Source organism: Thamnophis elegans, chromosome Z (assembly GCF_009769535.1).
Source record: "Thamnophis elegans isolate rThaEle1 chromosome Z, rThaEle1.pri, whole genome shotgun sequence".
NCBI classification, from domain to species: Eukaryota; Metazoa; Chordata; class Lepidosauria; order Squamata; family Colubridae; genus Thamnophis; species Thamnophis elegans.
The window spans coordinates 113,406,748-113,550,926 of NC_045558.1; the positions used below are offsets into that span (position 1 = coordinate 113,406,748).

At 39.6% G+C, this 144,179-nt stretch overlaps 4 protein-coding genes and 2 pseudogenes across 4 annotated transcripts in view; all 6 read left to right on the forward strand.

Annotated features, from left to right (window-relative positions):
* The first annotated feature begins 1,745 nt into the window (after positions 1-1,745).
* LOC116521520 lies at positions 1,746-7,290 on the forward strand (annotated as a pseudogene).
* A 10,461-nt stretch (positions 7,291-17,751) lies between these two features.
* On the forward strand, positions 17,752-23,709 carry LOC116521521 (vomeronasal type-2 receptor 26-like). The gene is made up of 5 exons (XM_032236183.1): positions 17,752-18,030; positions 18,587-19,348; positions 20,570-20,797; positions 21,634-21,760; positions 22,814-23,709. The coding sequence occupies exons 1-5, from the start codon at positions 17,752-17,754 to the stop codon at positions 23,707-23,709; spliced, it is 2,292 nt and encodes a 763-aa protein (XP_032092074.1).
* Positions 23,710-28,326: 4,617 nt separating this feature from the next.
* Positions 28,327-41,439, forward strand: LOC116521522 (annotated as a pseudogene).
* Positions 41,440-48,700: 7,261 nt separating this feature from the next.
* LOC116521523 (vomeronasal type-2 receptor 26-like) lies at positions 48,701-107,485 on the forward strand. The gene is made up of 8 exons (XM_032236184.1): positions 48,701-48,870; positions 64,010-64,172; positions 65,348-65,539; positions 85,184-85,239; positions 90,575-90,866; positions 91,405-92,262; positions 104,859-104,985; positions 106,587-107,485. The coding sequence occupies exons 1-8, from the start codon at positions 48,701-48,703 to the stop codon at positions 107,483-107,485; spliced, it is 2,757 nt and encodes a 918-aa protein (XP_032092075.1).
* Positions 107,486-115,710: 8,225 nt separating this feature from the next.
* On the forward strand, positions 115,711-127,513 carry LOC116521524 (vomeronasal type-2 receptor 26-like). The gene is made up of 7 exons (XM_032236185.1): positions 115,711-115,916; positions 118,536-118,827; positions 119,513-120,370; positions 122,995-123,229; positions 124,021-124,146; positions 124,635-124,640; positions 126,612-127,513. Exons 1-7 carry the CDS (start codon positions 115,711-115,713, stop codon positions 127,511-127,513), a joined length of 2,625 nt encoding a protein of 874 aa, XP_032092076.1.
* An 8,916-nt stretch (positions 127,514-136,429) lies between these two features.
* Positions 136,430-144,179, forward strand: part of LOC116521525 (vomeronasal type-2 receptor 26-like) — a 9,634-nt gene continuing 1,884 nt past the window's right edge. Inside the window, exons 1-4 of the mRNA XM_032236186.1 lie at positions 136,430-136,708; positions 140,345-141,202; positions 142,510-142,737; positions 143,428-143,554. Of these exons, the coding sequence (XP_032092077.1) occupies positions 136,430-136,708; positions 140,345-141,202; positions 142,510-142,737; positions 143,428-143,554 (1,492 nt within the window). The remainder of the gene's footprint in view (positions 136,709-140,344; positions 141,203-142,509; positions 142,738-143,427; positions 143,555-144,179) is intronic.

A 144,179-nucleotide genomic window follows, 5' to 3' on the forward strand; every position in this document is an offset into this window, starting at 1 on the left:
GAATCACATTTCATATTTTTACGTAATGGCCCTGATTATTTGCTATATATTGACTTTCAGCTTGCCTATGGAACATTTTCTTCAGTACATGGAGAAAAAGTTGTATTTCCATTCTTGTACGAGATGGTCCCAAATGAAATGCATCAATACAATGGTATTATTCAATTACTTCAGCATTTTGGATGGAATTGGATTGGAATCTTGGCTATGGATGATGACTATGGGGATATGTTTTTGCAGAAAATTGAACCGTTGCTTTCCCAAAACAACATTTGTTTTGCTTTCATATTTAGAATGCCACAAAAAGCATATATAGATGAATATATACACTTGATGTCAATGGAGTTAAGATATGATCAACTCTTTATGGATGATAAAGTCAAAGTGTGTTTAATCTATGCTCTAGCACCAGCCATGGAAAACCTGAGAATTATCATCTTGGTAGCATCTTTTACTTCATTGCCATCTTTGGGTAAAGTGTGGATTATTACTTCCCATTGGAATTTTGAATCACTGTCCATTGGGAGACTTTGGGACATACAGAGTTTCCATGGTGCCCTATCATTCACAGTTCGCTCAAAAGAGCCCTCTGGATTCCAAGAATTTCTTCATAATGTAAGACCATATTGGGTAAAAGAAGACAATTTCATTCAGAACTTTTGGGAGCAGGCATTTGACTGCCAATTACACACTTCTATTTTAAATGAAAATAGCAACCTATTATGCACCGGGAATGAGAATTTAGAGAATCTGCCAAGTATATTATTTGAAATGAGCATGAGTGGTCACAGTTACAACATTTATAATGCAGTGTTTGCTATGGTACATTCTTTCCATGCATTACTCAAGTCCATGTCCAGATACAGAAATGCAATAGGAACAGAACAATTAAAAGTTCAGAATTTAAAACCTTGGCAGGTATTTAATTTTGTTTGTAACACAAATACAAAAATTGTTTGTTTAATTGCAGTGTTTAGTGATGCTACCAGTATGATGTTACATAGTACTCTTATACCAATGAATTCTGGTCCATGGTTAGAGGATTTGGGACCCTGATGTAGACGATCCATCTGTGTCAATGAAGACTGGCCAATGTGTCATATAATTTGAGATATTCTATTTAAGTGTCCTTTCTGGAATGGATTCATATTTTATGCAGCCCAAAAATTTCATGTTTTTTAATTAATTCAATAATTGTAAGTTAATTTCCCTCATGTTCCTGCATATTCTATTTATTGCAACACTTATTTTGTATAGCATAAATCTCTGCTTTAAATAAACGCTATGTTTAAAATTTTGAAAAAATTGAGGTTAATCTAACAATGGTTGAAAGGAGTTAATAGTTAACAGTTAGTCTGAAAGAGAGACACTGTTTGTCTTCATACATGTTCCATTTTGTAAAATATGTCTGAAAGCTCGGAAGACAAAATTTCTGGTCCTGGTAATTGACCCAAATTAGATCTTGCAACATTATCCTGGGACATATAAATTCTCTTTCATTCTACTCATTTTAAGGCACAAAGCCTTCTGGTGACCTTAGGCCAGCTACTCATCTGGTCCAGACAGGAGTCAATGTTGACTTGAAGATGCCCCCAATCCTCGTTTGTGTTTTTCAAAGTAGAAGTGTTCAGCTTGAAATAATTTTATATAGTTATGATTTCAAAGACTTGTTGTTAATTTCTTTCATTTTTTTAAAAAAAATGCAGCTTCATTCTTACTTGCAAAGCATCATATTCAATAACAGTATGGGAGACACTATTACATTTGATGAAAACAGAGAACTGATTACAGGTTTTGATGTTGCAAACTGGATTACTTTCCCCAATAATTCATTTTCTCGAGTCAAAGTTGGAACATTGGAACCTTGGGCTCCAGCAGGGAAAGAATTAGCCCTTGATGACAATCAAATTGTATGGCACAGAAGCTTTAACCAGGTGAGAATTCTCAACTAATAACAAAAATAAAGCAATTGTCAAATACATGGCAGTAATTAAACAAAATGATTTTTCTAACTTTTGGAATCTATCAAGATGATGAGGTGTAACATTTTCTATTTACAAATTTCAGTATTAATATGCTCATAGGAGGTTTATGTCAAATGGCTCAGATTTATGAACAGTTGCAGTGATCCATGGTTACATAACTATGATTTGCAGACTTTTAGTTAGTTTTCAGCAAAAAACCATTTGGCAGAATTGATTTCTTTATTGAATACACAATTGAATTAATCATGTGATTCACTAGAAAAAGTTGAAAAGCTCATGTACATTAGTTCAAATATGCATGAAAGCTGGGACATGACAAAATGAAAAAGGTCTTTGGTAGTCACGACAAAAGCATAAGATTAAAAATCAGACTTGTCTGTTTCTCTCTATGGAGTAGAGAGTTGGTGTCTGACAGAAAGCCATTTGAAGAGACTAGAAGCATTTGAAATGTGGATTTAAAGATGGCTGAGTTGGCAAAATCAGAAATGAGGAGGTGATAAGCTGCCTGGGAAAGTCAAGGGAAATAATCAGAACCATAAAAACGTGAAAGTTAAAATATTTTGGACATCTGATACATAACCCGGAAAAATACAGCAAATTTCACTTAATCCTCCAGGAAAAAATTGAAAGTGATGAAGTCCAGGCAGAAGAAGAACATTATGGCTTCAAAATCTAAGGAACTGGTTTCGACAAAACTCAGTAGAACTTTTTTTTTGTGGCTGTTGACCATAATAGGATTGCCAAGATGATTGCCAATATCTGATGACGCATATGGCACAACAACAAGAAGCAGATTCACTTTGCCACCAGTTTAAATATGGCTGCAAATTTGAATTTTTCACCTAGTATCCTGACTTCCAAGTGTAACATCTTATGACTGAAATCCAGCACCCCATTGTGATTGTATGCCTGTGTCTATTTGTGCTGCCATTTTCTTGTTTTAAACATTCCGGCTACAAAGACCCTTTATTGCATTTGCTCATCTTCAGAAAAAAAATTAACTAATGAATCCATTAGGAGTAATCCAAACACATGTCCTATGAAAACATAATTTTCTGCCATTCCAGGTCTTCTTCTAGAACATCCAAAGAAGTCAACGCCAATTCCTTCTTATTAACTCAAGTTTCTGCATTTTCATTTTCTTCTGCTTCTTCAGCCTGGATAGGTGTTCCTGGGGAAATTGTATTAATGCAGATATTTTAACCTCTGATTCTCTCATACCTGTTATTGTTCAGGTGCTTCCTCTGTCTGTGTGCAATGACCACTGCTATCCAGGCTCCTGCAGAAAGAAGAAGGAAGGAGAGAAATTTTGTTGCTATGATTGTGTGTCATGTTCAGAAGGGTAGATCTCTGATGAAATAGGTAGGACAAAAAGGTGTGGGGACGTTGGCTAGTTGAACAGCAAAAATCCATTCTGATGTATCTATGTATGTATGTATATATGTACAATATGTATGTATTATTTATGTATATAAGTTAGGGGAACACTTTGGGAAAAATTGACATTTGTGGGGATATTCAATTCAGCAATTACTTTCTATTTATTGGAGATGTAGTTAAAATATGTAAATATGTAACTATTTAAAAATATTAAATTCTGCCCTTTGGTCAATTAAAAAGACAAATTAATATATACAATGTCAGAAAAATATAACTTTGTGAAGCATTACTCTCTTCACATCTGCAATAACAGTAACAGCCTTTCCCAGTAAAAATACAGTTTAATCCGGTATGGTTGGAACAGCCCCGGAGTTATCCACATGTATGTGAGCATTGTGTGCATGTTTTCTAGCATCAAATGATGCTTCTGCAAGCCTCTGCGATGCTCCGGCTGCTCCGTGGAGTGTCGCCCAGATGCCATAAACGCCATGTGCATGCACAGTAACGATAACAGCATAAAGACCGGTAAGCAACGTGGGAGGGTGAGTGGCCCCTCTGGAGCACCATACCGGAATGGTGTCAGGTGCTCCAGGAAGGATCCAGTACCCCCCGTACCGGGGCATACCACCTGCAACCCACCACTGGTTTAATCTGACAAAATAGTTTATGATCCATTAAATCATTTAATTTGGTTCTTCTGATTGATTTCCATAGTTTAGACAAAATAGGGCTCTCCAACTTCTTGTTCTATCTGTTCCTTAAAATACCACATCAAACTGATCTATTATCATCAAGTATTTATAATATTTATATATACAAACTTCTTGTGGCCCAGGAGGAGCTGTTGGAGCTGCTGCCAGACTCCAACAGCGAGGGGTCTTATGAGTCGGCCTTGGAGGAGGTGGAGGACCCTGGATAGGGTGTCGACTCCGAGCAGGATGAGGAGAGACTGGTTGGCCACCAGGTGGCGGCAGAGCATTGTATCAAAGGGAATGTTCAGGAAAACATTTGGGAGTTGTTTCAGGATGCATGCAGGCAAAGGGCTACTCGACTGAAGGAACAACTGCGTAATTGTAGGAGATGATTGTGCTTAGCTGATGCTGATTAAGATCCTCTCCTGATTATAAAAGGGACTGTTTGTGCAATGGCCTGGTTGCAGGAGTCAACGTGTCAGCTGTGTTTTTACTGTGGGGATCCTGGACACCTAGCTGTGAGTTGCCCCAAGATGAACCAACGTGTCGGGAAACGGGCGGAGCCCAATCTGAGGGCACCTGGTTTTAGCTGGACACATCCGGCAGGTCTGTGCGGCCCAGGTACTCTGCTCACCCAAGGTGACGTGCATTCATGGGGCATTGAATCAAAGGGCGGATGCCCTGTCTAGGAAACCGGAGAACTCTGGCCCTGCGGACTCGCTTCCACCCCGGACTGTTCTACCCATCACATTCTGCCCTGCAGTTCATCATCCCATGAGCGTATGTTCTCTGATACAGGATGCGCAGTGGGTGACGAGTGGGTGGAGCAATGAAAGGTGGAAGTAGGGTCAGCTTCCCTGTGGACCTTTTAGGGGGATCTTTTGAAGTATCAGGACCGGCTCTAAGTTCCCACAGGGCCCATCTGTAGACTGGTTCTCTCTCAGTGTCATGACACTCCAACAGCGGGACATTGTGGTTTTTCCGGACATTGCGCCTGGTCTCCAGTATGTTTTGGTGGTCCCGCTTACGAAAGGATGTGCAGAAGTGCGTGGTGTTGTATGTCCAGGGTCAAAGGGCCAGGTCTGCAAGGAGGGCTTCTCCAAGATTATTGCAGCCCTTGCCAACCCCGGTCCCCGCAGCACAGGACTTCATCTCTGGGTTCCCGGCGGTCCACCAGGTGGTGTGTCGCTATCTGGGCTGAGCGAGGAAGGATCACTGAAGGGTGGCAGATGGGTCACTGCATGCGGTGCCGGAGGTGGCTGTAGGAGATTGTGTGTGGAGGTCCCCACGGCATCTTTCATTCCATCGCTTGGCGAAACAGTTCGGCCACCGGTGTCTTGGACCATGTCCCGTGGAGGCCGTTATTAACCCCTCCCAGCCGCATCCTGAGCATCGGACCCAGGGGAAGGGCGCTGTAATGGGGGATAGTGTTGTGGCCCGGCAGGAGCCATTGGAGCTGCCGCCAGACACTGACAGCGAGGGGTCTTATGAGTTGGCCTTGGAGGAGGTGGAGGACCCTGGACAGGGTGTTGACTCCGAGCAGGGTGAGGAGAGACTGGTTGGCCACCAGGTGGTGGCAGAGCATTGGATCAAAGGGAATGTTCAGGAAAACATTTGGGAGTTGTTTCAGGATGCATGCAGGTAAAGGGCTACTCGACAGAAGAAACAAGTGCGTAATTGAAGGAGATGATTGTGCTTAGCTGATGCTGATTAAGATCCCCTCCTGATTATAAAAGGAACTGTTTGTGCCACGCCCTGGTTGCAGGAGTCAACGTTCTCGTTCACGTTCACGAATTAAGAGAAACCAACTTGGAGAAGTAGGTTTGCTGGAAGAAGCCTGCTTGCAGTGCTGTGTTTCTTTCTAGGACTTTTTGCCAGAGTGATTATCTATTTGTTTATTTTGGGCTTGCAGCCAACAAGAGCTTGGACTGATTAAAACATTTTTTTGTACGTCTGTTTGGCTTTCATTCCTGGATGGAGAAGGGGGGGGGTCAGAACACAAACCTATTTGTCTCTGAAATTGCAAATATTGCTCATCCAAATAGGAATGGCACTTAAGGATCTATTTGTAACCCCCTCATTGTATAAATGCAGATAGCGGACAGAAAGCACTTTCATTTGCTTTTGTTTTTCAAACAACATCTCTGTGCATAACAAAGGACTGCAGGTTTAAAATTATGTTATGAGACTGATGTATGTTTTGGCCTTAAAATAATTGCTATGATCTCTTCTGAAAAAAGTTAATTAATATCAACATAAATTATCCTGTACATATTTTATAGTAACAGAAACGTTATATTGGAAAAAATATTTCCTTTTTTCTTTTTCCAGATATGGATGCCTGCTGGAAATGTCCAGGAAATGAATATCCAAACAGCATCCAAAACCAATGTATTCCCAAAACATTCATCTATCTCTCTTATAATGAACCTTTGGGAATATTCTTTGTGACATTGGCTACTGTTTTCTCTTTGATCACAATCCTAGTGGTTGGAATCTTTTGGAGGCATCGAGGAACTCCAATTGTCAGAGCCAATAACTGGAGCCTCACTTGTATCCTCCTCATCTCCCTTCTTCTTTGCTTCCTCTGCTCCTTCCTCTTTCTGGGAAGACCTGAAAAGATGACCTGCCTTCTCCGGCAAATGACTTTTGGCATTATCTTCTCAGTGGCCCTTTCGTCTATATTGGCAAAAACCATGACCGTGATTCTGGCATTTATGGCAACTAAACCAGGATCTGGGTTGAGGAAATGGGTAGGAAAAGGACTGTCCAATTCTATTGTCCTTTCAGGTTCTTTCATCCAGGTGGCTATTTACATTGTTTGGCTGAGTACATCACCTCCTTTCCCAGATACAGACCTGCATTCACTGAAGGGAGAAATCATAATGGAATGCAATGAAGGCTCAGTGATCATGTTTTACTGTGTCCTGGGTTACATGGGCTTCCTGGCTAGTGTCAGCTTTAACATTGCTTTCCAAGCCAGGAAGCTTCCCAGCAGTTTCAATGAGGCCAAGTTCATCACCTTCAGCATGTTGGTCTTTTGCAGCGTTTGGTTGACGTTTGTTCCAACCTACCTGAGCACCAAAGGAAAATACATGGTAGCTGTGGAGATCTTCTCTATCTTATCCTCCAGTGCTGGTTTACTGGGGTGTATATTTTCCCCCAAATGCTACATCATTTTATTGAGACCTGAGATGAACAAGAAGGAACATTTAATAAGGAAAGAAATGTAGTTGAAAAGTAATGAAATATTTTTAGATTAATGTGGACTGTTTTATGGGGTTTTTTTGTACATTAATTTTCCTTGATGGAATTAAGAGAAATCTCTCTGATCTTGATTTATTTATCATTTATTTTGATTTTGGAAAAAGAAGTATCTAATAGGACATCTGTTTCAAGATCAAATAATGGATGTGCCTTATCGAGTTTAATGTGAATGATTGAATGCAAATTTTGATTAACATAATCAGATGTATCCATGTAGTGCCCAAACCTACAAGATTTGAAATATAGAAATATAAAATTTTATTAGGTTCTGTACGGCCCTTTGGATATTAAAGGAAAGGTTTATTTTGAAGCATGTTTACATTTTATGTTTTTAGTGGTTCATTAATGGGATAGTTTATTTGGCCAGATATCTTCTTTGAGTATATTTTAATTGGAATACCATTGCCCTGTTTGCCATATAATATGCAAATTTTGAAATAAATTCTCACTCAAAGCTCAGATATTAATTTTAACTAAATCATATATTCCTTCAAAATAATCTTGACTACTTCAAATTTATGGTAAGTGCTGTGTTATATGCTTCCTACCAAAAGGATGTATGATGCCGACCTGGTAAGAATGAATAAACAAGTTATGGGATTATGCTTTGATGTTTAAAACTGAATGACTTCTGACCCATTGTTCTAACATCTGTAGTCATGAAACACTTTGAAAGGCTAGTGTTAGTCCAGCTGAAAACTATCACAGATCCATTATTAGCCCCTTTGCAATTTGTCCACCAAGCAAATAGACTGACAGATGATACTGTTAATACAACTCTGCACTACATCCTACAATATCTTGAATCTCCAAAGTCCTATGCAAGAATCCCCTTTGTACACCAGCTCAGCATTTAATACCATCATTCCAGATATTGTTTTAACTAAACTAAATCAGTTAGCTGTATCTGACCACGCTTGTAAATCGATCATAAGCTTCCTAACAGACAGGAAGTAGTTGTTGTAGCTAGGCAAAATCACATCAGATGCCTGTATAATTAGCAAAGGAGCCCCCCCCCCCGTGGTGATGTGTGCTAGCTAGTTCCACTTCTCTTCTCTCTATATACTGGGTGTCTGCAACCCATGGCTCTGGAGCTGCACACAAGTCTTTGGTCCCTCTGTTGCAGATCCCTGGCCCCACTCATCTTCCTCCACTCCCTCACCTGGCCTGAGAAGGTAAGGATATTTGCTGGGGATGGAGAAGTTGCCGGGGCTGATTCTCTGGTGCCTGACTCTTGTGGAGCTTCTTCCAGCCATTGTTGGTGCTGGACATGTCTCGGTTGCTTTAAGAAACGTGCAACCTGCTCTCTGCTTGAGAAACTTACTTTTCCTACCGGCAACTGATGCCAGTCTTGCTTGCACAATGGCTGACTGTGTGGAAATGAGATCTTGGAGGAGAGATGTTGGAAAGGAAGATGGGCCAGCAGTGCCTAGCCACAGCTTTAAGAGGTTCAAGGCTGCCTCTGCTGAACCTTGCATTCCCACCCCAGGTTGAGGCTCGGAGAAAGCCCTCCCAAAGATGCTCACTTATCAGACAATCTTCCCCTCTTTCTATCTTTCTCTCTGCCTCTGTCTCTCTTTGTCTTTATCTTTCTCTCTCTCTCTCACACACACACTCTCTCTCTCTCTCTTTTGTGCTCTCTCTCTGTCTCCATGTATCTTCTTTCGGGGAAAGCTGTGTGTGAGCCAAGCCAGCAAGCTCTCCTTGGGGTGCTTTGCTAATTATTTTATTTCTTCTGTTTGGAAATCCTGTTGCCAGCCACAGCAGAGGCTTCCCTTTGGGCGACCTTCCCCCTGCTTCTCCACTCGTGATCCCATGGCCGGGTGTCGCAGGACCAGAAGGGTCTGCACATACAGGTAGATCCTCCTCAACTGATTGTCAAAATGCAGCAATGGCTTGGATGGGGCAGGTGGGGTAGGCGACCGTTCACTTAAGGAGGGTCTCTTGGCAAGTAAACAACCTCCTGCCCCACCATAGCCTGCCAGGGATTTGCAAGAGGAGAAGGAGGAGGGTCACCTGAAAGGAAGTCTCCACTGTGGCTGGCAATCGTTTCTCACCCAGCCCATATCTCCAAATAGAAGAGGGTCATGAGAGGAGAATGAGAGTGAAGAGGAGGGTTATTGGAGCCTTAATGCAGGAGTGCCACAGTTGCGCATAAGGCAGCCTTTGCTTTCTGATGCTTTTAGCTGGAGCTTGTGCCCTCTATGCTTGGCTGAAGAGCTGCGGGTGATTGGGGAATGATATGGCAAGGCAATCTCCAGAGTCTTAGTGCAGGGGAGAAGCTATGACCTTTTGTGTCCTTAAGCGAGGAGCGGGCCACATCACTCATACCTTTGATGTGCTTGAGGAAGATTTCTCCACATGTCCCTACCCTCCTGGCCCCAACACAGCCAGCCAGGGTGTTGTGAGAGGAGAAGGAGGGTATATATATTTATCAGCACAAATACAACATATATATATATATGTTGTATTTTTGCTGATAAATAAATAAAGGAAAACAGCAAAAATACAACACAAATGTACAAAAGGCAACAGTAAAATATTGGGTTTCTGTCGTGATGGACTCTTGTGACGAGCCGATTGACAGATAATGGAAGCAAGTTAGCTTCCTCCCATAATTGGGGCATACCAGGGGTTGTGACACTAAATATATATATTTAGTACATACATACATACATACATACATACATACATACATACATACATACATAGCAGTTAGACTTATATACCGCTTCATAGGGCTTTCAGCCCTCTCTAAGTGGTTTACAGAGTCAGCATATTGCCCCCAACAATCCAGGTCCTCATTTTACCCACCTCGGAAGGAAGGAAGGCTGAGTCAACCTTGAGCCGGTGAGATTTGAACAGCCGAACTGCAGCACTGCAGTCAGCTGAAGTAGCCTGCAGTGCTGCATTTAACCACTGCGCCACCTCGGATATATATGTATGTTATATTTGTGCTGATATATATATACACATACATACATACATACATACATACATACATACATACATACATACACACACACACACACATACATACATACATACATATATATAGAGACAGTGATACACAGAGTGATACACAGAGGGGGGAGAGAGGGGAAGATATAGAGAGTGGGAGAGAGAGATACGGAGGGAGAGAGAGACAGAGAGAGAGAAGAGAGAGAGATACAGACAGAAGAGGAAGATGGGCAATATAAGGAGAGGGAGAGAGTAAGTGAGTGAATGAGTGAGTGAGTGAGAGACAAAGAGGGAGAAATAGAAATAGGGAGAGGGAGGTTGTGAAAGAGAAAGAGATGAGATGAAAGGAGGGCGGGGGAGAAAGAGATGAGAGAGGGGGGGAGAGAAAAAGAAAGAAATGAGAGGGAGGGAGATGGAAATATAGAGAGACGGAGAAAGAGATAGATGGGATAGGGAGAAAGAAGGCGAAAGAGAGATGGGGAGAGGGAGGGAGGAAGGAGAGTGATACCTGTTTCCCATAGAAAAGAAAACATAGAGAATCATAAAAACTGTCATGTGACTCAATGGGAGTTAGGGATATCGAGTTGGCCATGTCCACCCAGTTTTGTGCCTCCCGTTGTTTTGTTTTCTGTGGGAAACAGGTACAAATAGCTCATTGAGTGTTTAAGGTTGCAGAACCCTGATATATACCAATGACGGCATCACAAAAGATCCCTCTGTGAAAGTACTGAAGTTTGCAGATGATACAACAGTGATTGGTGTAATTCGAGATAACGACGTATCTGTAGAGAGCTATCATTTGAAGCATTTCGATTGTAATCCTCATTTCATATTCCAAGCTATTTTGTCTACAATTCATTCTCAATAGTTTCTGTATTTCTTCCCTCTTTTTCTTCTGCCTCTCCCTATTTCTTTTTCAAATGTTCATAAATGGGAGGATATACTTTGTAATAGCAATAGCAATAGCAGTAGACTTATATACCGCTTCATAGGCCTTTCAGGCCTCTCTAAGCGGTTTACAGAGAGTCAGCATATTGCCCCCAACAATCTGGGTCCTCATTTTACCCACCTCGGAAGGATGGAAGGCTGAGTCAACCCTGAGCCGGTGAGATTTGAACCGCTGACCTGCTGATCTAGCAGTAGCCTGCAGTGCTGCATTTAACCACTGCGCCACCTTGGCTCTTGTGTAAGACATACACTAAGAAATTTTCTTCCTTTGCACTGATTCATGGATCACTTTTAGATAAAGGAATTTATTTTTACCATGTGGAGAGATCATAGAATAAACCTGAATGAATGGGAGATTTATTGACTTTAAGACCTGGTTGTCCATGAAGAATTATATTAACCTAATGTAAACACAATGAGGAAAAATTATCCTACTTTTAGTTTTCAAAAAAAGAAATGAAGATCTAAATGTAGTTTTTCAATTATATATATAATCATTAATTCGAAGAAATTTTTTTTAGTACTGAGGCAACTGTCTTAGAGACTATAAACAATATATAAGGAAAATGAAAAAAATTCACTGCAGTCTAATGGTGTAGTGATTGGATATTTTTCTGTTTTCTTTATCATCCAACTTTCTCTGGATGGAAATTGTCAACAGTAGGATGGAATGGATGGCACTGACATTTCTTGTGTTCCTGTTCTGTATCACATACAAAACATATGCTATCAATTGTAGCATATCTGATGACCCTCTTCCTATAGCCCATCAATTTGCTCAGCCAGGAAATATTATTTTGGGGGCAATTGTGTCTCAAGCCTTCTTTTGGCACAACAGTCCCTCCTTTACAGAAGATCCTTCTCACACATTGATCAATGAAGTGATGTAAGGAACTCTATTTTTTTCTTCTCCTCAGACCAGTAAGTGCAAAATAATTGGGTGAAAAACAGTTAGGCAGCAGGATTATAAGACTTTTCATACCCACAATGTCATGAGAAATTTGCTATTAATCAGTCTTCTCTCTTTTTGAAGTGTAAGAAGTTGGCCACTGAATAGAAAACTCCATGTGCCTTCATACACTGCACAAAGTCCATATATGATTCTTCTAATGTTCACTTTGTTATTCATAAAGCATTTGTAATATTTTATGATAATTGGTCAGAGGTTCAGGGGAATAATAGCAGTGCTTCTACCTATCTTCAAAATATCATTTGTTGTATAGTTTTAGAGAAGTTGCATTTGAAGCCTTGGTATTCCAATCCTCATGTAATATTGTAGCATTATGTTGATAGGAGTAAGACAAAGCACCTATATTCTCTCTCTGTGCTGATTAGATTACTTCTGATGACCAAATGTATCTTTACCATGTGGAGATATCATGGAAGGGAAAGTAAACACATAAAAGGTTTATTAAGTCTCAGATATGGTAACCTATGCAGAATTTTAGTTCAAAGTCAATGATGAAAATAATCTCACTTTACTTTCACTGAAAACTCATGGTGAAAAAGGAATAATCTGTTTGGAGAAAACATTTCACCATTGTGTTAATTATCTTAGTGGCCTTAGGAAAATATTATGTATAGGAAAATCTGTGTTTTCTTGGATGGGAATGGTCAACAATGATTTTGAGGATAACAGAATAAGAGAGAGGAAAGGGACCTTGATGTCCCTTCTATGCCATACCATTTGAGACAAATGGTCATCCAATTTCTTCTTAAAAGCCTCCAGTGTTGGAGCATCTCAACTGATGGAGTAAGCTGTGATGGAGCACCCACTGATGAACTGTGGTAGCTATGAATAATTTTTTCCCTTAATTCTAGTGTGGTTCCCTCTACGATTTGTTTCCATGCATTGGTTCTTATCCTGTTTTCTCTGGTGCTTTGGAGAATAGGTTGACCCCCTCTTTTTTGTGGCAGCGCCTTGAATGGATAATATGATGATGTTATCCATTCAATTGTGTTCATTCTTGGTCTTTCTCTGGGCCAAGTCTCTCCACAACTTCAGGTCTTGTGCTACTTCTCTGACTTTTTCTATGATCTGGCTGGTGTTGTCAACAATAGAATGAGAATGCTAGCAATGTTGCTCCTTGTGCTTCTGTTCTTCATTATGTGCAAAACACATTGATTGTACCAGATCTGTTGGGAAAGAAGATTCTTTAATAAGGCTACATGTTAGATAGGAAGCATAGCATTTAGAAATAGATTCAAAGTACATTTCCTGTATATAAACTGTAAACTGTTTCTTTCCAAAAAATAAAGTTTGGGAGGAAATAAATAAAAGAGAACTTTCTTTGTTTGGAGAAATTGTTCTGTCACCTCAAGGCAGGAACAAGTGTTGCTTTCTTGCAGTTACTTCAGGCACCCTTCTGAAGTGACATTATGTTTTTCCCTGAACACTTGCAATGCATTGTAACCTTTTTTTAAAGAGTGTGCTCATTTCCGTTTTCAGGATTTCTTTCACCTATTACTGCTGAGTTTCAACACCAATAGCTTGAAGAGCAAAAACAATGATTAGGGGACTAGAGACTAAAACGTATAAAGAATGGTTGCTGGAACTGAGTTTATTTACTCTGATGAAAAGAAGGGCTAGGGGAGACATGATAGCAGTGTTCCAATATATAAAGGGCTGCCCCAAATAAGAGGGAGTCAAGCTATTCTCCAAAGCACTCGAGGAAGGACAAGAAGCAATGGATGGAAAATAATCAAGGAGTTGAGTTGAGTTGAGTTGAGTTGCGTTTATTTATAGGCCGCCCTTTTCCCTGAGGGGACTCAGGGCGGCTAACAACTTATGGGAGGGGAAGACGTACAATAACATAAAAACACAGTATATAGTTAAAATCAAACAACATTCATTCAACATTCGGGCGGGGGCAAACTATGGTCTTTACCCCCAGGCCTGGCGGGATAGCCAGATATTGAGGGCTGTGCGGAAGGTCTGAAGGGTGGTGAGGGTACGAATCTCCACGGGGAGATCGTTCCAGAGGGTCGGAGCTGCTACAGAAAAGGCTCTCCTCCGGGTAGTTGCCAGCCGGCACTGGCTGGCAGATGGCACTCGGAGGAGGCCTAATCTGTGGGATCTTATGGGTCGAGAGGAGGTAATTGGCAGGAGGCGGTCTCCCAAGTATGCAGATCCACTACCATGAAGGGCTTTATAGGTAGTAAGAAGCACCTTGAAGCGCACACGGAGATCAACAGGTAGCCAGTGCAGCTCGCGGAGGATAGGTGTTATGTGGGCGAACCGAGGTGCACCCACGATCACTCGCGCGGCCGCATTCTGGACTAGCTGAAGCCGCCGGATGCTCTTCAAGGGCAGCCCCATGTAGAGCACGTTGCAGTATTCCAGCCTAGAGGTCATGAGGGCGCGAGTGACCATTCTGAGAGCCTCCCGATTCAGGTAGGGTCGCAACTGGCGCACCAGGCGAACCTGGGCAAATGCCCCCCTGGTCACAGCCGACAGGTGGTGATCAAAGGTCAGCTGTGGATCCAGGAGGACTCCCAAGTTGCGAACCCTGTCTGAAGGGTGTAAATTTTGGCCCCCCAGCCTGAGCGTTGGAACACTAACCAAATTTTTGGGAGGGAAACACAACAGCCACTCGGTCTTTTCTGGGTTGAGTACAAGCTTGTTAGCCCGCATCCAGTCCCTAACGGCTTCAAGACCCCGGCTCATCACGTCCACCGCTTCATTGAGTTGGCACGGGGCGGACAGATACAGCTGCGTATTGTCCGCATATTGGTGGTATCTTATCCCGTGCCTCCGAATGATCTCGCCCAGCGGTTTCATGTAGATGTTAAATAGTACGGGGGACAGGACCGACCCCTGCGGCACCCCATATGATAGGGGCCTCGTGGTCGATCTCTGACCCCCGACCAACACCGACTGCGACCTGTCCGAGAGGTAGGAGGAGAACCACTGCAAAACAGTGCCTCCCACCCCCACCTCCCGCAGTCGTCGCAGAAGGATACCATGGTCGATGGTATCGAAAGCCGCCGAGATGTCGAGGAGAACCAAGATGGAGGCATGGCCTCCATCCCTGGCTCTCCAGAGATCATCGGTCAATGCGACCAAAGCGGTTTCTGTGCTGTAACCAGGTCTGAAGCCGGACTGGAAGGGGTCCAGGTAATCGGCTTCCTCCAAGGACCGCTGGAGCTGGTAGGCCACCACCTTCTCAACAACCTTCCCAATAAAGGGGAGGTTGGAGACTGGACGGTAGTTGTTAAGTATGGCTGGATCCAAAGATGGTTTCTTCAGGAGGGGTCTCACCACCGCCGTTTTAAGTGCGGCGGGGAAGTGCCCCTCCCGAAGCGAGGCGGTAATAACCGCTTGGATCCAGCCCCGTGTCACCTCCCTGCTGTTAGCAACCAGCCAGGAGGGACACGGGTCCAGTACACAGGTGGAGGCGCTCACAGCCCTCATGGCCTTGTCCACGTCCCCGGGAGTAACATCCTGAAACTCAACCCAGCGATGGTCAACCAAATCGTCCTCTCGTGCCTCGGCTGGTTCTGCAAAGGTGGAGTCCAAATCCGAGCGAAACCAAGCAACTTTGTCCACCAAGAACTGGGCATAATCTTCAGCCCTACCCTGCAAGGGGTCCCCCGTATCCCTCTTATTTAAGAGGGAGCGGGTTATCCTAAACAGGGCGGCTGGACGAGACTCGGCGGACGCAACCAAGGTGGCAATATAAGATCTCTTTGCTGCCCTAAGTGCCCTGATGTAATCCTTGGTGCAGGTTGTTAAAAGTGCTCGGTTCGGTTCGGATTTATCGGACCTCCACAGGTGCTCTAGGCGTCTCCTCCGGCGCTTCCTCTCCCGGAGCTCCTCGGTGAACCAAGGAGGCCTCCGGGATCCACCGCCTCGGAGGGGCCGTAGTGGCGCAATCCGGTCGAGGGTCTCCGATGCTGCCGAATACCAGGCAGCAGCCAGAGTCTCTACCGGACTGTGGGCGAGAGTATCAGGAATAACCCCAAGCTCCGTCTGGAACCTCAAAGGGTCCATAAGTCGCCTGGGGCGGAACCACTTGGTCGGTTCCTCCTCCCTACAGTGGGGGTTTGGTCTCCGGAAGTCAAGCCTCAGTAGGCAGTGGTCTGACCACGACAGGGGTATGATCTCATTACCCCTCAGACCAAGATCACAAGTCCACTGCTCCGAGAGGAATACGAGGTCGAGCGTGTGACCCGCAGAGTGAGTTGGGCCCCGAATTATCTGGGTCAAGCCCATGGCTGTCATGGAAGCCATGAACTCCTGCGCCCCATCCGAGTGCTCACCGAGCGTAGTCAAATTGAAATCACCCAGGACCATAAGCCTGGGGAACTCAATTGCCAGCTCGGCTACCAACTCGAGGAGCGAGGGGAGGGCTGCTGCAACGCTGTTGGGAGGCAGGTACGTTATCAGCAAGCCCACTTGACCCTTGAGGTCCAGCTTCACCAGCAGGGACTCACACCCGACAAGCTCTGGAGCAGGGATCCTACGAGGAACCAAAGACTCCCGAATAACAATAGCCACACCCCCACCCCTTCCCTGAGCTCTCGGCTGATGAAGCACCTGAAATCCTTCTGGGTACATCTCTACGAGGGGGACTCCTCCCTCCGGGCCCAGCCAGGTTTCAGTAATACATGCCAGGTCTGCCCCCTCGTCTAAAATTAAGTCCCGGACGAGGGGAGCCTTGTGAACAACAGACCTGGCATTTAGCGACAACAGCCGGAGACCAGGGTCCTGATTACTTGCACCATCTGGCCTCGGAGTGGGACTCATAGGGCCGGAAGGAGGGATCGCTGTGACATAGCGAACCCTCCTTCCCCGGTAATGGCCAGCCCTAAAGCCCCCGCCATATCTGCCCCTCCCCGTTATGACCATAATGCTCTGGCCCACTCCCGTGTCCGTGGTTCTCCCAACCACACCTATAGCTCCCGCATTCCCGGACAGGCCCTCCGAATCAAACACACTCATTCGTTCACTCAGACAGTCCCCACGTGATAATTAAAAACACACAGATACAACAATATAGGATAATAAAAGTGGGAGCATTCACTCACTCACATGCAATCTCATACACTCATCATGCCAATTTAAGATTAAATTAAAATTTTAAAAATTAAAAATTGCGCAGCGTGCAAAGAGCGTATGAGGCTTATATAAAGGTCTTAATTGTCTTAATCTTCTCTTCTGCAAGTCTGGTGAGAGTTCTGGTAAGAGTTCCGTAAGTTCAATGGGGGGGAGCAGTCCAGAAAGGGGTGTTCCGTCCCTCTCCCTTCCTCCACGTCCCAAAAGCTGTGCCCACAGTCGGAAGAAGTTCCTTTGAGAGGGCTGAGATGACATTTCTGGGCCTCCGTAGATGATAGTAGACACACTAGGTGGCCAGATTGTAGGTCCAGACATCCAGCTACTATAAATAAGGGGGGGCAGGTGGAGAGAAGGAGAGAAGCAACCTAGAACTAAGGAGAAATTTCCTGACAGAAGTATTCTATTCTATTCTATTTTATTCTATTCTATTCAAAAATTTTATTGCAGTTCTGTGCCAAAGATGTATCAGCATATCCTTGCTTTGGTGTTTGCTATCAAGGAGATCAAGAGGAACACTGAGGTCTTACCAAACATCACGTTAGGTTTCCACATTGTGAACAACTACTTCCCTGCAAGGATAACATATAAAGCAATGTTGAGCTTACTTTCTACACAGCAGAAGTTTGTCCCAAACTTTACCTGTGATTTAAAGAAAACATTTATTACTGCTATTGGAGGACGTTGGACGGAGACCACATTCAACATGGCCACAATCCTTGCCAACTACAAGATTCCACAGGTAGATCCTTGAGATGGCTCCCTAGAAATCCCAGGTGTATTTTATTTCCTTCCATTCTTAAAACACCTTTAGGCCACTTTGCACAGTTTAGTTTCATAGGGGAAAATCTCAGAAAACATTGTATTGTACTTTCATTTAATATAAATAGGAATAAAGTATAAGGATAATTAAATATTTAGAAACTCTTTGTAGTATCCTCCAAATATTGAAGATTAGCAATCTCGTGGTGGCATTGAGTTTCAAAGTGGTATGACCACTAGAGAATGTCCTCTATCTTTTATACTTGCTAGTTGGTTTCTTTCAGCAATTGAACTATCAGGTGTTTGCAGATCACGAATGCCTGGCTTTTGTGCTATGTTTTCACACTCAGCTAAAATATTCTCAGGAACAGATAAACAACCCTTTTAATTGATAGAATACTGCATATATATGAACTGCTTATATAATTTTCCCCAACAGTTCAATGCTGACTGTCTATCCTACTTATCATGAATATGAATCTGATTTCATATTCTTATATAGTGGTTCTGATTATTTGCTCTATATTGACTTTCAGCTTGCCTATGGGACATTTTCTTCAGGACATGGAGAGAAGAATATATTTCCATGCTTGTACCAGATGGTACCAAGTGAAATGCATCAATACACTGGGATTATTCAATTACTTCAGCATTTTGGATGGATTTGGATTGGGATCATGGCTGTGGATGATGACTATGGGGACATGTTTTTGCAGAAAATTGAACCACTGCTTTCCCAAATCAACATTTGTTATGCATTCTTACTTAGAACACCTAGGAAGGCATTTCTGGAAGAATATATAAGGTTGATTACAATGGAATATATGTATTATCAACTTTTTATGAACAATAAAGTAAAAGTGTGTTTAATCTATGGAGTAATTCCAGCTATGGAAAATCTGAGAATTATCATCCTTGTAGCATCTGTTTTTTCATGGCCACCTTTGGGTAAAGTGTGGATTGTTACATCCCATTGGAATTTTGAATCACAGTCCATGCAGAAATTTTGGGACATACAGAGTCTTTATGGTGCCCTATCATTCACAGTTCGCTCAAAAGAGCCCCCTGGATTCCAAGAATTTCTTCACACTGTAAGGCCATCTTGGGCAAAAGAAGACAATTTCATTCAGAATTTTTGGGAGCAGGCATTTGACTGCCTATTACACATATCCAGTATAAATGAAAATAGCAACACATTTTGCACTGGAGATGAGAAGTTAGAGAGTTTGCCAAACATATTATTTGAAACGACAATGAGTGGACACAGTTACAACATTTACAATGCAGTCTATGTTATGGTACATTCTTTGCATGCATTACTCAAGTCCAGATCCAGATGTAGAAATGCACTAGGTACCGAGCAAGTATTATTTCAGAATTTAAAACCATGGCAGGTATTTTATTTATTTCTAATATGCAAACACTGTTTGTTCTATAGGGCCGTCATACTTCCCTAATCTCAGTAATGCTACCGGGAATGATGTTATACAGCACTATTTACCAATGAATTTTGTTGAATAAGAACTCGTCTTCTTGCAAAAAAATAAAAACTTTTACATTAGTAGGTTTATTTCAGGGGTATTTCTTTCCTATTTGTGAAACAATATAACTATACATTTAAAAGATTATCTTTGGTTTAAGAGATAGTGTTCTTCTAGTCTGCATAATTTAGTGGGTCCACAGCCTTTTTCCAGAAATGGCTGTTGCTGTTTTTTCTAAGACTTGCAGTTTTATATGTGAATTATCTTTTGGATTCTGAGAGCTATAGAGTAGATGGCAGACTATGAAGTGATGTTGTAGAGATGGAAAAAGTGATATAAAGTTTAATTTGGGTGTTATTTTGGAGGTCCAGAGAGTAGAAAAGGTATTCTAAGGTTTGGATTGGTTATCATTTTTGGATGATCCATCTGGCCACTTTGTCATGGAATTTGAGAAACGCTGTTTGAGTATCCATTATTGAGTACATTCAGATTTTGTGTAGCCAACAACCTGCAGGTTTTCTAATTAGTCTTTTCAGTTAGTTTCCCTTATGTTCCTGAAAGTTTTGTAGGCTGATATTTCTCATACCACACAATTTGTGTAGCACAAATCTCTGCCTTAAAGATATGTAATTTAATATTTAAAAAAATGGGCTAACATGTTAATGAGATGAAAGAGAATGGCTGTGATTAAAAAATATGAAAGATATATGATGACAAGCAATTTGGTGTAGTCATTAAGGCGCTGATTAGAAATTGGGAAATGTAACTTCTGCTTCTGTTTAGGCCAGCTCGTAACCTTAGGCCAGTCACCCTCTCTCAAACCCAGAAAAAATGTAATGGCAAGCCAATTTTGGATATCTTGCCAAAGGAACTGCTGAATTTTGTCCAGACAACATTGCTTTGAAGATAAACTCAATCCCCATTTGTGTTTTTGAAAGCTGTATTTCAAGATGTTCAGCTTGAAATAATTTGATATAGTTGTCATGATTTCAAAGTCTTGCTGTTAATTTATTTCATTTTTTTTTAAAAAAAATACAGTTTCATTCATTCTTGCAAAGCATCGTATTCAACAACAGTATGGGAGACACAATTACATTTGATGAAAACAGAAAACTGATTACAGGTTTTGATGTTGCAAACTGGATTACATTCCCCAATAATTCCTTTTCCCGAGTCAAAGTTGGAACATTAGAACCTCGAGCTCCACCAGGCAGAGAATTAACTCTTAATGATAATCAGATTGTATGGCACAGAAGCTTTAACCAGGTGAGAAGAAGCTGTCAGCTAATAACAAAAATAAAGCACTATTTGGAGCCATTGGAAAATACATGGCAGTAATTGAAGAAAATGACATTTAAGTCTTTTGGAACCTTTCAAGATGATGAGGTATAATATTTTCCATGTAGGTTATAGTAAATACTTCCAATTATGCTTGGGATGCAAAAATTGCAAGTGTAACTACAGATAGCCCTAGGCTTAATGACTGTTCATTTAACAATCTTTCTAATTTAAAAGGGACTAAAAAAGAAAGCTATTTACAACCCATCCTTGAAGAAGAGACTGCTGCCTTCCTTGTTACATAATCACATTTTGGGTATATGACTCAGATTAATGAACACTTGCAAATGTCCCATGCAGTGGTGGGTTGCCAATTTTGATACTACCAGTTTTGCGTAAGTGCGACACTTCTGCACATGTGCAGAAGCATCTGGGCAGGTAGGTGGAGCCTCCCACCATCACTACTACCAGTTTGACCAATCCGTGCAGAACCAGCCGCAACCCACCTCTGATTCCATGGTCATATAACCATAATTTGCAGAGTTTTTAGTTAGTTTCCAACAAAAAATGCCAATTTTCCTAACAAACATGCAACTCACTTAACAATCATGTGTTTCACATAACTGAAATTCTGCACCACATTGTGGTTGTAAGTCGGGAACTGCCTGTAATGCCACATTCTGGTTTTGAACATTCTAACTATAAAAGAACTTGGATTGCATTTTCTTCTGCTTCCTCAACCAGGTTATGTGTTCCTTGTTTAAGAAAGCTTTTTTAAAGCAGGTGTTTTATTCTCTGATCCTCTCATATCTCTTACTGTTCAGGTGCTTCCCCTTTCTCTGTGTAATGACCACTGCTATCCAGGTTCTAGCAGAAAGAAGAAGGAAGGTCAGAAATTTTGTTGCTATGATTGTGTGCCATGTTCAGAAGGACAGATCTCTGATGAAATAGGTAGGACAAAATAATGTGAGACTTTTGGCTAACTGAGCAGAAAAAATCCAGACCAGCGCCCTTATTTATTTGGATCAAAACAAATAAAAGAATCTCTCACAATAATATTCTCTCCTCTCTCACTCTGTCTTCCTCTACTTTGCTCTCTCATATATGTCCTTCTCATGTATATATATGTAATTAAAATTTTAAGCAAAAGCTTTTTAGAAAGATATATCGTAGTATAATCAGAAGCACATACATTAATTTCAAATAATTCATTTATAGTCCAAGGCAACACCAGATTTTAAATAAATGAGCAATGTGGGCCATTTATTTATCCTTTTCCTGCTGAGGGACTTATATCTAAGCAAAAAGAAAAGCATGGGAAATTGATTTTCATGGTTCAGCTACCCACTTATTGAAGATGTAGTTCAAAGAATATGTAAATATTACTTCTCATGGTCAAATTAATACAAAGGATAAATTAATATATGCAATGTGACAAAAAATAATTCAGTGAAGCATTGCTTTCTTACTTTTGCAAGAATATGATAATTTAGTCTATTCCAGTAAAAATAGAGATATCTAATAATATAGTTTATGATCTATTAAATTGTTTAATTTAATTATTCTGACTAATATTCATAGCTTAGACAAAATAGGGTCCTCCAATTTCTTATTCCATCCATTCTTTAAAATACCATTTCAAATTGATTTATTAGTATCAACTATTTATTATATTTATTTTTACAAATTTGTCTCTGAAGTTGCAAATATTGCAAGTCAAAACTGGAATGGAAATTAAGAGTCCATTTTGCAAATGAAGAGAAGGGACAGGAAACAAATTGGTTTGCTTCTGATTTTCAAATAACATCCTCTGTGCATAATGAAGGAGCTCAGGCTTAAATTCATGTTATGAGACTGATGCATGATTTTGTATTAAAAAAAGAGAGAACTGCTATCTCTCTTTATAAAATAGGTAACTTGTATCAACATCAGTTGTACTCTATATATTCTATACTGATAGAAAGTTTGCTATATTGAAAGATAACTCTTTTTTTCTTTTCCCAGATATGGATGCCTGCATGAAATGTCCAGAAAATCAGTATTCCAACAATATTAAAAGTCAATGTATTCCCAAAGTGTTTACCTATCTCTCTTATAATGAAACTTTGGGAATCCTCTTTGTTACATTAGCTATTGTTTTAACTTTGATTACAGTTCTTGTGCTTGGAATCTTTTGGATGCATAAAGAGACTCCAATTGTCAAAGCCAACAACTGGAGCCTCACTTGTATCCTCCTCATCTCCCTTCTACTTTGCTTCCTCTGCTCCTTCCTCTTCATGGGAAGACCTAAAAAGATGACCTGCCTTCTCCGGCAAATGACTTTTGGCATTATCTTCTCAGTGGTACTTTCATCTGTACTGGCAAAAACCATGACTGTGATTCTGGCATTTATGGCAACCAAACCAGGCTCTGGATTGAGGAAATGGGTAGGGAAAGGACTGGCCAATTCTATTGTCCTTTTGGGTTCTTTCATCCAGGTGGGAATTTGCACAGTTTGGCTGTGTACATCTCCTCCTTTCCCAAAAACAGACCTACATTCACTGAAGAGAGAAATCATAATGGAATGCAATGAAGGCTCAGTTATCATGTTTTACTGTGTCCTGGGTTACATGGGCTTCCTGGCTATTGTCAGCTTTAACATTGCTTTCCAAGCCAGGAAGCTTCCCAGCAGTTTCAATGAGGCCAAGTTCATCACCTTCAGCATGTTGGTCTTTTGCAGCGTTTGGTTGACGTTTATTCCAACCTACCTGAGCACGAAAGGGAAATACATGGTAGCTGTGGAGATCTTCTCTATCTTATCCTCCAGTGCTGGTTTACTGGGGTGCATTTTTACCCCCAAGTGTTATATCATTTTATTGAGGCCTGAGATGAACAAGAAGGAACATTTAATAAGGAAATAACTGTAATTTTTTATTTTAAATTTAATGAAGCATCTTTAGATTAATCATAATTGCTTTTGTGGGTTTTAAATATATTACTTTACTTTGAAGGAATTTGGACAGATTCCTGACCCTGGTTTAACTTCATTCGTAAAGAAACCTGATAGGAAGGAGAGGATTCTATAAAAGAAGATCTATTTCAAGACCAAATAATGGATGTGTCCTAACCAGTTTAATGTGAATGATATAAATTTTGTATCTGAGGTAAACAGATCAGATGTGTCCATATGTTGCCCAAATTTGAAAGAATTACCATATACAAATATGGAATTTTATTCGGTTGTGTATTAAATGAAAAGTTTATTTTGGAACATTTTCACATTTCATATATTTTTCATAGTGGTTCATCGATGTGATAGTTTATAGCCACATACCTTCTTTGACTATATATTAATTGGAGTGACATTGCCCTGCCATGTAATATACAAGTTTTGAAATAAATTCCAATCCAAGCACATGTATTATTTTAAAATAAATCATATATTCATTCAAAGTAGTCTTGATGTCTTCTGCATATGGTAAGTGCAATGCTATATGCTTCTTACCGGAAATATTTTTGATGCCTACCTGGGAAGAACGAATAACCAACTTGTGGGATTATGCTTTGAGGTTTAAAAATAACTATGTGTTAGGTAAATATACAAAGGAAGATAAGGAATATGTTTATATGATCAAAGTAGCTATGAATGATAAGTAGAAACTGTATTTATTGTTATGTTAAAATATGCATGGAAATGACAAAGCCAGAAAGGTTGGTCTATATCCAATGTTTTAATGTTTATTCAATATTTTTTTTTAAAAAAACTATGTGTTTAAATACTAATTTAAGACCAACAACTTTGCTGTTCAAAATAAATAAGTATTAAATACCTTTTTCAGATTTAATTCAACTGGAATTAAATTAAATATGAGACAGACATTTCAAAGAGTGCAATATATAAAAATAAACTTCAATTTTTAAATATCTTTAACCTCAAAGCTGACAGGAGAAACTCTGTTTTCAGTTTTATATTTTAAAAATCTTATGAATTAGGACAAACATTTCTGGGATATTTGAAACTCCTTTATAGAAGATTCATGTTATAATTCAAAGTAAACTTCAGTCCATAGGTCTATATATTTTCTGATTGGTCAATCATACTATAGCCAACATTCTAACCCATTGAATCAAGGAGTCCTTAACATAGTTATTTTCCAAATTCAGTTTCAATAACATTTTGTAAACCTGAACCCTGTCATATTCATCGCTAGCACACAATACAATTTCAAATTTATTTTTTCCCCAAATTCAAAACAGTTTTCTTATCTAACTTAAAGCTATCTCTTAATTGTATATATTTTAGATTTTTTAGATTTTATTTATTATTTATAGGCCGCCCTTTTCCCTGAGGGGACTCAGGGCGGCTTACAATTCATGGGAGGGGGTGTGCAAGACAAAACATAAGACAGTACGTGAATAAAAAAAAAACAATAAAACACAACTTTCATTCAACATTCGGGTGGGGCGGATTAGAATCTTTATCCCCAGGCCTGACGGGATAGCCAGATCTTAAGGGCTGTGCGGAAGGTCTGGACGGTGGTGAGGGTGTGAATCTCCATGGGGAGATCGTTCCAAAGGGTTGGAGCTACTACTGAAAAGGCTCTCCTCCGCGTTGTCACCAGTCGGCACTGACTGGCGGATGGAACTCGGAGGAGGCCTAATCTGTGCGATCTAATAGGTCGAAGGGAGGTAATTGGCAGGAGGCGGTCTCTCAAGTACTCAGATCCACTACCATGAAGGGCTTTATGGGTGGTAAGTAGCACCTTGAAGCGCACCCGGAGATCAACAGGTAGCCAGCGCAGCTCGCGGAGGATAGGTGTTATGTGGGCGAACCACGGTGCGCCCACGATCACTCACGCGGCCGCATTCTGGACTAGCTGAAGTCGCCGGATGCTCTTCAAGGGCAGCCCCATGTAGAGCACATTGCAGTATTCCAGCCTAGAGGTCACAAGGGCTCGAGTGACTGTTGTGAGGGCCTCCCAATTCAGGTAGGGTCGCAACTGGCGCACCAGGCGAACCTGGGCAAATGCCCCCCTGGTCACAGCCGACAGGTGATGGTCAAAGGTCAGCTGTGGGTCCAGGAGGACTCCCAAGTTGTGAACCCTATCTGAGAGGTATAAAATTTGACCCCCCAGCCTGAGCGATGGAACACTGGCCAAATTATTGGGAGGGAAACACAACAGCCACTCGGTCTTGTCCGGGTTGAGTACCAGTTTGTTAGCTCTCATCCAGTTCTTAACGGCCTCAAGACCCCGGTTCATCACGTCCACCGCTTCATTGAGTTGGCACGGGGCGGACAGATACAAGTGTCGTCCGCGTATTGGTGGTATTTTATCCCGTGCCTCCGAATGATCTCGCCCAGCGGTTTCATGTAGATGTTAAATAGTAGGGGGGATAAGACCGAACCCTGCGGCACCCCATATGTTAGGGGCCTAGGGGACAATCTCTGCCCCCCAACCGACACCAACTGCGACCTGTCCGAGAGGTAGGAGGAGAACCACTGCAAAACAGTGCCTCCCACCCCCACCTCCCGCAGTCGTCGCAGAAGGATACCATGGTCGATGGTATCGAAAGCCGCCGAGAGGTCAAGGAGAACCAGGATGGACGCATGGCCTCCATCCCTGGCTCTCCAGAGATCATCGGTCAATGCGACCAAAGCGGTTTCTGTGCTGTAACCAGGTCTGAAGCCGGACTGGAAGGGGTCAAGGTAACTAGCTTTCTCCAAGGACCGTTGGAGCTGGAAGGCCAGTATATATGTGAACCATCACCAAAATGCTCTTCTGTCCCAGTTCTTCCTTCTTGTTTAAACAAGGTTCACCTTGAATAAAGCATATTTTTTTCACTTACAGGTTTAATACTCTAGTTGATGTTTAATAAGAGAAGAGGGATCACTGATTTATGAAATGTTTAAAGAGTTTTACTTTGTCTTCAATTGTATATAAAGTGTCAGGTTTTATGTACTATAAAAGGAGAAAACAAAGAAGACAATTAAAAGAAGCCCCCATGAGTTTGTCAAAATCCAATAAAAATAAAAAAGCCTTATTGCCTTTTTTGACATAGTGACTAAATTAGGGAATAACACAGTTTACTTAGACTTCAGTGAGACATTTAACAAAGTAGATCACAGTTTACTTCTTGATAAGATAAAACAATGTGGGACAGATATCAAGAAGTCAATTTATAAATGAGATCACAGCCTATTTTTGAGTAAGATAGAACAATGTGAAATAAATACTACCATCACCAGATGGATTTCCAACTAGCTCACCTACCACACTTAGCAGGTAATCAGGCTCATAGAGTGGGTCTCAACCTTCCTAATGTCATGACCCTTTAATACAGTCCCACATGTTGTGGTGACCCCCAACCATAAAATTATTTTATGTTTTCCATATTTTTTTGAAAATATGTGTTTTCCGATGGTCTTAGCCGACCCCTGTGAAAGAGTCATTTGACCCACGAAGGGGTCCCAACCCAGAGGTTGAAAACCACTGTCTTAGAGGGAAGCGTTCAGTAGGTTACCTCAAGATTCTTTCTTAGGCCCAGTATTCTTCAACATGATTTAGATGAGGGGATAGAAGGGGAATTAATCAAGTCTGCAGCCATTTGCAAGCTAGGGAGGAATAGCTAATACTTATTTACTTAGCATATGGAATATCATATATCTAGTAATATAAATTAACATTTCAACTAGACTACTAAAATAGAATAAAATATAAATGTCTGGATCACTATATGCCCTTAGCTTATAGTTGGTCATGATGTGATCTACATTTTGACATGGGATCCCAGAGTCACATTGAGGGGAGGATACTATGCTCCACTTATACAGAGAATCCTTGCAGATTGTATGTGAGGTGGAAATCCTATTCAGGATGTGGAGATGGAAGCCACAACTAAAGAATCTGAGAGATTTGGATTACCAATATGTAAATTGGCATATCAATAGGCCTAATACACCATTAAAAAAAAGAAATATTATTGTCTGAAAAAAATAAATAAAACCACATTTGCAACAAAATTTGATTTTATCTGATGAATAGGTTGATATGTGGTTGTGGAATACTGACTTAAGTGATTGAAACTAGTATTGCTGGATACTGTGCTACATGATGAAAAGGGTAATTCCCCCCCATTTAATGAATCATGTTTGTTCATTTTCCTATCAAAGTTAGCTGATGTTGATATATTGGAATGGTATAATGATCCCTCAGATAAATAGATCAAATATTTCTTTGATTTCATAAGCAACTTGAGGTAATTAATGTATGCATGAAAATGAATCCAGTGTAGTAGATTTACCTAGTATACTTTTCAGTTTTAATCACTGTATCAATTTATTGTATATGAAGTTTGCCTTGTGTATTTGTCAGGAAATTTGATTAAAAAAGACTCATTGCACTATCATGGTGTAAAAAGAAATCAAATTATAGTAATTAAATACACACTTTGAGCCCTTTTCTTAGGAGCGATTACAAAATATTGAGAATTGGAGAGGACCTGATTATTTTCCCAATGGTCCAAATTATATGTTCGTTATGAAACTGAATTTTCAGTAAGTCAACCTATTATGAGGGCATTTACCTAACTTCAAAATATATTTTGTTGAATAGGGTTAGGGTTAGGATTAATCATTTGAAGGATCACCTTTCTAATCTTTATTTCATATTCCGAGCTGTTTCTATTTCATTCATAATAGTTTCTGCAATTTTTTCTCTTCTTCTTTTCCCTTTTCCTCTCTTATTTCTTTTTAATAATGTGGCAACTGTCTTAGAGACCATATATGTAAGGAAAAGATGCCATGTAGTTTAATGTGGTAGAGATAGGATATTTTTCTGTGCAGGGACATCTATATTTTTCAGGATGGAAATTAACACTGGGATGATGCTTCTTGTGTTCCTGTTCTGTATCATATGCAAAACATATGCTATCAATTGTAGCACTCCAGATGACCCTCTTCCTATAGCCCATCAATTTGCTCAGCAAGGAAATGTTATCTTTGGGGCACTTGTTCCTCAAGCCTTCTTCTTTCATAACAGTCCTTTCTTCACAGAAGATCCCCCTCGGATTTTGATCAATGAAGTGATGTAAGGAATTCTATTTTTTTCCTCTTCGCACTAGTAATGGCAAAATATTTTGGAAAAAAGAGTTAAGCAGCAGTATTATAGTGATAAATCTTTGGACATTTTCATACCCACAATATTCTTGGGAATTTTGTGTTAATTATTTTTATCTCTTTTTGAAATGTCAGAAATTGGCTGCTAAGGAGAAAACATCATGTAACTTCACACATTGCACCAAAGTTATATATGATTTTATTGATGTTCAGTTTATGATTAATACATAATTTGTAATAGTTTATGATAATTTGTCAGAAGTCAAGCTTGTAATAGCCATGCTGCCCTTGAAGAGCATCCGGCGACTTCAGCTAGTCCAGAATGCGGCCGCACGAGCGATTGTGGGTGCACCTCGGTTCACCCACATAACACCTATCCTCCGCGAGCTGCGCTGGCTACCTGTTGATCTCCGGTGCACTTCAAGGTGCTACTTACCACCCATAAAGCCCTTCATGGTAGTGGATCTGGGTACTTGAGAGACCGCCTCCTGCCAATTACCTCCTCGCGACCAATTCGATCACACAGATTAGGCCTCCTCCGAATCCCATCTGCCAGTCAGTGTCGACTGGCGACTACGCGGAGGAGAGCCTTCTCGGTAGTAGCTCCGACCCTGTGGAACGATCTCCCCATGGAGATCCGTACCCTCACCACCCTCCAGACCTTCCGCATAGCCCTTAAGATCTGGCTATCGCGTCAGGCCTGGGGTTAGATTGTAATCCGTCCCCACCCGAATGAATGAATGTTGTGTTTTATTTTTAATCATGTATTGTTATATGTTTTACTGTTTGTGTCCCCCCCCCATGGATTGTAAGCCGCCCTGAGTCCCCCCAGGGAAAAGGGCGGCCTATAAATAAACTTTCCTATTCCTATTCCTATTCCTTCTACTTATCTTTACTATATCATCTGTTGAAAAATGTAGAGAGAAGTATCATTTGAATCTTTTTTATTCTGATTTCATATAATATTCAGGTATTACTCTAATAGGACTAAGATAGAAAACAGTCATACTCTCTGTATTTGCTGATTAGATCACTTTAGATAATGTTATGTGGAGAGATCATAGAAGGGAATGTAAAGAAATGGAAACTTTATTAAATACAAGATGCAGAATTTTGTTTAGTTTATAGTCAGAGGAAAATTGCATCACTTTCTCATTCCCCAAAAAGAAATGAACATTGCAAAGTAGCTTCTGAAATACAAAACTGCCCCCTTCAAATAACATTTGTTCAAAGATCATTAAAGAATTGAAAATGGTAGAAATAAAAACAAACACACATGCATGTAGACAGACTGAAAACTCATAGCAAAAAAAAAAAAAAAAAGAATATGGAGAAAACATTTCAGTACTTTGAGGCCATATATGTAAGAATAGTCAAAAATGATGCCATGGAATTTAATTTTATAGACATATGTTTATGTATAGGAAAATCTACTTTTCCTTGAATGGCAATTGTCAACAATTTTGATGATGGTGATAACAGAATAACAGAGTTGAAAAGGACCTTGGAGGTCTTCAAGCCCAACCGTCACTTTTAGCAATTGGTTTTCAAATCTCTTTTAAAAAAATTACAGCATTGAAGCACCACAACTTCTGGAAGCAAGTTGTTCCACTGATTAATTGTTCTGTCAAGAAATTACTCCTTAGTTCTAGGTTGGTTCTCTCCATGATTATCCATTGCTTCTTGTCCTGCCTTCAGGTGCTTTGGAGAATAGGTTAACCTGCTTTTCTTTGTGGCAGCCCCTTGAATGGATAAAATGACGATGTTATCCATTCAATCATGTTCACCCTTGGTGATTCTATGGGCCAGTCGCACACAACTGTAAATCTGAACTACGTCTTTGAGTTGTTCTGTGCTTGTCTGATATTACCAAAAATAGAACATCAGTGATGTTCTAAGTGTTCATGTACTGTATTATAAGCAAAACACATGCCAGGAATTGTACCATATCTGATGGGAAAGGAGATTTGTTAATAAGGCTACATATTAGATAAGAACTGTAATAATTAGATAGGGATTCAAAGCACATTTCCTGTCTCTGAGCTGTAAACTCTTTCTTTCCAAAGACTAATTATGCCAGGAGATTAAATGAAAAAATAACTTTCCTTTTCTTTGGAGAAATTATTTTGTCACCTCAAGGAGGTACAAGAATTTCTTTCTCCTAGTCCATCCAGATACCGATCTGAAGTCACATTGAGTTTTTCCTTGAACACTTGCAGTGATACAAGGCATAGCAAGTCTTAGTGTATATAGTTATTTAAGAGTCTAAGAGTTTAAGCATCTCTTTCATCTATTACTGCTGAGTCCTACCTATTCAGCAAATGTAGCTTCAAGTGTGTGTCTCAGTTAATTGTAGGGCTGGTTTATGGATGACTTTGAAATTCATGGCATTCAGTTTTGTAGCTTTGATACACAAGTACACAAGTACTTGTACACAAGTACAAGATAAAGATGGGAGATACTTTAGTTAAAGTGATAGTTTTTTTGTTGCAGTTCTGTGCCAAAGACATATCAACACATCCTTGCTTTGGTGTTTGCTATCAAGGAGATTAATAGGAACCCTGAGCTCTTACACAACATCACATTGGGTTTCCACATTGTGAATAACTGTTTCCCTGCAAGGATTACCTATAAAGCAACCCTGAGCTTACTTTCTACACAGCAGATGTTTGTTCCCAACTTTACCTGTGATTCAAAGAAAACATTTACTGCTGCTATTGGAGGACGTTTGACAGAGACCACATTCAACATGGCCACAGTCCTCGCCAACTACAAGATTCCACAGGTAGATCTTTGAGATTACTCTCTAGAAATCCCAATTTCTTTAATTTCTTCGATTCTTAAAGCACCTTTCCAGACTTTAAGTGGAAAATCTAGGAGAACACTGTAAAAATACACTATGGGGATGAGTAATTTAGAAATTGATGATTCTTTGTAGACCCCCCAAAATAGAGAAGATTAGCAAACTCTTTTTGGCATTGAATTTCAAAGTGGTTGGGCCACTACAGAATATGCTTCTCCGACATGCTGCTTGATTCCCTTCAAGTAATCAAAGAAGACTTTTGCAGAGAATAAATACCTTGCTTTCAATTTTGTGCTGTTTTAAATATTTTCACATTCAGTTAAAATGGGCTCAGAAACATAGACACCCTTGTAGCTGATCCAATATTGCAAATATATTAACTTACCTACATAATTTCCAGCTATAGTTCAGTGTCAACGTTTTGCCTTAGTTGTGATGAATATGAATTCTATTTCATATTCTTATGTAATGGTTCTGACTATTTTCTGTACATTGACTTTCAGCTTGCCTATGGAACATTTTCTTCAGTAGATGGTGAGAAAAATCTATTTCCATCCTTGTACCAAATGGTTCCAAATGAAATGCATCAGTACACCGGGGTTATTCAATTACTTCAGCATTTTGGATGGAATTGGATTGGCATCTTGGCTGTGGATGATGACTATGGGGACATGTTTTTGCAGAAAATTGAACTGTTGCTTTCCCAAAACAGCATTTGTTATGCTTTCATACTTAGAACACCACCAAAAGTATATATAGATGAATATATACACTTGATGTCAATGGAGGTAAGATATGATCAACTCTTTATGGATGATAAAGTCAAAGTGTGTTTAATCTATGCTCTAAGTCCAGCCATGCAAAATCTGAGAGTGATCATCCTTGTAGCATCTTGGACTTCACTGCAACCTTTGGGTAAAGTGTGGATTATTACTTCCCATTGGAATTTTGAATCATTGTCTGTTCAGAGACTTTGGGACATACAGAGTCTCTATGGTGCCCTATCATTTGCAGTTTGCTCAAAAGAGCCCCCTGGATTCCAAGAATTTGTTCACACGGTAAGACCATATTGGGTAAAAGAAGACAATTTCATTCAGAATTTTTGGGAGCAGGCATTTGACTGCCCATTACACATTTCCAGTATAAATGAAGATAACAAGGTATTGTGCACTGGGAATGAGAAGTTAGAGAGTCTGCCGAGTATATTATTTGAAACAAGCATGAGTGGGCACAGCTACAACATTTACAATGCAGTCCATGTTATGGCGCATTCTTTCCATGTCTTACTCAAGTCCAGATCCAGATGTAGAAATTCTATAGGAACAGAACAAGTAATATTTAAGGATTTACAACCATGGCAGGTATTTTATTTTATTCCTAATATATAAAAATTGTTTATTTAATCGTACCATCATATGTTGGGCTTTACACATAAACCTCCTGCAATAATGTTACACAGCAGAGTTACACCAATGAATTCTGTTCAATAAAAACACTTCTCCATTTGAAAATAAAAGCTTTTATATTAATAGTTGTTTTGTAGGGATATTTATTTCCTAATTTGGAATAAATATAGCTACTAATTTAAAAGATTATATTTGTTTTAGGACAAATTCTTCTTCTATTCTACAGAATTTACTAGACCCACAGCCTTTATACAGGGATGGCGATTGTTCTTTTCCCTAAGAGCCGTAGCATTACATATTAATTTGTTTTGGAATCTAAGAGCCATAGAAAATATGCCAATCTATGTAGTGAGATGCTTTAAGTGGGAAAGAACAATATGTTAAGATTATTTTTTTTTATTATGTTTAGAGTTTCAGAATGCAGTAAAGATAAAACTGTGTCTTCTAAAGTTCCAGTGGGCCTATTAAATGTAGATCAGTGGTCTCCAACCTTTATGGCTTTGTTTACTGAGTGGGAGTGGTGCCTAGAAAAAAAAATAGTTCTGTGTGAGCGGCAGATGTGCAGCTGCACTTGAACAAGTGGTAGGCACTATCATGTGTACACATGAAGGTCTATTTGTCCAAGCAATGGGCTTCACCAATAAGAGTGCATGTCCATTGATTCTGTAAATGGAACTGCACCTGCACTTACCAGCCAGGAATGGGCAATGGCGCAGAGGTTGGAAACCACTGATGTAGGTAATCCATCTGTGTCAATGAGGACTGGTCACTTTGTCATGGAATTTGAGGAACACTATTTGAGAATCTATTCTTGAGTGTGTTCATATTATATGCAGCCAAAAAACGGTGGGTTTCCTAATTAGACAAATTAACTTTACTCATGTTCCTGGAAATTCTATTTATCATAACAATTGTTACAATTTTTTTTTATCTTAAAACTGTTTTATTTCATTTTCATTTTCATTTTCATTTTATACAATCACTTATATACTGTGCATTTAAAAAAAGGAAAATCAATGAACACAACTCATCTTCCACCATAGAAAACCAACATAGCACTTCAATCCCCCATACACCCTTTCTTCTCCCCCTCCAACTTTCATTTCTCCCCTCCAACATTCCCCTCTTCTACTTCCCTTCCCCCTCAAACATTCCTTTCTCCCCTTTCCTCCATCTCACCCTCCTTACATTCCCCTCTCACTCCCTCTTTACTTCTCCCTCTTCTTTCCCTCTACTCCTCACTTTGGTGTATCTCTACAATTCATTAATCTATTCAGTTTATATTTTACTCTAAAATTAAGAAAAATGAAAAAAGAAAAAAAAAAGGAAAAATAAAAGAAAAAAAGAAAAAAAAGAAAAGAGAGCAACAGTATACAAGTGCATTCTTATTGTTCTGAAAATTGAGACTGTATTTCCACCCTCCACCCTCCCCCCCATAAACCCCCCTCCCTAACCCCCTTTCGACTTCCCAGGTCCCATACCCGGCATAACTCTTTATCAAGCACAGTCTGGAGTATATTAAAATCAAATAAGTTTAGAATTAAAAGATAAAAGATAAAGAAAAAACAAAAAAAAAGGAAATACTAAACACACACACACACACACACACACACACACAAAGGAAACGGGAAAAATCAACAAACTCTCTACATTAAACTCAGCTTCCCATCATTTTTAAATCTTAAACAATGTACCTCATTCCTAATTTCAGTTATTTTATTACTTGCAGGGTTTCAAACTATATTGAAACCAAGTAAGTTAATTAAATGGAATTCCAGCTAAGGGCCTTATCTCTTTATCTAAATATCCAAACCTTTAATTTATCTCTTTTACCTCCTTCTCTATTAAACCATTTAAACATTCAAATACTTCTCTCGGTTTCCTTTTCCAACTCCTCCCATCCTGCCTTTACCCATGTCCATATATATATTTTATTTTCATCCGTACTCCTCTTGTATTTGCTTCACCTTCCTGCAGACTCTATGGGTATATCTTTCCAAACATTATATTCAAATAACAATTTATACAAAGATCAGCTTACTTTCTGGCTCAAAATAGACTCTAATTAAACCTTCACTACCCTCCCATCTACCCCACACTTCCCAGCTCCATTCAACCCGAACCACAATCCAAGAAGATCACGATCTCCGCTCTCCTCACCCTAAAGAATAAATCATGAACAATTAAAGTAAAAATTCAAAGTTATCCATCGAGTCCTGTTTAAATCCCATACAATATATATTCCAAAATCATCGCCACTTCTTTCAGTCTCTTTCAGTCTCAATGTCTCTTCGTCAGTATGCAGCTATGCCGTTTTACCCAAGACAGGAATCACAAAGTGTTATTCAAATTAAAAATTAAGCAAATGTTTTAGAGGCATAACTAAGTCCTTATTCTCTACTCTTCTGCCCTTCCGGAGGGGGAAAGCAATGCCTCTCGCCTTGTAGCCATGTGTTCCGCTGTTTCTCTTCTCCTTCTCCTTGTCTTTCTCCATGTCCGGGTGATTCAGGAAGTCCCGCCTTCAGAATATTGTAATAGAAATCTCGGGCTTCCCAAACAGAGTTGAGGCAATGTTTTTGGTTATCAAATGTAACAGTAATACCAAACGGCACTTCCCATCTGTACTGTATCTGGGAGTTTCTGAGTTCCTTAGTTAAGAAAGCATAGTCTCTTCTGGCTCTTAATATTTGAGATGGTATTTCTTTGAAAACAATCAAATCCTGTCCATCAATTCACAGCCTATTATTGTAGAACTCCTGTATTATTGCGTTTCTGGATTCTCTTGTGGCGAAATATATAATTATGTCCCTCGGAAGTTGTCGCTGTTTTGCTACGTACGAATTATGGTGATAGATTTTTTGGATCTGCCAATCAAAGTTAAGTCCCGGACTTCCCACCGAGCTACTAAAAGCCTCAAAAAAGGTCTGTTTCAAATTCTCCTGCTCATTTTCACGCAATCCCCTAACTCTTATTGCAGACTCAGTCTTCTTATAATTTATCATGACAAGTTGTTTTTGCGCAATTTGGATTTCCTGTTGTAATATTTCAATTTTAGATGTCAGGTTGGAATTAGCTTCTTCCAAAAGTTCCAGTTTATCTTCCATTCCAGCAATATAATCTGTCATAACATTCATAACCTCGATCATATCCTCCTTTGTTTGAGCAATCTTGGCATCAAGTTTGTCATAAAAGTCTGAAATTCTTTCGTTAGCAAATCTCCAGTAGAGGGTGTAGAAGGCAAGGACAGCGGCTTTGTAACAAATGCCTGAGATGAGCGTCTGGGTTTCGATTTCGGTGCCATGATAAAAAGGGAAGCAAACAGAGTCTCTACTCACGTTAATTTGAGATAAGGTAGTTTCAACAAACCCCTGGCAATTAATAAAAAGAAATCTTCGAGGGAACAGGGCTAATTAGTTTATAATCCCTTAAATCTGTCCAGGAAGTTGAAGATATATCGTTATAGCAAATGCGGAAGTTATAAAATCGCCATTTTTTAAAAAAAAAGGTTAAACAAAAGGAGTCTTTTATAAAATTGAAGCTCGTATATCTATTTAAGATCTTAGATAACTCTTTTTCCAGGCAAGGAAAAAGTAGGGAGGGAACCCAGCCAGTTAGAGTCCTCTTTGAAGTTTGTAGCCTTTTTTCCTTTTTGGCTGCGAACGAAAGAGAGTGAATCAACGAAAGCTGAGTCATTTACTCCGGCCAGATCTTCTCAGCTGTTTTTTTCCCCAGCTCTAGGCGAGTTACTTCCCCCCTCAGAACAAGCCTTTGTAATTAACCCATTTAAGATTAATCTGGGCAGTGACCATACCTGTGAATTTTTCTTTTTTCTCTATTTAAAACAATTGTTACAATTTATATAGCATAAATCTCTGCTTTGAAAATAACAGCAATTATGTTTAGTATTTTGAAAAAATGGGATGAACATAACAGTGGTTAAAAGGGATTAACAATCAACAATTAATAGCAATACTGTGGCATTTAGATTTTGATACCACTGCACAGTGCTTTAAAGCTCTCTAAGCAGTTTACAGAGTCAGTGTATAGCCCCCAACAATCAGGGTCCTCATTCTACCCACCTTGGAAGTCAGCAGAAGTAGCCTGCAGTACTGCATTCTAACCACTCCCCCCCCCCCCCATGGTTGTTAATGAGCTTAATGAGCTGAAAGTAAAATATGGAAGTTGTAAGAGGACAACCATTTTGGTTAACATACCAAACTAGAAATTGTGAGATGTGACTTCTACTCATGTTTAGGCACAAAGCCAACTGGTGAGCTTAGACCAGTCACTCTCTTTTCATCCTAGAAAGAATGCAATGGCAAAGCAGTTGTGGACATCTTACCAAAGAACTTGAAGTCACATGCAATCCTCATTTGAATTTTTCAAAGCAGGCTAGTTCAGCTTGAAATAATGTTATGCAGTTGTTAAGATTAGAAAGTCTTGCTGTTAATTTCTTTCATTTAAAAAAATATTAGTTCCATTCCATCTTGAAAAGCATCGCATTCAACAACAGTATGGGAGACACGATTACATTTGATGAAAACAGGCAACTGATTACGGGTTTTGATGTTGTAAACTGGATTACTTTCCCCAATAATTCATTTTCTCGAGTGAAGGTTGGAGCATTGGAACCTTGGGCTCCACCAGGCAGAAAATTAACTCTTGATGACAATCAAATTGTATGGCACAGAAGCTTTAACCAGGTGAGAAGTAACTGCAGATTGTCAACTAACATTAGAAGTAAAGCACTCTTTGGAACAACTGTCAAATACATGGCAATAATGGAAAAAATGACATTTCAGTCTTTTGGAACCTTTAAAGATGATGAGGTATAACATGCTCTACATATATTCTATATGTAAATATTCTATAAATTTCTATATTTCTGTTATGCCCATGTCAGGTTTATCACAAATGCTTCCAATGGTGCTTGAGACACAAACATTGCCAATGGAGCTACAGATAGCACTAGACACATGTCTGTTTATTTAATAACCTTTCAAATTGGCAAGAGATTGAAGAAAAGTGATTTATGACCCTTCCTCAAAGCAGAGACTGCAGCCTCCCTTGTCATCACATGATCACATTTCTGACACATGGCAACTGGCTCAGATTCCGTTGCAGTGTCCCATAGTCACATAACTCCGATTTGCAGAATTTGTAGCTAGTTACCAGCAACAAAAAAGCCCATTTGGCAGAATTTTTTTAATGAATATGCAACTGAATTAAGAATGATGTAATTCACTTTGCAATCATTGTAAGAATGGTTGCAAAAACTGAATTTTTCACACAGTATCCTGAATTTGAACTGCAGTATCTTATGACTGAAATTCTGCATCCCTGATGTTTGTATATCAGAGACTATGTGTAGTGCCACAATCTGATTTTAAATATTCAGGCTGTAAAAGGCCCTGGATTGCATTTGCTTATCTTGAGAAAAAAAAACTAACTAATTCAAATACTTGTCAGATCTGATGAAAATATAATTTTCTGCCATTCTAGGTCTTCTGCTAGAACATCCAAAGAAATCAATACCAATTCCCTTTCATTAACTCAAGTTTCCTCATGTTCATTTTCTTTTGCTTCTTCATCCTGGTTGTGGATTTACTGTTTTGGAAAGCTTTACTAATGCAAGCACTTTATCCTCTGATTCTATCATACCTGTTATTGTTCAGGTGCTTCCTCTTTCTGTGTACAATAATCACTGCTATCCAGGCTCCAGCAAAAAGAAGAAGGAAGGAGAGAAATTTTGTTGCTATGATTGTGTTCCCTGTCCAGAAGGACAGATCTCTGATGAAATAGGTAGGACAAAAAGAGGAGTTTGGCGTATTGATCAGTAAAAATCCAACCCAGAGCTCTGATTTATTTAAGGGAACTACATGAACCACTGCAAAAACAAAAGAAAAAACTTCATAATATTATTTCTTCTCTCTGTCTCCCCCTGTCTTGCTCTATTATGTATCTCCTCATGCATGTATATATGAAATTAAAATTTTAAAGAAAAGTTTTTTATGATGACACATGGCAGTGGAATCAGCAGGGCATAAACGGATTTTAAAGGAATTCATTCATAGACCAAGGCAACACCAGGTTATTAATTATCTGAATAATCTGTGACATATATTTATCCTTCCACTGTTGGAAGGACCAGTTTCTGAGCATAAAGAAAAGTAGCTGAGGTTAATTTCCATTGTTTAGCTCTCACTTTCCATTTAATGGATAATGACCCAATCTCTCCAAAACAAAGAATAGCTTTCTTCAGAGCCAGATTTAACATTCTTCCTTCAGCACTCCTCCAGGGCAGGTATAAGAGAACATCTATAGCCGAATGCATTTGTATATGTGGTAAAGGAGAAGTGGAAGCTAATTCACATCTACTATTACACTGCGAGCTATACAGAGCTTGTAGGTCTGCATATATTCTTCTCTAATTAGAGAGATTGCCAGGGAGGATAGACAATTTTTATCTAGGCTTTCTCCTCCAGGACACTAACCCGGTTACCACGTATGCAGTGGCAAAGTTCTGTGCTGCTGCAATGTCCATAAGAAAAAAATTGGCTACAGTATATACCATCTTTTACCAATTATCTAGACATACCTTTAACAATCTTTGGACCATAATGTTATTATCCACTTTTAATGTCAATACTTTTAATTATATTTTAATGTTAGTATTTTTTAATATAGTGTAAAAACAAATGTATATTGCTGGTCTTTGACCGTAATAAAGATATTACTTACTAATGGGTAGGTAGTGTGCAATATGGAAACTGAAAATATTAAATTCATGGTCAAATTAGTATAAAGGACAAGTTAATTTGTACAATGTAACAAAATATAATTCAATGAAACATTTCTCTCTATATCTGTAATAATATGAGAATTTAGTGTTTTCTAGCAAATATGCAGTTCTAATGAATCTAATACAATAAATCTAATAAAAGTAGTATGATCCATCAAACATTTAATGTTATTGTCCAGGTAGATTGCCATAGTTTAGACAAAATAGGATTCTCCAATTTCTTGATCCAATAATATCTTAAAATGACATTGATGACAATTAATTTATTAATATAAAATATTTATATTTATATTTATTTTACAAACTGGTCTCTGAAACTGTAAATATTGCCAATCCAAACTGGAAGGCTACTTAAGAGTGCTATTAGTAACAATCTCAATTTACAATTGAAGAGAGGGGATAGAAAACACTTTTATTTGCTTTTGATTTTCAAACAACAATCTCTGTGCATAATGAAGGCACTCAGGCTCAAATTTACTTTATGAGACATATGATTTTTCCTTAAAATAATTGATATCCTCTCTTCACAAAATAAGTAACATGTACTAGCATCAACTTTACACTCTATATTCTATACTGATAGAAAGTTGGGTTTGTTGGAAAGATATTTTCTTCTTTTTTCCAGATATGGATGCCTGCATGAAATGTCCAGAAAATAAATATCCCAACATCATCCAAAATCAATGTATTCCCAAAGTGTTGACCTATCTCTCTTATGATGAACCTTTAGGAATCTTCTTTGTTGCTTTGGCCATTGTTTTCTCTTTGATTACAGTCCTCATGTTTGGTATATTTTGGATGCATCAAGAGACTCCAATTGTTAAAGCCAACAACTGGAGCCTCACTTGCATCCTCTTCCTTTCCCTTCTACTCTGCTTCCTCTGCTCCTTCCTCTTCATGGGAAGACCTGAAAATATGACTTGTCTTCTCCAATAAACAACTTTTGCCATTATCTTCTCAGTGGCCCTTTCATCTGTATTGGCAAAAACCATGACTGTGATTCTGGCATTTATGGCAACCAAACCAGGCTCTGGACTGAGGAAATGGATAGGAAAAGGACTGTCCAATTCTATTGTCCTTTCAGGTTCTTTCATCCAGGTTGGGATTTGCACTGTTTGGCTGAGTACCTCTCCTCCTTTCCCAGATACAGATCTGCACTCACTGAAGGAAGAAATCATAATGGAATGCAATGAAGGCTCAGTGATCATGTTTTACTGTGTCCTGGGTTACATGGGCTTCCTGGCTATTGTCAGCTTTAATGTTGCTTTCCAAGCCAGGAAGCTTCCCAGCAGTTTTAATGAGGCCAAGTTCATCGCTTTTAGCATGTTGGTCTTTTGCAGCGTTTGGCTGACATTTGTTCCAACCTACCTAAGCACCAAAGGGAAATACACGGTAGCTGTGGAGATCTTCTCTATCTTATCCTCCAGTGCTGGTCTACTGGGGTGCATATTTTCCCCAAAATGCTACATCATTTTACTGAGACCTGAAATGAATAAGAAGGAAAATTTGGTAACGAAGGAATAGTGACTGGGTTTTTTGTATTAAATCTAATATTTTTAGATTATTGTGAACTTTTTGGGGGAGGTTATGTACATTAATTTATCTTGCTAGAATTTATAAAATTTACCTTGACTTTAATTTAACTTAATTTATACATAGAACTCTATATGGAAAAAGGAAGCCCTGTTTCAACATCAAAGAATGGATGTGTTCTATAAAGTTTAATGTGAATGATGTTTACCTGAATGTAAATTTTAATTAATATAACCAGATGTGTCCATATGTTTCCCAAAGTATATACACACACAGACATAGACACACAGACACACAACACAGACACATACACACATACACGCACGGTATTTTGTTAGGTTGTTTATGGCTTCTTTGGCTATTAAAGGAAAAGTTTATTTTGGAGCATGTTCATGTTTTTCATAGTGATTTATTAATGGGATAGTTTATGGGCCCGCTTCTTTTTTCGGCTATATTAGAATAGGAATATCCTTGCCCTTTTTATTTTATTTTTATTTATTAGAGTTTGTTAAACCAAAATGAGAACAAGAATAAAATAAAAAAATACAATGATAGCGATGGTAGCCATGATTGTGCTCCAATTCTGACATCTGACGACTTGTGACTGGCAAGGGGAGAAGTGGTCTGGATCTGGGTAAGGGCTCCCAGGGATATATCTGCGGGATCGGGGGCAGAGGTACTTATGATTGTTGTGGTATGTTTTTCTTATGATTGTTGTTGTATGTTTTTCTCCATGCCTGAGACCCACAGCCCCAGTATGCCACCCTGTCCATGGCAGCACATACACCAAAAGTTACTGTGATGGGCTGCTGCCCTTGCTTCAAGGCAACTACCAAGGTAATGTGGTAAAGCTTAGTTTCCTTGGGGCTTATAAGTTTTGCCAGGCCAGCCCACACGGAGACTTTGGCTGGTAACAAATGACTTTGTTTTGCTGGATGCAGTAATTGTACATGGTGCAATTAGACACACATGTTTGTTTTTGAGGGGTGCAATCCGACGGTGCCTGCGTGTGGTAGACCATTGTTACAATAGTCCGTTGCCCTACCTTGGACTTAGTGAGGCAGAGGCCATATTCATCCACACTGGAGGCTTTGGAGAGATAGCACAGCACCCCCTCAGTTCCACTGCATTGGTTGTAGATGCAGAATTGTTGTATGCCAAAGGTGCAATTAGGGAGGTCAAATTGGTGACAGAAGTTTGGTTTTCCCATTTTGAATTTCAGGGTGTCCTTCTTGGGGCCCTGCAAACATTGAGTGCATTGCATATGGGTGGGGGTTAGAACCTTTGGGATGGCCCGGGGATCTCTGAAAACTACTTCCTCCCTCTTAGGGACCTTCACCGGTGGGCTTGGGGTGGGTTGTTTGATGACTATCTCCACCCTCTTGGGGGTCTTTGCCGGTGGGTTAGGGGTGGTCTTACCGGGGTTCAGGCTGTCCACCAGGGTGACCTTCACCATCCCTGCCAAATTGCTGGTAATCATCACTGTCGTGGAGAGAGGTTCCCAGGCGTCTCCAGCTTGGCATTGGTATGACTCTGCCACCCTGGGGTCCGTTACCCAGACTGTCAAGTTGCTAGATTTAAAACTGAAATTAGAAGTTATAGTCCTCCCTATGGCCTCTGAGTTGGTTAATTTAGTGCCCGCTTGGTACCAAGCCATGAACCATCATCTTCCTACGTTGCCTGTGATTTGGCAAGTCACCATCACCTGGGACGGGATTTTGGGATGAAGTATGGTGTAATAGATCTTCAAGGTAACAAGAAGGGAGGCACATCTTTCCCAAGTCCTCCCTCTTTCCGGAAAGGGGTCTGGAAAGGGTCTCTGGATGGGCTTTCTATAGTGGCACATGATTGTGGAGTTATATTGGTCGTGCGGGGCCCAACTGGTGATGTTGGGGTCCATCTGACACTGCCAGTAGTTTATCCCTTCCTGTGTGCAAGGGGAAAGTATCTCCTCGGGATGACAGTCTGTAAACCAGCGGTCAGTATAAAGTGCACTCCCTGATCCCGATAGAAGCAATTATCACAAGGAGGGAAAGGCCCTGGCCCCATTTCCTCAACCGGTGGCAAAGTGGTGGTTGGCAGGGGTGTGGCCTCATTCCCCCTTTAGGAAGAGGAGGAGTGGGGGGAAGGGGGAGGTCATAGTTATAGTCCTCCGGAAAATCCCATTTCACCAATGGCTCCTCGTCCCAGGCCTTAGCCAAGATAGCCTCATAAAGGTACATAGAGTTAATGAGGATAGAGATTAGGAGGAGTGCCGCCACCACCCAAACAGCAGGCATCAGATCTCTCCTAATGTATGCTGTTTGGTGCATGCACTGGCTGGTCTCCATGGTTGTGCTGTGGCTCGGGGTGGGGGCAGAGTCTCCACAGTAGATGTGGTACGTTGCCCATGCGTCGGGTGTCAGCATTCGGGGTGACACCTGCAGGTACTTCACCACCCATTCGTTGAGCGACAGCGTCTGGAGTGTCAGCAGAAGGGGTGGCCATCGGGCAGTTCCTTCAAAGGTTTAGTTTCAAGGGGTCCTCAGGGTCGCTGGAGGCCTTCCATGTGGCAGGAGCGGCCAATTTGAGACGCGACCAGTGGATCCCAGGCTTAATTTCAGCAACCTTAACAGCAAGGGGACAACAAATAACAACAGTATATGGTCCACGCCATTTGGGGTCCAGAGGTTCCTTCTTCCAGTCCTTGACCCAGATCTCTTGTCCTGGGTGGAAATTATGGACCAGGGTTACAATAACATGAGGATGGCAGGCAAGGATGTATTGCTGCTATTGGTGGACTATGGCATTCAGGGACTGCAATTGTTTGAGTTTCACCAAGTCGGCAACCTGGGGGGTGGGCAGCACCTGTGGGCCGAGCAAATTAGGAACCTGTCCGTACAACAACTCAAAGGGTGAGATATCGAGCTCCTTGGTAGGAGCACACCGAACTGCCAGCAACGCCATGCTGAGGGCATCGGGCCATTTGAGGTGGGTCTCCTGACAAATTTTGGCCAACTTATCCTTAATAGTGTGATTTGCCCTTTAAACCTGGCCACCCGAGCTAGGGTGAAAAGCACAGTGTAACTTCCAAGTGATCCCCAACATCCGAGCAATTTTCTGAGTGGTCTTGTGGATGAACTCGGGGCCATTGTCTGAAGAGATGCGTGAGGGCAGGCCATAACAAGGGATGATGAGGTTCAGCAAAGCACGGGTAACTTCAAAAGCATTTTTGGTTCTAGTCGGGACACATTCGGGCCAACCAGTATAAGTGCAAATAATAACCAGCATGGCTGTGTATTGGCCTGCCCGTGGCATGTCAGTAAAATCAATCATCAATGAATCAAAGGGATAGGCCCCTCTGGGCTGGTGGCCAGAGGGGAGGAGCGGGTCCTGACATGGGTTATTAGCGGCACACACCTGGCACCAGGAGCAAACAGCGGCTGCCAGGCTGGGCAGGTTATCGATAAAGGCCTCCCGAGCCAAGGCTTTCTCTAAAGCTGTTTTACCTAAGTGCAGAGACTTATGCAGGGAGGACATGGCTTCCCATGTTAAGTGCTGGGGAACAAACACCCGCTTGTCTGGCAAAACCCACCATCCATCTAGGAGTTCAGCCCCAATAGCCTCAGCTTGTTGGATTTTGGAGAGATTGTATGCAGGGGGTTGAGTTTCCTGTGGCGGGGACCACAAGGTAAGACAGGTGGCTTACAAGGAGAGGGGTTGCAAAGCCACAGCATGGGCGATGCGGTCAGCCTTGTTGTTTCCCCTTTCCGCAGCTGATACCCCCTGACGTGCATGATTGCCACCTTCTTATCCAAGAAGCACAAAATTTGGGGGGCGTACCTTCCCTCCTGCTGTGACGAGGCCCCTTTCCTTGTACGAAGCCCCATGGACCTGGACCATGAGAAAGGCATATTTAGAGTCGGTATAAATGTTGACACGCAGATCGCAGGCTAACTCAAGAGCCTGGGTGAGGGCGTGCAACTCGTCCAATTGTGCACTGGTGCCGGGAGGGAGGGGCTTAGCTTCCCACACCTTGTCCAGGGTGACAACAGCATATGCCGCCTTGTGCATGCCCTCGTGTAGGAAGCTGGTGCCATCCATAAAAAGGGTGCCATCAAGATTGGGGAGGAGCTCATCTTTCAAGTCTGGATGGCTAGAGTATGTCTCCTTGATGGTTTGTAAGCAATTGTGGGTGGTTTCTGCATGCAGCTCAGGCAATAAAGTAGCTGGATTCAAAGCGTACAACTGGACGAGCTTAATGAAGGGGTTATGTGTAATAAGCCCCTGGTATTTGAGCATTCTCGGGTTGGTGAGCCAGAGATGACCCTTTCAGTCAAGGACGGCCCTAAGGGCATGGGGAGTGTAGATATCCAGGTGTTGTCCAAAGCTGAGCTTGTTGGCTTCCTGAATGAGGAGGGCAGTTCCAGCCACAGCCTTAATACAAGCTGGCCATCCCCTTGCAACGTGATCCAACTGTTTTGACAAATAAGCCACCGGGCAATACCACGTTCCCAATTTTTGGGTCAAGACCCCCACCACCACGTTCTGTTTAGTGTCAACGAACAGCTGGAAAGGTTTATCAAGGTCTTGAAGCCCTAAGCTGGGGGCCTGGGTTGGGGCTTGCTTCAATTTCAAAAGCTATTGTGCTCCTCCTTCTCCCACCACAACGGTTCCTTTTCATTCCCTTTTGTAGCTTCGTACAGAGGCTTTGCCAAGAGCGCAAAATTGGGAATCCAAATGCGGCAAAACCCAGCTGCTCCCAAAAAGCCCCTTAGTTCTTTCCTGTTCCTAGGGGCAAGCAGTGGGCAGATGGCCTCCTTCCTTTTGTGACCCAAGGTGTCCCTGTTGGATGTCATAACCCAAATATCTAACTTCCAACTGGACTAATTGGGCCTTCTTATGGGAGGCTTTGTAGCCTTTCTCCTGGAGAAGGAGCAGCAGGGCAGCCGTGTTGGCATGACAGTCTTCCTCCATTTGGCCAGTGACCAACAAGTCGTCTACATACTGGAGGACCACATCGAATGGGGCAATATCCAAGAGCTCCAAATCCATGGCCAATGCGGTGCCAAATAAGGTGGGAGAGTTTTTAAAGCATTGGGGCAAGCGTGTCCAGGTATATTGTTGCTTACGGCCTGTGACCGGGCTTTCCCATTCGAAGGCAAACAGGTGGTGGCTTTTCTGGTGGATGGGGATGGCAAAGAAGGCATCCTTTAAGTCAATGACAGAAAACCATTTTGCCCCTGGCAGAATGAGCCCTAACAACACATAGGGATTAGGCACCATGGGGTGGATGGTGACCATTGCCAGATTGACAACGCGAAGGTCTTGTGCCAGGTGGTAGCATCCATCCCCCTTTGGAATGGGCAGAATTGGGGTGTCTATAGGCACCAGAATGCGATGGGTGAGATAAAGCTGAATGACCTCTTGGATGGCTTGCACGATGGTCTGGGGGTACGACCACTGGCGGATGCACATGGGGGGTCTCATAGGGAGTTCTTTGACTATTGTAGGGGCGTGGTGAGAGGCGAACCCTGGAGGGTTATCCTCCGCCCACAAACTAGAAACCCCGAAGTCCCTCCATTTTTCTCCCATGGCCTCCCTAACCACCATGATCCTCCAAGCCTCCTCGGTCGGCATTTCTAGGTGGACCTTGCCGTATTTCAGCCCCATAGATTCCTTCTCATCAAAAAATATTTGTGCTTGTAGTTTGCAAAGCAAATCTCGACCCATAAGCGGAATGGGGCAACTTGGGATGTAGACAAATTTGTGAGTTAAAGTCCGGCCTCCAGTGGTGCACACCAGTGGTTCCAGAAGGCATTGTTGTTGTGCAGTCCCTGTTGCCCCTTGGATGTTGATGGATTGGGAGGAAATTGGGCCCAGGGGTTGAGTCAGAACGGAACGGGTTGCTCCGGTTTCCACAAGGAAGGGGATATTCTTGCCTCCGATATTAATACAGACCATAGGTTCTGGGAGGCTGGTCGAAGCCGATCAGCCTCAGTCCCATTCTTCAACCTCTGCCAATCCAATGAGCGGGGTGCTAGGAGAGGTCCCCCTACCACCCCAGCGCCACATTCCGTTAAAAGGGCACCTTTGGGAGTCACGCCTATTAGGCCTGTTGGGCAGGGGTGGGGGGTCCCTTGGCATCCTGGGGCGGTCATCTTCCCTCTCCTCTGGGGGCAGGGCACGGTCCCGATGAGGGCACTCCCCTTTCCAGTGGCCGTGTTCTAGCAGATGGTGCATTGGTTCCGTCCCAAGGGCGGGGCCCTATCCCTTTCCCTAATTCCTCTGCCACCTGGCAGCCGCCACTAATGGTGGCTGCCAGAAGTTCCGCTTTCTTCTGCATCTTAAGGTCCTTTTTCCTTTCCTCTAAAAGGTCCCTATTAACAAAAGTTTTTCTGGCCACTTCCATGAGCTCACTGAGGGACTTTCCAAGCACCCCTTCTAGCTTCTGGAGCTTCTGGCGGATGTCGTGGGCCGACTGAGAGATAAACACCATAGCCAGCATCCGGGCATTCTCTGGGAGAGTGGGGTCGATGGGAGTATACATTTGATAGGCCTCGACCAGCCGGATGTAAAAGGCCTCAGGGCTTTCAGTAGCCCCCTGAGTGATCAGGCTGGGCTTAGACATGTTAGTGGCCGGTTTTCCTCCCAGACGGACAGCTAACTACTGAAAATTGCCAAGGAGTGTCAGCTGGTGGGCATCATAGGGATTCTATCCGGGGTCCCATGAAGGGAAGTTTTGCTCGGTAAAGTCGGCCAGAGTGGTGTGGGCTGGGACATCTGGCTTTAAAATGTTGGAGACTGCAATCCTAATCTTCTCCCTCTCTTCTGCATTAAACAGGGTGGCCATCAGCTGCTGGAGGTCCAACCAGGTAGGATGGTGGGTATCCACAATAATTTTAACCAAATCTGCCACCTCATTCGGCTTGGCGCTATAGGGCCCATAGTGGAGTTTCCAATTAAGCAGATCTGATGTGGTAAAAGGGACATGTTGAAACAGGGATGCCGTGGTGATTTGGGTTGGATTGTTTGGATCCACTAGGAACTGATCCACTTGGCGGAGGGGGCCATCAGTGTATGAACGTCCTTCTTGGCTCGAGTTCTAGCTGCGACCGGCTGGACCTCGCCCTGTTCTGGCATCCCTCCTACAGCCCCCTGCCACTGTTGTGAATCCTCTTCCTTTTTCTCTAAATCTTCTGCCCTCAGGGGGTCTGGGGTCCCAAGAGGCTCTAAATCCCCTTATCCTTGGAAGGGGCTTCCTTCCGAGACCATGGGGGACATGGCATCCAGCCTTCTCTCCATGCACACTACTGACGAGTGGCTAGTTGATGCCCTAGAATCACCTGAGCTGCGGGGGGTAGCTCCCAAGGAGTATGATCATGATATTGTGGGCTGTGGCACCGATCCTCTTCCTCCCACTGCCATTCCAGGTGGAGGCATGTAGGGCAGTGGCTGAGGCTGTTCTTCCGTGGCACTGGCTAGGATGGGTGAGCTTCACTTGGGACACTTTCGGAGTGTAGCCTGCGTGTACATAATCATGCATTTTTGAATTTTTGCAGCCAGGCTGGGGATCTCTTCAAGAGATTGTACCACATGTCAATATATGGGGCCTGATCTGGGTGTTCCAAATCGGGGTCGAACACCAATTGATGGACTTTTAGAGCTATGTTGGGATCAAAGGTGCCTTTATTGGGCCATCCAATACCAAAAGTTGGCCATTCAGATTCACAAAACTTCCTAAGCTCGTGCCTGCTCCACTCAATACCATAGTCCTGGGTCATGTACCCTGCCTTGAAATTGTTCAACATACATTGGAGGGGGGTGAGGGGGATGCTGCTACCACCTCCCATGGTCCTCTCAGGACACCAGACAACAAAGAGAGTTAATGATCGCCCCACTCAGGCTCTGACCCAGGGTCCCGGATAGGCACGGTCACTGTAGGGAAATGCAGTAGCCCCCCTCAAACACACTCACTCACACACTAGACAATCCTCCCCAAACCTTCCACCTAGCGAGGGAGATTGGGCTTCGCCTCCGGCTCAACACAGTGTCCGGGCCTAATGGGGTCCCCACAATACTTGCCTGGGGGCTTCCATCCTGTGATGCTGGCCAGCCTCAGGGTCCTGGTCTCTGGTCCTTCTCTGGTGGTTTTTGGAATCACCAGCCACTGCTGCCGGTGCCTTCCATCGCTGGGAAGTCCCTCGGATCAAGAGAGGTGCCAGGGAGGTTCCCCTCAACAGGGTGAGCCCCGACACCAGGGTGGACACTCCAGAGGGTCCCAAGACCTCTTGCAGTCCTTCCACAGTCACCAGGTAATGTTGCAGCAGATCAAGGGTTTGGGGCTTAATCTACCTAAAAAAGGAACAGGACTCGAGACCATGAAGGTGCAAGAGAGACAGTTTTATTGATGCATCGAGTTCAGAGTGTTCACACACCAAAATCTGAATTGCCTGGGCTATCCCCAAGACAGTTACTTTATACTTTTCTCCCAGTTCTGCTGTGGCAGGGTGTTTCCCTGTAATGTGGGCAGAGTGACTTCACCCCTGAGATAACCACCTTGTGACGGGCGTTTTCGCAAGCAACTGACGCGTGTCCCAGGAAAAAGGGAAGCACGTATTTCTGAGAAATGACAACCAGTACATTATGGAAAATTACAGAAACAGAAGTTATTATATTAATTTGCAGTAAAAGAGGTTTTGCAATTACTATCTTACACCCACAGTTGTCTTCCTGTGGCCACCCTTGTTCAGTAGCTTGCCACACAGTTCCAGTAATATCGGTACTATTTATGAGGAAGTAAAGAATTAAAGTGTATCAAGGTTAAGTACAAACTAACATGAAGTTCTATTGTAAGTCCCTGGTCTTTCTGGGGCTGGGTGGGTTTACCTGAGCAGCCCCCTCCTGCCTCAATCACATTTACCAATATGTAAGACAGAGCATTTATTAATTGAAATTTGAATTTGCCAAATAGATGACCATTAAGACACATAGTCGAGATCAATTTGCAAAACAACAGAATTATCTGTAGTATTAAATAATTTTACATCATCTGCAAACTGGACGCAATTGCTTTTAAGCTGATAGCATAAATCGTTGATATAAGCAAAAAAAAAAAGTGTGGGCTCTAAAATGCTGCCTTGTGGAACACCACTGTTAACTGATGCAGGGTTAGACAGTAAGTTCCCTATTTTGACTTTCTGCAGTCTATTAGACAGGAAAGCAGCAATCTACTTGTACAAAGGTTCAGAAATGTTTTAAGAGTTTAATTTTAATAGCAGTGTACTACTGTATCAAAAGCCTTACAAAAATCAATGTAAATTGCATCTACAGCTTTACCTTGACCAAGACATGTTGTCCAGATGTTTTTACAGTGCAAAATTGTAAATTACAGGATGAGGTTTTCCTAAAGCCAAACTGTTTGTCGAATTGCAATTTATTTGTTTCTAAGAAGTGAACGATGGATTGGTTTATAATTGATTTGATAACTTTGCATGTAACACAGCACAGAAAGAATGGTCTATAATTTTCTACTAAACTAGGGTCACCCTTTTTAAAGATTGGTATAACTCAGTGGTGGATTTCAAATTTTTTTAGAACCTCTTCTGTAGGTGTGGCCTGTTTTATGGGAGTGGCTTGGTGGTCATGTAACTGGGGTGGGAGAGGCTTGGCAGTTATGTGACTGGGTGGGCCTGGCCAACTTTCAAAATGTGGTGAAATTCACTTAATAATGCTCTTGCTTAGCAACCAAAATGTTGGCTTAGAAACTCTGGCATTTGAAGCACACAAGTCTTAAAGCTGTCAAGTTACAAGACCTTTGCACCCATAACTGTTTAGAAAAAAAACCTCCAGGGGTGTTCAAACTTGACAGCTCTAAGACTTGTGGACTTCAACTCCCAGAATGAATGAATTCATTCATTCATTCATTCATTCATTCATTCATTCATTCATAAATACATACATATATACTTACATACATGCATGCAATTTTATGGCTCACCAGCATCTGCATCTATAGATAAAAGTATGCCAATAAAATGTGCATTCATTTCACTGTCTCCCATCTATGTTCCAGCTAGAATTATTCATCCATCCATCTTTAAAATGACCTTCATCTTGATAATATTCATGTTACATTTAGGATAAAAGATAGGTAGTGGATATTGCATATCAAACATTTTGTATATCATCTTAAAACATGCTCACTAAATATTGGAATTCAATATGATACCAAACAGAAAATTCCTTTTCCGATAAAAAAAATTGTACTGAGAAAATTGAATTAATTCATTGCATCATATTGTTCTTACCTTGATATGTACTTTTTTTAAAAAAAATTAAGATTAATGGCAATCTAACTAGTTTCCTCCTCTTGCTTTCTTAATGTTATCACATTTCAGAACCTAAAAAGCCCCGGGTATTTGACCGACCTCTTAAACCAGAGACAATAGATAAAGGCAAGATGCTGCAATTTGCTTGCCATGTAATTGGATCACAGCCCATTAAGATCCAGTGGTTCAAAGGTGGGAGAGAGCTTAGATCCTCTGATAAATGTAGCTTCAGCTTTCCAAATGGAACAGCTCTCTTAGAGATCCAAGCAGATACTAAAATGATTCTGTGGAATATGTGTGCAAAGTCAAAAGTCTTCTAAGTTAAAAATGGCAGTGAAAGGTACAGTTCAATTGAATATTTAGGCAGAGAACAACAATTCAAAGGCTGCCTGATCCCCTCCTCGCTCGCCGGGAAGCGCGGAGAAGTGCGTGAAGTCCAGTGGAGGCAGGAAGGTTCTGGGCACTCTGGGAAGCTGCGAAAGCACGAAGAACCTTCCTGCTTCTGCTGGACTTTGCACTCTTCTCTGCATGTTCCTTGTGACTGCAATAAACATCCAGAAGGGGCAGAGACTGGAAGCCCAAGCCCCATTGACCCCAAAAGCCACTTCTGGATGTCCATTGCAGTTGCAAGGAGTGCCCCGAGAAGAGCATGAAGTCCAGCAGAGTCAGGAAGGTTGTGGGCACTCTGGGAAGCCGCAAAAGTGACTGGGGAGTGCCGAGAACTTTCCTGCCTCCTCTGGACTTCGTGTTCTTCTCTGCACGCTCCTCGCAACTGCAATAGATGTCCAGAAGTGGCTTTGTGGCTAATGGGCCTTGGGCTTCCAGCCTGACAGCCCCTGCTGCTTTTGGACATCTTTTGCAGTCTTGAGGAGCGTGTGGAGAAGAGCGTGAAGTCCAGCATAGGCAGGAAGGTTCTTGGTGCTCTTGAGAACCTTCCTCTCTCTGCCAGTTGCCAAGTTGGCATGGCCCCACCTTCCTCCCTCCTCCTCCTCCCTCCCCAAAGGCTCTTCTCCTCCTTCCTGGAGTTCAGCAGGAGCCAGGTACAAGGAATAGAAAGAAAACCACACCTTGGGAAACTTCACCGGGAAGGGAGATGGGGAACCAGTGGGGGGACACCCTGGAATGCCCCTATGCTTTGCTGGCAGCCACACCTCCTAGGCAAGTTCGTGGGAGATTCTAGGAGGCCGGCCATGCCACACAAGGTACCACCACGAACAGAGATGGAACTGGTGGGGAAAATAAGTGAGGGGTGGGGGGCAGGTGTTCTGTGAGGAACGGGTTCTAACCGGTATGGGAGATTTGTGGAACCTCTTCTACCGAACCCATTAGAACTGGCAGGAACCCACCCCTGGTATAACTATAACTGATGACCATAGATCAGTTCAAAAGATACTTCAAAAATTGTACAGAAAGGTTGAGCTAGGACAGTAGCAAGCTTTTGCAAAAAAAAAAAGCACATACTCCATCTAGTCCTATGAATAGTGATGACTTTAGATTACACAATGCTAATTCAACATTATCTACTGTAAAATTAATATTCAGATATTTGCTACAACTATTTATGATTTGACCTGCGAATGAGAGACTGCAACCATTGCTATCCACAAAAACTGAACTAAAAATGTATTGAATAGATTGGCCTGACCAACATTGTCATTACAATCAACCCCATTTTGCCCATTAAGAGGTAGAATCACTTGTAAGTCTTTAGGTTTCAAATTAACAAAGTTGCAAAAGGCTCACATAGAGTTTGAGTTTAACAGCTTTTCCTTCTCTTTATAGAAATACTTGGTGCATTTACCTTTAATTTGATGACATAAGATTTTCTAGTGGCTTGTGAAATTGGCAACATAATCTATCTTCTTGTTCCCCAAATATATTTGTAATTTTCTTATTGCCTTGGGTAATTTATTCTTTATAACTTTTTAAGGGTTTTTTTGGTTTTTTTCTCCTTCTGCTGCCACTACCCTCTCCTGCCACTACCACCCACTCCAGCATATTGCACCCATTCCTGCAATGGCTACAACAGCGGCAGTTTTGGGATATGCTGGCCAGTGGGGAAGGGGGCTAAGCTAGTGCAAATGCTTACCTGTGCAGGCAGGAGGAGACAGTTCTGTGGATGCATGTGGCAATGGTGAGGCAGGACAAATGTTGGAGTGGACCGGTTCAGGGGCCAACCAGCCATCACTACCAGTTCAGAGACCCACACCCATTTACCAATACTGGTTCAACAAACTGGGAACAACTCACCTCTGTTCTGTACCCAGTTCTTACTTCTTGCTTAAACTAGATCACCTTAAATAAAACATTTTTTCACTTAAGGGTTTAATCCCCCTAGTTAATATTCTATAAGAAATACAAGAGGTTGTTTTATTCCACTTGCCCACTGACCACATTTTAATAAGAGAAGAGGATTATTGATCTATGAAGTGTTTAAAGAATTTTACTTTGTCTTCATTTGTGCATAAAGTAACATGCTTTATGTACAATAAGGGATAAAACAAATAAGACAATTAAAGGAAGCCAGAATGGGTTAGTCAAAAACAGATAAAGGACAATGAAAGCTTATTGTCTTTTTTCACATAATGACTAGGGTGACCAGACGTCCCGCATTTGGCGGGACAGGGACGATTTTTCATCGTTTTTCCTGCATCCCGCCTGCTTTTCAAAAAACCCCGCTTTATTTCGGCGCTCGCTGGCTCCCCCGCCCATCATCAGCTGCTGTTAGCTCGCTCGTTCCGTTCCCCCATCTATTCTATTTACACTAAAAATCTAAGCCAGCCCAGCCTGCCGCTCACTGATTGGCCTGGACTCCAGCCAATCAGTGAGCTGGCTGGGATGGAAAACTTTAAGCACGCACGAGGGTGCTTAAAATTTTCCATCCCAGCCAGCTCACTGATTGGCTGGAGTCCGCTTAAGCACGCCGCGCGAGTCGTGACTCTCATGAGTCTCCATTTAATTTCGCCTTCGCTGTTTGTTTTTGCTGCACTGCCCTGGTGAGTAACTCCGGTGCTGGTGGGAATCGGGAGGCTTCGCCGCTTTGGGTGGGCGGCGGCGGCCTTTAGCAAGGGAAGGGAAGGCCTTCCCTTGCGAGCTACTCATGAGAGGAACTGGGGGGGGGGAAACCGGGCAACCTGAGAGAGGGGAAGAAGATCGTCCCCCCCGCAACTCCCCGGATTTTGGAAGCCGGGTGTGTGTGGAAGGCGGGGTTTTTGAGGAAAGCGCTTGGCCGCCCTGTTAGCCGCAGCCCCAGATGGAGGAGCGAAGCCTGAGCTTTCATTGCCGTTCCCGCCAGTCGCAGCGGGGAAGCCGGCATCGGTGACTCCGAGGTGCGCTAACTGAAATGCGGTCTTCCTTCAGTCTCTGCTTGCAGCCTCTGGGATGATCGTTGGCGGGTGGGGGAAGCGAGGGCGCAGCTGAGCCGGGGAGGCAGAGATGAGAAGTGAGGGCTAAAATGCAAAGCGCGCCGAAGAGAGCAAGTGAAGGATCCCCAAAGCAAAGGACGGGTGGGAAGCGCTTGACCAGCATGTGAGAAGGCAGGCTGGAAGTGGCCGCGGAAGGGAAAAGAGGCGGCCACGTGTATCGGTTCTCCTTGCGGTAGATAAGGGAGGTTCGTAGCAAGGGTCTGCTGGCAGGTAGGCTTGGGCGGGGCGAAGGCCTCAGTCGGGGGAGCGAGAATGGGCGGGGAGGAAATGGAGCCGAGCCCGGGGAAAGCAGTGAGACTAGCCGCGAGGAAGCCACGGTGCCTGCCCTCCAGCTCAATGGATACCTGGCCGGTAAACTCATGGTACGGGCGAGGGTTGGCCGGCTGGGGGTGGGGGTGGCTGCTGCCGAGGCCTCCAGCCTTGCAATCCTGGGTGGGGAAGGCAAAGGTTAGCTCCGGAGCTGCAGAAGACCATTGCACCGGGAGGCCTCCACCCCGGGGATCCCCCGCTCCACCCATTCGGATTAGCCCCAAACCCAAAGGAGCCTGGGCGCAGGGGTGCAGGCCAGGGAAGACGGGGTTTGGGGGCTCGGAGGAGGAAGGGGCGATCTCCCCCTCCATTCATCTTTCCCGCTGCAGAGCTCCTCCCGGGGGAGGGGGAGGCAGCGAGTGCGCTGATCCCCATTTGCAAGGGAAGCGCCGCTGCCCACCCAAAGCCTCCCGATTCCCACTGCTGGAGTTACTCACTCACATGAAGCTGCCCGCCCTTCCCTTTTTCTTTAAACGAGCTTCAGTTTATGAGGGGGGGGGAAAAGCTTTATGTGCCAGGATTATTGAGTTCCTCATCAATTGAGATCCGCCCACGATCAGGGGCAACCACCCATGTTCACGAGGCGCCAGGCATCGCAGGGCACAGAGAAACTCAGCAGACAGACGGGAGACGGGGGGGGGGGAGGAAGAGATCCCGTCCAGGGTAAAAAGAGGGATAAGCGGAGAGCCTACCCTGGACGGGATCTCTTTTTTCCCCGGTGCTTTCCCCAGGCTCGGCCATCTCTGTTTCCTCTCCGCCAATTCTCGCTCCCCCGACCTGAGGCCTTCACCCCGCCCAAGCCTACCTGCGGCGGACCCTTGCTACGAACCCTCCCTTATCTACCGCAAGGAGAACCGATACCCGTGGCTGCCTCTTTTCCCTTCCGCAGCCACTTCCAGCCTGCCTTCTCACATACTGGCCAAGCGCTTCCCGCCCGTCCTTCGCTTTGGGGATGCTTCGCTTGCTCTCTTTGGCGCGCTTTGCATTTAGCCCTCACTTCTCATCTCTGCCTCCCTGGCTCAGCTGCACCCTCGCTTCCCCCACCTGCCAATGATCATCCCAGAGGCTGCAAGCAGAGACTGAAGGAAGACCGCATTTCAGTTAGCGCACCTCGGAATCACCGAAAACTCGACACCGGCTTCCCCATGTTTGTTTGTAGTGAAGAATAAACTGACAGTTGGTCGGAGGGAAGGTGGGGGTGGAGGCTGAGTGTCCAAGGAAGCCAACCCAGACAGGCATCGCAGGGCGCAGAGGAACCCAGCAGACAGACGGGAGACCGGGGGGTGGGGGAGGAAGAGATCCCGTCCAGGGTAGGCTCTCCGCTTTTCCCTCTTTTTACCCTGGATGGGATCTCTTCCTTCCCCCCACCCCCGGTCTCCCATCTGTCTGCTGGGTTCCTCTGCGCCCCCAACTGGCATCAATCAATTCCAGACCCTCTAACTGGTAAATAGACCTGAGGCCATAAGTGGAATTGGGGTCCGTGGGGTCCGGGCAGGGAGGAAAAGAGAGATTCCTCCCAGCACGAACTCCACTGACTAAAGCGCTTTCACATGCAGGGAGGAATCTCCTGTCCTCCCAGCTCCCTTTCGCCCGCAGCAGAGATCAGGCGGGCCAGAGGAAGCACTTTATTCAGTGGATGCGTGCAGGGAGGAGGGGATATATTCGTCCCTGCGCGTAGCCCATTGATTAAAATACTTGCTTTTGCTCGCCCGAACTCTGATGCCGGCAAAAGAAAAGTCCTTTCCTTCACCTGAATCCCGCCCGAGCTCTGATGCAGGCACCGTGGGGTCCGTGCAGGGAGGAGAAGAGAGATTCCTCCCAGCACACAGTCCACTGACTAAAGCGCTTTCACATGCAGGAAGAATAAACTGACAGTTGGTCGGAGGGAAGGTGGGGGTGGGGGTGGCAGCTGAGTGTCCAAGGAAGCCAACCCAGACGGGCATCGCAGGGCGCAGAGGAATCCAGCAGACAGACGGGAGACTGGGGGGGAGAGGGAGGAAGAGATCCCATCCAGGGTAGGCTCTCCGCTTTTCCCTCTTTTTACCCTGGACGGGATCTCTTCCTTCCCCCCTCCCCAAGTCTCCCGTCTGTCTGCTGGCTTCCTCTGCGCCCTGCAATGCCCGGCGCCTCATGAACATGGGTAGCGGCGATGTGACGCCTTTGCATCCATATTGAGGTTGGCATGTTTTCCGGTGGTGCTCTGGGAGGAGGGAGAATGATGGAGGGGAGGACAGCGGCGTGGCAGCCGGTGCCTAGAGCGGAACCAAAAGAGGTCCGTGACGGTGGCTCGGAGCCGAACGGGAAGAAAAGGCGCTGCAGGCCTGGGGAGTGGGGGAGCGGGAGGAGCGCTGGTGGTTTGTTTTTGGGGTGGGGGGGTTGTGACGGGGAAGGGGGTGACTGTGCGGAGAGGCTCAGAGGCGGGACCGTGCAAGCTCCCTTTCCAATGCACACCCCTCTCAGCACCGTCCCCACCGACTGCCAGGCGTATCCGCCTCTGAGCCTCTCCATTTTGTTCCGAGAATGGGCTGCTCGGTGAGAGGAAAGGGAGCTCCCTGGGAAGCGAGAGCAGCGAAAGAGGTGATGCAGTCGCAGAATTCCCCGACACTCGCTTTTTTTTAACCCAGCCTACCTTGTAGGGTTGTTGTTACGGGGCTAGACTAGGAAAGGCAGCCTCTCTCCCGTTTTCGAGAAAAAGTAAGGATGTCCATCTGGTAGAACAACCACCTGTGCATTTGGTGGCGATCCGCGAACGTTCAAGCCATGTAAAGCGTGGGAAGGCATAGAATAAAGTTAGCATACTTGAAATGAAATAGGCTTTGGTTATGTTTAGGTTGCATTAGCTAAAATGTGCCAATACCGTCCTTGTTGGTAAGAATTGTTGTCATGTTAGAAGAATGACTAAGGCTGACAGCCTAATCTACTCTGTGTTAAATAAATAAAACGGATGGAAGGAAATGAAAGAATACAGAAAAGGTTGGTGAGGCATTTAGTGGCCTATGGATGAGAATGGTGGCTGTTTAGTAAGAAAATCTGTTTGGAATATGCATATATATTCATATGTGGCCATAGCAAAATAATAAATAGAAACTAAAAAAGCATGAGTGATTTTTACTGATTTTTATGAAAGTGAGAGGATTAGTGAAGGCTAGGTGCAGCAAGGATCCCACTATCTTTCTATTTTATTTTCTTTATGTACACTGAGAGCATATTCACCAAAGACAAATTCCTTGTGTGTCCAATCACACTTGGCTAATAAATTATTCTATTCTATTTTACTCTACTCTATTCATTTCTATTTCAATTCTAACAGGAGTTTAGCTTCTCTCTCTTGAAAATGTAAGCTAGCATAAGGCATTATAATGCAAGCTAGCCTTAACTTTCAAACAGTTCATTTAGTGACCAAGTTACAATGGCAAAGTTACAATGGCATTGAAAAAAGTGTCTGATGACCATTTTCACATTTAGCGACCATTTTCACACTAGCGACTGTTTCCAGCATCCTCATGGTCACGTGATCAAAATTTTGATGTTTGGCAACAGATTCGTATTTATGATGGTTTCAGTGTCCTGGGGTCAATGTTTGACAAAATATAAATTTTTTAATCAAGCCCCCCCCCCCCCCCCCCCCCGGGTCAATGGGTGTCCCTCTTTACAATCTGAAATCTGGTCACCTTAATAATGACTAAATTAGTGGATAACACCATTTACTTAGACTTCAGTGGGACATTTGACAAAGTAGATCACAGTTTACATCTTGATAAGATAAAGCAATAAAAGGTACCACTTTCAGATGGTTTGCAACTAGATGATGAACCACACTCAGTGGAGCTACACTTACTGGAGGGAAGAATTTAGTGGAGTACCTCAAAGTTCTGTTTTAGGCCCAATACCGTTAAACATCTTGGAACTGATTACCACATATGAATCAGAACTAGACTGATTTCTAATAAAATTAAAACCAAATGAATATAAGGTCTCAACAGGAATCCAGCATATTGGATCAAGCATACTGGATTAAGCTATGGAGAAAAGAGCCACAACTAAAGAATCCCTTGAATACATCTGGATAACAAATATGTAAATTGGAATATCATTGGGGCTAATCCACCATTAAAACAAAAACAAAATTTTCATTATTTGTAAAATAAAATAAATAAAACACACATTGGAATAAAGTTTGTTTTGTCTGATGAACAGGTCGATATGTGGCTGTGGAATTCTGTCCAGAATGGTTAAATTTAGTAATGTTGGGCTTTATGTGCCACATGATGAAAAGGATTTTTTTCACCATTTAATGGACCAACTTTGTTTATTTTCATATCAAAATTATTCTATATTGGGGTATTAGAATGATATAATTACTCCTGAGCTAGATAGATTTCAGAGAAAGAAATTAAACATAATCAGGGCAAGCTTTCCAATTTTTTTATTAGATTGAGAATTTGATAGATTTTCAGTCAAAACAGCTGTGCAAGGAAGTATATATAAAAAGATATGTTGTTTTCAAGATTTTTTGAAAATCTTTCTTCCTGGAAGTTATTTTACATGGATCTAAGCTGTTGATACTGAGAATTAATGCTCCACTGAGGACAAAGTAGTGTTTTATAAACAATCTACAAGGAATTAATAGGATTTCTTATGAAAGGTAGTGTTTGATGAGAGATTGAAATTAGTGATCATCCCACAACTGGCAAAATTTCTCAGATAAATATAAAATACTCAGGGCAAGCTACAAAAACAATTATTTGATATTGATGGAGCACTTAGGGCTGACTGATGTATTTATGAAAATGAATCTTTTACCAGTATACTTTTCAGTTTTAATCACTTCCATCAATGTATTGTATAAGAAGTTTAACTTGTTTATTTGGTAGAAAAGTTTGTTTTTAAAAAAGGCTCATTGCACTTTCATGGTGTAAAAAAAAATCAAAGCAAATTACAGTAATTAAATAAAGACTTCTAGATTTCTCTCAGGAGAGATGTGCAAAATATTGAGAATTGAAAAGGACTTGATTATTTCCCCAATCGTTGAAATTATAGTCCCGTCTCCAGCTTATTAAACTCAATTCTCAGAAAACCTAATAATAGGAGTTCTATTTCTTATCTTCAAAATATAATTTGTTGAAAAATACAGAGAGCTATCACTTGAAGCATTTCTATTCTAATTCTTCCTTTCATATTCCAAGCAATTTTATCTCTATTTATTCTTAACAGTTTCTGGAATTTTTCTCTTTCCCCCCTTTCCTATTTCTTATTCTAATGTTCATAATGGGAGGATATACACCGAGAAAATTTCTCCCTGTGTATTGACTGCTCAGATCACTTTTAGCTAAAGGAATTTATCTTTACCAGTGTGAGAAACCATGGAAGAACAATGAACAAACAGAAGCTTTATTGCCTGTACATATGCTTATCCATGCAGCATTTTTATTACTTTAAAAGCAATTGAGGAAGTCAAACAAGCAAGAAATGAAGATTGCAAAATAACTACTGCTGAAATATGACTTTTTTTAAAAAAATAGTGCCATTCTTTCAAAGTACTGTGCATTAAAAAGCCAAAGCAGCATAGACAATCCAAAACTGAAATCTGTTTGAAGAAAATATTCCAGTGAAATATTCCATATTCTATTTTTCTGAACAGAAAACAATTGTCAATAATAGGATGGGGGGTGACAAGAATGATGCTGTTTGAATTCCTGTTCTGTATCCATGCAAAAACATATGCTATCAATTGTAGTATACCTGAGACCCACTTCCTATACACCATCAATTTGCTCAGCCAGGAAATATTATTTTGGGGGATGAGTACCTCTCAAGCATTTTTCTTTCACAGCAGCCCCTCCTTCACAGAAGACCCCTCTCGGACTTGATCAATGAAGCGATGTAGGAATAGTATTATTTTTTCTTTAGACCAGTAAGTGCAAAGTAATTGGGTGAAAAACAGTTAAGCAGCAGGATATAAGTCTTTGAAAATTTTCATACCCCCAATATTATTGGGAATTTGCTGTTACTTAGTTTTCTCTTTTCTGAAATATAAAAGTTTGGCTACTGAGTAGAAAACTGCATGTGCCTTCATACCTTGCACCAAATCCATATATGATTCTTCTGATGTTCACTTTGTGATTCATAGAGCATTTGTAATTTTTGTGACAATGTGTCAGTAGACCAAGTTAATAATAGCAGTGTCCCTACCTGACTTCAAAACATCTTCTGTTGATAGTATATAGAGGTGTCATTTGAAGCCTAGTCTGCATTTGAAGCTTTTCTATTCTATTCATCATCAAATTTCTAGTATTACTCTGATAGGAGTAAGTTCATGACATTCAGGGTGTCTGTGTGTATATATTTATAATTTTTTATTTGTTTCCCAAGTTGAAATCATTTAAAAAAAAAAAAAGAATCCAAAGACAAAAACAAAGGGAAAAAATGTATAGGACAAAATATTAAACATACAGACAAAATATTTCTCCCAATTGAATACTGATAGATATTTTTCAGCAATAATAATTGTTCACTCCCTGTAAGAATAAATCTATATTTGAAAGTTAATATATAACATTAAAATATTAAATATAGAAATATATTATCAATCAAACGAATTTGACCAACATATATCTACTGTATATAAAAGTTAACAGGTAATCGCAACAACTAACCTATATTTCAAAGCCCTCTGTTAACAATCTATTATTGTATTTCACTTGAAGAAAATTCACAAGTGTTTCTAAGTCTTAGCAACCCACTACAACTATCATCTGTGATACGTCTAGGATCAAATACCTTCAATTGATTCTTAATAATAAAAGCAACTCCTTCCAGTTTCTCCTCTTTACTTTTCTTTAAATATAAATGTTTCTCACTCCCAAGAATGTGGGTCTCCATTGAAGATATGTCCATAGACTTGTTGTTCAGCAATTTTTCTGAAAATTGAGATACAATGTCTTTTGACAGCTGCCTTCCTGGCTGCATGTAATGGCTCTATTCTGCAGAATCCATTAGTTTCCTGAGATGGTCCAGTTCATACATGCCTCCTTCAACCTGCTCTAGCAAGTATCCAGTTTTCAAAGAAAACTCCCTTCTTTCAAACCTGTTAACATCAATTAATTTCCAGTCCATCCAATTGCATGACTGATTTAACTATTCTTGTCTATATCGGGATGACTTCTTGATTTTTCATTAAAACTTATGTCAGCAAACATTGTTTTTCAAAGCTTTCCAATAGATTTAATATGTCAAACAGCTGAGTCCCATTTATCCTTAGTTATCTCTTTTTGTAAGAATTATAGAGCATGTGTAATATGTAATATTCAAAGACCTTCATTTGTTATTGCTTTAAGTTTAGTATATCCAAGTGCCTCTTAAAGCCAAGCTTTCTCAGCAGTGTTCAAAGACAGACACAATAGATATTCAGTCACAGAATAAACAGAAGCGCTGAGGGAATAATTCTCACAGTAGAGAAAGAGAAAAAAGATTTTTTTGTCTTCTTTAAAATAAAAAGCAAGGATATATACAAAAAAAATGAAACAAAGGAGTTATTTTAGAAAAGCTTTAAAAATTTAAGGAAATTAACAGAATAAAAATCCGGTATAAATCATCTCAAGTCACTTTCACTGCAAAGAAAAGAAATCCTTATGCCAGTGACTTTCTTGTGGCAAAAGAGGAAGTATTTTAAACTGGTGTAAAATGATAAAAGTTTACATTTGCAATCAATCAAAGGCGTATAGAGCAAATCAGCATTTATCCAGACCAAGGTGTCAAACTTGATTTCATTCAGGGCCACATCCAGGTTGTGTTTGACCTCAGGGAGCTGGTAGATGTGGCCAGCTCAACACTCTCATGACCTGTAGTGGCCCAAGCACTCTGCCCAATGAAAACAAAGCTCGAGAGTGCAGCACATGGTACTCTGAGCTCCATTTTTGCTGTTTGAGGGCTGCAGGAGGCCACAGCAGCCAAAAATGGAATTGCGGGGTTCATGCATGGCTGTCCCAAGCTCTGTTTTCACTGTAGAGGCACCAAGGACCAAATCCTTTGCTGTTTCCAGGGAAGCCCTGTGGGCCATATCTAAGCACCCTACAGGCTGGATTCAGCCTACTGGCCTTGAAGTTGACACCCCTGATGCTTCTCAGGCAAGTATGTAGTCATCCTAGGATAATCATGGGTAGTTCCTAGCTGCACACCATTCAAATCTGGGGAGTGTATTGCTAAAGAATTAGCTTTGGCAGCAAAGTCAATTATTTGTGGCAGGGAGAAAGAAATGTCCCGCTGCTCAGTGTGCCATTTTCTGGATCTCTGCATTGACTTACAGTATTATTGGTCTGAGTACAAAGTACAAGAGAGTATAGGATACACTTTTATGTTATTTAATTACATTGATACTTTTATTGCAGTTAGGGTGCCAAATGTCTATCAGCACATCCTTGCTCTGGTGTTTGCTGTCAAGGAGATAATAGGAACCCCGAGCTTTAACCCAACATCACATTGGGTTTCCACATTATGAACAACTATTTCCCCTGCTAGGATTACCTATAAAGCAATCCTGAGCTTACTTTCTACACAGCAGAAGTTTGTTCCCAACTTTACCTGTGATCTAAAGAAAACATTTATTGCTGCTATTGGAGATCGTTTGACAGAGACCTCATTCAACATTGCCACAGTCCTTGCCAACTACAAGATTCCACAGGTAGATCCTTGAGATGGCTCTCAGGAAATCCATGTTTCTTTATTTACTTAAGTACATTTAGGCCCCTTTTCAGAATTGACAACCCCAGGGCAAAATTTAGGAGAATAGCAATAGCACTTAGACTTATGTTCAACTTCACAGTGTTTTCTAGCCGTCTCTAAGTAGTTTACAGGCCCCATATTGCCCCCAACAATAACGAATACTTTATTTTACTGATCTTAGAAGATTGGATGCTGAGTCAACTTTTTTTATTGTACATTCAATTAGTGTAATCGTGAATAAACTGTACAGATGATTAAATAGTTAGAAACCAAGAATTCTTTGCAGTTTCCCCCAAGTATGGAATCATATTCAACAAATTCCTGTCAGCATTGAGTTTCAAAGCTGTTGGGTCACTACAAAAAAAACACTTTCTTACATGCTGCTTGACTCCTTTCAGCAGTAAAATTAGAAGACTTTTGCAGATCATATATGCCTGGATTTTGATCTTGAGCTAAATTTTAAGTGTTTTCAACAATCAGTTCAAATGGCTCAGATACATATAGGCCAACCCTCCTATTATAAACATTGTAAATATGCAAATATATGAACTAACCGCATAATTTCCAGCAACTCCTTAGTGCTAATTTTTTAACTTTAGTTATGATAAATTCCATTTTTAAATCTTACATAACAGTTTGTATATTTGCTATATAATGTCTTTCAGCTGACCTTTGAACATTTTCTCCAATACATGATGAGAAAACATGCATTTCCATCCTTGTACCAAATGGTCCCAAATGAAAATGCATTAATACATTGGGATTATTCATTACTTCAGCATTTTGGATGGAAATGGATTGGCATCTTGGCTGTGGAATGATGATTATGGGGACATGTTTTTTGCAGAAAATTGAACCGTTGCTTTCCCAAAACAGCATTGTTATGCTTTCATACTTAGAACTTAGAACATCACCAAAGGCATATTTAGATGAATAATACACTTGATGTCAATGGAGTTAAGATATGATCACTCTTTATGGATGATAAAGTCAAGTGTGTTTAATCTATGCCCTAACTCCAGCCATGCAAAATCTGAGAGTGATCATCCTTGTAGCTCTTGGACTTCACTGCAACCTTGAGTAAAGTGTGGATTATTACTTCTCATTGTGGAATTTGAATCACTGTCTTTTCAGAGACTTTGGGACATACAGAGTCTCTATGGTGCTCTATCATTTGCAGTTCGCTCAAAAGAGCCCCCTGGATTCCAAGAATTTGTTCACACGGTAAGACCATATTGGGCAAAAGAAGACAATTTCATTCAGAATTTTTGGGAGCAGGCATTTGACTGTCCATTACACATTTCTAGTATAAATGAAGATAACAAGGTATTGTGCACTGGGAATGAGAAGTTAGAGAGTCTGCCGAGTATATTATTTGAAACGAGCATGAGTGTACACAGCTACAACATATACAATGCAGTCCATGTTATGGTGCATTCTTTGCATGACTTACTCAAGTCAGGATCCAGATATAGAAATGCAATAGGAGCAGATCAAGTATATTTCAGGATTTACAACCATGGCAGTATTTCATTTCATTTCTAATACCTTTCTTGTTTTATTGCACCTAGTGGGATTTAGTGGGAATGATGTAACATATAAAAGTATTTAAAAATGTTATACAGCCTGTTCCACCCATAAATTTGTTGGATAAAAAAACCTCCCTCTTGAAGAAAATGAAAGCTTTTACATTAGTAGTTATATAACAGGGATATTTCTTTCCTAATGAGGAAACATTATAACTACTAATTTAAAAGATAATCTTGGTTTAGGAGGAAATATATTATTCTACATAATTTACTTGGTCACAGACTTTATCCAATAAAAGCCATTGTTGTTTTCCCCTGAGACCTGTGGGTTTTACATGTTTTACATAGAGCCGGGGTGGCGCAGTGGTTAAATGCAGCACTGCAAGCTACTTCAGCGGAACTGCAGTTCTGCAGTTCGGCTGTTCAAATCTCACCGGCTCAGGGTTGACCTCAGCCTTCCATCTTTCCGAGGTGGGTAAAATGAGGACCCAGATTGTTGTTGGGGGCAATATGCTGACCTCTGTAAACCGCTTAGAGGAAGGTTGAAAACCCTATGAAGCGTATATAAGTCTAACTGTTATTGCTTTTGCTATGTTATTTGTTTTGAATTCTAAGAGCCACAGAACATGGCAGACTATAGGACATACAGAGGCTCTATGGTGCCCTATCATTTGCAATTGGCTCAAAAGAGCCCTCTGGATTACAAGAATTTCTTCACACTGTATGGCCATCTGGAGTAAAAGAAGACAATTTCATTCAGAATTTTTGAAGTGATGTTGTGGAAGTGGGAATGAACAATATATTAAGCTTTATTTTATATTATTTTGGGAGTTCAGAATGTAGAAAAGGTAAAAATAATGCCTTCTAAAGTTTGAGCTGGGTTATGAATTGTAGAGGATACATGTGTGAAAATGAGTACAGGCCACATTCTCATGGAATTCAAAAAGCACTATTTGATTATCCATTCTGTTGTGCATTCAGAATGGATATGGCAAATGTATTCATATTTTAAAATATGAAACATATATAGATAAAAGATAACTAGTTTGGTGTAGTTGCTAAGGCATTGGGTTAGAAAAAGGGGAAAGTTTCTTCTATTCCTTATTAAGCACAAATCCAGTTGGCGTCTTGCTTTCCTAGAAGGAATGTAAAAGCAAACCAATTCTGGACATCTTGCCAAAAATCTTATTTGCGTTTTTCAAGCTTGAAGTAATTTTCTGTAGTTGTTTGATTAAAAGTTTTGCTGTTAATTTAATTTTTTAAAATTTAGTTTAATTCTTTCTTGAAAAACATCGTATTCCAACAATAATATGGGAGACACCCTTGCATTTGATGAAAACAGAGAACTGATTACAGGTTTTAATGTTGCAAACTGGATTACTTTCCACATAATTCCTTTTCTCGAGTCAAAGTTGGAACACTGGAACCTCGGCTCCACCAGGCAGAGAATTAACTCTTAGTGATGATCAAATTGTGTGGCACAGAAGCTTTAACCAGGTAGAAGTAGCTGCAGATTCTCAACTAGAATGACAGGTTTATGGCAAATACTTCCATTGTGCTTGGGATGCACAGATTAATAATGTAATTACAGAGAGTTCTATATTTATGATTTGGTACTTAACAACCTTTCAAATTTGAAATGGACTGACAATTAGTTATTTAGGACCTGCTGCTTCCCCCTTGGGCACACAGCAACTGGTCCTCAGATTAATGAATAGATTAGTTTCCAAGGTCACATGACCATGAAGAGTTTTTAGCTAGTTTCCAGCAAAAAAAAAAAATTGCACTTTTGGAAGAATTGATTTCACAATGAACAGGGCAATTGAATTAACAACTATGAATCACTTTACAGCCATTGCAAAAATGGTTACAAAATCAATTTTTCACATAGTATCTGACTTTCAACAGCAGCATCTTATGACTGAAATCCAGAACAGCATTGTGGTTGTAAGTCAGGGATTACCTGTAGTGCCATATTTTGTTTTTAAAACATTTTGACTGCAAAAAGAAACCTAGATTACATTGGATGATGTTCAGAAAAAGAATTAGTTAAAGTATTCATTAAGAGTAATCTGAACGTGTGTGAGGTCCTATGAAAAAGATAATTGTCTGCCCTTTCAGGTCTTGTGCTAGAACATCAAAAAAGTTAATGCCAATTCCTTCTGTTTAACTCAAGCTTTCTCATTTTATTTTCTTCTAATTCTTTATCCTGGTTGTGGGTTTCCCTGTTTTGGAAAAGCTCTATTATGCAAGCACTTTATTCTCTGATTCTCTCATACTATTATTGTTCAGCGTGCTTCCTCTTTCTGTGTGCAATGACCACTGCTATCCAGGCTCCAGCAGAAAGAAGAAGGAAGGAGAGAAATTTTGTTGCTATGATTGTGTGCCGTGTTCAGAAGGACAGATCTCTGATGAAATAGGTAGGACCAAAAGAGGCCTTTGGCTAACTAGACAGTAATAATCCAATCCAGTGTCCTGATTTATCTAAAGAGAATCATATGAACAACGCAAAAACAAATAAAAAAAGGAAAAAAATATCTTCTTTTGCCCAATTTTAATACTCACAACTGACTCAAAATTATGGTCGTTGGGATGTCTTGGGTTTATGTAATCAATTTCTGTATTCGTTCTGACAAGCAAAGTCAATAGAGAAGCCAGATTTACTTAATAACCAGGTTACTAATTAACAGCTGCAGTGATTCACTTAACAACTGTGTCAAGAAAGCTTGTAAAATGGTGCAAAACTAACTTAACAAATATCTCATTTAATAACAGAAATTTGAGGCTCTATTGTCATCATAAATTGAGGAGTACCTGCATATGTAACTAAATTTACAAACGTTTTTGAAAAATATTTAGGATAACCAACAGTGCATAAATGAATTTTAAAGTAATTCATTCACAGGCTGAGGTATTTAATGAACTGAGTGATCTAGGCCATATATTATTGATTGACTGCTGAAGAATTAATCTTTAAGCAAAAAGAAAAGGGTGTGTAACTTATTTGCATTGTTAGCTCTCACTTTCCATTTAATGGAGTTGCATTCAAATACACACACACACACACACCACACACCCAAAAATATTAAATTCTATCTCATGATCAAATTAATACAAAGGGCAAATCAATATGTAAAATGTGATAAAATATAACTGTAAAATATTATTCCCTTTACATATGCAATAACATAAGAATTTAGTCTTTTCTAGTAGAAATACACTTTTGTGTATTCTACTAGAAGCAAATACGGTAGTTTGATCCATTACATTTTAAAAATTTAGTTGTTCAGATTAATTTTCATAGTTTAGACAAAATAAAGTTCTCCAATTTCTTGTTCCACACATTCCTTAAAATACTTTTCAAATTGTTCTATTAGCATCAAGTATTTCTAATATTATTTCTACAAACCTAGAGGTCTCTGAAACTGAAAATATTACGTCCAAATTGGAATGACACTTAAAGATCTATTAGTAGCCCCTTATTTTACAAATGAACAGAGGAGAGCTAACACTTTTATTTTGAATCATTCAATCAATGTCCTATGTCCATAATGAAGTATTCAGGGTTAAATTTAATCTGATGTATGTTTTTGAATTAAATAATAATAATTGCTATCCTTTTTTCACAAAATAGGCAACTTGTATCAATAGTAATTGTGCTCTATATATTTCAGACTGGTGAAACATTTTGTATATTGGAAAGATAACTTCCCCTCTCCCTTTTACAGATATGGATGCCTGCATGAAATGTCCAGAAAATGAATATCCCAACAACATCCAAAATCAATGCATTCCCAAATGTTGACGTATCTCTCTTATAATGAACCTTTAGGAATCATCTTTGTTACATTAGCTACTGTTTTCGCTTCGATTACAATCCTTGTGATTGGAATCTTTTGGAGGCATCGAGAAACTCCAATTGTCAAAGCCAACAACTGGAGCCTCACTTGTATCCTCCTCATCTCCCTTCTTCTTTGCTTCCTCTGCTCCTTCTTCTTTATGGGAAGACCTGAAAAGATGACCTGTCTTCTCCGGCAAATGACTTTTGGCACTATCTTTGCAGTGGCCCTTTCATCTGTATTGGCAAAAACCATGACTGTGATTCTGGCATTTATGGCAACCAAACCAGGCTCTGGACTGAGGAAATGGATAGGAAAAGGACTGTCCAATTCTATTGTCCTTTCAGGTTCTTTCATCCAGGTTGGGATTTGCACTGTTTGGCTGAGTACCTTTCCTTTTCCCAGATATAGACCTGCATTCACTGAAGGAAGAAATCATAATGGAATGCAATGAAGGCTCAGTGATCATGTTTTACTGTGTCCTGGGTTACATGGGCTTCCTGGCTAGTGTCAGCTTTAACATTGCTTTCCAAGCCAGGAAGCTTCCCAGCAGTTTCAATGAGGCCAAGTTCATCACCTTCAGCATGTTGGTCTTTTGCAGCGTTTGGCTGACATTTGTTCCAACCTACCTTAGCAGCAAAGGGAAATACATGGTAGCTGTGGAGATCTTCTCTATCTTATGCTCCAGTGCTGGTTTACTGGGGTGTATATTTTCTCCCAAATGCTACATCATTATATTGAGACCTAAATTGAACAAGAAGGAATATTTAATAAGGAAAGAAATGTACCGTATACTCGAGTATAAGCCGACCCGAATATAAGCCGAGGCACCTAATTTTACCCCAAAAAGCTGGAAAAGTTATTGACTCGAGTATAAGCCTAGGGTGGGAAATGCAGCAGCTACCGGTAAATTTCAAAATAAAAATAGATACCAAATGTTTTTGAATAATAAATATTATTTATTTATAAATAAATAACTAGCTCTGTAAGTGGAAAAGAGGGTCAATAAAACAATATGGTATCAACAATAACTTTAAATGTACAAAAACCTTAGCTCATTCAGCAACCAAGCTAAAACATAAGAGTTAAAATCCTTCAAAACTGGATTCCTCCTCATCATCTGTATGTCCAAACAGAGCTTCAGCATTAGCTAGTGTGAGATTATCAGCATAGACATTGTCATCATCACTGAGTTCGCAGTCATCACCATCAGAGCTGTCGTTCTCATACAAAGCGCTGTCTTCACTGCCATCCATAGCATTACTAATGCCACATTTCTTGAAGGCGTGTCGCACCATGTCCTCCGGAATCTCTTCCCATGCATCACGAACCCACTTTGCTATCAATTCTATGTCGGGCTTCATCAGATTTCCACCTTTTGTCAGTTGGGCTTGACCAGATGACATCCATTCATGCCACATCTTTCTCACACGGTCTTTAAAAGGTTTATTTAACACACATCTAGCGGTTGCAATACAGATGTAAGCCCACCTGGAATAACGGCCAAAGTAACTTGAGAAGATTTTGCCATTTTTTTTATGTCATCAGATGTGTGGGCTCTGAACATATCCCAAACTAGCAATGATGGTTTTTTCTTTAAGGCTGCTCCTGGTCGTTCTTTCCAAATTTCTTCCAGCCATTTTTTTTTCTGTCTTCATCCATCCAGCCTTTAATATGTGCGCGCACTGTAATTCGTGGTGGGAATTTGACCTTTTAGGCAGGTTCTTTCTTTTAAAAATAATGACAGGCCGCAGCTTAGAGGAAAAATAGTTTGTCTCCAAACTTGCCACAGTTCTGTTGCTTGGAAGATCAAAGGTCATAGGTGTTTCATCCATATTTCCAATATCTCCCAGGTCATAGTTATGGATCCTTCTTTGTTTTATGATGAATGAATGGAATGACATCACTTTTTCATCAAGGTCTTTTGGTAACTTCTGTGAAATCTTTGTTCTTGCCGCAAACATAGGGAAAACCTATTCATGAAGCGGGTACACCATCCTGCTGACGCAACAAATTTTCAATGCCTGGTGCTTTAAATTTGTCATCTTGTGCCATTGAAGGGCACGAAGCGAATTCCATGCGTGTTACACAGTAACCATTTTGACGACACTCCATAACCCATTCATACAATCAGTCTCTAGAGCCCCATATGAAGTTGTTAAACCACGTTGAGCTTTTTTTGACTTTGGAATTTCCAAGTCAGCTTTCTTTTTCGCCATTCCCTCACTTGTTTTTCATCAACACAAAATTCCCTACTTGCAATACTGTTATTGCTTTCTTCTGCTCTTGACACAACCTTAAGTTTGAAACCAGCTTCGAATGACCTGCGTTTTTGTTTTGGTCGAGGATTACCGTAGAAGTACTGGGATCCATTTCTAACAGGATAAAAAAAAAAAAAAGACTTGTTCGGGTACCATATTTTGAGGCCTAATGCAGGCTGATATTATAGAAAGTGATGACATGACTGTTTGCATAGAGCAGCCTGATTGGAACCCCAAGGAATTTGTCTTAGGTGTACATAAATAAAATAAAATACATTCATCAAGAATCATAAGCTACAACACAGTGATAGTCTCTCTCTCTCTCTCTCTCTCTCTCTCTCTCTCTCACACACACACACACACACACAACACACAACACACACACACTCAAAATACACACACTCCTCCTCTGGATTCAATGGGGTTTAGGAAATCTCCCCCCCATACACTCTTCTTTCTTCTCTTCCCTCCTCTGGATTCAATGGGATTTTTAGAAAATCCCCACTCCTGTGCACACATTCTTCTTCTTTCTTTCTTCTTTTTCTTTCTTTTTCTTTCTTTCTTTCTTTCTTTCTTTCTTTCTTTCTCTTTCTTCCCTCCTCTGGATTCAATGGGATTTTTAGAAAATCCACACTCCTGTGCACACACTCCCTCTTTCTCTCTCTCTGTCTCTCCTCTGGATTCAATGGGATTTTAGAAAATCCCCACTCTGTGCACACACCCTCTTTCTTTCTTTCTTTCTCTTCTTCCCTCCTCTGGATTCAATGGGATTTTAGAAAATCCCCACTCCTGTGCACACACTTCCTCCCTTTCTTTCTTTCTTTCTTTCTTCTTTCTTTCTTCTTTCTTTCTTTCTTTCTTTCTTTCTTCCTCCTCTGGATTCAATGGGGTTTAGGAAATCTCCCACCCTCATACACTCCTTCTTTCTTCTCTCTTCCTCCTCTGGATTCAATGGGATTTTTAGAAAATCCCCACTCCTGTGCACACACTTCTTCTTTCTTTCTTTCCCTCCTCTGGATTCAATGGGGTTTTTAGAAAATCCACACTCCTGTGCACACACTCCCTCTTCTTTCTCTCTTCCCTCCTCTGGATTCAATGGGATTTTTAGAAAATCCCCACTTTTGTGCACACACTTCTTTCTTTCTTTCTTCCTCCTCTGGATTCAATGGGGTTTTTAGAAAATCCACACTCCTGTGCACACACTCTTCTTTCTCTCTCTTCCCTCCTCTGGATTCAATGGGATTTTTAGAAAATCCCACTCCTGTGCACACATTCTCTTTTTCTTTCTTTCTTTCTTTCTTTCTTTCTTTCTTCTTTCTTTCTTTCTTTCTTTCTTTCTTCCCTCCTCTGGATTCAATGGGGTTTTAGAAAATCCACATCCTGTGCACACATTCTTTCTTTCTTTCTTTCTTTCTTTCTTTCTTTCTTTCTTTCTTTCTTTCTTTTTCTTTCTTTCTTCCCTCTGGATTCAATGGGGTTTTTAGAAAATCCACATCCTGTGCACACACTCCTCTTTCTTCTCTCTCCTCCTCTGGATTCAATGGGATTTTAGAAAATCCCCACTTGTGCACACACTTCTTTTTTTTCTTTCTTTCTTTCTTTTTTTTCTTTCTTTCTTCTTTCTTTCTTTCTTTCTTCTTCTTCCTCCTCTGGATTCAATGGGATTTTAGAAAATCCACACTCCTGTGCACACACTCCCTCTTTCTCTCCTCCTCTGGATTCAATGGGATTTTAGAAAATCCCCACTCCTGTGCACACACTCTTCTTTCTTTCTTTCTTCCTCCTCTGGATTCAATGGGTTTTTAGAAAATCCACACTCCTGTGCACACACTCCTCTTTCTCTTCTCTCCCTCCTCTGGATTCAATGGGATTTTTAGAAAATCCCACTCCTGTGCACACACTTTCTTTCTTTCTTTCTTTCCCTCCTCTGGATTCAATGGGATTTTTAGAAAATCCACACTCCTGTGCACACACTCCCTCTTTTTCTCTCTTCTTTATAGCTAAATTTGATACCATTAAAAATTAAATAGATTAAAATCTGTGGTTTATAATTTACCAGTTGTGTCCACCCCACTCCTTTCACCAGCGTTAGCCCGCTGCACCAAGGGGGGCACGTAAGAGGAAGGGGAAAATACAAGAGTGCACGCGGCAACTCGACGTCTAAGTGGGCAAGTTCACAGCATGCGCGCCCGCACGTCTGAGACAGGGCATAAAAAGGGGAAAAAAGGCTGATTGGACCCAGCTCTGTTTGGGGCGCAGGCGTGGCGCGGCAGCAGTTTTTCAGGCTGCTCCCAGATGGGAAGGGAGGGGGATTGTAAACCCCTTCTACACCCTGGCTCCTCCTCTTCCAGAGTTCAGGCTCTCTTTCTTTCTTTCTTTTTTTCTTTCTTTGAAAGAGAAGCCCAAATTAGCCAAAGGGGGGAAAGCGAGCGAGCAAGGGACCCCAGGAAACTAGACTCGCTTGGCTGGACTACGTACGCTCCTTGGCTTAGTTGCTTTGCGCGCTGTTAATATATTCACGGAAACAAACCACGGCAGTTTTCCCCAAGGGCAATGCCGAAGAGCAGAGCCCGGAGAGAAACCAAGGAAGTCACGGAGGGCATTTGCCACTTTCTCTAGAAGGTGATACGAGCTTCCCTTTCGAATGGGAAGGGGGGGGGGTTGGCTGGGCTCTTCCCAGCAGGAAAGGGGGTTGTTTGAAACATTGGGACCGGGGGAGGGGTTGGTTTTGTTTTGTTTTGAAAGGAAATCTCGACCTGTTACAATCGTCCTTCCCAAATGAGCCGAGGAGGACAGCGGCGAAAAGTTTTCTCCAACATTTAGGGGAAAGTCGCGAGCAGCATTGCCCTCACAACTGAGGGGAATAACGCCTTTCCACTGGGGATCGTGGCCACCTTTCAGAAACTGAGCGCAGTTTTGCGCCCGGTATTCTTGGAAGAGGTCCCGTTGGAGCCAGAGGGGTTTTTATACGAAGAAAGGAACTGCAAACAGTAAACGTGACGGCCCCAAGGAAAGGAGAGGCTGAGCATGGGAACGAAAAGAAAAAGGGAGGGGAAAAAACCCGCCCTCTTCCCCTTCCAGGTTTTCTTAAAAAGCAGGCAGCGCTCCTTGGCCGCAGGGCTTCACAGGGACCTTTCCCCCTCCCACTGCTTCGCTCGCTCGCTCGCTTTCCCCCTTTGGCTAATTTGAGCTTCTCTTTCAAAGAAAGAAAGAAAGAGAGCCCGAACTCTGGAAGAGGAGGAGCCAGGGTGTGGAAGGGGTTTACAATCCCCCCCTTCCCATCTGGGAGCAGCCTGAAAAAACTGCTGGGAGGTATGCGGTTCCTAGGTCAGCGGCGCGTGGGATCAAACTAGGAAGAAACTGGAGGTGGGGGGGAGCAGTTCGAGAGACTATGGAGAATATGGACTTCAGAGGCGGACCAGAAAGAGGTCCCGACAAAGATCCGAGGCTGAATTCGGCAGTGTTTATGGATCAGGGTCAGCCGCACCAGCTGGCGACAGGAGAGCAGAGAGGAGCGGACGGAGCAGAAGCAGCCCCAGGGCTCCGCTGCCGCTCCCCGCATTTTCTGGACGGGGATCCCTTGGAGAGGGGATTCCTTCCTGCGACACCCCGTCCAGAAAATGCAGCGGAGCCCCGGGGCTGCTTCTGCTGCGTCCGCTGGACTGTGCGGCTTGGAAGGGGGCGGGAAGAGCGGCGGGGCTGGCGGTGGCCAGCAGTGGCAGGCTGGTTCGCCTCCTCCTCCTCCAACAGGCAACAGCACTGCCGGATCCAGTTGTAGACTCGAGTATAAGCCGAGGCGGCTTTTTTCAGCCCAAAAAGTGGGCTGAAAAACTCGGCTTATACTCGAGTATATACGGTAACTGTCTTTGTGTTCATGTTTAATGCAATATCTTTAGAATATTGATGAAGCCTTTTTGTGTATTAACTTATTTTGATTAATTTATTCTTCAGAGAGATCTCCCTGACCTTGATTTAACGCATAAAATGTGATATGGAGAAAAGTAGTCTTTAAAAGGATATGTTTTAAGATCAGAGAATGGTTCTATCTACCATGAATGATAATTACATGCATTAAATTTGATTGATATATGTCCATATATTGCCCAAATGTGAAAGAATTGCCATAAAGAAATATGGAATTTTACTAGATTGTTTATGGCCCCTTTGTATGTTAAATGATAATGGGATAATGAATGTTCCTTGTTTGGCTATATTGTTTGAAATATCAGCTTTGTTTGCTGTGTAATCTGCAAATTTTGAAACAAATTCTCAACCAGCACAAATATTAATTTTAACTAAATCATATACTCTTTTGAAATAGTCTTGATTACTTCTGTATATGGTAAGTGCTGTGTTACATGCTTACCAAAAATATGCTGATGTTTACTTGGGAAGATTGAACAACCAAGTTGTAGGATTATGTTTGAGGTTTAAAATAACTATGAGTTAAAAAACCTACTTAAAAATCAAAATATGTTTTGCTGCTCAAAACAAATATGCATTAAATTATGTTTCAATTACAATTAAATTAGAGAAATAAGACAGAGCTTAATTGGAATGTGCTTTGTTTATTTTCAAGGAATGCAATATATAATAACAAAGTTCAATTTTTAAACTGCTACCAAAACTAAAAAAAAATCTTTTGTTTTCATTTTTATATTTATTTGCAAATCTTTTTTGAGATAAAAATCTGATCAAAATATTCTTAGCTTTGTCATAATCCTCCAGAGATATTAAAAATGCCTTCTATATAATTACATTTTCAGTATATATTTGAACTTCTCGTTGACAAATTTTCAGTCCAATGATACATCATTTTATGGAAAGTTTATTTCCATTTATAGTTGAATATAAACCTCAGTCCAAACATTCATATTTTTCCCATTGGTCCATCATTATATTATGGCCACATTTTTAACCTATTGAATCATGCAGGTGAGATAGATAGTACCACCACCAAATGGATTTGCAACTAGTTGGCCAACCACATTCAATGGTTGGAACTATACCTACATGGAGGAAAGCATTCAGCGGAGTATCTCAAAGCTCTCTTAGGCCCAGTACTCTTCAACCTCTTCATCAATTATCTAAATGAAAAGATGGAAGGGGAACTCATCAACTTTGCAATGAGAGGGAAGGGGAATAGCTTACAATTTAATTATAGACTCAAGAATCAGAAGGGCCTTAACAGACTTGAACACTTGGCTCTACCCAACAAAATACAATTTACTGTAGAGAAACTGTACTGTACCACAATTTTTTAAAATATTGTTTGTTATATGATAGAGTATTTTCTGATATCAGATATTTTCACTGTTTTCATGATTTTCTTTCCAGACTTCATACATTTATTAGAAATGCTTTGGAAAATGATTGGATTTTAAAGCAGAGAAAAGAAAAGTGGACTTTCACCAGAAGGTTTTGATATGAAAACTGTTTTGGAATACTTTGCAGCACAAATGATGGGTTTACGATTGGATTGGCAGCCTGGGATAAAGTTCTGGATTTAAAAATGGAGAGCTTGATTGCTGTTGCCAAACAAGTCAACAGTTGGACAGACCTTGAGTAAATAAAATGAATAATTGTTGGAATACACTTTCCTTATAACAACTGCAGAACTATTGTCCAATCAGTTTATATATTTGTAGTTATATCTATGGTATACTCTATGGCCGTGATGGAAAACCTATGGCACGTGTGCCAGAAGTGGCATGCAGAGCCCTCACTGTGGGCACACTGGCCATCACCAGCTCCTCTTCTGATTTCTGGCGCACACATGCATGCTGGCCAGCTGGTCTTTTCGGGCACCCTAGTGCCAGAAAATGGCCCCCAAAATGGCCAAAAACCCATGTCAGTTTTGAGCTATTTTCAGGCTATTTTTCTGGCTGTTTTATGCTGGTTTTAGATACCATTTTAGGACATTTAAAAACCTTTTTAGTCCATTTTTCAGGCAGTTTTTGACCCACAAAAACCAGCTTGAAAATGGCCTGAAAGAAGACCTCAAAACAGTTGAGAAAACAGCCTGGAAATGGCCTGGAAAACTTGAATTGAATTGAATTGAATTGTTTATTATTATAGGCCGCCCTTTTCCCTGAGGGGACTCAGGGCGGCTTACAATTTGTGGGGAGGGGAATACAAGACAAGACATGAGACAATACATAAGTAAAAATAGAACACAACATTCATTCATCATTCGGGTGGACGGATTAGAATCTTTATCCCCAGGCCTGTCAGGATAGCCAGGTCTTGAGGGCTGTGCGGAAGGTCTGGACGGTGGTGAGGGTGCGAATCTCCACGGGGAGATCGTTCCAAAGGGTCGGAGCTACTACTGAAAAGGCTCTCCTCCGCGTAGTTGCCAGTTGACACTGACTGGCGGATGGAACTTGGAGGAGGCCTAATCTGTGTGATCTAATAGGTCGTAGGGAGGTAATTGGCAGGAGGCGGTCTCTCAAGTACTCAGATCCACTACCATGGAGGGCTTTATGGGTGGTAAGTAGCACCTTGAAGCACACCCTGAGATCAACAGGTAGCCAGCGCAGCTCGCGGAGGATAGGTGTTATGTGGGCGAACCGCGGTGTGCCCACAATCACTCGCGCGCGGCCGCATTCTGGACTAGCTGAAGTCGCCGGATGCTCTTCAAGGGCAGCCCCATGTAGAGCACGTTGCAGTATTCCAGCCTAGAGGTCACAAGGGCCCGAGTGTCCGTTGTGAGAGCCTCCCGATTCAGGTAGGGTCGCAACTGGCGCACCAGGCGAACATGGGCAAATGCCCCCTGGTCACAGCCGACAGGTGGTGGTCAAAGGTCAGCTGTGGGTCCAGGAGGACTCCCAAGTTGCGAACCTGTCTGAGGGGTATAAAATTTGGCCCCCCAGCCTGATTGATGGAACACTAGCCAAATTATTGGGAGGGAAACACAACAGCCACTCGGTCTTGTCCGGGTTGAGTACCAGTTTGTTAGCTCTCATCCAGTCCCTAACGGCTTCGAGACCCGGTTCATCACGTCCACCGCTTCATTGAGTTGGCACGGGGCGGACAGATACAGTTGCGTATCGTCCGCATATTGGTGGTATCTTATCCGTGCCTCCGAATGATCTCGCCCAGCGGTTTCATGTAGATGTTAAATAGCAGGGGGGATAAGACCGAACCCTGCAGCACCCCATATGTTAGGGGCCTAGGGGTCGATCTCTGCCCCCAACAACACCGACTGCGACCTGTCCGAGGGTAGGAGGAGAACCACTGCAAAACAGTGCCTCCCACCCCACCTCCCGCAGTCGTTGCAGAAGGATACCATGGTCGATGGTATCGAAAGCCACCGAGAGGTCAAGGAGAACCAGGATGGATGCATGGCCTCCATCCCTGGCTCTCCAGAGATCATCGGTCAATGCGACCAAAGCAGTTTCTGTGCTGTAACCAGGTCTGAAGCCGGACTGGAAGGGGTCAAGGTAACTAGCTTCCTCCAAGGACCGTTGAAGCTGGAAGGCCACCACCTTTCAACAACCTTCCCAACAAAGGGGAGGTTGGCGACTGGACAGTAATTGTTAAGATCCAAAGATGGTTTCTTCAGGAGGGGTCTCACCACCGCCGCTTTAAGTGCGGCGGGGAAGTGCCCTCCCGAAGGGAGGCGGTAACGACCGCCTGGATCCAGCCTCGTGTCACCTCACTGCTGTTGGCAACCAGCCAGGAGGGACACGGGTCCAGTACACAAGTGGAGGCACTCACAGCTCTTATGGCCTTGTCCACATCCCCAGGGGCGACATCCTGAAACTCAACCCAGAGATGGTCTGCCAATTTATCCCCTTGTGCCTCGGCTGGATCTGCAAAGGTGGAGTCCAAATCCGACCGAAACCGAGCAACTTTGTCCACTAAGAACTGGACATAATCCTCAGCCCTACCCTGCAAGGGGTCCCTCATATCCCTCCTATTTAGGAGGGAGTGGGTTATCCTAAACAGGGCGGCTGGGCGGGACTCAGCGGACGCAACCAAGGTGGCAATATACGTTCTTTTTGCTGTCCTCAATGCCCTGATGTATTCCTTGGTGCAGGTTGTTAAGAGTGCTCGGTTCGATTCGGATTTATCGGACCTCCATAGGTGCTCTAGGCATCTCCTCCGGCGCTTCCTCTCCCGGAGCTCCTCGGTAAACCAAGGAGGCCTCCGGGATCTGCCGACTGGAGGGGCCGTAGTGGCGCAATCCGGTCAAGGGACTCCGATGCTGCCGAGTGCCAGGCAGCAACCAGAGTCTCCACCGAACGTGGGCGAGAGTATCAGGAATAACCCCAAGCTCCGTCTGGAACCTCAAAGGGTCCATAAGTCACCTGGGGCGGAACCACCTGGTCGGTTCCTCCTCCCTACAGTGGGGGTTTGGCCTCCGAAAGTCCAGCCTCAGTAGGCAGTGGTCTGACCACGACAGGGGTATGATCTCATTACCCCTCAGACCAAGATCACAAGTCCACTGCTCCGAGAGGAATACGAGGTCGAGCATGTGACCCGCTGAATGGGTTGGGCCCCGAATTACCTGGGTCAAGCCCATGGCTGTCATGGAAGCCATGAACTCCTGCGCCCCATCAGAGTGTTCACCGAGTGAAGGCAGATTGAAGTCCCCAGGACCATAAGCCTGGGGAACTCAATTGCTAGCTCGGCTACTGACTCGAGGAGCGAGGGGAGGGCTGCTGCAACGCTGTTGGGAGGCAGGTACATTAGCAGAAGACCCACTTGACTCTGAGGTCCAACTTCACCAGCAGGGACTCACACCGACAAGCTCTGGAGCAGGGCCTACGAGGTACTAAAGACCCGGATAACAATAGCCGCACCGCCACCCCTTCCCTGGGCTCTCGGCTGATGAAGCACCTGAAATCCGTCTGGGCACATCTCTACAAGGGGGACTCCTCCTCCGCGCCCAGCCAGGTTTCAGTAATACATGCCAGATCTGCCCCTTGTCTAAAATTAAGTCCTGGACGAGGGAGCCTTGTGAACAACAGACCTGGCATTTAGCGACAACAGCCTGAGACCAGGGTCCTGATTACTCGCACCATCTGGCCTCGGAGTGGGACTCATAGGGCCGGAAGGAGGGATCTCTGTGATGTAGCGAGCCTCCTTCCCCGGTAATGGCCAGCCCTAAAGTCCCCGCCATATCTGCCCCTCCCTGTTACGACCGTAAATCCGACCCACTCCATGGCTGTGGTCCCCCAACCACCCCGGTGACCCGCATTCCCCGGCAGGTCCTCCGAATCAAACACACTCATTTATTCACTCAGACAGTCCCCACGTAATAGTTAAAAACACATAAAATACAATATAATGGAGTAATAAAAGTGGGCCATTCATTCAATCACAAGCAAACCCATACACTCACCATACCAATTAAAATTGTGCAGTGCGCGAGTTCGTAAAGGTTATATAAGAGATCTTGAAAACTGTCTGAAAACAGCCCAAAAATAGGTATGCAAGCACCAGCCAGCTGTTCTTTTGGTTTCCGGTGCTTTGGCACATGGACCTACAAACACACGCACACGCGTTCCAGTTTGGGCACTTGGTGCCAAAAGGTTCACCACTGCTCTATGCCTTTCTCTGTATAAGTTTATTCTTCCTGTAAAAGGAAAACATCTATTTTCAGTCCCACATCTACTTTTAAAATCTTTTGAATTAGGATAAAAATTGATCCTAATATTTCTTATTATGTCATAAGGCCACAGAATGGTTGAAAATATCTCCTTTGCAATTACATTTCCAGATATTTTACAATACAATAGCAGAGTGGAAGGGACCTTGGAGGTCTTCTAGTCCAACCCCTGCCTAGGCAGGAAACCGTATACCATTTCAGACAAATGGCTATCCAATGTCTTCTTAAAGACTTCCAATGTTGGAGCATTCAACTTCTGGAGGCAAGCTGTTCCACTGATTAATTGCTCTAACTGTCAGGAAATTTCTCCTTAGTTCTTACTGCTTCTCTCCTTGATTCGTTTCCACCCATTGCTTCTTGTTCTATACTCAGAGCCCTGGAGAATAGTTTGACTCTCTCTTCTTTTTTAAATCCTTTATACATTTTGACAATTTGTGGGTCAGGATTAGGATTAGGGTTAAGTGCCAATAATACCTAATCTTAGAGAAATTTTCTTTCATATTATATTTCATATAAAATTCAGTCCAAAAAAATCCATAGATTTTCCCATTTCTCAATCATTAAATTGTAATAAAAAAAATTATGCATTAATCATAACACCTTATCATAGCTGTTTTCCAAATTCAGTTTCAATAACATTTTGTAAACCTCATCCCTAACATGTTCATCATGTAACACACAATGCAAATACAAATTTACTTTTTCTAAATTTAAAGCCACATTTTCTTATCTAGGTTAAAGCTATCTCTTAAGTGTAGATATGTGAACGACTAATAAACATGTCCTCCTGTTTCCAGTTCTTACTTTTTGTTTAAATAGATTCACCTTAAACAAAACATTTTTTCACTTAAGGGTTTAATCCCCCTAGTTGATATTCTATAAAAATAGAAAAGGTTGTTTTATTTCACTTGTCCAGTGACCACATTTTAATAAGAGAAGAGGCATTACTGATCTGTGAAATGTTTAAAGTATTTTATTTTGTCTTCATTGTGTATAAAAAATATGCTTTATGTACAATAAAGGATAAAACAAAGAAGACAATTAAAGGAAGACAGGGTAGGTTAGTCAAAAACAGATAAGGACAATGAAAGCTTATTGTCTTTTTTGACATAGTGTCTAAATTAATGGATAACACAGTTCACCTAGACTTCAGTGGGACATCTGACAAAGTAGATCACAGCTTACATCTTGATAAGATAGAACAATGTGTGATGAAAGGTGGATTTGCAATTAGATGGAACTACACTCAATGGAGCTTCACCTATATGGAGGGAAGTCATTCTGTGGGCGTTTAGATTCTCATCAATAGTTTGCCCATAAAAATATGGGGTTATGATGAAAGCATGGGAGAAATTCTGGACTTAAAAATGAATAAGGTGATTTCTGATGTCAAGCAAATCAACAATTGGATAGACTTTGAGTATAATAAAAGGAATAATAAAAAGAATGGTAGATATTTGGAACTTCAAAGAGGATTGTGAAATGGGGTCTAATGAAGCTTAGATAAAAAGTTATGTTTGACATTTTGAGGAATCCCAGAACATCCTATTCAAGAATTAAAAACCTTTATGGTACAAGAATTATTGAATTGGAACGAATAAAAAATGAAATATTTTTTAAAAAAATTATTTTCAAAAAAACATACAAATCCTCCTTCTTTACAAACTGTAAAAAATGTATCAGTTAGTTACAAAGGATTTTGTGCATCTCTTCCAGCATCATCAAATATTCATTTAATTCTAATATCTTAACTCAGATATTTTATATTACCATTATCATACCTCTATTTATTTGACTATAATTATTTAAACATCATCATAAAATATACCAAGATTTAATAATAACCACATAATGGCATTTCATTTACTATTTATAGATCCTTCATTAACATTAAATCCTGATATCCTATTCTAGCTAAACATCCATAATATTTAATACCAAAATTTTCTAATCCTCCTATCCAAATCCCTGTTTACCATTTACATCCAGTTCCCTCATATGTATTCATAGCATGTATATTTATTATCATTATCCTTTCTTATTTAACTATATCCTATATCATAACATTTCCCCTAATAATTAAAACTTAGCTGTGTCTAATTTGTTCTTTTATTGTTATTGCTATTAATAACCTTTATATAGTCCAAAAGTATTTCTAACCTTCCCTTGATGGGTAACATTCAATATTCATATCCAATTATTACTTATCATAACAGCTGAACATTGTATACATTACTATCATTATCATTTTTTATTTAACCATACCTATTGTCACTAAATTTAACTAAGTTTAGCTAGTTTTAAATTATACTTTCCATCTATCAACCTGTATTTCTCCCATAACAAAAAAATCTTATGTCTTCTGCCATTTGTGGATCCGTCCTCCAAACATCCTCTTGATCAAATCTGTATGGACTCCTTTTAGCAACCTCGTTTGTAATATCTCTCATGTAATCTTGAGGCCTCTTTCTGTTTCCTTGTTCAGCTTATCTTTAATTATCAGCAGTGTTATTAAGTATTTTGCAAATAGTATTTCATAGTCCATAAATTCTTTAATGTTTCTTCTTCTTCTATGTCCTGTCCTTTGAAATAAATTTCTCTCCATTTAATTCCTATTCCAATATTCCATTCCTTCCTCCCTCAGAAATAAACCAATTGCCATGAATATCATGGGCTCAATCTTTATATTCATCTTTATTTCAGTTTTTTTGAATTTCAATCTTCTTATTTTGTATTTGAAGAACATCCTCATTTTTTTTCATCATATTGTTGTTAAGTGCACCAAATATCCAATTTTCACTCAATTCTTTCCTCTGTAATCCAACACTCTCTGTGGTGCTAAAAATACTCCTCGGAGATTCAGAGCCCTGTGGGACGCCATGTTAATACACAGTTATATTTTTTCTTAGAAGGTCAGCAAGATTAAAACACTCGCTCACTCTTTGTGAGCGAAAACAAACTTCAAAGGAACAGCTGTAAAATCTTATCAGATCTTAAACCAACCAGCAAGCAATAAAGCTTACAATGTCAAAATCAAAACAATCCATCTGTAGCTTGCAGAAAGCACAAAGAAGTGTTAGCAGAAGAAAGCTTAACCCATCCATTGAAAAGGTTTTGCTTAGATTCAATCCATTTAAATAACATTTAAAAGTAAGATAACCATTGTCCAGAACCATTACAAAAATCAAATTTGCGGCTAATTTCTTCTATTTTTTGATTTAAATTAGTTGTTTTTTAGATTTTATAGGCAGTCCGTTTTTTAAAAAAACAATAAAGTTTCTCACCAGCTGGAAACACTTTCTCTTTCCACATTGTTCCGTTCTGAGGTTGCCCTGACTTTGTCCGTCTTGACAGACTGGAATTTTATTACCAGCTAGAAGACTTTTCTTGCTCTCTCAGAGATTTTGCAAAATCCCTGAGATCAGCAAGATATAATCTTCCCATTCACCATTCTTCAGGATGATTAAGGTCTGCTAGGACCCCCCCAGCAATAAAGTGTGATTGCGATCTCAGAGCTTTGAGATCTCACATCGTCTTATCATGGGCTTCGGCCCACCCTCCAAGGGGAAATAATTAAAATGTTTCTGTACACTCCTCAGAAGAACAAAATACCTAGATTTAGTGGTATTTTTTGAGGATTGTATAACCATTTTAATAAGATTAAGATAAAGAAAGAATTTTGAAATTAATTGGTGGTCTATTAGATACCTACATTTCTCCCATAGTTGCTGCTATCAAAGTCTGTGTTATCTGCTGATACCCATGTGTATTGGTTTCCTTGGTAAGTGTATGACCTTACTTTTGTCACTACTGAGTTGCTTTTGTTAAATAGGGCCCAGTGTTCAAATCTATTAATGAACTTTCTGAATCATCATTTAAAATATTACTATTCCCTCTTATCTTGGTATTTTCTAAAGATTTGATAACTTTCCCTTCTATCATCTCTTCTAGATCATTTATGAAATTGTGTGAAAATACTGGGCTTAAAACAGAATTGGAGGTATCTATACTAAGATGTTATGACCAACTATGAATTGTATGTCATTTAAAAATACAATATTAAAACATGGAATGAATTACAAATATGTTATGAGGTAGAAAGTGTCATTGCTGGGCAGATTTCTTTATTTTGATGGGCAACTTAGGGTAAATAATGTATGCATGAAAATAAATCCAGTGTATTAATTTTACCTAGTATACTTTTCAATTTTAATAACTACGATCAATTTATTGTATATGAAGTTTGCTTGTGTATCTATCAGGAAGTTGATTTTTAAAAAAGGCCCATTGCACTTTTGTGATGTAAAAAAAGTCAAAGCAAATTACAGTAATTAAATACACACTTGAGCCCTTTTTCAGGAAAGATTACAACTATTGACAGTTGGAGAGGACTTATATTTCCACAATGGTCCAAATTATAGGTGTCCTTATGAATTGAATTTTTAAAAGTCTGCTTATTGTGAGTGTTTTACTATCTTCAAAATATATTTTGTTAAATAGGAACTCTATTTAAATCTTCATTTAATGTTCCAACCTGTTTTATTGCTATTATTGTTATTCTTAATCGTTTCTGTAATTTTCCTCTCTTTTTCTTCTCGGCTCTCCTATTTCTTTGTATATTGTGGCAACTGTCTAGAGACCATATATGAAAGGATAATGAAAAAAAAACACTGCCACCTAGTTTTATAGGGTAGAGATAGAATATTTTCTGTACAGGGATGGAAGGATGGAAATGATCCACATTGGAATGGAATTGATAGCAATGATACTTTTGTTTCCTGTTCTGTATACATGTCAAACATATGCTATGAATTGTAGCATACCAGATGACCCTCTTCCTATAGCCCATCAATTTGCTCAGCCAGGAAATGTTATCTTGGGGCAATTGTCTCTCAAGCCTTTCGGTCTATAACAGTCTTCCCCTCACAGAAGATCCCTCTAGGACTTGATCAATGAAGTGATGTAAGAAATTCTACTTTTTCCTCTTCAAACTAGTAAGTGAAAAATAATGGGGGGGGGGGGAGTTAAGCAGCAGGATTATAGTGATAAGTTTTTGAAAAATTTCACAACCTATAACATCATGGGGAATTTTCTGTTAATTAGTTTTCCCTCTTTTTGAAGTGTAAGAATTGGCTATTGAGTAGAAAACTTCATGTCCCTTCACATAATGCACAAATGTATATAATTCTACTGATGTTCGGTTTGTGGTTAATAAACCATTTGTAATAGTTTATGATAATTTGTCAAAATGTCAGGTTTATAATAGCCAAGCTTCTACTTATGTTCAAAATATAACTTGTTGACTAGTGTATAGAGAAGTGGCCATTTGAATCCTTTTTATTCTATCTCATATAATATTCTGGCACTACTCTAATAGGATTAAGATAGAAAAAAAGTCATACTCTCTATATTACTGTAATAAGAGTAAGATACAAACAGGAATAATACACAAGCTGAAAACTCACAGTGTGGTGGGAGAATTAGTTTGGAGAAAACATTATAGTACTGTGAATGTTTAGAGGCCATGTATGTAAGAATAGTCAGAAATGATGCCATGGAATTAATCTGCTAGACATAGGAAAATTTTATATACAGGAAAGTCTACTTTTCTTTGGTGGCAATTGTCAACAATTTTGATGGTAATAATAATAACAACAACAGAATAATAGAGTTGAAGGGAACTTTGGAGGCCTCCTACACCATTTCAGACAAATGATTAAAAAAGAGATAAGCACCACAATTTATGAAGTCTTCTACTGATTAATTGTTTTAAATGTCAAAAATTCCCCTTAGTTCTAGATGGTTCTCTCCTTAATTAATTCCAATCCATTGCTTCTTGTCCACTTTCAGATGCTTTGGAGAATAGGTTAACCTCAGTGGAAATTCAAATTTTTGTACTACCAGTTCAGGGGTGGGTTTCAACTGGTTCGCGGCGGTCCCCGGTAACTTCCGGGAACGGCGAAGGGCCCACCTGCCGCCCGCATTCCTTACCGGTTTTGACGAGTTCTGCGCTTCCATGCATGTGCAGGAACCATACAGCGCCTGCGTGATCTACAGGAGCAGCTGGAGCATCACACAGATGCTAGTATGCATGCGTGCGCTGCGCGCGTGCACGAGGACGCCGCCGGCCCCATTCCAACTGAACCGAACCAGTTGGAACGGGGCAAGAAACCCACCCCTGTACCAGTTCTGCAAAATCCCCATTCACTCCACTCTGGGGCCAGCTAGGTGTAGTATTTCTCTGAACTACTCAAAATTTCCAGTTTTCTGAACTACTCAAAATTCCTCTGCTGGTTCTCCAGAACCTGTCAGAACCTGCTGAATGTTCACCCTTGGTTCACCTGCTTTTTCTTTGTGAGAGTCCTTGAATGGATAACATGATGGTGTTATCCGTTCAATCATATTCACCCTTATGATTCTATGGTCCAGTCGCTACAATCTGAACTACTTCTTAGTAGTTTTTCTATGGTTGTCTCATATTACCAAAATAGGACGGGGATGGTATCAGTGAATCTCTAAGTGTTCATGTACTGTATTATATACAAAATATATTAGACAGAACTGTCAACAATTAGATATGGATTGAAAGCACATTTCCTGTCTATGATCTGCAAACTGTTTCTTTCCAAAGACAAATTATGGCAGGAGATAAAAATAAAAAACAACTTTCCTTTCTTTGGAGTGGTACAAATGTTGTACTTCAAGGATGTACAAGAATTGCTTTCTCCTAGTCCATTCAGACAACGATCTGAAGTTACATTGAGTTTTTCCTTGAACACTTTGCAGTGAGACAAGGCATAGCAACTCTTTTGAGAAGTTCAGTTATTTAAGGGTTTCAGCATCTCTTCCACCTATTACTGCACATTCCTAGCTATTCAGCAACTGTAGCTTCAAATGACTATTTCTCAGTTAATTATAGGTCTGGTTTAAGGATGACTTTGAAATTCATGGCCTTTCAGTTTTATAGCTTTGGGTACACAAGTACAAGGAAAGACAAGGAAACACTTTAGTCATATTGTTAGGTTTTTGTAACAGTTTATTTGTCTATTTCACATTATATTCATAGGTATTTAATGAACAGTGCATTGTCTGGATCATCTTATTTATATATAATAATACTTTTCTGGTTCCTAATTTCTACCTCTACTATCCAACCACTTGTAAAACAAGTCCCATGTTCAAAAATACTGTGTATCTTCCTTTTCTTTTCTTTTTAGTGTCAATCTACCATTTCTGCACAATATAGATTTTTTAAAATTATGTCTTCTTCTGTAGGTGTTTCCTCATTTTTCCATTACTGTGCAAATACAATCCTTGCTGCTGTCAAAACATGTAATATTAGGTATAGATTCTCTTTATCATACTTTTCTGGTATTATGCCTAACAAAAATATTTCTGTTTTATAATCTATGTATTTTTAAAACATTTTTTTCTAACCATGTATGTCTTTTTGTTGAATATTTCTTTGCTTTTACAACGAAAATGTCCACCACATGTTATAATACGTACCCAGTGACTGGTTTTACTTCCAACATCTGGCAAACATGTTTTTAAACATCTTTGCTAATCTGGGTTTGATAGTTGCCACCTATAAAGCATTTTATATAAATTTTCCTTATATGTAATTGTCATTGTCAACTTACAATTTCTTTTCCAAAGTTTTTGCCATTTATCTAATTCTATAGTGTATCTAATTTTTTGCCCATACTATCATTGTCTCTTTTACCTGTTCATCTTCCATTTTTAAGCTTTGCATAAAATTATACATTTTGTTTATTAACTTTTCATCTACTCCTAACATTATTTGTTCAAACATTGTAAGCTCTTTGCAGAAACCATACTTTTTAATATCTTTCTCGTATCTCAAATGTTTTTGCATATGTGGTCATGATAATTCCACACCTTGATTCTGTAACTTTTGTTTGGTTTTAAGTTCTCCTTCCACATTTAGGATATCTTTATATGTCAACCCTTTCCCCAGATTTCCTACTTTGGATGGATAAATACTTCCATTGTTGAGCACCAAAGTGCAATTGTCATATATATTTTGGCTTTCACCTTTTTCCGTACTAAAAGTAGAGCAGAAGGATAGAGAAGGAAAAAAAAGAGAGAAATACAATAGAAAGGTAGGAAGAGAGAGAGAGGGAGGGAGGGAGGGAGGGAGGGAGGGAGAGAGAGAGAGATGGTAGGTAGGTAGGTAGGTAGGTGATGAAGGGATATATATAGAGAGAAATAGAGAGAGAGAAATAGACAGATACAGTAGATAGGCAAGGAGAGAGAGAGAGAGTAGGTAGGTAGGTAGATAGATAGAGGGATAGATAGATAGATAGATAGATAGATAGATAGATAGAGAAATACAGTAGGTAGGGAGAGAGAGAGAGAGAGTAGGTAGGTAGGTAGGTAGGTAGGTAGGTAGGTAGGTAGGTAGGTAGGTAGGTAGATGTTTCCAGGTATATTTATCCATGTCCTGGAGAAGGAAATAGCTGACAATCTGCAGCACCTAAGACTTTCCAAAAGGAAAAAAAGTTTTTGCACTCTGCAAACCTCCCAAAAACGGCCCGTTTTTCACAAAAACAGGCCCATTCCCCCCCCCCAAAAAAGAGGCATGAATAGCCTTGGGGGAGCTTGCAGAGTGCTCCTGGGAGGGCAGGGGGGGGCAAAAACAAGGAAAAACCACTTATTTTTTGCTCATTTCTGCCCTTCCCAGCCTCCAGGAGCTCTCTAAAAGCTTCCATAAAAGGATGCATGGCCATTGTGATGAAGGGGCGGGGTTTTGAGAGGCAAAAAATACTGTATTTGATGTATAAGATGCACCCAGATTTTTAGTCTCTTTTTTGAGGAAAAAAGGTGCATCTTATACTCTGAAAAATATGGTAATGTCTTTGAAAATATCAATGAGTTTTATTTTTGTCATACCATAAAAAGACATGCCATCCTAATTGGAGATTGTGATCGTCTAAAACAGTAACCTTCTATGTCTAAGAGTAATCCATTCTCTCACTGATGTTAATACAGCAACTTGATAAAGCTCTCAATCAGATAGGCCAAAGCCCCCATTATATTTAGATTTTTGCAACATTTTCAATTTTTAGTTATATTGATCATTTTTGTTGTAGTTCTCTGCCAAAAATGTATCAGCAAATCCTTGCTTTGGTGTTTGCTGTCAAGGAGATCAATGGGAACCCTGAGCTCTTACCAAACATCACATTGGGTTTCCACATTGTGAACAACTATTTTCCTGCAAGGATTACTTATAAAGCAACTCTGAGCTTACTTTCTACACAGCAGAAGTTTGTCCCCAACTTTACCTGTGATTTAAAGAAAATATTTATTGCTGCTATTGGAGGACGTTTGACAGAGACCTCTTTCAACATGGCCACAGTCCTCGCCAACTACAAGACTCCACAGGTAGATCCTTGAGATGGCTCCCTAGAATCCCAATTTTTAAATTCCTTTCATTCATAAAGCACCTTTAGGACACTTTCCAGAGTTGACTTTCGGTGTGGAAATCTAGGAGAACACTGTATCGTAGATTCAATTAATACAAATAATCTATAGGGATAAGTAATAATTTAGAAATTAAGAACTCTGTCGATTAGCAAATCCTGTTGGCATTGAATTCAAAGTGCTTGGGCCATTACAGAATATGCTTCTCCTACATGCTGCTTGATTCCATTCAGGTAATCAAAGAAGAAGACTTTTGCAGAGAATAAATACCTTGCTTTCAATTTTGTGCTATGTTTTTAAATGTTTTCACATTCAGTTAAAATGGGCTCAGAAACATAGACACCCTTGTAGTTGATACAATATTGCAATATATTAACTTACCTACATAATTTCCATCTATAGTTCAGTGTCAACTTTTTGCCTTAGTTGTGATGAATATGAATCCCATTTCATATTCTTATGTTATGGTTCTGACTATTTTCTATATATTGACTTTCAGCTTGCCTATGGAACATTTTCTTCAGTAGATAGTGAGAAAAATCTATTTCCATCCTTGTACCAGATGGTTCCAAATGAAATGCGTCAGTACACCGGGGTTATTCAATTACTTCAGCATTTTGGATGGAATTGGATTGGTATCTTGGCTGTGGATGATGACTATGGGGACATGTTTTTGCAGAAAATTGAACCATTGCTTTCCCAAAACAGCATTTGTTATGCTTTCATACTTAGAACACCACCAAAGGCATATTTAGATGAATATATACACTTGATGTCAATGGAGTTAAGATATGATCAACTCTTTATGGATGATAAAGTCAAAGTGTGTTTAATCTATGCTCTAAGTCCAGCCATGCAAAATCTGAGAATGATCATTGTTGTAGCATCTTGGACTTCACTGCCGCCTTTGAGTAAAGTGTGGATTGTTACTTCCCATTGGAATTTTGAATCATTGTCCATTCAGAGAGTTTGGGATATACAGAGTCTCTATGGTGCCCTATCATTCACAGTTCATTCAAAAGATCCCCCTGGATTCCAAGAATTTCTTAAGAGTGTAAGACCATATTGGGCAAAAGAAGACAATTTCATTCAGAATTTTTGGGAGCAGGCATTTGTCTGCCCATTACACATTTCCAGTATAAATGAAGATAACAGTGTATTTTGCACTGGGGATGAGAAGTTAGAGAGTCTGCCGAGTATATTATTTGAAATGAGCATGAACGGACATAGTTGCAACATTTACAATGCAGTCCATGTTATGGCACATTCTTTGGATGTCTTACTCAAGTCCAGATCCAAATATAGAAATGTTATAGGAACAGAACAAGTAATATATCAGGATTTAAAACCATGGCAGGTATTTTTTTTCATTTCTAATACATAAAATTTATTTGTTTAATTGTTTCTTCATTTATTGGTCTTTACACATAAACACTTGTCCTTTTGAACATCAAAGCTCTTATATTAGTAGTTGTTTGGTAGGGATATTTCTTTCTTAAATGGGAAAAATATAACTACTCATTTAAATTATCTTTAGTTTAAGATGAAGAGTTTTTCTATTCTAGAGAATTTACTAGACCCACAGCCTTTATACAGGGATGAGCATTGTTTTTTTCCTAAGACCCATAGTTTTACATGTTAATTCATTTTGGAATCTAGAAATCATAGGAAACATGCCAAACTATGAAGTGAAGCTGTTGAAGTGGTATAGAACAATATGTTGAGATTAATTTTTTATTATGCTTAGTGGTCCCCAAACTTTACAGCTTTGTTTACTGGGGGGATGCCTGGAAAAAATGGTTCTGTGTGAGCCGCAGATGTGCAGTTCCACTTGCACAAGTGGCGGGCACTATCATATGTACACATTAAGGTCTATTTGTCCAAGCATACATATGAAAGTCTATTTGTCTGAGTAGTGGGCTTCATGGATAAGAGTGCCTCTCCATTCATTCTGCAAATGGAGCTGCACATTCAGTAATGTGCTGTTGCTCAGAGGCAATCCATTTTTGTCAATGAGGACTGGCCACTTTGCCATGGAATTTGAGAAACACTATTGGAGTATAAGCTTTAACCAGGTGAATAGTAACTGCAGATTGTCAACTAATAATAAAAGTAAAAGCACTCTTTGGAGCCATTGTTACAGATTTGATCACATTGCTTACAAAACAATTGTTACACAAATGATTATATATCTGTCACATGGCAACTGGCTCAGTGTCCCATAGTCACATAACAATGATCTGCAGAATTTTTAGCCAATTAACATTAAAAAATTCCGATTTGGAAGATTTTCTTAATATGCAAAAATGGTTTCATATTGAATTTTTGTTGTAAAATTGTTGCAAAAATTGAATTTCTCACACAATATCTTGACTTTGAACTGCAGCATCTTTTTTTTAATTGAAGATTTTTTGAAAAAAAAAAACTTTTACAAATGTTTACCTTCCACCCGCCCTCCACACCCGAACTCCCCCAACCTTCAACTCCTCTTTGCTAGGCTAACTGTAAACAGATTATATCATTCCTTGTTTCTTCAGTATAAACTATCCGGAATTTCTTAGTCCCATATTTATTTTGAATATCGTCAATCCATCTTCTCCACTCCAGTTTATATCTCTCATTTGAGTGATCCTTGAGATATGCTGATATTTTAGCCATCTCTGCTAGGTTTGTTACTTTTAATGTCCATTCTTGAATAGTAGGCAAATCTTCCTTCTTCCAGTATTGCACCACCAACAGTCTTGCTGCTGTTACTAAATGCAAAATCAAGTTAGTCTCTATAACAGTACAATCAGTAGTTATACCTAACAATAACTGAGGGGTCAACTTTATCCTTTTTAAAAGAAAGTTTTGCATAATCCACCATATTTTTATCCAAAATGCTTTTACCTTTTTGCAAGTCCACGGTATATGGTAATATGTAGCATCAAGACAATCACATCTCCAGCATTTAGATTGTAAATTCGGATACATACAGGCCATTTTTTAAGGATTTAAATGCCATCTATAAAACATCTTATAAACGTTTTCTCTCAAGTTCTGGGCTTGTGTAAATTTTATATTTCTTACCCATATCTTTTCCCATGTATCCAACATTATTGGTTCTTCAAAATTTTGTGCCCATTTTATCATACAGTCTTTAACTAATTCTGTTTCCAAATCCATTTCTATTACATTATATAGTCTTTTTGTATGCATTTGACTTTGATCCCTAATTTGTTTTAGTAAATTATCCTCATTTTGCATAAAACCAATTTTTTGATCTTTTTTCCATCTGGCCTGATGGAATTGCCCATACTGAAACCATGCTTGAATTACCTTTTCATCTTTTAGTATATTCAAGGGTATTAATTGTAATACACCTCTTTCTAAGGTGAGAAGCTGTCTGTATGTAGTTATATCCTGTTTTTGTACTATATTTATGTTTTTTACTGAATGTCTAGGAGTTGCCCATATAGCTATCTTATCATTTAGTTTACATTGATATTTTTTCCAGACCCGCAGTAGAGCATTCCTTAAAATATGACTTTTTGTCATATAGCAAGTAAGCATGCCAACCATATATCAAATCATGCTTTTTGATATTAAGTATTCTATCATCTGTTGAGTTAATCCAATCACTGATTACTGATAAAACTACTGCTTCATAATATAGTTTTAGATTTGGCAATTTCAAACCTCCTCTCTCATGTACATCTTGCATTATTTTTACTTTTATTCTCGGCTTCTTCCCTACCCAAAAAAATTTGTTAATACCCTTCTGCCATTCTAGCAAGTTTGCTTCTTTTTAAAGCATTGGTATCATTTGAAAAAGAAATAAAAATTTAGTCAAGACATTCATTTTCACTGCTGCTATTCTTCCCAACAAGGATAATTGTAATTTCCCCCAATTTTTCATCTCTATCTGTATGCTAGGCCATAGTGGCTCATAATTATACTTATACAGTTTCCCATTTGAGGTTGAGATGTAGACTCCTAGATATTTAACCTTTTTAACTATTTCACATCCTGTCGTTTCTTCTAATTCTTCCCTTTGATTAGTGTTCATGTTTTTAACTAGCACCTTTGTTTTTCCTAAATTTATTTTAAATCCAGATAATTGGCTATATTGATTAATCATATTCATTAAAACCTTGCTAGATTCTTGTGGTTGGGTTAATGTTATAACCAAATATCTGCAAATGCACGTAATCTATATTCTTGATGCCTAATCTTGATTCCCTGTAAATCATCTGATCCCCGTATTTTATTCAACAATAATTCCAGGGTTATAATAAACAATAATGGGGATAGGGAGCAACCCTGTCTTGTACCTTTAAATGGGTCTGTTAAACTTCCATTGACTATAATTTGTGCTGTTTGTTCCTGATATATTGCTTTAATTGATTGTAGAAAATACTCTTCTATTTGCATCTTTTGCATTGTTTTCATTAAAAATTGCCAGTTCACTCGATCCAAGGCTTTCTCGGTATCTAAAAATATAAGCGCTGCAGGGATTTGATTATTCTTTCCCAAGTATTCCAGTATATTAACAATTTGTCTTATATTACTTCTCATTTGTCTCCCTTATATAAAACCAGTTTGATCATTATGAATCAATTGCTGAATAACCAACATTAACCTATTCACTAATATTTTAGTGAAAATTTTATAATCTATATCAAGTAATGATATAGGTCTGTAATTTTTTTGTTGACTAAGATCTTGATCTTCTTTAGGTATCAGGGATATGAAGGCTGACTTCTAAGATAGGGGTACCTTCCCTTCCATTTGGATCTTATTAAATAATTCCTTAAGGGGTTCTACCATTTCTAATTGTAAATTTTTGTAATAAGCCACTGTCAAACCATCTGTACCCGGTGCTTTCCCTACCTTTAGCTGTTTAATTACCTGGAGAATTTCCCCCGAGGTTATTGGTTGATTCAATCTTCTCTCTGCTTGTCTTTAATTATGGGTATTTTTTCTTTGTCCAGGTATCTATCTATATCTAAACCTTGTATTTTGTCATTCATGTACAATCCTGTAAAAAATTCACAAAAGGCCTTTTGAATCTCATCCTGTTGATACACTTCCTTCCCTTTATGATGTATTTTTGATATATTGGGAGATTTCTGTTTCTTCCTAATAAAATATGCTAACCATCTACCAGATTTATTTGCATTGCAAAAAGTATTATGTTTTGCATATAACAAATTAGTAGCCACCTGGTCTGACATCAGCATGTTAAATTGCGCTCTTAATAAAGTAATTGCTTCTTTAATCTTTTTATCTCCAGGGTTTAATATTAGCTCCTGTTCTCTCTTCCTGATCTCTTCCTCTAGTTCAGTTCTTTTTTCCCCTGTTTACATCTATGTAACCTATTTAAATTTATTAAGACTCCTCGCATGTACGCTTTACTTGCATCCCAGACCATTTCCATAGATGTGCCCTTATTCATATTAAAAACAAAATATTCTCTCAACAATTTTTTTACATTCATTAATATTTTTCTCATATCGAAATAAATTTTCATTTAATCTCCAAGTCCTTCTAGCTTCCTTCCCAAATTCCAGCTCCATCCAAACCGGATTATGATCTGTTAAAGCTCTGGAACATATCTTTGTCTTCTTTACCCTAGAAAGCAAATCATTTGTTATTAATATAAAGTCAATCCTAGAAAAGGATTAATGTTTATCAGAGAAAAATGTAAAGTCTTGTTCTTTTGCATTCCTTTCTCGCCAGATGTCCCTCAGTTCGAAATCATCCATCATATCGAAAAAAGACTTGGGTAATTTCGCTCACATTTGGGTATTTTGCAGGAGACCCTTCTTGTCTTTCTTGGTATTCATAACACCATTCCAATCACCCATTAATATGCAAGATCTATAATCCCAGTGTATTAATTTAGTATGGAACATTTTGTAAAATTTGTCTTGTTGTTGATTGGGAGCATATATTCCCATTAGAAGCATCTTTTTCCCTTCTAATACAAGTTCTATTGCAATATATCTTCCTTGAGAGTTTGTTTCTATAATTCAGCTTTCGTGTCCTTTTTAAAGTAAATAACTATACCATTTTTCTTCTCTGGGGCAGAGGCTACAAAGTGTTGTCCAAGTCTTGCATTGATCAGATATTTCTGGTCAGTTGATCTGATATGTGTCTCTTGCAGGCAAATTATGTCATTCTTAAATTGTTTCAAATCATGATTTATTTTCTTCCTTTTCTGTGGAGATTTTAAGCCGTTAACATTGCAGGTTAAGAACTTAGTTATCATCTTTAGCTCCCTGAAGCTTTTTAAGAGCCATCTGAAAATCCTGTAGTTTGACTTTCGGCCTGGCTCCTCCCACTGCTTCTGATCTAAAACCTGTGAGTTCTTGGACGGTTGCACGTGTTTGTTGCAAAGCTTGTTGCTTTTTTAACTCTTGTTCCATTCGCCTAGTAATCACGCGCGTTTGGCTTTGCTCCTTCACTCCTTCTAGTTCTGAGAGAGGAAGTTGATCCAGCCTTGATGATCCTTGGGTACCTTGCTGTCTGTCTTGTCCTTCTTGTTTTCTTTCTCTGGGCCCCGGAGGGGGGATGTCCAACCTTCAATATATTATTATAAAAATCTTGAGCCTTCCATACTGAATTAAGAGATATCTTTGCCGCTGGTAAGTAACTGCTAACCCAGCTGGAGCTTCCCATCTGAACTGTATCTGATGATTTTTGAGCTCATCAACTAAAAAGGCATAATCTTTCCTTGATCTCAACATTTTGGGTGGTATTTCCTTCAAAACAATCACCTCCTGACCCCCAATTTGCAACTTGGTTTTATAAGACTCTTGCAATATCAAATTCCTCATATCTCTCATGGCAAAATACACCACAATGTCTCTTGGGAGTTGTTTTTGTCTGGCAAGCCAGGAATTAACATGATATATCTTGTCAATCTGCCAGTTGAAATCCCCTACTGACCGTCCCATCATTTGATCAAAAGCTTCTGAGAAGATCTGCTTCAGATTTTCTTGGTTTTTCTCTTTGAGGCCTCTTATCCTTAAAGCAAATTCCATCTGTCTGTACTGCAACATTATAATTTCATTTTCTGCATCATCAGCCTTTCGTTGGACCACATCCATTTTTTTTGGTTCAAAAGTTTTATTTCTTTTAAGACAAACATTTCATCATTCCTCAATCAGTAAGACATCAAAATACAATTTTTTGTGTGTCAAAATAGTTCTAGTTTAGCCTAATGTATACCCCTCCCTCCCTCCACCCTCCCCCCAACCCCCTCCTCCTCCCCCCCGACTTCCCAGAACCCGTACACGGTATAGATTTTTAACAAACACAGTCTAAAATCTATTGAGAAAAAAGAAATAAAGAAATTAATGACATTCTGCATTGACATTAGCTTCTTCTTGCTGAACTAACTTTAAACAATTTAAATCATTTCTGATCTTAAGCATAGGCTAACTGGAATTTCTTGGTCCCATATTTATTTTGTATATAGTCAATCCATTTTTTCCAGTCTTGTTTATATCTCTCATTTGAGTGATCTTTAAGATATGCCGATATTTTAGCCATCTCGGCTAAGTTTGTAACTTTCAATGTCCACTCTTGAGTTGTAGGCAAGTCTTCCTTCTTCCAGTATTGCGCCACCAACAGTCTTGCTGCCGTTATTAGGTGCAGAATCAAGTTAGTCTCTATCACTGTAAAGTCAGTACATATACCTAGTAAGAATAACTGAGGAGTAAACTTTATCCTTCCTTTAAAGATATTTTGCGTAATCCACCATATTTTTATCCAGAATGCCTTAACCTTTTGGCAGGTCCACCATATATGATAATATGTAGCATCGAGAGAACCACATCTCCAACATTTAGGCTGTACATTCGGATACATAGAAGCCAGCTTTTTAGGATCTAAATGCCATCTATAGAACATCTTATAAAAATTTTCTCTCACATTTTGAGCTTGTGTAAATTTCACATTTCTTACCCATATTCTTTCCCATGTATCCAACATTATTAGTTCTTCAATATTTTGAGCCCACTTTATCATACAATCTTTAACTAATTCTGTTTCCGAATCCATCTGTATTAATACATTATATATCCTCTTTATATGCATTGAACTTTGATCTCTTATTTGTTTAAACAAATTATCTTCAGCTTGGATAAAATCATTTTTTTGATCTATTTTCCACCTGGCCTGTAATAGCCCATACTGGAACCATGTTTGAACTACCTTCTCCTCTTTTAATACCTCTAAAGATTTTAGTTGTAGTACCCACCTTTCCAAAATGAGAAGCTCTCTATAGATAGTTCTATCCTGTTTTTGTGCTATGTTCATATTTTCAATTGCATGTCTAGGAATTGCCCACATGGGTATTTTGTCATTTAATTTATATTGGTATTTTTTCCAGACCTGCAGTAAAGCATTTCTTAAAATATGACTTTTAAACTTCTTATCCAGTTTTTTGTTGAATAACAGGTAAGCATGCCAACCATATACCAGATCGTGTCCCTCGATATTCAGTATTCTATCATTAGTTAAATGAGTCCAATCGCTAATTACAGATATCGCCACTGCATCGTAATATAATTTTAGGTTAGGTAATTTCAAGCCTCCTCTCTCCTGTACATCCTGCATTGTTTTCATGTTTACCCTCGGCTTCTTTCCTGCCCATACAAATTTGTTGATACCCTTCTGCCATTCTAAAAGATTCACATCTTTTTTAAGTATAGGTAACATTTGGAAGAGAAATAAATTTTTTTGGAAAACATTCATTTTCACTGCGGCTATCCTAGTATTCATATTTATAGCTAATATTTTGGTTTTTCCCAAATTTATTTTAAAACCAGACACTTGACCATATTGATTAATCGTATTCATTAAAACCCTACTGGATTCCTGTGGTTGTTCCAATATTATGACCAATTCATCCGCAAAAGCATGCACTCTGTATTCTTGCTGCCTAATCTTGATCCCTTTTAGACCATCCAAACCCCGTATTTTATTCAATAATACTTCCAAAGTTATAATAAACAATAGCGGGGACAAAGGACAGCCCTGTCTTGTACCTTTTCCAATTTGAAAAGATTCTGTTAAACTTCCATTGACTATAATTTGTGCTGTTTGCTGTTGGTATATTGCTTTAATTGACTGTAAAAAATTATCTCCTATCTGCATTTTTTGCAATATCTTCAACAGAAATTGCCAATTAACTCGATCAAAGGACTTCTCAGCATCCAAGAATATAAACACAGCAGGGATCTGGTTGTTCTTTCCCAAATATTCTAATGCATTAATAATTAATCTGACATTACTTTTCATCTGTCTCCCCTGTTTAAAACCTGTTTGGTCAATGTGTATCAATTGTTGAATAACCAGCATTAACCTATTTTAGTAAAGATTTTATAATCTACATTAAGTAATGAGATAGGTCTATAATTTTTTGGTTGGGTAGTATCTTGATCTTCTTTGGGTATCAAAGATATAAACACTGTCTTCCAAGATGGAGGCACTTTACCTTCCGTTTGAATCTTATTAAATAATTCTCTAAGAGGTTCTACCATTTCTAACTGTAAATTTTTATAGTAAACCGCTGTCAAACAGTCTGTACCTGGTGCTTTCCCTAACTTTAATTGCTTAATTACCTGCAAAATTTTCCCCGAGGTTATTGGATGATTCAATTTTTGCCTGTGCTCGTCTCTAACTGAAGGTATTTCCTCTTTATCTAAATATTTGTCTATAGCTAGACCATTAATTTTATCCCCTTTATACAATTCTGTAAAAAATTTCCGAAATACCTTTTGAATCTCTTCCTTTTGAAACACCTCCTTCCCTCTGTAAATCAGTTTAGATATATTTCGAGTTTTCCTTTTTTTCCTAATCTGATAAGCTAACCATCTGCCAGGTTTGTTTGCGTTACAAAAGGTATTGTGTTTTGCATATAATAAATTAGTGGCTACCTGGTCAGAGATCAACATGTCAAATTGAGATTTTAATATGCATAATATCTGCATTTCTTTTTCGCCAAATATCTCTCAATTCAAAGTCATCCATCATGTCAAAAAAAGGTTTGGGTAGCTTTGCTAGCATCTTAGTATTTGGGCGATAAGTCTTCTTATCTCTCTTAGTGTCTATCACACCATTTCAATCACCCAATAGTATACAGGATCTATAGTCCCACTGTACTAATTTGGCATGAAGATTTTTATAGAATCCATCTTGCTGTTGATTAGGAGCACAAATTCCCAAAAGTAATATCTTTTTCCCTTCTAGGATTAGGTCTAAAGCTATATATCTTCCGAAGGGATCTGCTTCAATTAATTCAGCTTTCATGTCTTTTCTTAAGTATACAACTATACCATTCTTCTTTTCCATAGCAGAAGTTACAAAATATTGACCAAGTTTTGAGTTAATCAGATATTTTTGATCAGTTGATTTGATATGAGTTTCTTGCAAACAAATTATGTCATTCTTAAACTGTTTGAGATAGTGAAATATTTTCTTTCTCTTCTGTGGGGAATTCAATCTATTGGCATTCCATGTTAAGATCTTAATTGTCATCTTTGGTTGGCTGAAGCATTTTTAGAGCTTCCTGCATGACCTGTTTAACCTTAGGCCTAGCTCCTCCCACTGCTTCCAGACTTGTTATTGTAGCTCCTTGATCGATGGCCGGTGATTGTTGATCTTGTTGCTTTTTAGCTTGTTTCTCCATTCGTCTAGTAATCATATGGCTAGGTCTTTGTTCCATAACACCTTGTGCTTCTAGAAGAGAGAGATGCTCCATCTTATCTGGTAGTTGTGTAGTTTGCTCTCTGTCCTGTCCTTCTTGTGATCCTTCTCCAGGTCCAGATGATGCAGGATATCCAGCCTCCAAAATATTATGATAAAAATCTCGGGCTTTCCATACAGAGTTGAGGCGATATCTTTGCCTATCAAATGTAAATATAATGCCAAATGGTGCATCCCATCTATACTGTATCTGACGGTTTCTGAGTTCTTCGACTAAAAAAGTGTAGTATCTCCTGGCTCTTAACATTTGAGGTGGTATCTCTTTCAAAACAATCAGGTCTTGACCGCCAATTTGGAGCTTAGTGTTATAAGACTCTTGTAGTACCATATTTCTGAGCTCTCTTGTAGTGAAGTATATAAAGATGTCTCGAGGAAGCTGTTTCTGCTTTGCCACCCAGGAGTTAATGCGATAAACTTTGTCGATCTGCCAGTCAAGGTTAGTCCCTGGTCTTCCCACCAGGCGGTCAAAGGCTTCTGATAGGATCTGTTTCAGGTTCTCCTGTTTCTCCTCACGCAGCCCCCTTACTCTTAATGCCAGCTCCATTTGTCTATACTGTATCATAATAATTTCTTTTTCAGCATTTTCCACTTTTTGTTCCACCGCCTCTGTTTTCAATGTCAAGTTGGTATTAGCCTCATTAAGATCCTCTAGACTATCTTCAATTCTGGAAACATGTTCTGTCAATACAGTTACAAGTCCCAGCATTTCATCTTTAATTTTAACAACCCTGGCATCGATTTTCTCATACAACTCCTGTTTAAGTCCTTTTGTTTCCCCTTTTATTTCCCCTTTTATTTCCCCTTTTATTTCCTCTTTTCCCTCCTGTTTTATCTCCTGTTTTATCTCCTCTTTAAGATCTCTAAGTTTATCTTCCATTTTAATTGTCTGTGCGTTAAGAGCCACACTTAATTCACTCAAAAAGAATTCTTTCATTAACAAATCTCCAGCAGGGGGCGTAGGGAGCGGAGGCTGCACCCTTGTGCCAGGCACTGGGGATGTGCCCCTGGGGATAGAGAGTGATGGTTTCAGATTAAAATTTGGTTTTGAGTCCATTCCAAATTTTATCTTCCAGCAATTAATAAAACTCTGCTGCCTGACTGTGCAGCTATAAGTAAAGATGCTGAATTTCTCCCTTTACTTTGAAATTTGAGGCTTGGCAAAACTTTCAGAGAATAAGCATTGTAACTTCATCACCATTTAAATTCCAGATAAGCAAGATTAATGAGAGAAAGGAAATCTTGTAAAAATGAAACTAATTAAAAAGTTTCTGCTGGCCAATTGTGAAACAGGTGATAAGACACTCCTTTGCAGTTTTAGAGTTCTGTAGCATTTAACAAGGAAATTAAGAAGATAATCATTGTTACCAGAGAATCCAGCCGGCTCGGTGCCATTTTAATAGCCTCTAAGTAAATAGATTTTCAGAGGAAGATCTTGTAAAAAAAAAGAAGCTATGATCTTGGTAAACAATTAATGTCCACGTGAACGGATTCAGCTCATATTAAAATCAAATAAATCAAAGCTGTGAACTGAGTGGGAGAGATCTTACTTTGTACTGCACAGGGCAGTTTGAAGTTCCCAGCATGGACACCGTTCTGCTTTGGGCTGGCCCCCCTCTCTCTGCAGGCACAAAAGCTGCAAAAATCAAAGGGCATTTGCCAGCAAAACTAAATCTTCTTCCCTTCTTGCCTGAAGGATAAGAAACCTGTTAAGACGTCAGATGGATGATCATCTAAACAGATACATGACCAGGAATTCAGGGGCAGCTAATTTTAAGATGCCACCATCAGCAAGCTCCTCCCAGGAAGTCCGGACCACATCCATTTTTGTTACCAGGTTAATATTGGAATCACTAAGATCTTCCAATTTATCTTCGATTCCTGAAACATAGCCCGATATGCATTTAAAAGCCTCTAAAATATCATCTCTAATTTGTTGATTATGAATCTGGACTGAATTCATAACTTCTTCTGACAGTTCCTTAAGGGCAACAGATATCTTTTCCTGTATTTTAATTTCCATCGCAGCTGCATGATTTTTTAAAGCCTCAGCTAAGGCCACACTTAGTTCTTTTTGCAGTATTTCTTGAGTCAAAGGTTCCTCTGCAGGAGTAGGAGGGAGCTGGGTGGGGGGAGAGTAGTGACTGTAATTTAGATGCCAAAGCAGGTGAACTGCCAGTGCTTTTTGAAACGTTCGCTTTCTGCTTAGAGGCCATTTCTCATTTAATCTTCTCCTACACCCAATTACTGAATTCAGGCAAGCTGCTTGTCCAGCAATTTAGTTTAGCAATAAATCACTACTGAGTTAATGATCTTTAAATGATCTAAGCTCCATTAAAATCTGTAACATCAGAGCCTAACCCCACCTACAAAGCTGTTCAGCGCCATTTTCTTTGTGTTTCTGGCAAGTAGTTTATCAGAAGGAATTTTTTAAGAAATGGTGTTAAAGTCTGTGATACATACAATTAGAAGTTCTCCAGTATCATTCTGCCCGTGTTGGAATCAGTAATAAATCAATCATTGAGCTGAGGGTGGACATATGCCTTTGTTCTGCAAAAAGGCAAGAAAAGTCCTTGGCGGGGAGAATTCACTGAGTTGCAGGGTGGCTCACACCTCCACCCCCAGATTTATGTTCTGGGGGGGTGTTGAATGGAGCACTTTCCAAACACAGCTTTCTCACCTCTCTTCCTATGCCCGGAGGAGAGGTAATCAAACTGTCAAACAGTTTGATGGATGCTGTTTAGACAGCTTAACACAGCCAAGGGTCCGGAGCTGTTAAAAAAAACACCTCCCCACAGACAACGCCCAAACTGGAAGTCGAACTGCAGCATCTTATGACTGAAATTCTTCATCCCATTGTGAAGGGATTATCTGTAGATCCACATTCTGGTTCTAAACATTCAGGCTGTAAAAGGCCCTGGATTGCATTTGCTCATTTTCAGAAAAAAACACAAAACTAATCAGTCCATTAAAAGTAATCCAAATACCTTTCAGATCCTATGAAAACATAATTTTCTGCCATTCTATGTCTTCTGCGAGAACATCTAAAGAAATCAATGCCATTCCCTTTCATTAACTCAAGTTTCCTCATGTTCATTTTTTCTGCTTCTTCATCCTGGTTGTGGGTTTACTGTTTTGGAAAGTTTTACTAATGTAAGTACTTTATTGTCTGCTTCTCTCATACCTGTTATTGTTCAGGTGCTTCCTATTTCTGTGTGCAATGACCACTGCTATCCAGGCTCCAGCAGAAAGAAGAAGAAAGGAGAGAAATTTTGTTGCTATGATTGTGTGAACTGTTCAGAAGGACAGATCTCTGATGAAATAGGTAGGACAAAAAGAAAAAATTCTCTTACAAACAGAAAATCCATCCCAGAGCTCTTATTTATTCAAAGAGAACCATGTGAAGCAAAAACAAAAGTACAGAAGGGAAAGACCTCTCCATAATATTCCTTCTTTTCTCTCTCAGTTTCCCCCTGTCTTGCTATCTCATTTATCTCCTTCTCATGTATGTACTGTATATATGCAGTTAAAATTTTAAACAAAAGTTTTAGAAATAAAATAGAATTCTTTATTGGCCAAGTGTGATCGAACACACAAGGAATTTGTCTCCAGTGGATAAGCTCTCAGTCTACATACAAGCAATATCTGATCTATCATGATCATAGTCATCATAAAATACATACATCATAAATTATAAGATATAACACAGTGGTAGGTATAGGATACTAAATAAGGAATCAATATAAATCATACTAGAATACTAAATAAGCAATATAAATCATAAGATACAAGAAAAAGGTTATAGTCATAAGAAGATAAGAAAATAGATAATAGAAAGATGAGAGAAATAATAGTAAGACAGCCTTACTAGATAGTTTGACAGTATTGTAGGAATTAGGAATTGTTTAGGAGAGTGATGGCATGGAAGAAAAACTCTTTTTCTTTCTTCTTTCTTTCTTTCTTTCTTTCTTTCTTTCTTTCTTTCTTTCTTTCTTGTGTAGTTGTTCTGGAATGCAATGCCCTACAATGTAATTTTGAGGGAAATAGTTGAAACAGTTTATGTCTATGATGTGAAGATTTGTAAATATTTTCACAGTGCCTTTTCTGCCTCGTGAAGTATGTAGGTCATCAATGGAAGGCAGCTTAGTAGCAATTGTTTTATGATGACATATGACATAAGTGTAATCAGTAGGGCACAAATGAAATTTGAAGGTATTCATTCATAGGCCAAGGCAACAATAGGTAACAAATGATCTGAGTAATCTGTGCAATAGATTTATCCTTCTACTATTGAAGGACTAGTCTCTGAGCAAAATAAAACAAAAAAAGATGTGGGATTGTTTCCATTGTTCAACTATTACTTTCCATTGAATGGAGATGTAGTTAAAATATACAAACTACTAAATTTGTCAAATTGGTAAATAATACCAATTTGGTCGAATTAATACAAAGGACAAACTAATGTATAAGATGTGACAAAATATAATTTAGTGAACTATTGCTCTCTTTACATCTGCAATAATAAAAGAATTTAGAGTTTCCTACTAAATATGAATTCGAACAAAAGTAGTTGATCCATTAAAACTTTTAATTTGGCTGTCCAATATCTTGTTCCAACAATTTCTTAAAGACTCTTAAAAGTCTATCACTAACCTGATTTTACAAATGGAGAGAGGGGACAGAAAACACTTTTATTTGATTTTCAATCAATATCCTATGTGCATAATGAAGGAGGTTTAAATTTACATTATAAGACTGATGTTTGCTTTTTCATTGAAAACAATAATTGCTATCTTCTCTTCACAAAATGGATCACTTGTATTAACATGAACTGTACTCTATCTATTCTATCTGCATGTGCTGGTCTAGACCGGCTAAGAACTAATAGAACTAATATTGGAAGGATTTCTTTTTTCTTTTTTCCAGATATGGATGCCTGCAGGAAATGTCCAGAAAATGAATATCCCAACAACATCCAAAATAAATGTATTCCCAAAGTGTTGACCTATCTCTCTTATAACGAACCTTTAGGAATCCTCTTTGTTACTGTGGCTATTGTTTTCTTTTTGATTACAGTCCTTGTGCTTGGTATATTTTGGATGCATCAAGAGACTCCAATTGTCAAAGCCAACAACTGGAGCCTCACTTGTATCCTCCTCCTTTCTCTTCTACTCTGTTTCCTCTGTTCCTTCCTCTTCATGGGGAGACCTGAACAAATAACTTGTCTTCTCCGACAAACAACATTTGCCATTATCTTCTCAGTGGCCCTTTCATCTGTATTGGCAAAAACCATGACCGTGATTCTGGCATTTATGGCAACTAAACCAGGATCTGGGTTGAGGAAATGGGTAGGAAAAGGACTGTCCAATTCTATTGTCCTTTCAGGTTCTTTCATCCAGGTGGCTATTTGCACTGTTTGGCTGAGTACATCACCTCCTTTCCCAGATACAGACCTGCATTCACTGAAGGGAGAAATCATAATGGAATGCAATGAAGGCTCAGTGATCATGTTTTACTGTGTCCTGGGTTACATGGGCTTCCTGGCTAGTGTCAGCTTTAACATTGCTTTCCAAGCCAGGAAGCTTCCCAGCAGTTTCAATGAGGCCAAGTTCATCACTTTCAGCATGTTGGTCTTTTGCAGCGTTTGGCTGACATTTGTTCCAACCTACCTAAGCAGCAAAGGGAAATACATGGTAGCTGTGGAGATCTTCTCTATCTTATCCTCCAGTGCTGGTTTACTGGGGTGTATATTTTCCCCCAAATGCTACATCATTATATTGAGACCTGATATGAACAAGAAGGAATGCTTAATAAGGAAGCAATAGTAACTGCTCTTTTGGTATTAAATGAAATACTTTTAGATTATTGTGAACTGTTTTTTGGGAGGCGTGGGTGGGTTTCTGTACATTAATCAATCTTGATGGAATTTGGAAAAACCACCCTGACCTTGATTTAACTTAATTTATACACAAAACTTGATATTGAGAAAAGAAGCCCTTTTTTAACTTCTTATCTAAGTTAAAGTTATATCTTCCTTGTAGATATGTGAACCACTAACAAACAAGTCTCTCTGTTTCCAATTCCTACTTCTTGTAAGAAGTTTCACTTTAGTTTCATTTTTTCACTTAAGGGTTTAATCCCCCCAATTGATATTGTATAAAAAATAGAGATGGTAATTTTATTCCACTTGCCCACTGACCTCATTTTAATAAGAGAAGAGAGATTACTGATCTGTGAAACGTTTAAAGAATTTTACTTTGTCTTCATTTGTGCATAAAGTAACATACGTTATGTACAATAAGGGATAAAAGAAAGAAGACAATTAAAGGAATCCAGGATGGGTTAGTCCACAACAAATAAGGACAATGAAAGCTTATTGTAACACAGTTCACTTAGACATAATATCTGACAAAGTAGATCACAGCTTACATCTTGATAAGATAGAACAATCTGTGATGAAAGGTATCATGATCAGATGGATTTGCAACTAGATGATGAACCACACTCAGTGGAGCTACACCTACATGGAAGACAATATTCAGTGGGGTATCTCAAAGTTCTGTTTTAGGCCCAGTACTCTTCAACATCCAGGATGTGAGTGCCATATATGAATCAGAACTAGATTGATTTGTAATAAAATTAAAACAAAAGGAATATAAGTCTCAACTAGAATCTCAGTATACTGAATTGGATCAAGCTATGGAGATGAGGGCCACAACAATCTCTTTGAATAAATCTGGATCGCAAATTTGTAAATTGGAATATCATTGTGGCTAATGCACCATTAAAAAAACTAAACAAAATAAAATATATAAAACCACAGTTGCAACAAGTTTGTTTTTGTCTGATGAGCAGGTCAATATGTGGTTTTGGAATCATGACCAGAGTGGTTAAATCTAATATTGTTGGGCTTTATGTGCCACATGACAAAAAGGATATTTTTTCACCGTTTAATGGACCAACTTTATTTTTCATATCAAAATTAGTTTATACTGGGGGATTAGAATGATATAATAGCCCCTAGCTAGATGGCTCTTCAGAGAAAGAAATTAAACATAATCAGAATAAACTTCCAATTCTTTTTATTAGATTGAGAATTTTCTACATTTTCAGTCAAAAAAAGCTGTGGGAGAGAGTATATATTTTATGAGAATGATATGTTGTTTTCAAGATTTGATATGATCTGGATTTCAAAAGAATTCTAGAAATAAGCCATTGCACGGATTGTTTTTACAGTCAGGAAATTTCTCCAAGGTTGGATTTCTCTTTAATGAACGTCTACCCATAACTTCTTGTCCTGCCTTCAGGTGCTTTACATGATAAGTTGAGTTCCTCTTCACAATGGTAGTCCATCAAATACTAGTATCATCCTTGTTGTTCTTGTTGTTGTTGCTGCTGCTGTTGCTGTTGCTGTTGTTGTTGTTGTTAGTCATTAGTTGGGTCTGACTCAACAAAAAGACAGACAAATACAAACAACTTAAAAACTCATCAACAGCCGCAACAATTTGAGTGGGGCTGGGAACTCATCAGCCCCAGGCTTGCCGGAACAGCCAGGTTTTAACAGCTTTGCGGAAAGCCCGAAGGGTGGCGAGGGCCCGAATCTCCATGGGGAGATCGTTCCAGAGGGCCGGAGCAGCCACAGAGAAGGCCCACCCCTGGGGGGTCGACAATCGACACTGGTGGTTGTGAGGAGGTAATTGGCAGAAGGCGGTCTCTCAAGTACCCAGGTCCGATACCATGTAGGGCTTTAAAAGTAATGATTAGCACCTTGAAGTACATCCGGAGTCCAATAGGCAGCTAGTGCAGCTCGCGGAGGATAGGTGTGACGTGGGTGTACCAAGGTGCACCCACAATTGCTCGCGCGGCTGCATTCTGGACAAGCTGCAGTCTCCAAATGCTCTTCAAGGGCTGTCCCATGTAGAGCACATTACAGTAGTCCAGTCTTGAGGTCACAAGGGCGTGAGTGACTGTTCTGAGTGCCTCCCAGTTCAGGTAGAGATGCAATTGGTGCACCAGGTGAACCTGGGCAAATGTCCCCCTGGTCACAGCTGACAAATGATGCTCTAAAGTCAGCTGTGGATCCAGGAGGATTCCTAAATTGCGAACCCTGTCTGAGGGGCGTATAATTTCACCCCCCAGCCTGAGAGTTGGAATACAAGGCCAGTTATTGGGAGGGAAAAACAGCAGCCACTCGGTCTTGTCCGGATTGAGTGCAAGCTTGTTCACACCCATCCAGACCCTAACAGCCTCCAGGCACTGACACATCATGTCAACCGTTTCATTGAATTGGCATGGGGTGGACAGATACAACTGTGTATTTTCCGCATATTGGTGGTATTTTATCCCATGCCGCCGAATGATCTCACCCAGTGGCTTCATGTAGATGTTAAACAGGAGGGGGGACAGGACTGAACCCTGCGGCACCCCATATTTAAGGGGCCTAGGGGTCAATCTCTGCCCTCAAACCAACACCGACTGTGACCTGTCCGAGAGGTAGGAGGAGAACCACTGAAAGATGGTGCCTCCCACTCCCACCTCCCATAACCGCTGCAGAAGGATACCATGGTCGATGGTATCAAAGGCCGCTGAGAGGTCAAGGAGCACTAGGACAGAGGCATAACCCCTGTCCCTGGCTCTCCAGAGATCATCAATAAGCGCGACCAAAGCAGTTTCCATGCTGTAGCCAGGGCTGAATCCAGACTGAAAGGGGTCTAGGTAATCAGTTTCATCAAAGGACCGCCGAAACTGAGAGGCCACCACTTTCTCAACAACCTTCCCAACAAAGGGGAGGTTGGAGACTGGACAGTAGTTACTTAGAATGGCTGGATCCAAAGATGGCTTCTTCAGGAGGTGTCTCACCACCGCCACCTTTAAGAGGGGCAGGAAGGTCCCCTCCCAAAGAGAGGCAGTGACTATCGTCTGGATCTAGCCCCGTGTCACCTCTCTGCTGTTAGCAACCAGCCAGGAGGGGCACGGGTCCAGAACGCAAGTGGAGGTGCTCACAGCTTCCATGGCCTTGTCTACTTCCTCAGGTGTGACAAGTTGAAAGTCAATCCATAAATTTCGCTCAAGACCCCCCCCCCCCCCAGTACCTCGGCTGGCTCTGAGCAATTGGAGTCCAGGTCTGTCCGAAGCCGAGCAACTTTATCCGTGAGAAATTGGACAAATTCCTCAGCTGTACCTTGTAAAGGGTTGCCCGTATCCCTCCCTTTCAAGAGGGAGCAGGTTATTCTGAACAAGGTGGCTGGGCGGGACTTAGCGGAAGCAATCAGAGTGGCAAAGTATGTGTTTTTCATTGTCTGAATTGCCAGGAGGTAGGCTCTGATGCAGGTTTTCAACAGTGCGCGGTCTGACTCGGACTTTCTGGCCCTCCAGCGGTGCTCTAGGTGACTCTTTTGGCGTTTCATTTCCCGGAGTTCCTCAGTAAACCAAGGAGCTCTCCTGGATCCGCTACCTCAGAGAGGCCATAAAGGCGCAATCTGGTTGAGAGCCTCCGACGCTGCTCAGTTCCAAGCAGCGACCAAGGCCTCGACCAGACTGTGGATGAGAGTATCAGGTCAAGCACCAAGCACCGTCTGAAAGCCCGGAGGGTCCATAAGGTGCCTGGGGTGGAACCACCTAATCGGTTCCTCCTCCCTACAGTGGGGGATTGGTCTCCAAAAGTCAAGCCTCAGCAGGAAATGGTCTGACCATGACAGGGGCAAGATCTCAATACCCCTCAAACCAAGATCACAACTCCACTGCTCCGAGAGAAATACGAGGTCGAGCGTGTGACCCGCTGAGCGAGTTGAGCCCCGAATTACTTGGGTCAAGCCCATGGCTGTCATGAAAGCCATGAACTCCTGCCCTTCATCAGAGTGTTCGCTGAGCGAAGGCAAATTGAAATCCCCCAGCACCATAAGCCTGGGGAACTCAACTACCAGCTCGGCTACTGACTCGAGGAGCTAAGGGAGGGCTGTTGCAACGCTGTTGGGAGGCAGGTATGTTAACAACAAGCCCACTTGACCCTCAAGGTCCAACTTCACCAGTATGGACTCATACCCGACAAGCTCCGGAGCAGGGATCCTGCGAGGAACTAGAGACCCTTGGAATAACAATGGCCATTCCCCCACCCCTTTTTGGGGTTGCGGCTGATGAAGCACCTGAAAACCCTCTGGGCACATCTCAGTGAGGGGGACTCCTCTCTCGTGGCCCAGCCAAGTTTCAGTAATACATGCCAGGTCTGCCCTCTCATCTAAAATTAGGTCCCGGATGAGGGGAGCCTTGTGAACTACAGACCTGGCATTTAGCGACAGCAGCCTGAGACCGTGGCCCTGACTACTCACGCCATCTGGTCTTGGAGTGGAACTAGTAGGACCGGAAGGAGGGATCTCTGTGATGTAGCGAGCCCTCCTTCCCCGGTAATGACTAGCCCTAAAGTCCCCGCCATATCTGCCCCTCCCTGTTATGACCGTAATGTTCCGGCCCACTCCCATGTCTAAGGTCCCTCCATCCTCCCCCCTGGCCACCGCATTCCCCGGCAGGCCCTTCGAATCAGACATACTAAGGATGGGATTAGGCCCCCCTGACACTTCTGGACAGCACTCAGTGCAGGAGGTACCCAGATATGGTCCCAACCTTCTCAAACATACCCAGCCATACTATCAGACAATCCCCACAGTTTAAAAACAGAATACAACAATATAATTAATAAAAGTGCGTACATTCATTCAACCACAATCACCATACTAAAGCACTTTGTGCAGGTCTCAGATCTTAAATATTGTGCAATATAGATCTAAAAGTCCGGAAAATAGGAGTGGGGGGGTTGAACCGGTGGTGGTAATGGATGGTAAACCAGAGAAACCCCACTTCTCCTCTCCTGCAAGCCAGGTCCAGAGGTCCAAAAGGGTCCAAGTAACAGAAAATGGACCAAGATGGGGGGGAAGGGCTCGACTATCCTTAGCGAGTGCGTAGACCTTCTCATGTGCCGTAAATGTCGTGAGTACCGTAAATACCTCCAAGCAACCACAGTCCGCAGCGTCATAGTAAAGAGGCTTAGATAGAATGAACGGTCACTCTCCCCGTTGGTAGTCCAGGGGTCGCAATAGGAGGTAATAAATATGCCAATACTGGTAGTCCACGGGCTGTGAAAGATGGTAATGCTGGCAGCAGTTGGGGCTAAGAGAAACAATCCAAATGCCCTAGACATATAGTTGAGGGAAGTCAGATGGTCAAAGCCCAGAATGACAAGAGACCAGTGTCGCTGGAAAAGGCAGCAGGAGATGGTATGCAGGGGGGTATCATGTTTCCCCCCTCTCCTATAGACCTGGGAGGGTCCAAAAGTCTGGGGGGGCTGAGGGGTGGCAGAGGGCCCCCCTGCTCGCTGTGAATACCCCCACTCATCCAAAGTCCCAGGCACCGTGATATAATGAGTTAAATGAGTGCTGTCTGGGATGGTATTCCAGGGGCAGTGGCGGGTGGCTATGAGCAAAACAACTGGGGCTGAAACAGCAAGTCCAGGGGCCCTAGAGTTGCAGTTGGAGGAGGCTAGGTATTCAGAAACCAGGCTAAAAGGGAGTCAGATGTCAGGCAGTGGGGGTGCACAACAGTGATGGTGGGCTGAAGGAGAAGTTCGCCAGGAGGAAAAGTCCAGCCACGCAGGAAATGAAAAGAAGAGGAGGCCGCGCTGATGAAGAGGTCGAGCCAAACAGGGAGGGGGGAGGGGGCATCTGAAAAGGGGATGGCGACTGTAACACAGCCAGCCGCCCACTTCACGCAGTCTCGGCAGCCACCCAGATCGTTCACCCCCCCTCCAGGGCAATGATTGTCCAACGAAGTCACCAGGCCGGGTGGGCAGCATCAGAAAGCATCGCAGGCATCGCAGGCGCCAAGAAATGGCAGAGAATGCCACCACCGCCAGTGCGCCACTGCCATCCAACATCTTGATGTTGTCTTCAGATTTGATGGTTTCCCCTTCTATCCTCTCATCTACATCATTTATGAAGATATTGAAGTGTGCTGGGTCTAAGACAGAACCTTGAGTTAAATCACTAAATGCTATAACCTTATGACAAATATGAACTATATGTTATTTCAAAATAACTATTTTGAAACATGGAATAAAATTAAAGATGTGTGAAGATGGAAGAAACTGCAAGAAATGTTGTGGAGAATTGCTAAACGTGAATGTTCTGCCTAATACATTGTTCAGTTTTAATTATTACTACCTATTTATTGTGATTGAAGACTGACATATATTTCTTAGGAACATTGATGAAAAAAAAATAGGTCATGGGACTTTCAAAAGTCAAAACACTTAACGTTCTCTGAGCCAGAGAAAGATTTTATAAATCGGCCATATATTACATAAAACAGTAATTTTGGAAATAGATGCAAAATACCCTCTCTGTCAGTGAGTCATAACCTGTTTTTGTCCAATGCTTGTCAAGACAGGGACAAATGTTGCTCTTCCTCAATCCCTTCAAACAGTCATTTGAATTGTCATTGCGCTTTTTCATGTTAATTAGCAATGGAACAAGACTTAGTAACCATTTTGAAGAAGTTAGGCTAGTTAAGGGTGGAGGATATTTCAGAGGCTCCTTCATCTCCTTATGCTGCCCTTCAGCAGCATATAACCCAATTTACTAAACTTTTAAATCCCTATGTTGAGAAAGCATTGCATTGCCAAAACTCTCCAACTTTGCTCCTGCAGTTGCATCCTCCATCACATTTTAAAAGAAAGTCACAATATATTTGATTTATAAAATTTTGGGTGAAGAACATATTTCAGAAAGAAAGAAAGAAAGAAAGAAAAAAAGAAAGAAAGAAAGAAAGAAAGAAAGAAAGATGGATGTAAGAAAGATTTGTGTATGAAGTTCCACATTAACACAGGTATTACAATGACTGATGAGCGTCAGAGATTGGCTGGGATGGAAGTTATATTACTTGGAACTAAGATATTGAGAATTACTGCCTCAACTGTGGATAAAGTAGTGTTTTATAAACAATCTACAAGGAATCAATAGGATTTCTAATGAAAGTTGGTATTTGATGAGAGATTAAAATTTAGTGATCGTCCCACAGCTGGCAAAATTTATCAGATAAATATTAAAAAACTCAGAGCAAGCTACAAAAACAATTATTTGATTTTGATGGAGGACTTAGGGCTGACTGATGTATTTATGAAAATGAATCTTTTACCAGTATACTTTTCAGTTTTAATCACTTCCATCAATTTATTGTATAAGAAGTTTAACTTGTTTATTTGGGAGAAAAGTTTATTTAAAAAAAGGCTCATGGCACAATCATGGTGTAAAAAAAAATCAAAGCAAATTACAGTAATTAAATAAAGACTTCTAGTTTTTTCTCAGGAGAGATGTGCAAAATATTGAGAATTGAAAAGGACTTGATTATTTCCCCAATCGTTGAAATTATAGTCCCTTCTCCAGCTTATTAAACTCAATTCTCAGAAAACCTAATAATAGGAGTGCTATTTCCTATCTTCAAAATATAATTTGTTGAATAATACAGAGAGCTATCACTTGAAGCATTTCTATTCTAATCATTTCATATTCCAAGCAATTTTATCTCTATTTAATTCTTAATAGTTTCTGGAATTTTTTCTCTTTTTCCCCCTTTCCTGTTTCTTATTCTAATGTTCATAAATGTAATGATATACACCGAGAAATTTTCTCCCTGTGTATTGACTGCTCAGATCACTTTTAGCTAAAGGAATTTATCTTTACCATGTGGAGAAACCATGGAAGAAAAATAAACAAACAGAAGCTTTATTGTCTGTACATATGGTTATCCATGCAGCATTTTTATTACTTTAAAAGCAATGAGGAAGTCAAACAAGCAAGAAATGAAGATTGCAAAATAGCTACTGAAATATGACATTTTTTTAAAAAAAAGTGGCATTAATTTAAAATACTGTACATTAAAAAGCCAAAGCAGTATAGACAATCCAAAACTGAAATCTGTTTGAAGAAAATATTCCAGTGAAATATTCCATATTCTATTTTTCTGAACAGGAACACTTGTCAATAATAGGATGGGGGTGACAAGAATGATGCTGTTTGTATTCCTGTTCTATATCACATGCAAAACATATGCTCTTAATTGTACTATACCTGATGACCCACTTCCTATACACCATCAATTTGCTCAGCCAGGAAATATTATTTTGGGGATGATTACCTCTCAAGCCTTTTTCTTTCACAGCAGCCCTTCCTTCACAGAAGACCCCTCTCGGACTTTGATCAATGAAGTGATGTAAGGAATATTATTATTTTCAGACCAATAAGTGTAAAGTAATTGGGTGAAAAACAGTTAAGCAGCAGGATTATAAGTCTTTGAAAATTTTCATACCCACCATATCATTGGGAATTTACTGTTACTTAGTTTTCTCTTTTTCTGAAGTATAAAAGTTTGGTTATTGATTAGAAAACTCCCTGTGTCTTCACACTTTGCACCAAATGCATATATGATTCTTCTGATGTTCACTTTGTGATTCATAAATCATTTGTAATTTTTGTGACAATGTGTCAGTAGACCAAGTTAATAATAGCAGTGTCCCTACCTGACTTCAAAACATCTTCTGTTGAATAGTATATAGAGGTGTCTATATACACTTCAGACTAGTCTGAAGCCTAGTCTGCATTTGAAGCTTTTCTATTCTATTCATCATCAAATTTCTAGTATTACTCTGATAGGAGTAAGTTCATGACATTCACGTGTGTTTGTATATATATTTATAATTTTTTATTTGTTTCCCAAGTTGAAATCAATTTTTTTTAAAAAGAAAAAGAATCCAAACAAAGACAAAAACAAAGGGAAAAATGTATAGGACAAAATATTAAACATACAGACAAAATATTCCTCCCAATTGAATACTGATGGATATTTTTCAGCAATAATAATTTTTTGCAACCTGTAAAAATAAATCTATATTTGAAAAGTTAATCATTAAAATATTAAAAATATAGAAATACATTATCAATCAACCAATTTGACCAACATATATCTACTGTATATAAAAGTTAACAGGTAATCGCAACAACTAACCTAAATTTCAAAGCCCTCTGTTAACAATCTATTATTGTATTTTACTTGAAAAAAATTCACAAGTGGGTTCTAATGTCTCAGCAACCCCCTACAACTATCACCTATGATATGTCTATGATCAAATACCATCGATCGATTCTTAATAATAAAAGCAACTCCTTCCAGTTTCTCCTCTTTAGTTTTCTTTAAAATTATAAATGGAATCTTTTCAAACAACTGTTTCTCACTCCCAAAGAATGTGGGTCTCCATTCAAGATATGTCCATAGCATTTGTTGTTCAGTAATTGTTTCTGAAAATTGGGACACAATGTCTCTTGACTGCATGTAATGGCTCTATTCTGGAGACTCCATTAGTTTTCTGAGATGGTCCAGTTCATAAATGCCTCCTTCAACCTGCTCTAGCAACTTCCTTTCTTTCAAACCTGTTAACATCAATTAATTTCCCAGCCCATCCAATTGCATGACTGATTTAACTATTGTTGCCTATATCTGGATCTCTTCTTGATTTTTCATTTAAAACTTATAAGTCACAAACATTGTTTTTTTCAATAAGATTTAATATTTAAAACAGCTGAGTCCCATTTATCCTTATATATCTATTTTTGGAAGCACTATAGAGCATATGTAATATTCAAAGACCTTCATTTATTATTGCTTTAATTTTAATATAATCCAAGTCTCTCTTAAAGCCAAAGTGTTCAAAGATGGACAGAATAGATATTTAGTCACAGAGTAATGCAGAAGCAGCTGAGGGAATAATTCTCACAGCAGAGAAAGAGAAAAAATAAAATTTTTGTCTTCTTTAAAATAAAAAGCAAGGATTTATACAAAAAAATGAAGCAAAGGAGTTATTTTAGAAAGGTTTTAAAAAATTTAAGAAAATTAAGAGAATAAAAATCCAGTATAAATCAGATCAAGTCACTTTCACTGCAAAGAAAAGAAATCCTTATGCCAGTGACTTTCTTGTGGCAAAAGAGGAAGTGTTTAAAACTGGAGTAAAATAATAAAAGTTTGTGACATTTGCAATCAATCAAAGGAGTATAGAGCAAATCAGCATTTATCCAGACCAAGGGTATCAAACTTGATTTCATTCAGGGCCACATCCAGGTTGTGCTTGATCTCAGGGAGCTGGGTGGATGTGGCCAGCTCAACATCTCTCATGTTGGGGGCACCTGTAGTGGCCCAAGCAATCTGCCAATGAAAACAGAGCTCGGGAGTGTAGCACATGGTCCTCTGAGCTCCATTTTTGCTGTTTGAGGGCTGCAGGAGGCCACTGCAGCCAAAAATGGAATTTGCGGGGTTCATGCATGGCTGTCCCAAGCTCTCTTTTCACTGTACAGGCACCAAGGACCAATCCTTTGCGGTTTCCAGGGAAGCCCTGTGGGCCAGATCTAAGAACCCTACAGGCTGGATTCAGCCTACTGGCCTTGAGTTTGACACCCCTGATGCAGGCTATTAAGAATTAAATTTCAAAAGGTGATGTTAAAAATAGCCACAACTAAGAAAACAGAGACCAAACCCTCTGACTTATTTTACTCAGAATTGCAATCATCTAGATTCGCTTCTCAGGCAAGTATGTAGTCATCCTAGGGTAATCATGGGTAGTTCCTAGCTGCACCCATTCAAATCTGGGGAGTGTATTACTAAAGAATTAGCTTTGGCAGCAAAGTCAATTGTTTGTTGGCAGGGAGAAAAAAATGTCCCACTGTTCCATTTTCTGGATCTCTCCATTGACTTACATTATTATTGGTCTGAGTACAGAAGTACAAGAGAAGTATAGGATACACTTTTTATGTTGTTTAATGACATTGATAGTTTTTATTGCAGTTATGTGCCAAATGTCTATCAGCACATACTTGCTCTGGTGTTTGCTGTCAAGGAGATCAATAGTAATCCTGACCTTTTACCCAACATCACATTGGGTTTCCACATTGTGAACAACTATTTCCCTGCTAGGATTACCTATAAAGCAATCCTGAGCTTAATTTCTACACAACAGAAGTTTGTTCCCAACTTTACCTGTGATCTAAAGAAAATATTTATTGCTGCTATTGGAGATCGTTTGACAGAGACCTCATTCAACATTGCCACAGTCCTTGCCAACTACAAGATTCCACAGGTAGATCCTTGATATGGCTCCCAGGAAACCCCATGTTTCTTTATTTAAGTACATTTAGGCCCCTTTTCAGAATTGACAACCCCAGGGCAAAATCTAGGAGAATAGCAATGGCACTTAGACTTATATTCAACTTCACAGTGTTTTCTAGCAATCTCTAAGCAGTTTACGGGGCCCATGTTGCCCCCACAATCCGAATACTCATTTTACTGATATTAGAAGAATGGATGCTGAGTCAACCTTTTGTATTGTACATTCAATTAGTATAATTGTAAATAAACTGTACAGATGATTAAATAGTTAGAAACCAAGAATTATTTGGAGTTTCCCCCAAATATGGAATCATATTCAGCAAATTCCTGTTAGCATTGAGTTTCAAAGTTGTTGGATCACTACCGAAAGGCACCTTCCTACATGCTGCTTGACTTCTTTCAGGCTGTAAAATTAGAAGACTTTTGCAGATCATATATGCCTGGATTTTGATATTGTGCTAAATTTTAAGTGTTTTCACAATCAGTTCAAATGGGTTCAGAAACATATAGGCAACCCTCCTATTGCAAATATTGTAATATAGCAAATATATGAACTAACCACATAATTTCCAGCAACTCTTTAGTGCTAATTTTTTAACTTTAGTTATGAGAAATCCCATTTATAACAGTTTGTATATTTGCTATATGTCTTTCAGCTGACCTTTGGAACATTTTCTCCAATACATGATGAGAAAAATGCATTTCCATCCTTGTACCAAATGGTCCCAAATGAAATGCATCAATACATTGGGATTATTCAATTACTTCAGCATTTTGGATGGAAATGGATTGGCATCTTGGCTGTGGATGATGATTATGGGGACATGTTTTTGCAGAAAATTGAACCGTTGCTTTCCCAAAACAGCATTTGTTATGCTTTCATACTTAGAACACCACCAAAGGCATATATAGATGAATATATACACTTGATGTCAATGGAGTTAAGATATGATCAACTCTTTATGGATGATAAAGTCAAAGTGTGTTTAATCTATGCCTTAACTCCAGCCATGCAAAATCTGAGAATAATCATCCTTGTAGCATCTTGGACTTCACTGCAACCTTTGGGTAAAGTGTGGATTATTACTTCCCATTGGAATTTTGAATCACTGTCTGTTCAGAGACTTTGGGACATACAGAGTCTCTATGGTGCCCTATCATTTGCAGTTCGCTCAAAAGAGCCCCCTGGATTCCAAGAATTTGTTCGCACAGTAAGACCATATTGGGTCAAAGAAGATAATTTCATTCAGAATTTTTGGGAGCAGGCATTTGATTGCCCATTACACATTTCTAGTATAAATGAAGATAACAAGGTATTGTGCACTGGGAATGAGAAGTTAGAGAGTCTGCCGAGTATATTATTTGAAACGAGCATGAGTGGACACAGCTACAACATATACAATGCAGTCCATGTTATGGTGCATTCTTTGCATGTCTTACTCAAGTCAGGATCCAGATGTAGAAATGCAATAGGAGCAGATCAAGTAATATTTCAGGATTTACAACCATGGCAGGTATTTCATTTCATTTCTAATACCTTGCTTGTTTTATTGCACCTAGTCGGATCTAGTGGGAATGATGTAACATATAAAACTATTTAAAATGTTATACAGCCCTGTTTCCACCCATACATTTTGTTGGATAAAAAAACCTTCCTCTTGAAGAAAATAATTTTTTTTACATTAGTAGTTATATATAAGGTGACCAGATTTTCAGATTGGTAAAAAGGGACACCTTTGACCGGGGGCTTGATTAAAAATTTTATACGGAGGAACAAAAATTTTCATACAACGCAAAAACAGTATTGTAATGTTTTTTTTATTTCAACATAACTACAATTTACAAATATAAATTGTAACTGTTGCCAAACATCCAAATTTTGATCACGTGACCATGAGGATGCTGCAACGGTCGCTAAGTGTGAAAATGGTTGCTAAGTGTGAAAAATGGTCATCAGTCACTTTTTTCAATGGCATTGTAACTTTGGTGACTATATCACCTTTCTTGCCACAGTTCTTAAGTGAATAAATGCAGCTGATAAGTTAGTAACATAAGTGAATCTGGTTTCCCCATTTGACTTTGTCAAACGGTGATTATATGACCCCAGGACACTGAAACCATCATAAATAAGAATCTGTTGCCAAACATCAAAATTTTGATCGCGTGACCATGAGAATGCTGCAACAATCGCTAAGTGTGAAAATGGTCGCTAAGTGTGAAAAATGGTCATCAGTCACTTTTTTCAATGCCATTGTAACCACCTTTCTTGCCACAGTTCTTAAGTGAATCTTAAGTGAAGATGTTATATCTTAAGTGAATCTTAAGTCTTAAATGAAGATGTTATACAGTAGAACCTCTGGTTACGAACGCTTCTGACCAAAATATTCACATTCTCCTTGCTGCTGATTTCCCCTTCTGCACCATATTTTTGTAAGCGCCAAATTTCCAAAATTAGGTTTGATTCATGACCAAATCAGTTTGCAACCAAAGTTATGGAACAAATTATGGTTGTGACCAGAGGTTCTACTGTATTCATGCCTTTACATACTCTATATCACCTCAAAATGTTACACAGCTTTCATAAGTTTCTAACACAGATAAAATTAAATACAACATTAAAACCATAAAAAAGTAAAATTAACCTGGCTGGAAAATCCTATGCCTGTCTTGCTATTATTGCTGACACACTTACTGCAGTATTTGATGGCTAAAAGAAAAAAATATTGTTAAAGTGTGTATTATGTTCACTCCCATGTCTGTCTGCTGCGTTGATTTTGAATTTATTAAAAGAGCTTATTTTACATCAAATCCCTCTCATATTATTCTCCTATGTTCAATAAACCCTAAGAGACAGCATACTATACATGAAATTCCTGTAACTGTATATTTAGTAAATTGTGGAACTGAGTTTATCCAATTAGCTCAGTTTTTGGACTTGAGTAATCATACAATAAAGGAAATAAAACTATTTAGAATGAAGTGTAATTGGCTATTTGTGATTAAGGGTGTCATGCAGAAACAATTATAGTTTTGATCAGGAAAATACCCTAAAAAAAACCTTTTGTTCTTTCAGGGTTTTTTAAATTATTTTTCCATGGCACATCATAGTGTTACACATATTGTTTTGAATAAAAAAACAGTAGCTGCACATTTTTAAAAACCTACATTATTTTAAAATGCATTAAAAAATAAAAGAAAAAAACCCAGCACACTTACCAGCAGGCAGAAACTCCAAGTCAATCAAAAATGATATAGATGTTAATACAATGAACTGAGTAAATTGAAATGGTGAAATTAGTCAGAGAAATATTTTTCAAAGAAACTTTCCCACCATTTTGGGGCAGTCCTCCAACCTCCGTGCCCCTCCCCTCTGGAAAATCCAGGAAGTAACATTGGTGACCTCTCTAGTCATTTCCTGCAGGTCTATGGTAGTAGATCATTTTTTTCTTATAAAATTAGGTAAACGCAGCATGGCGCGGGGGGAGGTGCGTTTTGTTGCTTTAACATTTTAATATCTTCAATGAAAGTACTGAGACAGAGAGAGAGAGAGGGATTAGACAGGGTGTCTTTTGTCTTGCCCCGGTTAGGATTTCTTAAGCAAATCCACTGGGCTTTCAACATGAAGCCAGAAAAAAACTGGGACTTTTTTAAAACGCGGAGGGACGCGGGAAAAATTGTTAAAAAGCGTGCTTGTCATGCTGAAATCGGTATGTCTGGTCACTTTAGTTATATAATAGGGATATTTCTTTCCTAATGAGGAAACATTATAACTACTAATTTAAAAGATAATCTTTGGTTTAGGAGGAAATATTTTATTCTACATAATTTACTTGGTCACGGACTTTATCCAATAAAGGCCATTGTTGTTTTCCCTGAGACCTGTGGTTTTACATGTTTTACATAGAACTAGTTTGGTGTAGTGGCTAAGGCATTGGGTTAGAAAAAGGAGGAAGTTTCTTCTATTCCTTATTAAGCACAAATCCAGTTGATGGCCTTGCTTTCCTAGAAGGAATGTAAAAGCAAACCAATTCTGGACATCGTGCCAAAAATCCTCATTTGCATTTTTCAAGCTTGAAGTAATTTTCTGTAGTTGTTTGATTTAAAAGTTTTGCTGTTAATTTAATTTTTTAAAATTTAGTTTCATTCTTTCTTGAAAAACATCGTATTCAACAATAATATGGGAGACGCCCTTGCATTTGATGAAAACAGAGAACTGATTACAGGTTTTAATGTTGCAAACTGGATTACTTTCCACAATAATTCCTTTTCTCGAGTCAAAGTTGGAACACTGGAACCTCGGGCTCCACCAGGCAGAGAATTAACTCTTAGTGATGATCAAATTGTGTGGCACAGAAACTTTAACCAGGTGAGAAGTAGCTGCAGATTCTCAACTAGAATGGCAGGTTTATGGCAAATACTTCCAATTGTGCTTGGGATGCACAGATTAATAATGTAATTACAGAGAGTTCTATATTTATGATTTGGTACTTAACAACCTTTCAAATTTGAAATGGACTGACAATTAGTTATTTAGGACCTGCTGCCTCCCCCTTGGGCACACAGCAACTGTCTCAGATTAATGAATAGATGTAGTTTCCCAAGGTCACATGACCATGAAGAGTTTTTAGCTAGTTTCCAGCAAAAAAAATATTGCACTTTTGGCAGAATTGATTTCACAATGAACAGGCAATTGAATTAACAACTATGAATCACTTTACAGCCATTGCAAAAATGGCTACAAAATCAATTTTTTCACATAGTATCTGACTTTCAAGAGCAGCATCTTATGACTGCAATCCAGAACTGCATTGTGGTTGTAAGTCAGGGACTACCTGTAGTGCCATATTCTGTTTTTAAATATTTTGACTGCAAAAAGAAACCTAGATTACATTGGATGATGTTCAGAAAAAGAATTAGTTAAAGTATTCATTAAGAGTAATCTGAACGTGTGTGAGGTCCTATGAAAAAGATAATTTTCTGCCCTTTCAGGTCTTGTGGTAGAACATAAAAAAAAATTAATGCCAATTCCTTCCCTTTAACTAAAGCTTTACCATTTTTATTTTCTTCTACTTCTTCATCCTGGTTGTGGGTTTCCCTGTTTTGAAAAGCTCTATTAATGCAAGCACTTTATTCTCTGATTCTCTCATACCTATTATTGTTCAAGTGCTTCCTCTTTCTGTGTGCAATGACCACTGCTATCCAGGCTCCAGCAGAAAGAAGAAGGAAGGAGAGAAATTTTGTTGCTATGATTGTGTGCCATGTTCAGAAGGACAGATCTCTGATGAAATAGGTAGGACCAAAAGAGGCCTTTGGCTAACTAGACAGTAATAATCCAATCCAGTGTCCTGATTTATCTAAGGAGAATCCTATGAACAACGGCAAAAACAAAGACAAAAAGAAAAAAATATCTTTTTTTGCCCAATTTTAATACTCACAACTGACTCAAAATTATGGTCGTTGGGATGTCTTGGGTTTATGTGATCAATTTCTATATTCGTTCTGACAAGCAAAGTCAATAGAGAAGCCAGATTTACTTAATAACCAGGTTACTAATTAACAGCTGCAGTGATTCACTTAACAACTGTGTCAAGAAAGCTTGTAAAGTGGTGCAAAACTAACTTAACAAATATCTCATTTAATAACAGAAATTTGAGGCTCTATTGTCATCATAAATTGAGGAGTACCTGCATATGTAACTAAAATTTTACAAACGTTTTTGAAAACTATTTTAGGATAACCAACAGAGCATAAATGAATTTTAAATTAATTCATTCACAGGCCGAGGTATTATATATATATATATATATATATATATATATATATATATATATATATATATATATATATATATATATATATATATATATATATATATATATATATATATATATATATATATATAACAAATGTAACAAATGTAACAAAAAGGCAACAGTAAAAAATATTGGGTTTTCGCTGATAACGGATAAGAGCCTGTGGCCTAATGGCTAAGATCTCTGCCTAGTGTGCCTAGTATGCCATATAGCCCAGGTTCAAATCCCAGTAAGGGTATGGCTAGCTGATGAGAGCTAAATAGCTTGAAATAGATCTATACTAGTCTCCCTTTATTTATTTATCAGCACAAATAAAAAAACACAAATATAACAAAGGCAACAGTAAAAAATATTGGGTTTCTGTCGTGATGGACTCTTGTGACGAGCCGAAGGACAGATGATGGAAGCAGTTAGCTTCCTCCCATAATTGGGGCTTACCAGGGGTTGTAAAAATCTTATATATATATATATATATATATATATATATATATATATATATATATATATATATATATATATATATATATATATATATACATACATACATACATACATACATACATACATACATACATACATACATACATATATATATACTTAAAGTCACAACCCCTGGTATGCCCAAGTATGGGAGGAAGGTCACACTTCCACTCTCTGTCATTAGGCTCGTCACAAGAGACCATCCAGACAGAAACCCAATATTTTTTACTGTTGCCTTTTTTGTTATATTTGTTATATTTATGCTGATAAATAAATAAAGGGAGACTAGTATAGATCTATTTCAAGCTATTTAGCTCTCATCAGCTAGCCATACCCAAGTTTGGGAATCGAACCTGTGCTCCATTGCCTTCACAGGCAGGGAGTTAACCATTTGAGCTACAGAGAACGACTCCTTATCAGCCAGCCAGGGTGGGAGGTATATACTTAAAGTCACAACCTCTGGTATGCCCAAGTATGGGAGGAAGGTCACACTTCCACTCTCTGTCATTAGGCTTGGGTATGGCTAGCTGATGAGAGCTAAATAGCTTGAAATAGATCTATACTGGATGGTCTCTTGTGACGAGCCTAATGACAGAGAGTGGAAGTGTGACCTTCCTCCCATACTTGGGTGACTTTAAGTGTGTGTGTGTGTGTGTGTGTATATATATATATATATATATATATATATATATATATATATATATATATATATATATATATATATATACATATATACACACACACACACACACACACACACACACACACACACAACCAAAAATATTAAATTCTCTCTCATGAACAAATTAATACAAAGGGCAAACCAATATGTAAAATGTGATAAAATATAACTGTAAAATATTATTCTCTTTACATATGCAATAACATAAGAATTTAGTATTTTCTACATACACAATGTGTACACAATTTGTTTCTAGTAGAAATACACAAAAGTGTATTTCTACTAGAAACAAATATGGTAGTTTGATCCATTACATTTTAAAATTTTAGTTCAGATTAATTTTCATAGTTTAGACAAAATAAAGTTCTCCAATTTCTTGTTCCACACGTTCTTTAAAATACTTTCCAAATTGTTCTATTAGCACCAAGTATTTCTAATATTTATTTCTACAAACCTAGAGATCTCTGAAACTGAAAATATTACTAGTCCAAATTGGAATGACACTTAAAGATCTATTAGTAGCCCCCTTATTTTACAAATGAACAGAGGAGAGCTAACACTTTTATTTGTTCAATCGTTCAATCAATGTCCTAGGTCCATAATGAAGTATTTCAGGGTTAAATTTAGTCTGATGTATGTTTTTGAATTAAATAATAATAATTGCTATCCTTTTTTCACAAAATAGGCAACTTGTATCAATAGTAATTGTGCTCTCTATATTTCAGACTGGTGAAAAATTTTGTATATTGGAAAGATAACTTCTCCTCTCCCTTTTTACAGATATGGATGCCTGCATGAAATGTCCAGAAAATGAATATCCCAACAACATCCAAAATCAATGTATTCCCAAAGTGTTGACATATCTCTCTTATAATGAACCTTTAGGAATCTGCTTTGTTATATTAGCTACTGTTTTCGCTTCGATTACAATCCTTGTGATTGGAATCTTTTGGAGGCATCGAGAAACTCCAATTGTCAAAGCCAACAACTGGAGCCTCACTTGTATCCTCCTCATCTCCCTTCTTCTTTGCTTCCTCTGCTCCTTCTTCTTTATGGGAAGACCTGAAAAGATGACCTGTCTTCTCCGGCAAATGACTTTTGGCACTATCTTTGCAGTGGCCCTTTCATCTGTATTGGCAAAAACCATGACTGTGATTCTGGCATTTATGGCAACCAAACCAGGCTCTGGACTGAGGAAATGGATAGGAAAAGGACTGTCCAATTCTATTGTCCTTTTAGGTTCTTTCATCCAGGTTGGGATTTGCACTGTTTGGCTGAGTACCTTTCCTCCTTTCCCAGATATAGACTTGCATTCACTGAAGGAAGAAATCATAATGGAATGCAATGAAGGCTCAGTGATCATGTTTTACTGTGTCCTGGGTTACATGGGCTTCCTGGCTAGTGTCAGCTTTAACATTGCTTTCCAAGCCAGGAAGCTTCCCAGCAGTTTCAATGAGGCCAAGTTCATCACCTTCAGCATGTTGGTCTTTTGCAGCGTTTGGCTGACATTTGTTCCAACCTACCTAAGCACCAAAGGGAAATACATGGTAGCTGTGGAGATCTTCTCTATCTTATGCTCCAGTGCTGGTTTACTGGGGTGTATATTTTCCCCCAAATGCTACATCATTATATTGAGACCTAAATTGAACAAGAAGGAATATTTAATAAGGAAAGAAATGTAACTGTCTTTGTGTTCATGTTTAATGCAATATCTTTAGAATATTGATGAAGCCTTTTTGTGTATTAACTTATTTTGATTAATTTATTCTTCAGATAGATCTCCCTGACCTTGATTTAACACATAAAATGTGATATGGAGTAAAGTAGTCTTTAAAAGGATATCTGTTTTAAGATCAGAGAATAGTCCTATCTACCATGAATGTTAAATACATGCATTAAATTTTGATCGATATATGTCCATATATTGCCCAAATGTGAAAGAATTGCCATAAAGAAATATGGAATTTTACTAAATTGTTCATGGCCCCTTTGGATGTTAAATATTATGGGATAATGAATGTTCCTTGTTTGACTATATATTGTTTGAAATATCAGCTTTGTTTGCTGTGTAATCTGCAAATTTTGAAACAAATTCTCAATCAGCACAAATATTAATTTTAACTAAATCATATACTCTTTTGAAATAGTCTTGATTACTTCTGTATATGGTAAGTGCTGTGTTACATGCTTACCAAAAATATGCTTGATGTTTACTTGGGAAGATTGAACAACCAAGTTGTGGGATTATGTTTGAGGTTTAAAATAACTATGAGTTAAAAAACCTACTTAAAAATCAAAATATGTTTTGCTGCTCAAAACAAACATGCATTAAATTATATTTCAATTACAATTAAATTAAAGAAATAAGACAGAGCTTAATTGGAATGTGCTTTGTTTATTTTCAAGGAATGCAATATATAATAACAAAGTTCAATTTTTAAACTGCTACCAAAACTAAAAAAAATCTTTTGTTTTCATTTTTATATTTATTTTTGCAAAATCTTTTTTGAGATAAAAATCTGATCAAAATATTTCTTAGCTTTGTCATAATCCTCCAGAAATATTTAAAAAATGCCCTCTTTATAATTACATTTCCAGTATATATTTGAACTTCCTTACAGATCGTTGACAAATTTTCAGTCCAATGATACATCATTTTATGGAAAGTTGAATATAAACCTCAGTCCAAACATCCATATATTTTCCCATTGGTCCATCATTATATTATTGCCACATTTTTTACCTATTGAATCATGCAGGTGAGATAGAAAGTATCACCACCAAATGGATTTGCAACTAGATGGCCAACCACATTCAATGGTTGGAACTACACCTACATGGAGGAAAGCATTCAGTGGAGTATCTCAAGGCTCTCTCCTAGGCCTAGTACTCTTCAACCTCTTCATCAATTATCTTCATCAATAAAGGAAGCTACTATGTCTCAAAAACCAGAGCAAAAATAAAAGTACCAGAAGGTTTTGATATGAAAACTGTTTTGGAACACTTTGCAGCACAAATGATGGGGTTACTATTGAATTGGAAGCCTGGGAGAAAGTTCTGGATTTAAAAATGGAGAGATTGATTGCTATTGCCAAGCACGTCAACAGTTGGATAGACCTTGAGTAAAATAAAATAAATAATTGTTGGAATACAGTTTTCTATATAACAACTACAGAAGTATTGTCTAATCAGTTTATACATTTTGTAGTTATATCTATGGTATACTCTATGCCCGTGATGGCAAACCTATGGCACGTGTGCCAGAAGTGGAGTGCAGAGCCCTCACTGTGGGAACACCGGCCATCACCAGCTCCTCTTCTGATTTCATGCTGGCCATGCATGCTGGCTAGCTTGTCTTTTCGGGCACTCTAGTGCCCCAAAATGGCCAAAAAACCCATGACAGTTTTGGGCCATTTTCCGGCTATTTTTCTGGCTGTTTTTATGCTGTTTTTAGACACCAGTTTAGGACATTTAAAAACCTTTTTAGTCCATTTTTAGGCCTTTTAGTCCATTTTTCAGGCAGTTATTGACCCACAAAAACCAGCCTGAAAATGGCCTGAAAGATGACCTCAAAACAGCCGAGAAAACAGCCTGGAAATGGCCTGGAAAATGGTCTGAAAACAGCCTAAAAATGGTCAAAAATGCCAAAAAAATACATATGCAAGCACCAGCCAGCTATTCTTTTGGTTTCTGGTACTCTGGCACATGCACCTACACACACACGCACCCACGTGGGGCACTTGGTATACATTTATTCTTCCTTGTAAAAGGAAAACATCTATTTTCAGTCCCATGTCTACTTTTAAAATCTTTTGAATTAGGATAAAAATCTGATCCCAATATTTCTTTATTTTGTTGTAAGGCCACAGAAGGGTTGAAAATATCTCCTTTGCAATTACATTTCCAGTATATATTTGCAATACAATAGCAGGGTTGGAAGGGACTTATACTCCAACCCACTGCCTAGGCAGGAAACCCTATACCATTTCAGACAAATGGCTATCCAATGTCTTCTTAAAGACTTCTAGTGTTGGTGCATTCACAACTTCTGGAGGCAAGCTGTTCCACTGATTAATTGTTCTAACTGTCAGGAAATTTCTCCTCAGTTCTTAATTGCTTCTCTCCTTGATTCATTTCCACCCATTGCTACTAGTTCTATACTCAGGTGCCCTGGAGAATAGTTTGACTCCCTCTTCTTTTTTAAGTCCTTTATACATCTTTGACAATTTTTAGTGGGTTAGGATTAGGGTTAGGATTAAGTGCCAATAATTCCTAATCTTAGAGAAATTTTCTTTCTGATTATATTTCAATATAAAATTCAGTCCAAAAAATCCCCCTAGTTGATATTCTATAAGAAATACAAGAGGTTGTTTTATTTCACTTGGTCAGTGGCCACATTTTAATAAGAAAAGAGGGATTACTGATCTGTGAAATGTTTAAAGTAGTTTACTTTGTCTTCCTTTGTATAAACAAATAATATGCTTTATGTACAATAAGGGATAAAACAAAGAAGACAATTAAAGGAAGACAGGATGGGTTAGTCAAAACCAGATAAGGACAATGAAACCTTATTGTCTTTTTTGACATAGTGACTAAATTAATGGATAACACAGTTCACCTAGACTTCAGTGGGACTTGACAAAGTAGATCACAGCTTACATCTTGGTAAGATAGAACAATGTGTGATGAAAGGTATCACAATCAGATGGATCTGCAATTAGATGATGAACTACACTCAATGGAGCTTCACCTATATGGAGGGATTATTCAGTGTGGACATTTAGACTCTCATCAATAGTTTGCCCATAAAAATATGGGTTTATGATTGAAAGCATGGGAGAAAATTCTGGACTTAAAAATGAATAAGGTGATTTCTGATGTCAAGCAAGTCAACAATTGGATAGACTTTGAGTATAATATAAGGAATAATAAAAAGAATGGTAGATATTTGGAACTTCAAAGAGGATTGTGAAATGGGGTCTCATTTAAGCTTAGATAAAAAGTTATGCTTGACAATTTGAGGAATCCCAGAACATCCTATTTAAGAGTTTAAAACCTTTATGCTACAAGAATTATCTGAATTGAAACAAATCAAAAATGTAAGGGGAAATAATTAAAGTGTTTCTGTATACTCCTCAGAAGAACAAAATACCTAGATTTAGTGGTATATTTTTTTGAGGATTGTATAACCATTTTAAATTTAGATTAAAGATAAAGAAACAATTTTGAAATTAATTAGTGGTCTATTAAAATACCTACATTTCTCCCATAGTTGCTGCTATCAAAGTCTGTAGTTATCTGCTGCTACCTTGTGTATTTGGTTTCCCTTGGTAAGTGTATGACCTTACTTTTGTCACTACTGAGTTGCATTTAGTTAGATAGGGCCCAGTGTTCAAATCTATCAATGTCTTTCTGAATCAATCATGTAAAATATTACTATCCCTCCTATCTTGGTATTTTGTATAGATTTGATAACTTTCCCTTCTATCCCCTCTTCTAGATCATTTATGAAATTGTTGAAAAGTACTGGGCTTAAAACAGAATCGTGAGGCATCTATACTAAGATGTTATGACAAATATGAATTGTATGTCATTTAAAAATAACAATATTAAAACATAGAATGAAATTACAAATATGTTATGATAGAAGAAAGTGTCATTGCTGGGTAGATTTCTTTATTTTGATGGGCAATTTAGGGTAAATAATGTATGCATGAAAATAAATCCAGTGTATTAGTTTTACCTAGTATACTTTTCAGTTTTAATAACTATGATAAATTTTTCATTTCATTTCATTTTCCCCTTATTTGTATGCCGCCCTTTTCCCTGGGGGGACTCAGGGTGGCTCATAGTTCAAAAAAAGCGGGGGGGGGAGGACAAACAGTTTCCAACATACAGACAATACAACATATTAAAAAAACACAACAGCCACACTTTATTGTATATGAAGTTTGCCTTGTATATCTATAAGGAAGTTTGAGTTAAAAAGAGGCTCATTGCACTTTTGTTGTGTAAAAAAATGTCAAAGCAAATTACAGTAATTCAATTCACACTTTGAGCCCTTTTCTCAGGAATGATTACAACTATTGACAGTTGGAGATGACGTATTATTTCCCCAATGGTCCAAATTATAGGTTCCTTATGAAACTGAATTATTAGAAAGTCTGCTTATTATTAGTGTTTTTACCTATCTTCAAAATATATTGAATCTTCATTTCATGTTCCAACCTGTTTTATTGCTATTTCATTCTTAATAGTTTCTGTAATTTTTCCTCTTCTTTTCCCTTCTCGGCTCTCCTATTTCTTTGTAGTATTTTGGCAACTGTCTTAGAGACCATATATGTAAGGATAATGAAAAAACCAATGCCATGTAGTTTAATAGGGTAGGGATAGGATATTTTTCTGTATAGGGATATCTATTTTTTTCAGGATGGAAATGATCCACATTGGGATGGAGTTGATAGCAATGATGCTTCTTGTGTTCCTGTTCTGTATTACGTGTCAAACATATGCTATGAATTGTAGCATACTAGATGACCCTCTTCCTATAGCTCATCAATTTGCTCAGCCAGGAAATGTTATTTTTGGGGCAATTGTCTCTCAAGCCTTCTTCTTTCATAACAGTCCTTCCTTCACAGAAGACCCCTCTCGGACTTTGATCAATGAAGTGATGTAAGAAATTCTACTTTTTTCCTCTTCAAACTAGTAAGTGAAAAATAACTGGGGTGGGGGAAGAGTTAAGCAGAAGGATTATAGTGATAAATCTTTGGACATTTTCATACCCACAATATTCTTGGGAATTTTGTGTTAATTATTTTTATCTCTTTTTGAAATGTCAGAAATTGGCTGCTAAGGAGAAAACATGGCTATTGAGTAGAAAACTTCATGTGCCTTCACACAATGCACCAAATGTATATAATTCTACTGATGTTAAGTTTGTGATTAATAAACCATTTGTAATAGTTTATAATAATTTGTCAGAATGTCAGGTTTATAATAGCTGAGCTTCTACTTATGTTCAAAATATAACTTGTTGAATAGTGTATAGAGAAGCATCATTTGAATCCTTTCTATTCTATCTCATATAATATTCTTTTATTACTCTAATAGGACTAAGATAGAAAAAAAGTCATACTCTATATTACTGTAATAAGAGTAAGATACAAACAGGAATAATACACAAGCTGAAAACTCACAGTGTGGTGGGAGAATTAGTTTGGAGAAAACATTACAGTACTGTGAATGTTTTAGAGGCCATGTATGTAAGAGTAGTCAGAAATGATGCCATGGAATTTAATCTGCTAGCCATAGGAAAATTTTATATACAGGAAAGTCTACATTTCCTTCGGTGGCAATTGTCAACAATTTTGATGATAATAATAACAGAACAATAGAGTTGAAGGGAATTTTGGAGACCTCCTATACCATTTCAGACAAATGATTAAAAAAGAGATAAGCACTACTACAACTTATTGAAGTGTTCTACTGATTAATTGTTTTAACTGTCAAAAATTTCCCTTAGTTCTAGGTTGGTTCTCTCCTTGATTAGTTCCAATCCATTGCTTCTTGCCCCACCTTCAGATGCTTTGGGGAATAGGTTAACCTCAGTGGAGAAATTCAAATTTTTGTACTACCGGTTCTGCAAAATCCCCATTCCACTCCACTCTGGGGCCAGCCAGGGGTAGTATTTGCCAGTTCTCTGAACTACTCAAAATTTCCGCTACTGGTTCTCCAGAACCTGTCAGAACCTGCTGAATTTCACCCCTGGTTAACTTGCTTTTCTTTGTGGGAGTCCCTTGAATGGATAACATGATGGTGTTATCCATTCAATCATGTCCACAATTTATGATTCTATGGTCCAGTCTCCTACAATCTGAACTACTTCTTTGAAGTAGTTTTTCTATGATTGTCTGATATTACCAAAAATAGGATGGAGATGGTATCAGTGAATCTCTAAGTGTTCATGTACTGTATTATATACAAAATATATATTAGACAGAACTGTAACAATTAGATATGGATTCAAAGCACATTTCCTGTCTATGATCTGAAAACTGTTTCTTTCCAAAGACAAATTATGGCAGGAGATTAAATAAAAACAACTTTCTTTTTCTTTGGAGTGGTACAAATGTTGTACTTCAAGGATGTACAAGAATTGCTTTCTCCTAGTCCATTCAGACAATGATCTGAATTGAGTTTTTCCTTGAACACTTGCAGTGAGACAAGGCATAGCAACTCTTTTGAGAAGTTCAGTTATTTAAGGGTTTCAGCATCTCTTCCACCTATTACTGCACATTCCTAGCTATTCAGCAACTGTAGCTTCAAATGACTGTTTCTCAGTTAATTATTGGTCTGGTTTATGGATGAGTTTGAAATTCATGGCCTTCAGTTTTATAGCTTTGGGCACACAAGTACAAGAAAAGGAAAGGAAACACTTTAGTCATATTGTTAGGTTTTTTTTAACAGTTTATTTGCCTATTTTCACATTACATTCATAAGTATCTAATCAACAGCGCATTGTCTGGATCATCTTATTTATATATAATAATACTTTTCTGGTTCCTAATTTCTATCTCTACTATCCAACTACTTGTAAAACAAATCCCATGTTCAAAAATACTGTGCATCTTCCTTTTCTTTTCTTTTTAGTGTCAATCTACTCATTTCTGCACTATCTAGATTTTTTAAAATTATGTCTTCTTCTGTAGGTGTTTCCTCATTTTTCCAGTACAGTGTAAATACAATCCTTGCTGCTGTCAAAACATGTAATATTAGGTATAGATTCTCTTTATCATAATTCTGGTATTATGCCTAACAAAAATATTTCTGTTTTATAATCTATGTGTTTTTAACATTTTTTTTCTAACCATGTATGTCTTTTTGTTCAATATTTCTTTGCTTTTGCAATGAAAATGTCCACCACATACTTACCCGGTGACTGGTTATACTTCCAACATGTGGCAAACATGTTTTTAAACATCTTTGCTAATCTGGCTTTGATAGTTGCCACCTATAAAGCATTTTATATAGATTTTCCTTATATGTAATTGCCATTGTCAACTTACAATTTCTTTTCCAAAGATTTTGCCATTTATCTAATTCTATAGTGTATCCAATTTTTTACCCATACTACCATTGTCTCTTTTACCTGTTCATCTTCCATTTTTAAGCTTTGCATAAAATTATACATTTTGTTTATTCACTTTTCATCTACTCCTAAGATTATTTGATCAAACATTGTAAGCTCTTTGCAGAAACCATACTTCTTAATATCTTTCTCATATCTCAAATGTATTTGCATATGTGGCCATGATAGGTCCACACCTTGATTCTGTAACTCTTGTTTGGTTCTAAGTTCTCCTTCCACATTTAGGATATCTTTATATGTAAACATTTTTCCCAGATTTCCTACATTGGATGGTTAAATGCTTCCAATGTTGAGCACCAAACTGGAATTGTCATATATATTTTTGCTTTCACCTTTTCCCATACTAAAAGTGGAGCATTTCTTATATACCATATTTTTGGGAGTATAAGATGCACCGGAGTATAAGACGCACCAAGGTTTTGAAGAGGTAAATTTTAAAAAAGTAGGTAGGTAGATAGAGACATAGAGAGGGAAAAAAAGAGAGAGAAATACAATAGATAGGTAGGAAGAGATAGAGAGGGTAGTTAGGTAGGTAGGTAGTTGATAAAGGGAGATAGATAGATAGATAGATAGATAGATAGATAGATAGATAGATAGAGAGAGAAATAGAGAGAGATAGAGAGATAAATAGAGAAATACATTAGATAGGTAGGGAGAGAGAAGTAGGTAGGTAGATAGAGGGAGGGAGAGAGAGACAGAGAGAGAAACAGTAGGTAGGTAGGGAGAGAGAGTGAGAGTGAGTAGGTAGGTAGGTAGATGTTTCCAGGTATATTTATCCATGCGCTGGAGAAGGAAATAGCTGACAATCTGCAGCATCTAAGACTTTCCAAAAGGAAAAAAAGTTTTTGCACTCTGCAAACCTCCCAAAAACGGCCCGTTTTTCACAAAAACAGGCCCATTTCCCCCCCCAAAAAAGAGGCATGAATAGCCTTGGGGGAGCTTGCAGAGTGCTCCTGGGAGGGTGAGGGGGGGGCAAAAACAAGCAAAAAACCACCCATTTGTTTTGCTCATTTCTGCCCTCCCCAGCCTCCAGGAGCTCTCTGAAAGCCTCCATAAAAGGATGCATGGCCATTGTGATGAAGGGGCAGGGTTTCAAGAGGCAAAAAAATACTGTATTTGATGTATAAGACACACCCAGATTTTCAGCCTATTTTTTGAGGGGAAAAGGTGCATTTTATACTCCGAAAAATACGGTAATGTCTTTGAAAATATCAATGAGTTTTATTTTTGTCATACCATAAAAAGACATGCCATCCTAATTGGAGATTGTGATCGTCTAAAAACAGTAACCTTCTATGTCTAAGAGTAATCCATTCTCTCACTGATGTTAATACAGCAACTTGATAAAGCTCTCAATCAGATAGGCCAAAGCCCCCATTATATTTAGATTTTTGCAACATTTTCAATTGTTAGTTATATTGATAGTTTTTGTTGTAGTTCTTTGCCAAAGATGTATCAGCAAATCCTTGCTTTGGTGTTTGCTGTCAAGGAGATCAATGGGAACCCTGAGCTCTTACCAAACATCACATTGGGTTTCCACATTGTGAACAACTATTTTCCTGCAAGGATTACCTATAAAGCAACCCTGAGCTTACTTTCTACACAGCAGAAGTTTGTTCCCAACTTTACCTGTGATTTAAAGAAAATATTTATTGCTGCTATTGGAGGACGTTTGACAGAGACCTCTTTCAACATGGCCACAGTCCTCGCCAACTACAAGACTCCACAGGTAGATCCTTGAGATGGAGCCCTAGAAATCCCAATTTTTAAATTTCCTTTCATTCATAAAGCACCTTTAGGACACTTTCCAGAGTTGACTTTCAGTGTGGAAAATCTAGGAGAACACTGTATTGTAGATTAAATTAATATAAATAGAAATAATATATAGAGATGAATAATTATTTAGAAATTAAGATTCCCCCAGATAAAGAAGATTAGCAAATTCCTGTTGGCATTGAATTTCAAAGTGGTTGGGGCACTACAGAAAACACTCTTTCTCTCCTACATGATACTTGATTCCCTTCAGATAGTTAAACAAGAAGACCTTTGCATATACGTATATACTCGAGTATAAGCCGACCCGAATATAAGCCGAGGCACCTAATTTTACCCCCAAAAGCTGGAAAAGTTATTGACTCGAGTATAAGCCTAGGGTGGGAAATGCAGCAGCTACCGGTAAATTTCAAAAATAAAAATAGATACCAATAATGTTTTTGAATATTTATTTCAAAGAAAAAATAGTAAACTAGCTCTGTAAGATAAATAAAGATATGAAATTAATCAAGTATTGCATTTATTTTTCAAAATGAATGTACAATTTTTTTATTATTTAAGTTTTGTACCCCATCAAGGTATTCAAAGCAGTTAACAGATTTTTTTAAAATTGAAATCTACTTAAAAACTGGTGTTAATTTAATTCAAAAAGCCTGGCTAAAAAGGGAATTATCCTTTTCTAAAACCAAAAAAGAAAGAAGAACTGCCACAGGATTGTATTCCATAGTATTTAATCAATGCATAGCTTTCAAATGTAATCCAAATTATATATCTAAACAACATTATAAATCATTTAAATATCAGAAGATTCGAGCATTGTTTTTTCTGATCTCTTGGCAGAAAGAATTTGTACTGGCATTTTATGGAATTTAAAATGATTAAGTCCATGACACAAATTGCACAATAGGAAATCCAGGCCAGAATGCATTTAACTCATTGTATCACCAGGGACTAGAATTTAGCAGGCCCAGGGAAAAAAAGTAGGTAAAGCCACTTTATAGCTAAATTTGATACCATTAAAAATTAAATAGGATTAAAATCTGTGGTTTATAATTTACCAGTTGTGTCCACCCCACTCCTTTCACTGGCGTTAGCCCGCTGCACCAAGGGGGGCACGTAAGAGGAAGGGGAAAATACAAGAGTGGCCACAGCTAAGCACGCGGCAACCTCGACGTCTAAGTGGGCAAGTTCACAGCATGCGCGCCCGCACGTCTGAGACAGGGCATAAAAAGGGAAAAAAAGGCTGATTGGACCCAGCTCTGTTTGGGGCGCAGGTGTGGTGCGGAGGACTTTCTTCCAACCAGTGGAACCCCCTGGCGCAATTGGGCTACGATCGGCGGCCGTCCCTGCTACAATCCACGCCGCCTGCCACATCAGCGGAATCTACTGTACGTAATTCAAGAGATCTTAATTTTGACAGCGTTGTTGGGATCTGCGGTGAAGAAATTACTTTAATCAGTGAGGTAAAGTTCTTTCTTTCGCTCGCCCGAGCTCTGATGAGGGGGAAAGAGAGGACTTTTCTTACGCCTGCATCAGAGCTGCAGGGGGGGGGGGGGAAGAAAGGACTTTACCTCACTGATTAAAGTAATTTCTTCACCGCAGATCCCAACAATGCTGTCAAGATTAAGATTTCTTGAATTACGGTAGATTCTGCTGATGCGGCAGGCGGCGTGGATTGTAGCAGGGACAGCCGCCGATCGCAGCCTGGCTGGGCTGGCAGGGACGGGCGGAGGGGATGCCCAGAAGTTTTTCAGGCTGCTCCCAGATGGGAAGGGAGGGGGATTGTAAACCCCTTCTACACCCTGGCTCCTCCTCTTCCAGAGTTCAGGCTCTCTTTCTTTCTTTCTTTCTTTCTTTTTTTCTTTCTTTGAAAGAGAAGCCCAAATTAGCCAAAGGGGGGAAAGCGAGTGAGCAAGGGACCCCAGGAAACTAGACTCGCTTGGCTGGACTATGTACGCTTCTTGGCTTAGTTGCTTTCCGCGCGCCTGTTAATATATTCACAGAAACAAACCACGGCAGTTTTCCCCAAGGGCAATGCCGAAGAGCAGAGCCCGGAGAGAAACCAAGGAAGTCACGGAGGGCATTTGCCACTTTCTCTAGAAGGTTATACGAGCTTCCCTTTCAAATGGGAAGGGACGGGGGGTTGGCTGGGCTCTTCCCAGCAGGAAAGGGGGTTGTTTGAAACATTGGGACCGGGGGAGGGGTTGGTTTTGTTTTGTTTTGAAAGGAAATCTCGACCTGTTACAATCGTCCTTCCCAAATGAGCCGAGGAGGACAGCGGCGAAAAGTTTTCTCCAACATTTAGGGGAAAGTCGCAAGCAGCATTGCCCTCACAACTGAGGGGAATAACGCCGTTCCACTGGGGATCGTGGCCACCTTTCAGAAACTGAGCGCAGTTTTGCGCCCGGTATTCTTGGAAGAGGTCCCGTTGGAGCCAGAGGGGTTTTTATACGAAGAAAGGAACTGCAAACAGTAAACGTGACGGCCCCAAGGAAAGGAGAGGCTGAGCCACGGGAACGAAAAGAAAAAGGGAGGGGAAAAAAACCCGCCCTCTTCCCCTTCCAGGTTTTCTTAAAAAGCAGGCAGCGCTCCTTGGCCGCAGGGCTTCACAGGGACCTTGCCCCCTCCCACTGCTTCGCTCGCTCGCTCGCTTTCCCCCCTTTGGCTAATTTGGGCTTCTCTTTCAAAGAAAGAAAGAAAGAGAGCCTGAACTCTGGAAGAGGAGGAGCCAGGGTGTGGAAGGGGTTTACAATCCCCCTCCCTTCCTATCTGGGAGCAGCCTGAAAAAACTGCTGGGAGGTATGTGGTTCCTAGGTCAGCGGCGCGTGGGATCAAACTAGGAAGAAACTGGAGGTGGGGGGGAGCAGTTCGAGAGACTATGGAGAATATGGACTTCAGAGGCGGACCAGAAAGAGGTCCCGACAAAGATCCGAGGCTGAATTCGGCAGTGTTTATGGATCAGGGTCAGCCCCACCAGCTGGCGACAGGAGAGCAGAGAGGAGCGGACGGAGCAGAAGCAGCCCCAGGGCTCCGCTGCCGCTCCCCGCATTTTCTGGATGGGGATCCCTTGGAGAGGGGATTCCTTCCTGCGAGACCCCGTCCAGAAAATGCAGGGAGCGGCAGCGGAGCCCCGGGGCTGCTTCTGCTGCGTCCGCTGGACAGTGCGGCTTGGAAGGGGGCGGGAAGAGCGGGGGGGCTGGCGGTGGCTGGCGGTTGCAGGCTGGTTCGCCTCCTCCTCCTCCAACAGGCAACAGCACTGCCGGATCCAGTTGTAGACTCGAGTATAAGCTGAGGCGGCTTTTTTCAGCCCAAAAAGTGGGCTGAAAAACTCGGCTTATACTCGAGTATATACGGTAATAAATGCCTTGCTTTCAATTTTGTGCTATGTTTTAAGTGTTTTCACATTTAGTTAAAATGAACTCAGACAGTAGACAATACTTTAAATAGATATAATATTGCAGGCATATGCACTGGCTGTATAATTTCCACCTACATGTCAGTGCTGACTTTCTGCCTTACCCATGTTGAACATGAATCCCATTTCATATGACAATATAATGGTTCTGATTATTTTCTATATATTGACTTTCAGCTTGCCTATGGAACATTTTCTTTAGTACAAGATGAGAAAAATCTATTTCCATCCTTGTACCAGATGGTTCCAAATGAAATGCATCAATACACTGGGATTATTCAATTACTTCAGCATTTTGGATGGATATGGATTGGTATCTTGACTGTGGATGATGACTATGGGGATATGTTTTTGCAGAAAATTGAACCGTTGCTTTCCCAAAACAGCATTTGTTATGCTTTTATACTTAGAACACCCCCAAAGGCATATATAGATGAATATATACAGTTAATTACAATAGAGTTAAGATATGAGCAACTCTTTATGGATGATAAAGTCAAAGTGTGTTTAATCTATGCCCTAACTCCAGCCATGCAAAATCTGAGAATGATCATCCTTGTAGCATCTTGGACTTCACTGCAGCCTTTGGGTAAAGTGTGGATTGTAACTTCCCATTGGAATTTTGAATCATTGTCTGTTCAGAGAGTTTGGGATATACAGAGTCTCTATGGTGCCCTATCATTCACAGTTCATTCAAAAGATCCCCCTGGATTCCAAGAATTTCTTAAGAGTGTAAGACCATATTGGGCAAAAGAAGACAATTTCATTCAGAATTTTTGGGAGCAGGCATTTGACTGCCCATTACACATTTCCAGTATAAATGAAGATAACAAGGTATTGTGCACTGGGGATGAGAAGTTAGAGAGTCTGCCGAGTATATTATTTGAAATGAGCATGAACGGACACAGTTACAACATTTACAATGCAGTCCATGTTATGGCACATTCTTTGGATGTCTTACTCAAGTCCAGATCCAAATGTAGAAATGTTACACGAACAGAACAAGTAATATATCAGGATTTTAAACCATGGCAGGTATTTTATTTCATTTCTAATACATAAAATTTATTTGTTTAATTGTATCATCATATATTGGTCTTTACACATAAACCTCGTGGGAATAATGTTACACAGCACTGTTGAATAAAAAACACTTCTCCTTTTGAAAATAAAAGCTCTTATATTAGTAGTTGTTTGGTAGGGATATTTCTTTCTTAAATAGGAAAAATGTAACTACTCATTTAAATTAACTTTGGTTAAGGATGGAGAGTTTTTCTATTCTAGAGAATTTACTAGACCCACAGCCTTTATACAGGGATGAGCATTGTTTTTTCCCTAAGACCCATAGTTTTACATGTCATTTTGGAATCTAGAAATCATAGAAAATGTGCCAAACTATGAAGTGAACCTGTTGAAGTGGTAAAGAACAATATGTTGAGATTAATTTTTTATTATGTTTAGTGGTCCCCAAACTTTACAGCTTTGTTTATTGGGGGGATGCCTGGGAAAAAATGGTTCTGTGTGAGTCGCAGATGTGCAGCTCCACTTGCACAAGTGGCGGGCACTATCATATGTACACATTAAGGTCTATTTGTCCAAGCATACAAATGAAAGTTTATTTGTCCGAGCAGTGGGCTTCATGGATAACAGTGCCTCTCCATTCATTCTGCAAATGGAGCTGCACATTCAGTAATGTGCTGTTGCTCAGAGGCAATCCATTTTTGTCAATGAGGACTGGCCACTTTGCCATGGAATTTGAGAAACACTATTGGAGTATCCGCTCTGCAGTCCGTTCAAATTCTATGCAGCCCAAAATTGTGAATCATTGTGAGTTAATTTCCCTCATGTTCCTGAAAAATCTGCTATTCATAAGACCCATTATAATTTATATAGCATAAATCTTTGCTTTGAAATATCAACAATTATGTTCAGCATTTTTTAAAAATGGGGCTAACATAACAGTGGTTAAAAGAGAGTAATGGTCAACAATTAATGAGCTGAAAGACAGATACTGATTGTCATCATACATGTTCCACATTGTAAAATATAGAAGATGTAGGATGACAACCATTTTGGTTAATGTACTAGACTACGAATTGGAAGATATGTATTCTATTAATGTTTAGGCACAAAGCCAAATGCTGAGCTTAGACCAGTCACTCTCTCTTAGTCCTAGAAAGAATGCAATGGCAAAGCAGTTGTGGACCTCTTACCAAACAACATGAAGACACATCCTAATTTGCATTTTTCAAGCAGGCTAGTTCATCTTGAAATAGTTTTATGCAGTTGTTATGATTACAAAGTCTTGCTGTTAATTTCTTTCTTCTTAAAAAAAAACATAGTTCCATTCTTTCTTGAAAAGCATCGTATTCAACAACAGTATGGGAGACATGATTACATTTGATGAAAACAAAGAACTGATTACGGGTTTTGATGTTGTAAACTGGATTACGTTCCCCAATAATTCCTTTTCTCGAGTGAAGATTGGAACACTGGAACCTTGGTCTTCACCAGGCAGAGAATTAACTCTTGATGACAATCAAATTTTATGGCACAGAAGCTTTAACCAGGTGAATAGTAACTGCAGATTGTCAACTAATAATAAAAGTAAAAGCACTATTTGGAGCCATTGTTAAAGGTTTGATCACATTGCTTGCAGAACAATTGTTACACAAATGATTATACTTCTTTGACATGGCAACTGGCTCAATGTCCCATTGTCACATAATAATGATCTGCAGAATTTTTAGCCAATTAACATTAAAAAATGCCGATTTGGCAGATTTTCTTAATATGCAAAAATGGTTGCATATTGAATTTTTGTTGTAAAATAGTTGCAAAAGTTGAATTTCTCACACAATATCTTGACTTTGAACTGAAGCATCTTATGACTGAAATTCTGCATCCCATTATGTTTGTATATCTGGGACTATCTGTAGATCCACATTCTGGTTTTAAACATTCAGGCTGTAAAAGGTCCTGGATTGCATTTGCTCATTTTCAGAAAAAAACACAAAACTAATCAATCCATTAAAAGTAATCCAAATATCTTTCAGATCCTATGAAAACATAATTTTCTGCCATTCTAGGTCTTCTGCTAGAACATCCAAAGAAATCAATGCCATTCCCTTTCATTAACTCAAGTTTCCTCATGTTCATTTTTTCTGCTTCTTCATCCTGGTTGTGGGTTTACTGTTTTGGAAAGTTTTACTAATGTAAGTACTTTATTGTCTGCTTCTCTCATACCTGTTATTGTTCAGGTGCTTCCTCTTTCTGTGTGCAATGATCACTGCTATCCAGGCTCCAGCAGAAAGAAGAGGGAAGGAGAGAAATTTTGTTGCTATGATTGTGTACCCTGTTCAGAAGGACAGATCTCTGATGAAATAGGTAGGACAAAAAGAGAAATTTCTCTTACAAACAGAAAATCCATCCCAGAGCTCTTATTTATTCAAAGACAACCATTGAATCACAGCAAAAACAAAAGTACACAAGGGAAAGACCTCTCCATAATATTCCTTCTTTTCTCTGTCAGTTTCCCCCTCAGTATCTCCTTCTCATGTATGTACTGTATATATGCAGTTAAAATTTTAAACAAAGGATTTAAAAATAAAATAGAATTCTTTATTGGCCAAGTGTGATTGAACACACAAGGAATTTGTCTCCAGTGGATAAGCTCTCAGTCTACATACAAGCAATATCTGATCTATCATGATCATAGTCATCATAAAATACATACATCATAAATTATAAGATATAACACATAGTGGTAGTCATAGGATACTAAATAAGTAATAAACATAAATCATACTAGGATACTAAATAAGAAATATAAATCATAAGATACAAGAAAAAAGTTATAGTCATCAGAAGATAAGGAAATAGATAATAAAAAAATGAGAGGAATAATAGTAAGACAGCCTTACTAGATAGTTTGACAGTGTTGTAGGAATTAGGAATTGTTTAGGAGAGTGATGGCATGGAAGTAAAACTTTCTTTCTTTCTTTCTTTCTTT

Bases quoted from the DNA above. Each gene is read 5' to 3' on its own strand.
- LOC116521521 (XM_032236183.1), top strand. From the start codon at position 17,752: ATGTATCAGCATATCCTTGCTTTGGTGTTTGCTATCAAGGAGATCAAG. The intron at 18,031-18,586 runs GTAGATCCTTGA...ATTGACTTTCAG, and splicing joins CCAACTACAAGATTCCACAG to CTTGCCTATGGGACATTTTC. The intron at 20,798-21,633 runs GTGAGAAGAAGC...CTTACTGTTCAG, and splicing joins GGCACAGAAGCTTTAACCAG to GTGCTTCCCCTTTCTCTGTG.
- LOC116521523 (XM_032236184.1), top strand. From the start codon at position 48,701: ATGGGGGACATGGCATCCAGCCTTCTCTCCATGCACACTACTGACGAG. The intron at 85,240-90,574 runs GTAAGTGTATGA...TTTTTGTTGTAG, and splicing joins CATGTGTATTGGTTTCCTTG to TTCTCTGCCAAAAATGTATC. The intron at 104,986-106,586 runs GTAGGACAAAAA...TCTTTTTTCCAG, and splicing joins ACAGATCTCTGATGAAATAG to ATATGGATGCCTGCAGGAAA.
- LOC116521524 (XM_032236185.1), top strand. From the start codon at position 115,711: ATGATGCTGTTTGTATTCCTGTTCTATATCACATGCAAAACATATGCT. The intron at 118,828-119,512 runs GTAGATCCTTGA...TATGTCTTTCAG, and splicing joins CCAACTACAAGATTCCACAG to CTGACCTTTGGAACATTTTC. The intron at 123,230-124,020 runs GTAGCTGCAGAT...TTATTGTTCAAG, and splicing joins AAACTTTAACCAGGTGAGAA to TGCTTCCTCTTTCTGTGTGC.